This window comes from Stegostoma tigrinum, chromosome 5 (genome assembly GCF_030684315.1).
Source record: "Stegostoma tigrinum isolate sSteTig4 chromosome 5, sSteTig4.hap1, whole genome shotgun sequence".
Taxonomy (NCBI): Eukaryota; Metazoa; Chordata; class Chondrichthyes; order Orectolobiformes; family Stegostomatidae; genus Stegostoma; species Stegostoma tigrinum.
In genome coordinates this window covers 23,040,732-23,184,910 of record NC_081358.1, presented here as the reverse complement: position 1 = coordinate 23,184,910, position 144,179 = coordinate 23,040,732, and the positions used below count along the sequence as shown (strand labels likewise).

At 40.3% G+C, this 144,179-nt stretch overlaps 1 protein-coding gene across 2 annotated transcripts; it reads right to left on the bottom strand.

Moving 5' to 3' along the window:
- Nucleotides 1-67,387: 67,387 nt before the first annotated feature.
- LOC125452092 (serine incorporator 1-like) lies at nt 67,388-139,734 on the bottom strand. 2 transcript variants are annotated; one of them, XM_048530083.1, is made up of 10 exons: nt 139,663-139,734; nt 128,101-128,262; nt 124,414-124,604; nt 123,753-123,832; nt 113,131-113,268; nt 95,862-96,031; nt 86,211-86,298; nt 80,895-81,060; nt 77,129-77,344; nt 67,388-69,428 (listed from the first exon to the last, which is right to left on the bottom strand). In XM_048530083.1, the coding sequence occupies exons 1-10, from the start codon at nt 139,696-139,698 to the stop codon at nt 69,275-69,277; spliced, it is 1,401 nt and encodes a 466-aa protein (XP_048386040.1). In that variant the 5' UTR covers nt 139,699-139,734; the 3' UTR covers nt 67,388-69,274. The 2 variants fall into 2 exon arrangements, with proteins under 2 accessions (XP_048386040.1, XP_048386041.1); XM_048530084.1 differs by lacking the exons at nt 86,211-86,298; nt 95,862-96,031.
- Nucleotides 139,735-144,179: the final 4,445 nt, after the last annotated feature.

The following is a 144,179-nucleotide window of genomic DNA, read 5'->3' as shown; positions in this document are numbered from 1 at the left end:
TCATTGAAGTACATTTTGATTTTAGCACATCCTTTAGGTATACGTTTTCAGTTTGCCCTGGGAATGCTCAATTTGAGAATTGATCCCACCATGCGTGATCTAAATCGCTGTCTCCTGGAAATACAGGAAGTAATACTAAGAACCCTGGAAAAAAGTCTAATTAAAAACATGTTCACTCCTTTATGACATGTTTGTGTGTCTGTTTCAATAAATAACTGTAAATACTGAAACAAGCAGGGTGACTATTTAGACATCTTGATGTAGCACATCATTGTGTAAGGTTGTTAATTACTTCAGGACATTTTAGAACCTATTATTTACATGTTGTTAAATTTACTGCCAATTAGATTTTGGTTGGAAATTAATTTCTATGTAAAATTGACTGAGTTCTAATGTTCCACATTAGGGTTATTTAAATAGAAACTATTCTGGAGAAAATGCAGTATTATAATCATAAACTGAAAAGATGGCATGCAATGGACATTTTCAGACTTTTCATTCAACGTGCCATTTAGGTTTAAACATTATACATTCCTGAGTGAAGGCAGGGTAAAATACAAGAAATAAATGCCACCTTTTTGATAAATGAATAATGTGTGTGCTGTATAGTAGTTGAACTCTTTGTAACATTCATCTCAGCAAGTTCACAACTGTTGAAGTGGTAACTAAGAGGTGATAGAAAATGAAGGAATATGAATACAATATGGGAGAGAAAAATGCTGAACACATTAAAGCTGTTCAACATGACGTGGTACGTGCACACGTGATCCAGATAGGCGAGAAAATCTGAAGCAGGAAATGAAGAATCATGGAGGCAACTACTGCTGCCCCAAGAATTTATGAGTTTGCGTGCCAGCCTTATCGCTCTTGGTGGATGTATATTTTTTGCCCTGCTTTTATTGTTGGCAGATGATGTGAGGTTATTCTTGGACCTGAGGAGAATGCTTTCTTTTTCTCAGATGCCTGAAATTTTGTCATGCAGGATGGTATGGTTGTTCAGTGCCATGTTATTGGGTAATGTTAGGGATAGTTCCTAGTTTGATCCCTAAAGTATGCTTGATCCATAAACTGTCCTCTAAAATGGCCTGGCAAACTATTCAAGGACCACAGCAGGCCAGGCAGCATCAGAGGAGCAGGAAAATTGACATTTTGGGTCAGCACCCTGATGAAGGGTCCCAAGCCAAAATATCAACTTGCCCTCATGGAGTCCTGGTTCTGTCCCATTCTTCGCCTTAATTGAGCTTCTTAGATGGAACATCATCACTTCTTATACCTCAGTGCCATTGCAGCGCTAGCCAGCATACAAGAGGAAAGTGCAGTTCTGAACTCTGGTTAACTGCCAATTCAGCTTTTGTTGATCAGATCAATTGGGGAATGTTAGCTATCATAATACGACAGCTTACAGGAACAAACATAATCTCTATTGCACTGTGGTGGTGGGCTACTGACATTGTGCAGACATCACCAAATAGCACACCTTCTTAAGAAGGTTGCCAGAAAATGCTGAAGCTTTTTAAGAAGCACCATGTTCATGTTGTCAGCCCAGCCTGCTGTTGCAATGCAAGATATCACAGTTGGACCACACAGAGCCAAGCAATGGATTCACTTGTCACTCTGCAGCTAAGTGTCAAGCTGCAAGATAGGCTCTGCGCCGGGGTTTATAGAGCACTAGGTACCAATCATTCATATAAGGTAAGTTTTAAAAAGTTTTATTACTATTGCAAAGTGCCCGGACATATGTAGGAGCATTTTTTTGAAGATTTCATGAGTTCCTACATTTGTTTTCAGAGGGTATGGCCAGATGGTCAGAAAGAGAGCAAATTAGCAGATGGTTTGTTCACACAAATGGTGAAATGGCCATGGATTGAGAAACGTTGCTCAGTTTGTGATGGAAAAGAGAGCTGGAGCAGAAGGGTCTAGGCCCGAAACGTCAGCTTTTGTGCTCCTGAGATGCTGCTTGGCCTGCTGTGTTCATCCAGCCTCACATTTTATTATCTTGGAGCAGAAGCTGTTGTGGAAAGAGGGTCAGCATAATCCTCCCTGTCAATTTGGAACCAGAACTCCTCACTGACCCTGGAGAGTGATAACAAGATGTATGCAAGCCTGTTAGTGCACCCAGATCTTGGTTGTATACCCTTAAGAATTTTTTCTGGAAGTCAGATCTTTCAGTCCTCTAGTAGAACACGTCAGCAAATACTGCCCTTTGGAGAGCTGGAAAACAAGCCACCCAGACTCCCTGGATAATGTGGCAGTAATAAGATCTGTATACATCATAATGATGTAACTGATGATGTGCCTGTGATGTCAGTAGGAGAGCAGACACCAGTCTAGAATGAGCGCACAAAGAGTGAAATCTCACACACTGTGCCAGAGAGCTTTATTTTATCACCTACTATCGTTCAGATATAAATAAGGAATTGAAGAGTACTTCGACATTTGGAGTGAGCATGCTCAGGGAGAGTGAGCGGCTGGACACCCACAGCCTAGAGATGCTTCAGACTGCATCTCATGTCAAACAAAAACAGAAATTTCTGGAGAAATTCAGCAGGTTCAGCAGCAAAGTTAATATTTCAAGTCTAGACACCCTTCTTAGAACAGTCTTTTTTGTTCACTATCTCAACATATTGGCTGAAAACACAAGATAAAGCAGATGATACAACATATGCAGATTCTAATTCTACACTCCTTTCTACAATACTATATGTGTGTACACTGTGAATATCTGATCTGCCGGTCATGAGTATCACAATAAGTAACAGTTCATCTTCATTTTTACTGTGCTTGTACCCTCTTTCTCTTCCTCTTTGAATTGCTTTGTCTAGGCTTTCAGCATTCCTCTGATGCCTAAAAGCAAGAAATCAGAAAAGGAAATTTTGGGCGAAGGAGTGTCTCCACACCCAAATTGTGCCAAATATTTATAATATTCAAGATAGCAGCATGGGGTCTCCCAGCAAGGGAGGACTAAGTCTGGGGCTGAATCCCCCAGCCCAGACTTGCAAGCCGAGGCTACAGGTCCACAGCTAGGCCTGGGAGCCCGAAGGTGAAGAACTGGCAGTTTTGTCCCCATGAGGAGGTCTTCCTTGCCTTCCAGGTATTCCCGCATTGTGGTCTTGTTCAGCAGAGACTTTCAGCCCAGAATTCCAGAGGCCCGGCATGGTGTTCTTGAACTGGAAAGGAGGCCTTGTCCTAGCTGCGTCTTCAGGATTTTCTGTTGTTCTTCAGTCAGTTTTCCTAAGCCCAGGAACCAAAAACTGAACTGTGATCTTTGTCTTAATTTTACATTTTTAAATTATCTTTGATTTCTGTCATTAATATTGGAGTCCTGATGCGGTGGCTTATTAAATTTTTCACTGTACTTTTCATGTGAAAGTACACATAACAATAAATTTCTATTCTATTGTACTCTAACTGTGCACTAAACAGTGGCACAAGCCAGGAGGATATCACCATCCACAATGTTCTCAGAAATGCAGATGTCTTGAGCTTTTCATAGCTGGTCTGATGAAGCTGAGAGCAATAGGCTCAGGTTTTGCAGCCGCCCACTTCCCCACCAGCTCTAGTCTGCTCCTGTTCTGCAGTGTAGTACCTACAGATGCAAAAGAAAATTGTGTTGTGCTGTATTTGGTCGATGTGTTTGCCACAGATGAATAAGTAAATTAGATGTATCGTAAGCCATGGGAGTACACTGAAGTATATCAATGAAGAAACCCTTTTAAATTTATTTATAATTTACTGATAATATATGAGCTGCCTTAAAATTATTGTAAACTTTAAATTCTCCATTCACTTTCCTCTTTTTCACCTCCAGACTCGATGATAAAATGTTGTCTGGAGGATAATGATGGTTGTGGAATGTAATTTTGAAGTTTCCATACTATAAGTCTAAATCTGGTGAAGACGTACTATAAGCTTTTAAAACAGTACATTTATACAGTAGGAGCCCCCCACTATTAATATAAGTTGAGAGCTATTGCCTCAAAGGGACAATTAATAAAGATAATTTTAATAAAACGAAAATCACTAACTGTGTATTATGTCAGTTTGACTCAGTTGGTAAAATTCTCCAGAAGACTGTGAGTAGAAGTATAGTCCCAAGATTTGATTCTATAATCTGGGCTGTCGACTCAGTGCAACTTTGAAGGAGGCAAAATTGTTGAAGTTGTTACCCGTCAGATGTGAAGATAATCTAAGGCTCTGATTGTCTGTTCAGCTGCAAGTGAAATATTCAAAGTGAAGAGAACAGGGCATTTTACAAGTCTTCTGATTCATAGTCATCCTACACCGCCAGTCACAGATCAACTGGTCATTGATCTCATTTGCTCTTTGTGGCATTGGTATGGAAATATTGGCTGTTGTGTTTATCTTTCACAGGGACTTCAAAAGTAACTAATTGGCCTTGTTGCACTGTGGCCCCTTCGGATCAGGTAAAAGCTGCTAATTATACAAGTTCTTCCTTCCTTTAACTAATGCTGAATGACTCCATGGTGGTGAATCATATGAAATAATTGAACTCAGGGTTCAGCAATCAAGTAGTTTAATGTAAATTCATTTTATGTATTATTATTTAATCCAAAGCCCTAAATTTGATATTCCTCTAGAATTTTACTGACGTGCTGTAAAATGCTACAGGAATGCGACATGGTAAGGAAGAGGGGCATGACAGCATTCACACAATCACAGAATTGATAGATGTAGAAGGTGACCATTTGACCCAAATGGTTTACTTTCCAAATGAGCAATTCACACAGTGCTATTCCTCTGCCTTCTTCCCTTTTCCCTGCACGTTCTTTCTTTCCCAGATAATAGTCTAATTCCCTTTGACAAACCTACCTCCACTAAACTCTCACATAACGAGTGCAAGTTACGGGTCGGGGAGAGAGTGGTAATAACTCTGAGGAAAGTAATCCAGAACCCTAGTTTAATGTTCTGCAGATCAGGGTTCATATATCACCCCGGCAGGTGGTGAAATTGGAATTCGGTAAAATCCAGAATTAAAAGCTTGACCAACGGGCTCAACAAATATCCCAATCCTCAATGATAGGGAAAGGCCAACACATCAGTGAAGAAGACAAAGCTGAAGCATTTACATCAATCATCAGCCAGAATTACCAAATGGATGAGTTATTTAGACTTCGGCCTGAGGTCGCCAGCCTCAAAAATGTCAGTCATAGAGTCACTCACACAGCACAGAAATAGACCATTCACTCCTACCAGTCCATGCCAACCATAATCCCAAACCTAACAAGCTCCATCTGCCTGCTCTTGGCTTATATTCCTCCAAACCTTTCTTGTTCATGTACACAAAAGGGGAGCCAATATAACTTAACAAATTGTCAACCTAAAAGTTTACTATTGATCAGACACAAAATAACAAAAGGGGCCATAGATACTTTTATCAAGCACTTGGAAAGGAATAACTTGCTCATTGATGCTCAATTTGGTTTCTGCTAGGGCCTCTCAACTCCTAACCTTGTTACATCCTTGGATCAAAGATGGATAAAAGAGCTAAACACCAGAGGTGAGGTGAGAATGACTGCCCTAGACATGAAAGCAGAATTTGACTGAGAGTAGCAACAAGCAGCCATGATAAAGCTGGAATCATTGGGAATCATAGAGTCATAGAACGTATACAACACCGGAAGTGATCCATTAGCCTGTCAGGGCGATATTGATCATCAAACATCTTTCTATCCTAATCCTATTTTCCAGCACTTAGTCTGTAGCCTCATATACTGTGGCATTTCAAGTGTTAATTTAAGTAGTTCCGAAATGGATTGAATGTTTCTGTTTCTAAGCCATCCTTTTAGACAATGAGTTCCAGATACACATAACCCCATGTTTGAAAAAAGATTTACTCAAATCCACTCTCAATCCTATTCTTCAAACCTTAAAGCTGTGCCCCATGATTATTGACCCTACCGTGAAGGGGAAATGTTTCTCCTGAACTACTCTGAACCTCAAAATCTTCTGTACCTCAATCAGATCTCCCATCAGCAGGTTGTACTTTAAGGAAAGCAATCCCTGCTTATCCAGTCTCTCCTCTTAACTGAATTGCTTGAATCCAGGGGTGCTCCATGACTCAATGGTTAGCACTGCAGCCTCACAGCACCAGGGACCTTGGGTCAATTCCACCTTGGGCGGCTGTCTGTGTGGAGTTTGCACATTCCTCCCGTGTCTGCATGGACTTTCCTCCGGGTCCCCCGGTTGCCTCCCACAGTCCGAAGATGTGCAGGCTAGGTGAATTGACCATGTTAAATTGCCCATAGTATCCAGGGATGTTTATGTTAGGTGCGTTATAAGGGGATGGGTCTGGGCAGGATGCACCAAAGATCAGTGTGGATGTGTTGGGCTAAATGGCCTGTTTCCACACTGTAGAGATTCTATAAACATTCTATCTATAAACAAATTCAAAGGTGCCTGATTTTACCCACTTTGGATTCACAGTGCATGATGCCAAGAAATGGCTGACAGTATTGGAAGCTGTAAAGTCTATGGGACCTGCCAACATTCTAGCAATAGCACGGAAGACTTATGCTCCAGAACAGGCCATACCCCTAACCAGGTTGGTCCATCTAACCAACAATTTGCAAAATTGCCAAGGCACAACCTGTCATCAAAAACCAGTTCAAATCCTACCAGTTGCTGCTTCATATCACCAGTAAAGCGATGAAAGGGATTATCAACATTGCTTTCAAGCAGCACTTGCTTAGCAAGAACCTGCTCCCTGTTTACCGCCAGGGCCACTCATTTGATCAAGAGTGGCATTAAAGAGTCCTAGTAGAAGGAGAGTCAATGGTATTTGGGGGAAAACGCTCCACTGGTTAGGATCACATCTGATGCAAAGAATGGTTGTAGTCCATTGGAGGTCATCTCAAACTTACAACATTACGGCAGGATTTTGTCAAAGGAGAGACCTAGGCCCAAACGTCCTCAGCTCCTTCATCAATGCCATCAATCATGAGGTCAAAGTGAGGATGTTTGTTGATTAGGTGTTAGTACCACTCACAAATCCTCAGACACTGAAGCAATCCATGTTCAAACGCAGCAAGTCTTGGACAATGACAGATGGCAATTAATATTTTCACCATTCATGCCAGGCAATGACCATCTCCAATAAGAAAAAGTCTTGAATCCTCCACTGTCAACATTTTGGGGTTACCATTGAGCAGAAACTGAACTGACAACCATATAAATTCTGTAGCTACAAGAGTAGGTCAGAGACTAAGAATCTCACAGCAAGTAACTCATCTCCTGACTTCTCCCCAGTCAGTTCACCAAACCACATGACAGGAGTGTGATGGACTACCCTCCACTTAATTGGATAACTACAAATCCCACTACACTCAAGAAGCTGGCACAAGCCAGGACAAAGCAGCTCACTTGAATGACACCACATCCACAAATATCCATTTCGTCCATTCAGTATGCATAGCTGCTACTGCCAACAAGATGCACTGCAGAAATTCACCAAGACACCTCAGGCAGAATCATCAAAACCCATGATCACTGTTGCCTAGAAGGAACAAGGACTGTAAATATATGGAAATGCTGCCACCTGAAAGATTTGTCACGGAGTGACGTGCTTTGGAATGTATCATTTTTTCTACAGTGCTGCTAATTCAAAATCCTCCCTAGCAGAGTTCTGGTGTACCAATTAAAATATAAATGGACAACTCACCACCACTTTGTCCAGGGGAATTAGGGATGATAATAAATGCTGGCCCCCATATCCTCTAAATGAATTAAAAGAGACAGATGTGAGGACATTCACAGATGATTGCACAATGTTATGTACAACTCAAGTTCCTTCCCATTTTGAAAATGTCTGATTCCTCATACTAAAAGACCTGGATAATACCCAGACTTGTTTTGATAAATGGCAATTAATGCTCACACCACACATATGCCAGGCAGTGACGATCTCCAAAATAAGAAAATCCAAAAATTGTCCCTTAACACTCAATGACATTACCATCCCTGAATCTCTTCAATATTAACACCCTAGAGGTTATTGTCCAGAAATTGAATTGGACCATTCTTAAAAATGGTGTCTTTACTAAAGCAAGTCAGAAGCTGGAAATGTTGTGACAAGCAAATCATGTGCTCTCTCCCTAGAGACTCATCACCCCGTAAGAGGCAAATCAGGAGTCTGAAGGAACAATCTCCAATTTCTCAATGAGGACAGCTCCAATAACAATCAAGAAATTCAACAAAGTTGAGTGTAAGGTAGCCTGCTTGATTGGCACTACATTCACTACCTTTACTATTCAACTCCCTTCAACTCAATCACTCAATGACAGCAGTATATATCATCTACAAATACGCTGCAGTAACTCACCAAGGCTCGTCTAATAGCAATTTCCAAACCTGTGACCTTTACCATCGAGACAAGGGCAGCAGATGAATTGGTACACCACAGCCTGCAATTTTCCTACCAAACCATTTGCCATTCTGACTTGGAAATTCATCATGGTTCCTTCACTGTCACACGTACTTGTTTCATAAAATACACTACAGCGTGAGGATTTTTGTGGCTCATGAAGGCAGCTCACCACCACCTTCTCCAAGGTGATTAAGTTTGGTGAATAAATGCTGGCCTAGCCAGCAATATCCAGATGCTGTGATAAATTTGATAAAATTCTAAACCTTAACCACTGATTGTATGGGAAAATTGTCTACATGTCTCCGTTGCTTCTTATGCCAGTTACTTTAAATCTCTGACTTCTCAGTCTCGATCCTTTTATATGTTGGAGCAGCTTTTCCCCATCTATCCATTCCAGATTACATGTAACTTTGAATATCCTTCTCAAATGTCCTCTCAGCACTTTTTGTTGAAGAAATACTATCCCAACTTCTTACAATCTGTCTCTGCAGTTGAAGCTTCTGGAAGCATTCTGATTAATCCTTTCTGCACGCTGTCTTGCATCTTTGCTGAAGTGTGGTGTCCAGAACTGGATGCAAAGTTCCAGCTGAGATCAAAGTTTCCCTGCTGATGTTGAGGAAACTCATGTCAGGAGACTTCAGTTTCAGGTTTGGGCCCAGTGTAAACTTGAGCTTCCTTTTTCCATTTTCCCAGGGCCGGAAACATGATGGACCATCTGAGTGACATCAGAGTCATCATTTAATTGCCTGCTGTAAATGTAATATTCACTGCTGATGGTATTTTTGATAAGGTATGTGGTTTCCTGAAAGTTGTATGAACCCCATCAGCTAACTCTGTCTGTGAACCTTGATGGATTTAACTCAGCAGAATTTATGTACACACCCATGGAGGAAATGAAACAAAAACAGAAGTTGCTGGCAAAGCTCAGAAAGTCTACCAGCATCTGTAAGGAAAATAACAGAGTTAACGTTTCGGGCCCGGTGACCCTTCCTCAGAACCTTCCTCAGGAAATGGTATGCTTTGCTTGATTGATGGTTCTATGAGCACATAACAGTTTTAAATGTTTTAAAGAGGTGTTTGAGTGGCTGTTTCCATATTTGGACATATTCATACCACTTAAGAAGAGATAGGTTTTCTTTTCCCCAAAGGAACGCTCAATGGCAGTGTATCTGATTGGCAGCTTTATGGGCTCCCAAAAAGGGCATTTTTTTTCAACTTGAGTTTAAAATAGATTATTGTGATGTCTTAAAATTTTGTTGTGCATTTCAAAAACTTTCCAGTGTTATTATCTGTTGCAATGAGATTTGTACATACTACATAATGGGTGATTGGGTAATGAGAATGCATCGGGGTTTGGAAGGAAAATGTGTTTGTGGAAGGTGTATGGGAATTTTAGAGGAATTTAAAGAAGGCAGGCCAGAATAAGGGGGACTGTTGACTTATAAGATAGGATGCACAGAGCATATATTAAGCATGGGGGATTTAGACAATGCAGAATGGCATGGAATCGATTTGCAGCAAGCATGAGCCTTTGGGGTATGGTGGAGAACACACTGGGATATGTATGGAGTGACATGGGAGTCATAGGGACATGGGATTAGGTGGGAGTGAGGCTGGTGAAGGATAAGAGCTAGCACATCTAACAATCATGTCAAGATTTTGCAGGGAGATTGCCCCAGTAAACAAAAGCAGGTCTTCTAAATTGTCAGACCTAACATCCACCAGCTGCTTCCCTATCTTGGATCTGTCTTGGGAAGAGCCAGCCCCACATTAAACATGCCCTGACATTGGAAGGTGAGAATTTTGCATGAATAGATTGATTTAGAATTTGAAAGACGATGTTGGGAAATTGAGTTTTCTATCACAAAAGGGAGATCTGTTGTCAGGCCTTAATTAGGAGATTGTTGTACAATATCTTAATGAATATCCTTTAAAATCCAAATCAATTACAGCTATTCATGACCTAGACTTCATATTCCTTCTTTAAATAATGAAATAAAATTTGTCGAGCACGACTTTCACGTTGATATCCATGTAAACTATTCTCCATAATGTTATCAATTTCTCCGTATTTCTCGATTACATCTTTGAGTAAGGATTCTATTATCTCTCCTAAAGCTGACATTAAATTAATTGACCCTTAATTCCTTGTACTTGTTCTATTTCCCTTCTTTCATACCGAAATTACATTAATTGTCCACCATTTCTCTGGCGCTATTCTTTTCTTAATGAATTTAATTTTGTACTTTCACTTTGCCTTTCTGATCCATAACACACAACAGTAGATAAGGCCTTATAAGATGAATTTTAAAAAAAATTTTCTTTCTTGAGCTGAAAATTTTCCTGTATGACAACCTTGCTGCAGAAAGGAAATATCCTGCTCTGTGCTGAGTGAAGGACAGGATATAGGAAAATCTACTTGGTGCCCACCATCTCAGGGCATTCATTTTATGTCATGAAATGTCATAGACCACCACAGCTAATTATACAAATAAATTGATAATATAAAATGTTTGGTGCTGGGTCCACTGCTTTTCATCATTTATGTAAATGATGTGGATGAGAATATAGGAAGTATGGATAGGAAATTTACAGATGATACCAAAATTGGAGGTGTAGTGGACAGCGAAGATCATCTTACAGTACAACAGGGCCTTGGCCAGATGGGCCAATGGGCTAAGAAGAGCCAGATGGTGTTTAATTTAGATTAATGAGAGGCAAACCAGGGCAGGACTTATACACTTAATGGTAAGCTCCTGAGGAACGTTGCTGAAAAAGGAGACATAGGGTGCAGGTGCCTTGTTCCTTGAAAGTTGAGTCGCAGGTAAACAGGGTGGTGAACAAGACATTTGTGACGTTTGCCTTCACTGGTCAGAATACTGAGTACAGGAGTTGGGATGTCATGTTGTTGAGTACAGAACAACGGTGAGGCCACTTGAGGAACACTACTTCCAATTCTGATCACCCTTCTATAGGAAGAGTACTGTTAAACTTGAAAAGGTGCAGAAAAAAATTTACAAGGATATTGCTGGGACAGAAGGGTTTCAGTTATAGGGAGAGGCTGAATAGCCTGGGGCTTCTTTCCCTGAAGCATTGTAGGTGAATTGACAAGGTCTTTTTCCTATATCAGGGGAGTCCAAACTTAGAGGGCATAGGTTTAATGTGAGAGGGGAAAGATTTTAAAAGGACATGAGGGGCACCTTTTTCATGCAGAGAATGGTGCAATAATGAAATGAGCTGCTGGAGGAGCTGGTGGAGTCTGGTACAGTTACAATATTTAGAAGGCATCTGAATGGGTATGCGAATAAGAAGAGTTTAAGAGGGATATGGACCAAATGCTGGCAAATGGAACTTGATCGGATGAACTTTCTGCCCTAACGAATAATCATTCCAACTTAAAACTTCTACTAGTGCCAAAATCTTTGAATTTGATGTCACTTCCCAAAACCATGTTCATCTTTCTTGAAAAGCCAATGGTCCAGATTCTTATGAAGTCACTCTGAAGATCATCAAAATAATACCAGACCCCTGAGTTTGGAAATCATGTCCTATAACCAACTTGACTTTTTTTGAAAAAGAAGTAACATTAAGAGAAAAGAGAAACCATTGAATGTACCGTACTATAATTTGCAGAAGGCATTTGATAAGAAGTTACATTAAAGGCTAAATTCCAGAACACAAGAGCTCAAGAAGTCAACTCATTATCATGGACAAAAAATAGACTAGCAAACAAGAAACAGACAATAGACATACATAGAGATAATGGGAACTGCAGATGCTGGAGATTCCAAGATAATAAAATGTGAGGCTGAATGAACACAGCAGGCCAAGCAGCATCTCAGGAGCACAAAAGCTGACGTTTCGGGCCTAGACCCTTCATCAGAGAGGGGGATGGGGGGAGGGAACTGGAATAAATAGGGAGAGAGGGGGAGGCGGACCGAAGATGGAGAGTAAAGAAGATAGGTGGAGAGAGTGTAGGTGGGGAGGTAGGGAGGGGATAGGTCAGTCCAGGGAAGACGGACAGGTCAAGGAGGTGGGATGAGGTTAGTAGGTAGCTGGGGGTACTAACCTCATCCCACCTCCTTGACCTGTCCGTCTTCCCTGGACTGACCTATCCCCTCCCTACCTCCCCACCTACACTCTCTCCACCTATCTTCTTTACTCTCCATCTTCGGTCCGCCTCCCCCTCTCTCCCTATTTATTCCAGTTCCCTCCCCCCATCCCCCTCTCTGATGAAGGGTCTAGGCCCGAAACGTCAGCTTTTGTGCTCCTGAGATGCTGCTTGGCCTGCTGTGTTCATCCAGCCTCACAATAGACATACATAGGTCATTTTCTGATTGGTGAGGTGTATTTAGATTAGATTAGATTTGTGATGAGTGATGTGTCACAGGAAACAGTGCTAGAGGCTCAACTTTTTACAATTTACAGAAATGGCTTGAATGAAGGTACAAGTGCTAAAATTGGTTATTAAACAAAATTGGTAAGAATGTAAGTTCAACAGAGAACGTAAGGAAGTAAAAAGGGATGCAAATAGGTTAAGAGAATGAGCTGTAAAGATCTGGTAAGTGGAGTATAATGTGAAATTGCTCATTTTGACAGGAAGGACAAAAATTTACAATTAAAATGGTGAAAGATTGCAGAGCCTTGAAATGGAGAGGGACCTGCATTTCCTAGTGCAGGAATCACAAAAAATCATGTGTAGATACAACAAGTAATTTGGAAACGTAGTGGAACCAAAAGAACTGCAGATGCTGTAAATCAGAATCAAAAACAGAAGTTGCTGAAAAGCTCAGCAGGTCAGGCAGTATCTGTGAAAAGGAATTAAAGGTAACATTTTAGGTACAGCAACACTTCCTCAGAACTGATGGTAGCTAGAAAGTTACAAAGTGTGGAGCTGGAAGAACACAGCAGGCCAAGCAGCATCTTAGTATCACCTCCCTACCTCCCCACCTATACTCACCACTCCAGGCTCCATCCCCACCCCTTTAACTTGTCTGTCTCCTCTCCACCTATCTTCTCTATCCAACTTCGATCTGCCTCCCCCTCTCTCCCTATTTATTTCAGACCCCTCTCCCCAATCCCTTTTTCTGATGAAGGGTCTAGGCCAGAAACGTCAGCTTTTGTGCTCCTAAGATGCTGCTTGGCCTGCTGTGTTCATCCAGATCCATACTTTGTTGTCTTGGATTCTCCAGCATCTGCAGTTCGCAGTATCTCTGGTAGCTAGGAAATGTCAGTTTACATGCAGGAGATAAGATCAGGGTGGTGGGGCGGGGGTAGGGGTGGTTTGGTTAGGAGTAAATGATAGGTAGGGATAGAGCCGAAAGAGAGAGAAGCTGTTGAACAGACAAAGGAGTGGATAACAATCTGGCTGGGCAAGTGAATAGCTGTTAATGGAGATCGTAGGAACTGCAGATGCTGGAGAATCTGAGATAACAAGGTGTAGAACTGGATAAACACAGGCAACATCAGAGGAGCAGGAAAGTCTGACATTTTGGGCCTCGATGCTTCAGATGCTTCCTCTGATGTTGCTTGTTCATTCAGCTCTACACCTTGTTATCTTAGTTGTTAATAGAGACTGTTAGTGGCTAACAATAGGCATATGCAATGACAAGACCTGAAGTGCGAGGTTGAGGACTGGGGCATTGCAAGGTTCAACTAAAAGGAAAACTAATGGAATATTTTCATTATTTCAAAGGAAATGATTACAAAACTAGGGAGGTTAAGCTTCAGTTATTTAGAGCATTAGAAAGACCACATCCACGATACTGTTCACCTGATTTAAGAAAGTTTGTAACTGCCTTGAAAACAGTTCAGATCAGGTTTACTAGACCAATATTTGATGGGTGTATTACCTTAGTAAGAAAAGTGTACATGCAATGCGTGTATCTACTAGAGTTTAGAAAGGAAAGGGGAGAATTGATTAAAACAGATAAATCCTCCGGGATGTTGATGGGACGCATGTGGAAAGGATATTCTTGTAAAAGAATCCAGAATTAAGGATCAATGTTTGAAAAGTAGGGATGGACCATTTAAGAAAGAGATGAGAAGACTTGTTTTTCTCTCACAGAGGATTATACGTCTTTATAACTCTTCCTCCATAGGTGATGCAAGAAGACTCTGTGAATACTTTAAAGCCAGATGTTGATAAATTTGTGATCAGCAAGTGGGTGAAAGAGTATGCTAGGGAATGTGGAGTGATCAGATAAGCTAAGAGCTTAATTATTGTTGGAGCAGGCTCAAGAGGCAGTGTGGATTATTCTTGCTCCTAATCCATGTGTTTGTATATACAATATCCACAAATTTTGCCGGGGATGATGGATAGATTTAGCACATACACAGCTCACAGAGGCAAGGGCACATTTAAAGTGAAGCTGCCAACAATTCGAAACAATATTCATCAAAAGGCTTTCCAAAATAAGAGCCAGGACTTTGAGTATTAGGCACAGTCACTCAGTGGTTAGCACTGTTGTCTCACAGAACCAGGGACACATATTTGATTTCAGCCTCAGGTGACTGTCTGTGTGGAGTTTGCATGGATTTCAACTGGGTGCTCCCATTTTCTCCCACAATCCAAAGGTGCGCAGGTTAAGTGGATTGGCTAAGCTAAATTGCCCATAGTGTCCAGGGGTGTTCAGGCCAGTAGGTTAGCTGTGGTAAATGTGGAGTTATGAGGGTGGGGGGGGTTAGGTGTTGGTAGGTACTCTTCAGAGGATTAGAGTAGACTCAATGGGCTGAATGGTCACTTTTCACAGTCGAGATTCTATGATATTGTTGGGACAATAAGCCAAACCAAAACAGCCTCACTATCACTGAATTTGCAATATAGTGAAATTGAAACTTTCAATAACCCTCCAAATTGTCCAATTCTTCCTAACCAGACTTTACAAATAACTGATCTTAGATGCCAAGTTTATAATTTAAACATAAATTAACATTATTGCTAAAATGTAACTTTAGCAGAACACAGATAAACAACAAGATAATATGATTAATGTGTTGGATCTGAAGCCCAATCTTCTTTGATTATATTCCAATGGCTAGAGTCCATCATTGGTAATGCCAGATTTCTTAGAATTGGAATCTGAGTCAAGAAGATCCCAGTGGATTCTTGCTAAGCTCTGTCTCTGTAAATTTTAATAACTAATCATTAGTTTCCAGCACCCAGAGCCTAGGCCTGACTTTTATACATGGTGGCATCATTCTGAAAACTGGTTCTTAAAGATCCCAGCCAATGATCTCATCATGCACTGAATAAATTGGCATTACAGCTTCAACAAGCAACACATCATCTCCCGACTCTTGGGGAATCCTGGCAAAGATCAGATCAGTGATAATGGGAACTGCAGATGCTGGAAAATCCAAGATAACAAAGTGTGAAGCTGGATGAACACAGCAGGCCAAGCAGCATCTCAGGAGCACAAAAGCTGACATTTCGGGTCTGGACCCTTCATCTGATGAAGGGTCTAGGCCCGAAACATCAGCTTTTGTGCTCCTGAGATGCTGCTTGGCCTGTTGTGTTCACCCAGCTTCACACTTTGTTGTCAAAGATCAGATCAGAGTGCCTTTGTGTTCAGATGGGCAGCAATACCAAAGCCATACTGATTAAACAGGAATTAAAGAAGCAACTGCCAATTATGAAGGTGTTAGTTAAAACATTTGACTTTCACTTAGTTTATCATAATAGACCGAGCTAAGTTCATTGGTGTACCTTTGAATCAAAGGAATTCTTGATGAATGACCTGTGCTGCTGCTGATAATTGTCAATCCAGGAGACTGAATGGGGAGAGTGGGGACATTGGATGAAGTTTTATCAGGATTCTTGAAGCAGAAAGGAAAGGTTCAAAGGAGGTTTACCCCTACACTGATTCCTGCAATGAGGAGGTTATCTCATGGAGAATGATTGAACAGGCTGCGTTTGCTTTCGCAAAAATTTAGAAGTGCAAGGAATGATTTGATTGACAGTCAGAAAGCAGAAGCTCAGTGATCAATATTTAAGGGGATATTTCATAACTCAAAAATATGTTTCTTTGAAACAAAAAGATGTTACGAGAAGTGTGTGTCATCCATAGATAATTAAAGTTAGGGATGGTACCAAATTGAAAGAAAGGATGTACAATACTGAGTCCAGAACTAAGGGACATTGTTTTAAAATTAGATGTCATCTTTTAGGATAAAGATGAGTAGATTTGGAATATTTTGGAGTACGCTGCCTCAAAAGATGGTGGATTCAGGGTCATTGAATAATCTTAGAGCCACTGTAGGTAGACTCTTGTTAGGCGAGTGAACCAGTGGTTATCAAGGATAGATTGGAATGGTAGAATGTGAAACACAAATAGATAATTCTTTCTGAGACTGTAAGGTGGCTAAAGACTGAATTTCTCCAATCATCTTCAATTCAACTTCATTGTGCAGGGAATATTACACTCAATGTTTGAGAGCAGATGCATACCACATTTTAATATAAGAGAGATGCTTTAAATGTCATTCCCATTCGGCAAAGTTCTTTATTAAGCAGAGAAGTACGCTTGGCTTTGAATCTTCTTCATTCACCAGTTGCAGAAAAATTTCAAATTGACTCTTTATGTGCTGAATCGGTGTTCATTGAAGAAACTCTGTGACTGGGACCACAGGAGGCTATCATAGATCTTTTTATTTCCCTTTGAAGAGACACTGAAGCAGGAATGAAGGTGGCCAGCGAGATGACATTTTTGACATAAATTTACCCTGCAGGAAGGACTGTGGAAGAATAAAGATCAAAATGCACATGATATCAATGATTTGTTGCTGGAAGGTTTCCTGGGCCTTGATTTACTCATTGAAGACAGCGGGCAATCTCAACACTGAAACCTTTGCTGGGAAAAATCAGCATTGTTTTCATTAAAGATGAATAGCATCAGTCACACAACCTGTTGTAATAACACTTTTATTTTAAGTAGCTACAAAATTAAAGGTTCCTCCTTTGACCACCAATCCAACTGTAGTGGAACAAATGCCTGATAGTCCTGAATTTGCAACCAAGCCTGGCGATTAGAAAATTAGAAAGAAGTTTATTTCAGGTGGGAGAAGGTGGTGATTTAGGTCATAACAGGGTGCTAAAAAGTAAATAGTTTACAAGCATGATTAAGGAGATGGGGGCGTGTATCATAAAATGTTTACGGCTGTTATTTTCAAAGCTAAAGTGCATAATCGTCACCTTGCTACGGAACCTAGAACAAAACAATTCTAATGGAGTCCTGCTAAAGTTTATCACCTTAAATGATTTAAATTTTCAATAAACGTCCATTAATATGCATTAATATCATTTCCAGCCCTCTATTATCAAAGGCTCCCAGAGCCTACCCTAATACTAATACATTCCCAGCTAATGGCCTGAAAAGCAACTGAGATAAATAGCCAGTTAAGATGGTGTGAAATGAATATTATTTGAGATATTGGGAAACTTCTCTGCTCTGCTCGCTATGACTTATTTCACATGAAGCTAAACAATCAGACAATGTCTTGGATTAACTAATTCCAGAAGATTCTGGCCCAAACATTTAGGTGTCCAAAGAACAAAGAAAATTACAGCACAGGAACAGGCCATTTGGCCCTCCAAGCCTGCACCAATCGAGATCCTCTGTCTAACCTGTCATCTATTTTCTAAGTGTCTGTGTCCATTTGCTCCCTGCCCATCTATGTACCTGTCCAAATATATCTTAAAAGATGCTAATGTATCTGTGTCTACCACCTCCACTGGCAACGCGTTCCAGGCACCCACCACCCTCTCTGTGTAAAGAACTCTCCATGCATATCTCCCTTAAACTTTCCTCCTCTCATTTTGAACTCATGACCCCTAGTAATTGAGTCCCCCACTCTGGGAAAAAGCTTTTTGCTATCCACCCTGTCTATACCCCTCATGATTTTGTAGACCTCAATCAGGTCTCCCCTCAATCTCCGTCTTTCTGATGAAAATAATCCTAATCTACTCTAACTCTCTTCATAGCTAGCACCTTCCATCACAGGCAACATCCTGGTGAACCTCCTCTGCACCCTTTCCAAAGCATCCACATCCTTTTGGTAATGTGGCGACCAGAACTGTACACAGTACTCCAAATGTGGCCGAACCAAGGTCCTATACAACTGCAACATGACCTGCCAAATCTTGTACTCAATACCCCGCCCAATGAAGGAAAGCATGCCATATGCCTTCTTGACCACCCTATTGACCTACATTGTCACCTTCAGGGAACAATGGACTTGAACACCCAGATCTCCCTGTTCATCAATTTTCCCTACAACTTTTCCATTTATTGTATAGTTCACCCTTGAATTTTATCTTCCAAAATGCATGATCTCTCATTTGCCCAGATTGAACTCCATCTGCCATTTATCTGCCCAACTCTGCAGTCTATCTATATTCTGCTGTAATCTCTGACAGCCCCCTTCACTATCTGCTACTCCACCAATCTTAGTGTCATCTGCAAACTTGCTGATCAGACCACCTACACCTTCCTCCAAATCATTTACATTTATCACAAACAACAGTGGTCCCAGCACAGATCCCTGTGGAACACCACTAGTCACAGGTCTCCAATTTGAGAAGCTCCCTTCTGCTACTACTCTCTGTCTCCTGTCGCCTAGCCAGTTTTTTATCCATCTAGCTAACACACCCTGGACCCCATGTGACTTCACTTTCTCCATCAGCCTGCCATGTGGAACCTTCGTTCTAGTGGATTCTTAAAATTATTTCTACGAATTCAACTTCTTAGCATTTATATGGTAGTAGATCACAGCTTTTTTTGACCCCTTAATCAGAGTAATGCACGCAGTTATTGATATTTTTCTTTCAAAGTAACCACCCTTCTGGGATTTAAGGCTTTCTGTCATTCTCTGCTGCAATGCAGAGAAAAAAAAAATGAAACTTTTACCCTGTTTTCTATCACTTCACTGTGTGTAGTTGACAGTCACTTTATGGTGAATTCAACAACTGTCATTTGTGCAGGTACCAAATCTATATTGCTGATCCGACTGATCCAGAATAAGATTCTACAGAAGAAAGTCAGTTCATTTTGCCATGTTTCACTGGAATTCCATATTGAAAATCAAGCCCTGCTACTCCCCGGTTCATCACAAAAGTTAAAGATTTTAAGAAAGTATGCACAGTATGTAATTTACCCACGTTTTAGACCCAGGTTGGTAGAAAGCATGGACTTGACGACTGTACCTAACGAGAATGACTATTTATTACGAGTAATTGAAGTTTAGTTCAGGTAGATGATTCTGAATCCTCTGCATATAACTGTACCAATTAATGTTATAATCTTATAAACTGCAGTTTACATACACACACACACACACACCATGAAAAACATGAGTGTTGAGGATGGAGGGAAAGTCAGGCAGGGCAGTTTAGTGTATTCTTAGTTTATTCATATGATATTTGTTACCATGAGGATGTTGCTTGGCTGCTTCAGCTACCATGAACTGGAAGTGGGCCCTGAAGAACCCGCATATAATTATCCAGCTCTATTTGCAAGTGCCAAGTTAATAGGGCATGCTGAACACCTCAGGTAACTTGTGGTCTCTGCACTTGATTGGCAAGATGGTGCCACCCCTTAGTTACTAGTAAAAAGGTATTGCTATTCCTATTTTAATTCTCACCCGAATTAGTTCTGACCTGTCTACTCGTTAAGTTGCTGTACTGAAGTTTAATTACTCCTCAATACTTCTGATGAAATTGACTTCCCTTAGAAAATATTTATCTCCCACAAGTTTTCTCTGTAAATCCAGCACAGGGCACCCTCAATTGCTGCATGGGTAGGCGATGGCCTAGTGGTATTATCACTGGACTGTTAATCCAGAGACCCAGCTAACATCCTGGGGACCTGGGTTTGACTCCTGCCACGGCAGATGGTGGAACTTGAATTCAATAAATATGTGGACTTGAGAATGTAACGACGACTGTGACTCCATTATTGATTGTTGGGGAAACAACCCATCTGGTTCACTAATGCCCTTTTGGAATAGATGCCTGCAATATGACCCATAATAGGACCATCTCAACGTACATTGAACTTGTGCAGTAAAATAACATTTGGGCATTGTGACAATGTGATTTACACTTGGAATGCTGAGTTAGAGAGTGTGAAATAAATTAACCAGTGTTTTTTTTATTATGTACAGCTCATTGCTCTGGCTTCCTGTGGTTCACTGACATGTTATTCATGTCACATGATTGGCTGCACAGCACCTATTTTCAGCTAATGAGAACATCCTATTTAATGTAGGATTAACCTTGATTCACTGCAAGCTTTCCTGCATTTGATTCATCCATCTTTTTTTCAAAACAATACGTGTTATTCAGTATATGTGTGTACATATATATGGCAAGTATACAATTTCAATTGTTATTGCCTGAATCGAATTTTTGCTATGGCAGGAAAATTAATTTTGTCCTTCCGGCGATCTAGGATTTAAGTGGTTAAAAAGATTATGTTCTCCAAGCTTGCTGTACAATCTTCCCCAAAGCTTTCCCATTATATATGTCACAACTTGGGAATACATTAATTAGACATTGTACTTCAAATGGATCAAGTTGCATTTAATGATTTCCAAAACATATTTCAAGCAGAAACTTACACAGAGTGAGGTATCTTTGCCATTATCAAGAGGAAACAGAAGAAACAATGTTGCTTTTGTTAGTTGCCATGGCCTATAGACCTCATTAAAGCAAGTAGGCATTTTAATTGTTATAGCATTTTAAATGGCTTAGATGTTAGGAATTAATATGTTTTGAAAGCTTACACTCAACAAATTTAGATCCGAGCAGGCACAATATACACAATCTACCACTATCAGTGGCAGTTAACTTGTATGAGCAAATCCATGGATGGCCCTGTGTGCTGACATTTATGATGAATGCTCCAGCAAGCTCCATACTGACACAAGAGGCCAGTATGACAGCTAAGTGTGATTATTTTTTAAATTATTTACTCCTAAATTGTAAATCCTTATTCATCAAGGGAGTATTTTTAAAAATTTTTTTTGTCAGTTGAGGAATTATTTCCCTTATGTGACCAAACTCACATTGTTCCAGATTGAGTCGAGTGAAGGAAAAAAGTGGTGAACCAGTAGTATCTGATCATACTCAAGCTAAATGTAGCACCCAAACTGGAGACTGCCAATTGCATGCATCTGAAAAATGGTATTCCCGGTAGAGCAGCTGACATAATTTCTTAGATCTGCTCTTTTAAATTATACATTATTATTTTACAAATTACCAATGATAGAATGTAATGTTAGTAATTCCATCAGTAATAATGCTAATTATAACCTCACTCCTTTAATGAGTTCTATAACTTTACTCTGATTGAATGGTCATTAGAAAGGAAAAAATAAATTTGGTTAAAGGTTCAATGAAGACTGAAAGTAGTGTCATAACACAAATTCATTGAAATTTGATAAGGAGGAGTGCAGAAGCTAGGCATGAAACAAAAACTGGAAATCACACTAGGATCAACAAACAACCAAAGAAAAAATGGTGAATTAGTATTTTCACTGAGACTTCTTTTTTATTAGAACTGACAATTGGTATGCTGATTGTTATTGGCTAAACACAAACCCATCAAAGCATGTACAGTAGACTGTGAATACATATTCCAATTTGTAAATAAAATCCATCCTTAAATGAAACAAAAGAGCAAGATTTTTGTAGTTAATATCTCTGATTTCTTTGAAGCAACCAGCAAAAGAAGCTGCTGTTTGTACATCAGATGTTGGATGAGAAACATGCCACACCAGTCAAGAGGAGCTGGTACATATCTCATCAGCAAAACATGAAAAGGTACTTGAGTAGAAAATCACAATCCGCTTGCTGCAGGCTATTTTCCAGTGCTTCGTGCAATATGCTGTGCATGCATCTTTTTCTTCTCCTTTTGAAAATTAAATGAGATACTCCCAACCAATGACTTCATGCTGCTGTCAGCATATAACAACATTATGCTCACATTTCTTCATGGTTCTGAGGGAATATGTAAACGAAGAAGTTGTCTCAGTCTGATTAGAACTTTTCTCTACAGTCAGAACACCATCTTTCTAATGTTATATGGAAGTAGAAATGCAGCAGATGAAAATTGATGTTCAAGTGCAAATGTAAGACCTTCTTGCTTCTGGTGAATGCATTTATAAATCGAGAAAGCCTCACAGTTAAATAAGTATGTTCATTTCAAAATTGTAACAAATGACTCTGAGTAAACTAAGCCAGCAAGCAAGTTTGTTTTTCACTTAATGTAGCAAACATACAATATTTTCTGTGCAAAGTATTTTAAAATATTTGAAGTGAACACTTAACAACATCAAAAATGCAAGACAAAAATGCTCCATTGTGGAGCATATGCAAGAATATAACTTCTACCTTTAAATATTGACAACTCTGTCATTTTCAAAACATTTCAAGTTTTTCTGTATTAACTCCAAATATTAAATATTGACTTTTTTTATATCTTAACAGTTTGTAAATTTCAAGTTTTTCTGTATTAACTCCAAATATTAAATATTGACTTTTTTTAATCTCTTAACAGTTTGTAAATCTGGGTCAGTTAACCATGTTGGTAGAAATACATAATTGTTTAAAGAAATCTTTTTCTAATGATAAGGCAAAAAGCAATAACACATGTAAAAATCAAATTTATATGTGAAGCAGACAATATCTCCAACTGTTCACAACAGCAAATCATTTCGCCAAAAATATGTGCCTGGTTAGCGGTATCCACTAAAATAAAAACCAGTTATTCATAAACATGCTTATAATGGGGCTGTTGTCACACAAGATATTGGCCCCATCTGCTCTGAATTGAACAAACAATAGATCATCATATTTGTGATGCTTAACCTACAAACTTTGATCATTTTCCTCAGGGTGGAATAAAATGTAGATCATCATGTTTTAAAATAAAACAGTTGCTGTGAATTCTGTGTAGCTTGCAGCCTGCTCTTTAAAAAAAATCCCTATGTCAGGATCTTAAGTCACAGTGTAGCAATAATTCACAGGATTCATTCCCTGTATTTTAAAATGTTTTCCAATGCAGCTATTTTATAGGTGATACAAATTGCACTTTAATGACCGAACAGGAAATGAAATTCACATTTCTCTAGTGTATAGTGACCTTCAAGCTATTTACACTCTTCACGAGAAGAGAACAGAAGGACTGACCCATGAACGCGAAGTGAACTGTGCCTAAGCTCTTCCCTATAGTAAGTGACAGGCTTTACTGTTCCATAGGGACTTAGTGACTACGAGGCCTCAGACAAATCATTTGAATTTGTTACCATTCAGACAAGAATAGAGTTGATTTATGCGAATGATCCGTGATAATAGGACAGCATGTAGTGGAAGGAAATGTCTTTTCTTTTTGTGCTTCTGCATGTATGAGTCCCCATTTTATAAACTTCAGTGTGAAGCAGGTGGTTCACAATTTGATTTGCTGGTGACTGACTTGGATAGTTGGTGTAACGCCAGCATCCACTCCTAAGACAGTATTGCAAATTATAAGGCATGAACCACCTAAAAGTAGCTTTGATATATAGGTCACACTGTTCACATACCTGCCACTAAATTCCTGAAATAACCACTTGACTCTGAACTTCATCTCAGGAAGAGATTTCCATGAAACATCGGAAAAGCTTTAATGATGTTCTCAAGGCAACTCTGAGGAGATCCAACATACTCATTGAATAATGGCAATGAACCCCTGGCCTGTGAATGCCTAAAATGGAGAAGCAGCATATGGGAATGAAAGCAATGGATACCACAAGAGATATTGATAAGAGGGCACAGAGGCCAAGTGTAAATAAGAAAAAGCACCCACCTTCACTAAGCAACTCATCTGTTTGAACCACATCATCTGCCTTACACATTGTAGAGTTAATAGATTGCACACCAGACTTGTTGTAAGTTGTAGAACTCGCTTAACGAGAATAGAAGGAAACCATCCTCCACTGGATAAGGGGCTGCCTAAGAGCAAGCAGTAGGTGCTTAAGTGCCAAGCTTCTGATTCAATTGTGTTCCTTGCAACATGTTTGTTTTAGTTCTGGTCTATTGAGTGTTTCTTTCACTTTAACTGATGTTCTAACGCTCAGGAAACAAAGGATGGGATGTATGATAGCTTCAGACTACTTTAGCACTTAGACCTCATTCACTTGTGCTTAACAATCAGCCCACCAGCATGCAAGCAAAATCACGAAAATTTGCCATTGAAAAATATTTCAAAATGTTTCACAAATATTACAATTTTCATTGACGGCCAAGACCTTATATAGTTTCCCTCTTTTTTTGCAGGCTGTAGACTTGTTTTGAGTGCAAACAAACGTTTCAGGTGAATACCTTTTAATAACATTCAGTATGATCCATTTATTTCCCTAAACCATCCACTTTATGGGGCCAGCCTAGTGCCCAGCAGTAGTCTAGCTGATTGTCTTGATATTTAGTGGCAGGTCCAATGCATTCACAGGGCAACAAGGTTTCAGGGTTCTGGTGTGAGGGTGAATGGTATCAATCATTTGATGAGTACAAACAGAAAAATGGATCTGCTGTTGTCAATTCCATCCCTGCTACTGCCCCTTGTACAGCAGCAGTTCTGATGGAAAATCAAGTGTGAAGCTGGATGAACACAACAGGCCAAGCAGCATCTCAGGAGCACAAAAGCTGACGTTTCGGGCCTAGACCCTTCATCAGAGAATGATGAAGGGTCTAGGCCCGAAACGTCAGCTTTTGTGCTCCTGAGATGCTGCTTGGCCTGTTGTGTTCATCCAGCTTCACACTTTATTATCTTGGATTCTCCAGCATCTGCAGTTCCCATTATCTCTGATGGAAAATCAGCTCTTTTTTCCATTTATATTTATTAGATTTGCAAGTATTTTACCTTGCGGGAAGAAAATTATCCCCTGCAGCCAAGTAGAAAAACATACACAAGGTGCGCGTAGTTAGACTGAGGCATTTTTAACTGATTCATTGACCACATGATATTGTTGCATGATATTTTTACTTTAGCTATAAATGAGTTCAAGTCAGAGACTTTCTCCACATTACAAACATCTCTATCCTTTGAAGGCTTTCTAACTAAGAAGGACAATATCAGTATGAATCTGGGATTGCTGTTACATAGAAGTTTCTCTGCAAATGATGCAGCACCCTAACCTGGTTATGTATATCTTTGGGCAGGTAATAATGAAGCAGCATTACTAGCATTGTCTCGAAGACAAATTTAAATAAAACAATGCTCAGAATCCTCAGTCACTCGATGCTCTTAAATACATACTGGGAACTCAAACATGGTCAGGCAGCATTAGTGAAGAGAGAAACAGAGGGCTGACATTTTAAACTTAAATCTTAAAATTTTGTGATTAATTATTAGTCATGTCAAGTTTTTTGGAAGGTTTTTTTGCCATGAGGCCCAGCAAGTTTTCTTACCCCACGTCTTTGGAGACTCTCCACTTCCAGATACAGCTTACCACATGCCACTCCAGGAAAAATACACCACTGAATCCAAAAGATATCCATTGGAAAATTAACATCCCAGTGCCTGTGTCATATTTTAAATGTAGCTCTCTAAGAGGGGGGTGGTCACAGAAGTGAGCTTTGTCTTCCTAGAGGACCATCTGATAAGAGTACCGAGGCGTCAGAGGAAGCATAGGCAAAGCTGCCTCCTGCAATTCCCCCACATCCCCCATCAACTCTGATACTGCTACCTTGGTGGGAAGGTCAGGCTAAGAAATTTTTGGAGCACAGCGTGACAAATATCTTACTTCAGCAGCTCTGCAACTGGCTGACAGGGCAATGCCCCAGGATCCAGACACTCAGAGCACTGCCAGAGACCAGGCACCTGCTCGGCCTCAAGCAGGCCAGGACCGTGTGCAATCTGAAATCAGGGCATCCATCCACATTGTACAACGGGCAAGTATATGGAGGAAATGGCTTTCATTACCCAGATGCTGCAGTTACACCATGTGGATCAGCCTATCCCAAGTATGTGATTGTCTGTCTACCTCAATGGAAAGGTTGGCATCTAGCAATGGAGATCCAGAACCAGTAGTCTGCTGAAGAGACATCCCATCCCCAGCTACTGGTCCTGAGGACTGAAGGTATGACAGCTGGGGCATAGAGACCCTGCAAGTAATTAAGGTGTCGCTTCCTCACAAGGAGAGATGGCAGTGCCAGGAGGCACAAAGCCAGACATGTGTCTCAGAAGGTTCCTCTGAGTGCTTTCGATAAATGGAAGCTCAAGCCAATGAAAGTCCACTTGCTTCTGGCAAAAAGGCCTGGGTCATCCGGTAACAAGAAGTATCGAACATTCAAACCTCCGGGGCCAATGACTTCATTCTGAGCGGGGTTCCTCCACTCCAATTGCAGAGCCTGGGACAACACTAAATCACAGTGGGAGCAAAAGAAAGAACTATGATCTTTTGCAGTTACGTCTCAGAAATGCATTCAATTTTATACTTTTATATTCACACAGAGTTAAGCCTCAAAGTTTAGGGGGAAGAATTAAATCATCTTGCCAATATATCTGCTGTATCTGACACTTTGGCACTTATGGTTGTGCTACTGTTACACTTGACTGGAACATTGAGTGGAAGCAACCACTCTTCACCTGCTTTGAAGGAACTCTGTAATCTGCTCACGTGCATTTTTTTTCTCATCATCTAGGAATGAGATGGAGATGAAATGCATTACATGGCAGGAGAGGGGGTGGATCCCAGCCCCTTCATAGGATAAAAACCTCCTCCAAATTGGACTTTAAATGCTAAACAGTGAAAAAGTAGTGGTCTAATAGAATATGTCTGGCCTCTGTTCTTGGGAGTTGTCTTGAAGAAAACCTTGCTGTTAGGCTTATAATCCTAGCAGGTTTCCAAATCTATACAGATAATGGAACAGCACTGCTGATAGGACATCACGCTAAATATTTCTGTTCACAAGGTATTCAGGGAAGACGGGGAAGGAAAGAAGGAAATTCAGTTGCAGTACTTATTCAGTAAAAGATTATTGCATTCAAGACTAAAAATGTTTCATAGGGTCCAGGACAGAGTCTAGCTGATCAGAGTTAAAACCAATAAGGGTATGATTACACATTGATGTACTGTTGGGGCAGCCAATGACTGGGAAAGAATTGGAGAAGCAGCTGTGCATAGAATTTACAGACAGGCACAAAAACTATGCAGTGACCATAATACGGAACTTCAGATATCATAATATCAGTTTGCATTGTAATTTTGTAATAAGTACAGCTGCAAACTGTTGGTGCTGCCACTTAATTCCTACTGTCCCCAAGACCTTCCAGCCAATCAGAAGGTCAGCAACTCAGAACAGGTATGTCGGGAGATCATTGAGAAAATCCTAATGAGATAATATCAGCAATTCAAAAGGTTGCGACAAGAACAAGGAATGCTCTGCCCAACTCTTTTTTGGTCTTCTGTTCAACTGATGAGGTGAAGGAAAAAATACAAATAGTAAAAAGAGGATATGTCAGTATTACTCAGCAGCTTCTTTGATGACAATACCCTGAGTAGGACAGAAGGGGAGAGTGTACAACCATAGAAAAACAACAGTAAATAGGATCGAATACACACGATATTCAAAATGACATAAGTGAATTAATGGCACAAATCCAGGTAACTTGGTATGATCTTATAGCGATTATGGAGAGATAGTTACAAGAAGAGCCAAGCTAGCAACTAAATAGTCAGGGGTACGTGCTTATACAAAAGTGCAGACAAGGGTAAAAGGGTGGTAGAGTAACATTGTTAGTATAGGATGAAATACATACAATAGCAAAGAATGATCTTGGATCAGACAATATAAAGTCCATACAGGTGGAGATAAGAAATAACAAAAAGAGGAAGACACTGGTAGAAGTAGTCAATTGGCCACTTAACAGTAGCTATTTGCTAAGACTGAGAATAAATCCAAAGATGATGAAGGCATGTGAAAAAGGCAGTACGTTAATAGCTAGTGATTTTGATCTGCATGTAGTTGGGCTAGTCAGATTGGCAGGCATAGCCACGGGGATGAATTAATAGAGTGTATTGGGACAGATTCATACAAAAATATATTGTGGGCTAAACTAAGGATAAGGCTGTTTTGAATCTTGTAATGTGTAATGAGGCAGGTTTAATAAATGATGTCTCAGTAAAAGATTCTCTCGGAAACAGTGACCATAATATGATAAATTTTAGTGCTCAGTTTGAAAGGGAGGAACTTAGGTCCAAAACAACTGAGCTAAACGTAAAAATGAGAAATTATAATGGAAAGAATTGGAGCTAGCGGGGTGGACTTGGAAATGAGTTTATCACAGAGATGGTTGAAGAAAAATGGTAGACATTTAGGGAAATGTTTCATGTTCCACTGCAAGGATATACCCCAGTGAGAAAGAAGGGTTCTTGGTAAGTGTTGCTGAACAAAGAGACATAGGAGTGAAGGCGCATTATTCCTTGACAATGGAGCTACAGGTAGACAGGGTGATGAAGAAGGTATTTGGCATGCTTGCCTTCAATGGTCATTATATTGAGTGTGGGAGTTGGGATGCCATGTTGTAGCTGTACAGGACATTGGTGAGGTCACTTTCGGTAAACTGCATACAAATATAGTCGCCTTCTATGGGGAAAATTTTGTTAATGTGAGAGGGCGCAGAAAAGATTTACAGGGATGTTGCCAGGACTAGAGGGTTTGAGCTATACGGTGACAATGAATCGGCTGGAGCTTTTTTCCCAAAGCATCAGAGGCTGAGTGGTGACCTTGTAGAGGTTTATAAAATCATGAGGGACATGGATAGGGTGAATGGCCAAGGCCTTTTTTCCTAAACTGGGGCAGTTAAAAACTAGAGGGCATAGGTTTAGGTTAGAGGGGAAAGATTTAAAAAGGACCTGAGGGGTAACTTTTTCATGCAGAAGCTGGTGTTTTGTGTGGAACAGGCTGCCACAAGAAGTGGTGGAGGTGGGTAAAATTACAACACTTAAAAGGCATCTGCTTGGGTACATGAATAGGAAGAGTTTAGAGGCTGGGTCACATGCTAACAAATGGGACAAGGTCAGATTGGGATATCTGGTCAGTGTGGATGAATTGGACTGAAGGGTCTGTTTCCGTGCTGTACAATTCTATGATTCTCAGAAAGGAATAAACCAGCCCTGGTTAACCAGGGAAGTCAAGGATAGCATCAAATTGAAAGGAAAAGAAGCATATGATTTTGCGAAGGTTAGGGATAAAACAGATAATTGGAAAAGCTTCAAAAACAACAAAAGATAACAAAAAATAAAAGGGGGAGAATAAACCTTGAGGGTAAACTTGCAAGTAAAATCAAGATGGACAGCAAGAGTTTCTTCACAGACATAAAAAGGAAGAGAGACCCAAAATTAATACAGGCCCCTTAAAGATGGAGGCTGGAGAAATAATAATGAGGAATAAAAATTAATGTAGAGGAGTTGCATAAATACTTTACATCCATAGTCATAGAAGAAAACCCGAAAAGCATTTCAAAATTACTAAATAATCAAGGAAAAGGGTGAAAGGAGAAAAGGAATTAACTATAGTGCAATCTTTGGAGAAAATGTGCTAAAGGAACTTATGGGGCTAAAGACTGACCGGTCCCCTGGGCCTGATGGGATGACTTCTTGGATATTTAAAGAAGTAGCTATAGAGATAATGGGTGGTGGTAATCTTCCAGGAATTCATAGTTTTTGGAAAAGTCCCAGAGAATTGGAAAGCTGAGTATAATACCATTATTCAGAAAGGGATTGACAGAATAGAAACAGGAAACTATAAGCTAGTTAACTTAGTATTTATTATTAGGAAAATGTTCTAAAGTCTCGTATAAATGCTGCAAAAGGAGAGCATTTATAAATACATAATAACATCAAATAAAGTCAAAGAGGCTTCACTAAGGGGATATTGCACTTGTCAAATTTATTAGAATTCTTGAGGAAGTAACAAGCAAAGTAGATAATGGGGAATCATTGGAGATAATATATTTGGATTTTCAGACGGCTTTTGTCAAGGTACCACAAGTCAAGTGACTTAAAATGATAAGGTTAAAGATAAGATATTGAAACGGAAAGAGGATTGGCTAACTAATAGGAGACAGAGTTGGGTTGAGGGTATCATTTTCAGATTAGCAATCTGGAACATATAGAGTGGCACAAGGATCACTGCTGGGGCCACAATTATTCACCTGATATATTAATGACTTGGATGAGGAAAGTGTGTGCACAAGGGTCAATTTTATAGACTATACAAAAATGAGTGGGAAGGTAAGTGGTGAGGATAGCATAAATGCCTGTAGGGGATATGGATATGTTACATGAGTGGACAAAAACTTGACAGATGGCATTTAAAGTGGGGAAATGTTAAATGTTGCGCTTTGACACAAAGAATAGAGATGCTGAATTTATTAAATGGTGAAAGGCTGTAGAAAGCGACAGCAGAAAGGGATTTGGGAGTGCTTTTGCATATGTCCCATAAAGCTGACATATAAGCGCAGATGGTAATATGGAAGGCAACTTGAATGTTGACTTTTATTTGAAAGGGTATGGAATATAAAAGCAGGGAAATTTTGTGAAAACTATACAAGGCATTAGTCCAAACACAATTCTGAACAGTTTTCCTGAGGTAAGGGAAGATATATCGGCATTGAAGAAGGTTTTCTAGGCTGATCTTGGGTATGAAGGCATATAAAAGCAAAATACTGCAGAAGTAGGAAACCTGGAACAAACATATAGAATGTTACTGACACTCAGTAGGTCTGATACCATCAGTGCAAAGAGATACAGAGTTAATGTTTTTAGACTGATCTAACTCTTCTTCAGCACTCAGGGACATCCACAGTGCTGTTAGGAAGGGAATGCCAGGATTTTGGCCAAGCAACACTGAAGAGGCTGTAAGATATGTTATCAAGTTATAAGAACATAAGAACTAGGAACAGGAGTAGGCATTTCAGCTTCTCAAGACTGCTTCACCATTTGGTACGATTGTGGCTGATCTCATCTTGGCTTCCACTCCACCTTTCTGCCAGCTCTCCATAACCCTTCAGCCCATTACTGATTAAAAATCTATCCCCCCCTTAAAGTTACTCGATGCCCCAGCATCCAACGCACTCTGGCAAAGTGAATTCCACAGTCATAACCCTTTGAGAGAAGTAATTTCTCTTCATCTTTTTTATAAATCCGTTATCACTTATTCTCAAATTATGACCTCCAGTACTAGATTGTCCAACTTGAGGAAGCATCTTTTCTACATCTACATTGTTATTCCCCTTTCCAACCCTGTGCACCTCAAATTGATCTCCTCCCACTCTTCTAAACTCGAGAGAGTACAGGCCTAAACTGCTCAATCTCTTCTCATAACACAAATCCTTCATTTCTAGAATAAATCTAGTGAATTTTCTCTGAATTGGCTGTGATGCAACCATTCCATCAAGGAAGGGGATCAAAATTGTATGCTATTCTTCAGGAGTGATCTCGCTAATGCCTTGTACAGTTATAACAAACTTCCCTACTTTTATACTTTAATCGTTCTGCAAAAAATGCCAAAATTCTATTTGCCTTCCTTACTATTTGCTGCACCTGTACTGTAGTTCTTACGATTTATGCACAAGGACACCCACGTCTCTCTGCAATGAAAAACAAAGTGATGTGAGTACAATGTTTGTGATTGTGCCTGGAGGCGAACTTCTAGATGCTCCCATACATCTGCTATCCCTGTCCTTCTAGGTATTCTGGTTGGGCCAAGGATGCTACCATAAAGAACTCCTTCAGAGATGTCGTAGAGATTGAGATGACTGACCTCCAACCACCACAACTAGTGACAGTGAAGGAACAGTAATATATTTCCAACTCAGGGTGGTGTGCAGTTTGATGAGGAACTTGCAAGTGGTATTCCTATGCATCTGCCAACCTAGTCCTTTTAGGAAGCTGAGGTTACAGCTTTCCAATGTGTTATTGGAGGAGTTTTGGCAAGCAACTGCAGTGCATTTTGGTGATTGTACACACCACCGCCTCTATGCAGAGCTGGGCAGAGACAGAAATGAATATTGAAGGTGGAGGATGGGAGGCCAATCAAGCAAACTGCTTTGTCTCGGATAGTGTAGACTGATAAGGCAGTAACAGGTTGGGATGGATTTTTCCTGCTTCTTGTGCACATTGCTGGGCTGATCCCAATGTTGTAGTTGAACTGAAACAGCCGGACTATGGGCAACTGAGCATACATTTACCACTGTGAATGGCTATTGACAATAATGTTTAACCAACACTACCCATGTACCTTCAAGAAGTTTTCTTCTTGTTCTGTGTCCTGTTATGGTGGTTGGCCTGTGGCTTGGATGACTTAGGCAGTTGTCCCTAGTGTGTTTATGCCTAGAGGGCCCAGGGCTGCTGAAAGTCTCTTTCAGAAAAGTCAGTTCACAATCTTCAGCTCAAACCACTGCAGACTTTGAGATCTCAGGCAGGGGGAATGTGGCAGGGCCAGATATCTCTGAGCTGTTCTGAGAACAAAATTCTGGAGAGACCTATGTGTGGGTCTTGTTCCCTGTAGGTGACTGCTGGCATCACCTATCTCTGTAAGTGGAAGGAGCACCTAGAGGGAGGTCAAGGCCCCTTGTTTTCCCTTCCTTGCCTTGCCACTGATCGTAAACTCTGATCATTAGGTTATGTCTGTGTGCATATCCAGCAAACACTGTTCTGGTCTTGGCTCTCCATGGCAGTTGGAAAATCTTTCCATAGAACCAGCTAGATGCACAAATGCTGGAGTCAACAAGGACTGATAGCATTCAATCTAGCATACATTCTTTCGAGGGCAAAGCTGCTTGATATTCCTGGGCTTTTCTCTGCAGTTTGACCAAATTGTGATTTGCCAAAATCATAGTATTGTTGACTACCTAGAACTGAGCAGGCGATCGATCTCTGGCCATACTCAGAGTGTCAGACATTTCTTCTTTGATAGGCTGCCTACTTATGTCAGTGAGGTACACAATCAGATTTTGCCCTGAAGCCTAATCCAGAAAAAGTGCTCACTGGACTGAAAGTCTTAAAGCTAGTGGAGGGTGCAGGTGAATGTCTTGCCAATGCATCCTACTTCACCCAGTGCACAGCAATGATCTGAACTCCAATCTGTGTCCAGGCTGGCTATGTTTCGTGGAATGGCCTCTTAAAAAAAGGACTTCCCTCTTTTCCCATACCCCATGCAATACACCAGTTCCCTGGCCATGAACAGGAGAGTAAGGTTTCCTTTCCTCTGGTCCAGATGTTTGTATCAGTCGAGAACCGTCGAGAGCGGGCAGGTCCTGGTTTGCAGTCTCTACAGTGGTATGCTAATAGGCTTTTTTGTTTTATTCACTTGTAGACCTCACTGCCCTTGAGAAGGTGGTGACAGTCAGCTGCTTTCTACAACCACTGCAGTCCATGTGCTGTAGGAAGGTCTACAATGGCCTTAGGAAGGGAATTCCAGGATTCTGACCTGGTGACAGTGAACGAATGAAATAAATTTCCAAGTCAAGATGGTGAATGGCTTGGAGGGGAACTTGAAGTTGGTGGTTTTCCTTCCAGATGGAAGTAATCACGGGTTCAGAGGATTTTGGTTTGGATTTAGGTTTTGTTGTCTAAGGATTTTTGGTGAATTTCTGCAGTGTATTATGTAGACAGTATACCCAGCTGATACTGTGCATTCATGGTGAAGAGAATGGATGCTTGTAAATGTACTGCCAATCAAGTGGGATGTTTTCTCCTGGATCGTGTCAAGCTTCTTGAGTGTTGTTGGAGCTGCACTCATCCAGGAAAATGGAACGTATTCCATAACACTCCTGACTTATAGATGGTGGACAGGCTTTGGAAAGTCAGGTGGTGATTTATTCACTGCAGTGTTCCTTGACTTTGACCTGCAGCCATTGTATTTATTTAATGAGTCAATAGCAATCCCCAGGATGCTGATACTAGGGGATTCAGTGATGGTGGCACCTTTGAGTATCACGGTGATTGGCTTTTATTAGAGATGGTCATTGCCTGGCATTTGTGTGGTGCAAATGTTTCTTGCCACCTTTAACCAATGGCACCAGCAGCTTGCAAATTGGCAACTTCTGAATGTGATGAACTCTTCTATCTCTCCGGTCATATGGTTCAGCTCAAGAGCCCAGTTCTATCTTGAATGAGGTGTTGAGCTGAAGATTCCATAAGAAAAGTCATTTTGAGCCACGGTAGAGCGTCGCCATAAAACTCACTCAACAAAACACTTGAACAGAAAATGCAAAAATTGCTCCCACCTTTTTATTGTAAGCTTATAGCTCCTGGTTTCCTTTGGTTCTTTATTCTTAGCTTTGCATATGATTTCTCAGCTGCCAATGCTCTCTGAATGACTCCAAATTGAAATTAAAGAAGAGTGCAGCAGAATAAACATAATAACTAAGTAGAAACTGACAGAATTCAATACTTCAAGTGTCTGCAATAAAGATCCAATGTTCTGATTCAGAAGTCTTCAGCACCAGTTTTAAATTTTCCACAAATTTGTTGAGGCCAGTAAATCAGTGATGCAGGAAATAAGAATAGCATTCAAGTGGTACCGGACCTATAATATTAAAGAAAGTTGCATCATGAACAGAAATAAGTCTGAACAGTTAAAAGAGGAATCAATGTAAAGACAAGGTACCATGCTCATATATTCTGCCGTTAATGTTTCATAACCAGGTATTTTGTTGGACATTCAGTTCACCTGATGAGTGAATAGTGCTTTGTATTTATACACTGTGATGACAAAATGATATGTTTGTGGAGAAGTAATATCAAGAATTGAATATGTGATCACCTGCAATATTATACACGATGATTTTACAGAAGACAACTGTCATTTTGCACATTGCAAATGAAAAATTGTGCATTCCATCTTAAATACTGTTGAGCATTGTTTATACATTAATCTGATATCCTCTTTAGATGTTTCAAAATGATTTTAGTTTGCGATAATGTTCAACCACATAGTGTTTCATTAACATGTTAAACTCTACTTCAAGGCATACGTACTACAATGAAAATACGACATATTGTGTAATGCAGGTGAAGTCTAAAGGCCAGTGGAGAAATTGAAACTAATCTGCCCCAGTGACTTTTCCCCCCTGTATTAAATGAATTTTCATTGGTCTTGATTCCCTCTGCATCACAGCTGCTAGAAAGGTTAAAGAGTGCATTACTTTTTTAATTGCTTAGGTGTCGGTATTGTCAGTTGAATTAGCATTGGATCTTGTACCCTTGCTGGCTGCAATGAATTCAAATAGCAAGCATCCTTGAATCAAGCGCATTTAAAGTAAAGGAGTCAAATTATAAAACCATGTTCTATTCATATTTACTCCTTAACATTCACATTGATTTAAAATACCTTTTGACATTAGTTGTGGAAAGAAAACATAATTCTGTGTTTCTTTCATGAAGAAAAATGCTGAATACTTGCTAAAAGTATATATTTTGAGAAAGCATTGCCTCTTTATGTGTAACTTATAACATATCACAAGGTTTGGTCAGGTTTTAAGGAAAAATAAACTCAGCACTGTGCATCAATTGTTTGAATGTTGAGTTTAATTCTGAGATTACTAATACCTGTCTTACTCAAACAGGGAAATAAAGGAATAAAGTTTCAAAAAGGAGGAGGAGAAGAAGGCGACAAACTAAAAACATAGTGACAAAGATTTATGCTTAATTTGATTAAATAAAAGGCATTTTGTGAATAAGTATCATATAGTTATTAAGTAACATGAGTTTTGCTGTTCCTGTTATTAATCATATAATTCAGTCAGGTAGAATGAATGATCACCATCAAGAGTGTGTATCTGCATGTGCTGTTTGCTGAGGAGAACAGGGACAGTGGCATGACATAAGCTTGTATTTAATGTGAGAATGTGAGAATGGAGAGCATCATACCAGTCTGGTTTCAATATGGTATTTTGTACTTTTCAGTTTGTCCCTCTTTTGATTACAAGTTTAGACTTTAGATCGATTAAGTTATTAATGAAGGAAATATCAAAGAGGCCCCTTGAAGATGGGATTCGTTGGGAAATTAATGGATAAACAGAAAGGAAAAACAAAATGAAATTACATTAGCAATTCCATATTGCATTATTGAGGGTAATGCATCAAGGTCAATATGTTGCAATTGTGAACATTCCTGTACTACTTATTGGTCTTGTACATAAAGATGTAAACCAAGCAGTAAACACTACGTTGCAATTGCAATCATTATTCTTCCCTTCCTAATTTTGGGATCTGCCTAGCAGACAACATATAATGTGTCAACATTAAGAAATGTTAGAAAAAGCAAACTGTACCACTACAATTTTATTCTACATAGCCAAAAGCATTTCTTGCCAAAAAAGGCAAAGCTACTCCTTTTGACAGTGCAACAGCCCAACCAAGTGGTGACAAAACATATTGTAAGCCAATATCAAAAAAACAAAACAGGTTGCCAGCACAGGGAAAAACTGGTTTGTGTTTATTGCACTGCAATATAATCATGTCCTGGGCACGCCCTCTTTGAATGTGCAAAGCATAGCATTACACAGTGGTTTGATGTGTTATAAGGCAGGAACACTGTGGGTTTGACATCATCAAACATGGAAGTGAATTCTGAGTGATTATTGACATCACTCAACTCTGAGATTGCCTCCAACAGCTCTCAAGTTCAGGGATTTCCAACTATTTTCCACTAATGGTGAAAAGTGTCATGACGAGCAGTGATAGAAATCGATGTTGCAGCAATCAAATTATGGAACTTAACAAGTGGTCATTTTTTGCAAGTGATTTAACAAAGTAACCATTGTTGATATCAAGGTTTCTTCGGATATCTTGCGTGGGAAAATATCATACCTTGCACACATTATAAATCTCCAACACATTCCTGGTCTTCCAAGAACATATTAATTCCCAAAAGTAAAGCTCAGATGGATTTATATGTTTGTCAGACCCAAAGGGCTACATTTTATCTTTCAACACACATACAGCTGTCTTTTATTTATCCTCATACATTTTTATTGCTGCAGCTTGTATTTTTCCAGGAGCTTCCTATGCTGTTGCTATTGCGGCTGTCAATGTTGTCTTGTAGTTTCTGCCAAAAAAGACAATTAAGAAATTAACAAGATTTAAAACTAAATCATTCATTTCAGCTTAAGCAAGGGAACAATTTAACCACTATATTCTGAATCATTGAACATTATTTTTGCAATGGAGAAAAGATATTCTCTTTTGGAGTGTCAGCTGTTGTTTCCCTTTTGACATTAACCATCAGGATGCAAACATGCCCATTGACTGTAAAGCACTTCGGCACATTCAGAGAATGTGAAAGATACTGTATACGTGTAAGATCTTTCTTTACAGTTAATGTGCAACAACACAGGGTAAGTTTCTTTGACCTTATCCACAACAGTTTGTTTAGTTCATTAGGACTCATTTACGTTATCTAATTTCTGATCCTGTCATCTTTATGATCACCTTCCTGCAAACAAATACTTCCAGTGGAAAGTAATACTTGGAGGAAGGAAAATTCGGAAATTGTGGAAGAATAGCCCATGAATTTCAATCTATTAAATACAAGTTACAAAATTTTGAATAATTTGAACCTGGGACTACTATTCAATACAAATGGGTGATTATCACAAGACATTTTTCAGCAGCAGAGGAAGAGGTGACAGCAAGGTCCTGGGGGCTGCCAGAAAGGTAAGTTTCCCTCTTAAAGGGCTTACCTCAAGCGTCAGCAGCCTTCATTTTTCAGCAGCAGAGGGAGAAGCAACAGCGAGGACCAGGGGGCTGCCGGGAATATATTTGGGCAGCATCATGTTTTTGTGCATAGGATATACCTGGGAAATTTTCTACATCATCTGGGCAATTCCAGTGTTTTAGCTGCTCTGGAACTCTTTGGCTAGGGGAACTGTTATAATTCTGGAGAACAAACATTCAATACCATTGCTGAATGCTGTTGGAGCTGATAGCCTTCACAATATCCAATATCTTCAGCCTTTCCTTGATATTGTATGGAGGGAATTGAATTGAAGGAAGAATTGATGGGTAATTAATAGGACCTTGAGACGTGACTATAGTGGGATGGAAATGTTTCAGCTTTGTCTTTTGCTCTGATGTGCTAAACTGCCCTGTTCTGGGGGGTGGGAGGAGCCTGATATTCCTGTAAATTGTTTAGAAAGCCACCACAATGCATGGGTGTATCTGGCAAGGCAGCAGAGCTTGGGTCGGTTCTGTCGGTTGAGTGACTGCTTCGACATATAATTGAATACTGCTTCTGCTGTTTGGCATAGAGGTTTTCCAGTTTGTGACTTCCCAAGCTAAGACCTCATTTTTAGGCAGTGCTAGTATGCTAACATGGCCTCTAAAGTCAGTTCGTCTCCAACAGGCTATTTTGCCTGATTTGGCAATGCTAATGCTGTTTCTGGAAAGTGCACTTAGGTATTATGATATTAAAGAATCCAACAGACTTTTATTATAACTGATTATTATTCAATTACATTTGCAGTGACATAAGTTTCTAGGCTTTTAAGCTTATGGATTACAACAGAGCAATATCCTTCTAGTAACATATGTTTCAAGTAATCCTGAAGTAGGATGGAAGATGAATCCTTTATATCTTCCGGTCACTTGCCATGATACAGTGATGATATCGCAAACATATCTCTTAAAGGTATACTGAATCACTGACCGTGAAATATAGCATCACCTTCTTGCATGCTTCATTGAACTGAATAATATTACAGTTATGCTTAGATATAATCCTGCTGCTATGGGCGGACCTCAGCACCTCATGGATACCATGTTGTGTTGCTTGAACTATTTGAAGTATGTCTCACTTAACATAGTGGCAATGCCATACAACACAATGGAGGATATGCAGAAATGGAGATGGAAGTTGGTCGCCATAGTGACTGTGTGGTGGTTACTACTACTGATACTGCCATGAAACAGGCAGGTTGGTCAGGTTGACTTTTTCCCTCTTCTTGTTTCCCCAACTTATCATCCACAGGACTTATCTAGCAACTTTGGGAACCCGAGCCTGACTTGATAAAAAAACATTGAAGTCTCCCATCCAAAGTAAATTTTGTGCCATTGTCATCCTTTGTGCTTCTTCTATGTAGTGCTCAACATGGAAGAGCACTGACTCTGAGTCATCAAGTGGTGTGGTAGTAAATAATAATCAGCAGGATGTTTCTTTGCCTATGTTACCTGATGCAATAAGACTTCATGGGGTCCAGAGTCGATGTTCAATAGCTCCCAGGGCAACTCCTTTCTCCTTCTTGATTCTGTACCAACATGCTGCTGCTTCTGATGGGTCTGTCCTATTGTAGGACAAGGTATGCTCAGAGTTGGTGATGGTGGTGTCTGGGACATTGTCTGTAATATAGGATTCTGTGAGTAGCACTATGTTAGGATATTACGTGATTAGCCTTTGAGACAACTCACCCAATGTTGGCCCAAGTTCCCAGAAATGGGCACGGAGAGCTTTGCAGTGTTGTTGAAAGTGGGATTAACATTGACATTTCCAGGGTGCCTAGTTCAATAACAAGTGCTCTAGCTGTTTTTTTTTGTTAAGACTCTGTAGCAGTATAAAGCAACCAATTTCTTGCTAGGCCATATCAAAAGGCAGATAAGAGTCATCATTGGAGTCACATGTAGGCCTGACCAGGTAAGAACAACAGATTTCCTCGTATTCACATTAGTGAACCTGATGGGTTTTGTAACAATGTTTACATGATTGCCATTAATTCTTGTATTTTAAGGAGCTTAATTTTACCATCTACCATGATGGGATTCAAACCCCATGCCCAGTATATTTGTCTGGGGTTCTGGATTACTGAACCAGCAACATTACCACTACATCACCGCCTCTCTATGACCTTCCTTTAGTTTTACATTCATTCAATAGATAAAAAAGCCATGGGATGTGTACCCACAATGTTTCAACATGAACTCTTTTGCTTTTATTTCATTTGAGTACTTGAGTTCAAGAAGGATTTGTAAAAAATGCTTGAAATTTTCAACCAGCCCATGCGGTGGTACATTAGCTGCATCACCTGAAAATGCAGAGGATGCACTATTAGAGATAATGGGAACTGCAGATGCTGGAGAATCCAAGATAACAAAGTGTGGAGCTGGATGAACACAGCAGGCCAAGCAGCATCTCAGGAGCACAAAAGCTGACGTTGCGGGCCTAGGCCCTTCATCGGGCCTAGACACCTCACACCCCACCTCCGCCACAACCGCCCTAAGAGGATCCCCCTCGTTCTCACACACCACCCCACCAACCTCCGGATACAACGCATCATCCTCCGACACTTCTGCCATCTACAATCCGACCCCACCACCCAAGACATTTTTCCATCCCCACCCTTGTCTGCCTTCCGGAGAGACCACTCTCTCCATGACTCCCTTGTTCGTTCCACACTGCCCTCCAATCCCACCACACCCGGCACCTTCCCCTGCAACCGCAGGAAGTGCTACACTTGCCCCCACACCTCCTCCGTCACCCCCATCCCAGGCCCCAAGATGACATTCCACATTAAGCAGAGGTTCACCTTCACATCTGCCAATGTGGTATACTGCATCCACTGTACCCGGTGTGGCTTCCTCTACATTGGGGAAACCAAGCGGAGGCTTGGGGACCGCTTTGCAGAACACCTCCGCTCGGTTCGCAATAAACAACTGCACGTCCCAGTCGCGAACCATTTTAACTCCCCCTCCCATTCTTCAGACGACATGTCCATCATGGACCTCCTGCAGTGCCACATCGATGCCACCCGAAGGTTGCAGGAACAGCAACTCATATTCCGCTTGGGAGCCCAGCAGCCCAATGGTATCAATGTGGACTTCGCCAGCTTCAAAATCTCCCCTTCCCCCACCGCATCCCAAAGCCGGCCCAGTTCGTCCCCTCCCCCCACTGCATCCCAAAACCGGCCCAGCCTGTCTCTGCCTCCCTAACCTGTTCTTCCTCTCACCCATCCCTTCCTCCCATCTCAAGCCGCACCTCCATTTCCTACCTACTAATCTTATCCCACCTCCTTGACCTGTCCGTCTTCCCTGGACTGACCTATCCCCTCCCTACCTCCCCACCTATACTCTCTCCACCTATCTTCTTTTCTCTCCATCTTCGGTCCGCCTCCCCCTCTCTCCCTATTTATTCCAGAACCCTCTCCCCATCCCCCTCTCTGATGAAGGGTCTAGGCCCGAAACGTCAGCTTTTGTGCTCCTGAGATGCTTCTTGGCCTGCTGTGTTCATCCAGCTCCACACTTTGTTATCTTGGATGCACTATTAGTTCTGTTCATAATGGAATCCCTGAACTTTGCTGATTGGGGAAAAAGCTATACTACGGTCTTGTATCTCCTTTTGTTGTGAACTTCTTACCTAACTTATTCCGTCAGTATCAGAAAATTGACCATACTGGTTTCGGGAGTAAACATTAAACCTCCATGTACTGGACTGCAGATCTATGTTTAAATGGAAGGAACTAACACTGTTTACAGATGGTCAGACTATTATGAAATCTCAATGCAAATAGGTATATTTCAATGCTCCTCTCAAACTAAAGGCACCTATAGGCTCAGGTTGATTTTCAAGCTGATCCTGAAAATATAACACAGAGTATGTAAACCTTTCCTTAATTCATTGAATGGGGTTTTTGTGTTTGGCTGTTAGGGGTTGTGAGGATTCCTGTGCTCTCCATGCTGCTCAGAGTCAGGGCAGAACTCAGGCAGGAAAAATAGTGAGCATGCCTCAGAAACAACTTCTAAGACTATTCATGAGCAAAAGACCTGTTTCAAGGGCTAGTTCACCTGTACCTATTGAAACCGGGTTGTGTCACATTTACAATGGAAGGGTAAGTCGTTTCAAGTATTTAATTAAGATTTCTCATCATATTGCAAGACACATTTTATCATCGTGCAGAAATCCTTCAGTCATATTGTTACCAAAAATCCCAGTCACATTTGTATTCTACTTGAATCTTGAATACCCCTAATGAGTGAACTGGTGTGAGAAAGTGTTGGTTATTGGCGGAATGAGCATTTCTTTCTAACCCGTGCAGTCAAACAATTTTAGGCATTTAAATTCTTCAGCGTTTTTGCTTTAGCAGTAACATGAAGTGTCTTTGCTAGCCTTTTTTAGTTTAATATACATATAATGACGGTGATGAAGAGAAGTTAGTTGAATATTCAGGAATATATTGTATAGCTTTAATTGAAAGTGGTTACATTAATGAAGAGTTGTTGGACACGTTGTGAAGTAAAGCAACACTTGTGATCATTTGAAGTACTTCTTCAGAATGCTTTTGAAATTAAAAGGATATAAAAGAAAGATAAGTTAGAGAAATTTTATGAAAAATGGTCAGAGAACAAACGTAGATAAGCATGAACTGACAAGAAGCAAAGAATTAATAAGTTAATGGCAATACAGACAATTTGCTTCAGATGCAATTCTGAGGTTGAGATCAATGGACAAATGAGCTCATCAGTGCAGAGAGATCCTACTGATCTATGCATTTATTTACCTTCTGATCAAATAAGTCATCAGTGTTTCAATTTAAGTCATCTAATTTCTGGAATTAGTGCTGAAAACAGACGTTTCTTTTCTTGGTATATAGACTATGATCTTCCTCCAGACTGCTGTTACAGAAAAAGTATTGATTGCAAATACCATCTGAGCTTTCATTGTCAAAATGGAAATATAGTTTATACAGTAATGTTACAATAATTTGATTACAGCTAATACCGTGCAACTGGAGACTGGAGTTGTATGATTTGTGATTATTATGTTGACAGCTATATTACATGCATGCATAGCTGTAGTTAAATAAAGTGAATGGTTAGTAAGTTGAGGGAGCCAATACAATGTGGAGGTGGAGAAACACAGCAGTTCAGGCAGCATCAGAGGAACAGCAAAGTTGAAACTGGAAACATCGACCTTCCTGTTCTGCTGATGCTGTCTGGCCTACTGTGTTCCTCCAGCTCCATGCTGTATTGACTCTGACTCCTGTATCAGCAGTTCTTGTTATCTCCGAGCATATTGAGTGAACCATGCGCATGCTTTGATGTTTCCAATGAACACAGAATGAATTGGAATTCCTCTAAATAGATATATTTCATGTAGGCTAGCTCCATTTCTAAGATTTAGGGAAAGGCTTTCATGATGAAATAAGGATGAGAACATAGAGGTACAATTTTACACTGCTGTCTAACATGGCAGCTTCCTAACATGGTTCTGATGTGGAAAGCTTCAAACCCAAAGTCAAGAAGTGGGGCCGAACAACCAGTCTGAATGTGGCCAATAAGTAACTAAAGAAGTCAATGGGTTAATTTTCAGTTCATTTGGGGATCAGTCTTTCAATTATACCCGAAGGCAAGCACCACACAGACAGTCACCTAAGGCTACGTTCTTGGCATTGTAAAGCAGCAGTGTTAACCATTGAGCCATCATTCCAACCATGGCTGGGAGCCATCTGAGCCTCCTCTAGTGATCCTCAGCATTACAGATACCAGTCTTCAGCCAATTTCATTCACTCCATGTGAAATCAAGAAACAGTTGGAGACACGGGATACTGCAAAGGCTATGGGCCCTGACAACATTCAGCAATAGTACTAAAGACTTGTGCTCCAGAACTTCCTGCTGCCCTGGCCAAGCTTTTCCAATACAGCTACAACGTTAGCGTCTATCCAACAATATAGAAAATTACCCAGGAATGTCCTGTACATAAAAAGCAGAGCAACTCCACCCATGCCAGTTACTGCCCCATCAGTTTATTGTTGATCACCAGGGAAGTGATGGGAGATATCATCAGCAGCGCTAGCAAGCAGCACCTACTCAGCAATAACCTGCTCAGTGATACCCAGTTTGGTTTCCTTCAGTGCCACTCAGCTCCCTGATCCCAGTTCAACCTTCAAGCAGGGACAAAACAGCTGAATTTCAGACATGAGATGAGAATGACAGCTCTTGTCATCATGTTTGCATTCTACTAAGTGTGGTATCAACGATCCATGGCAAAACCAGAATCAATGGGAATCAGGGTGTAAATTCTCAATGCCTCAGTGCAAACTCTCTCACTATCAGGAGGTATACTGTTTTAACAGTGTATGCTCAACCCTAAAATCCACCCTAACGTAAGCCTCGAAAAAGGTCCTTGACCTCTTCATCAGAAAACCTCATGACTGATTTAATTACCATGGGATACAGGGCCTAATAAAATGGAAGCACAAAGCTTTAGCAGATAGAAAACTTCATCACATCCTGAGAGGACAGTGACTTTCCTTAATTCATTGGAAATAGAACAGAATTGTCAGAGGATGTTATTCAATTAGCAGCTGATGTTTACGCAAAGTTTTTTTGTTTCTACCATGGATTCCCATAGGACTGGTCAAGCTAATTTCCATGCCCCATGTCTTTGGGCACATCAGGTAAGATGTTGCATTAAGCAGTGGGATCCAGATATCTTCTTTTTCTTTCCTTTCCTGACACCATGCTGTCTCATCATTAAGACATGCAACTCAAAGTGCAAAGCAGCTTAATTGGCACCATTATTAACTCCTTTTCTGAAGCAGATTATAAAGTGGGCCTTTTACTCAACACCTGCAAAGCTAGGAATTAAGAGTCATGGAGTCATGCAGCATGGACACAGATGCTTGGGTCCAACTCATCCATGCTGAACAGACATCCCAATGTGACCTAGTCCCATTTGCCCGCATTTGCCCCTTATCATTCTAAACCCATAGTGTCCACACACTTATCCAGATGTCTTTTCGATGTTGTAATTGTGCCAGCCTCCATCACTTTCTCTGGCAGCTCATTTCACACATGCACTACCCTCAGCGTGAAAAAGTTGCCCCTGAGATCCCTTTTAAATCCTTCCCCTCTCACCTTAAACCTATGCCCTGTAGTTTTGGAATTCCATACCCTGGGAAAAAGACCTTCTCTATTCATCCTATCCACTTCCCTCATGATTTTATAAACCTCAATAAGGTCACCACTCAGCCTCTGAAATTTCAGGAAAAAAGCCCCAGCCTATCCAGCCTCTTTCTACAGTTCAATCCCTCCAGACCCAGCAACATCATTATAAATCTTTTCTGCACCCTCTCAAGTTTAGCAATATCTTTCTTACAAAGGGTGTTCTGGACCAGACCAGACCCTCTCAAAGTACTTTAAGAAGGGAGACTAGACCCTAACTTTAAAATTTAAAAAAAACGCAGATGTAATGTGCTGTGTTCCAGATGTAATTCCATTAGTCAAACTACTCTACATTAAACAAAACACAATTTATTCAAACAGCATAGTTAAAGTATAACAAAAGAAAGAAGAACATGGATTAATTTAACTCTGTTAGAAAACTTGTCGGAATAATCGATACAGTAACTGCTACTAATTAACTGTTCCAACATAGCAACATCCCATAAACACCCCCCTTGGCAAAAAGGCAAACCCAGAAAAAAAAGATTTGTCTCACAGGTAATTTGGCAGCAGGTAGAAACCCCAGCTTCTAGCTATAACCGAGAGAGGGAGAAGGTAGCTTCTACTTCTTCAAAAATCCAGCAGCCTCTGCCCTGTTGTAGTAACTACCTAATGATGGATGTAAAACCTTAAAAAAAACACCCTGGAAATCCTGTTCTGAGAGAGCTGGCCACGCCCATCCAGGCTGCTTCTATTGTTCAAACTTAAAAAAAATCCAAGGTCTCACAAGCGATTTACGTTACTGGCTTGCCAAGCAAACACAGTTTGGTATCTTGGTCTTAAAACCTGTCTTTTAAAAAAAAGGGAAAAATAACCTCTTGAAGTCACAACATCGTCACAAGGGCAACCAGAATTTGTGTTCAGTATTCCAAAAGTGGCCTCATCAATCTCCTATACAGCCATAATGTGACATCGCAACTCCTACACAGGTAAGTATGCCAAACACCTTTTCACCATCCTGTCTACCTGCGATTCCACTTCATAGAACACTGCGCCTATACCCCAGGCCTCTTTGTTCAGCAACGTTCCCCAGGGCCCCACCATTGAATGTATAAGTCATGCCCTGGTTCACCTTACCAAAATGCAATACCTCACATTTCTCAAAATTAAATTCTATCTGCCACTCTATTCTCCCAGCCAGCTCCTATTTTGGAAATATTAACAACTATCCATAACTTCAGAACCTCCACTCATTAAAGGCAAATGTGGATATCAAAATTTATCATCACCTCCAATGTGCTTATCTCAGAAAAAGACTATTTGAGAACCCATGACTAAACTCTTGGTTTACTGAGCAGTAGTAATCCGCACCCTCTGGTATGTTTTAAATAACTGGAAAATCTTCAGCAGGCACTAAAAGTATAAGAGAAATAATTATTTCTCCCTTTGCTTTTTCAAACTGCTTCTCTCACTGACAATTTTTTTAAACTCTGCTACGAGAGTATACTTGGTGTGTATGTGCTAGGTGGTTAAAAGACTATATTATTCTTAAGGATTCACATAGTCCAGGAACTGGTGGTAAGCATAATAAAAAGAATTGTAAACAAGGAAATGAAATAATTGAATGGAATCATTGGGTAGTTAAATTAAAACACATTAAGATGGCATGATGGGTGAAGTGCCAGAGCGGCAGTATGTGGGAACTCCTGCGTGCCAGTGTAATCTGGACAAACATCTGCAGTAAATTTTTGCAGTTTGAGAAGATTTAGCTGAGATTCATTAAGGGGCAGGCACTGCAACATATCAGGAAGGAGGAAAACTATCTGAATGTTTTGTACCAGGAGGTGGTCAAACCTCTTAACTTAGGGTCTTTTGATTTGACTTGATCAGTGGTCAGAGGTGGTAAAGCAGAGATGCAGTTGAGGGAGGTCAGGCGACCCAGAAGGCAGGAATGCTGAAGACTCAGCCTTTACAATTGTTCAACAGATCTGAAGTACTTTTGAATTGTGTGAATGAGAGTGGGGATTGCAGTGATCAGCTACCGGACCAGGGCACCATGTTACAGGATGCCATTGAATGACAGGTACAAGAAGGAATGCAGCGGATGTAGGCTACAGCACAGTGTGTGTGTGCGCGTGTTTCTGTGTGTGTGTGTGTGTGTGTGTGTTTCTGTGTGTGTGGCTGTGTTTCTGTGTGTGTGTGTGTGGCTGTGTTTCTGTGTGTGTTTGTGTGTGTGTGTGTGTGTGTGTGACTGTGTTTCTGTGTGTGTGTGTGTGTGTGTGTGTGTGTGTGTGTGTATGTGTGTGTGTGTTTCTGTGTGTGTTTGTGTGTGTGTGTGTGACTGTGTTTCTGTGTGTGTGTGTGTGTGTGTGTGTGCGTGTGTGTGTGTGTGTGTGCATGTGTGTGTGTGTTTCTGTGTGTGTTTGTGTGTGTGTGTGTGTGTGTGTGTGTGACTGTGTTTCTGTGTGTGTGTGTGTGTGTGTGTGTGTGTGTGTGTGTGTGTGTGTGTGTGTGTGTTTTGTGTCACCAGGATTCACAGTGGGAGTGGGAGGTGCCAGTTGTCATGGTCCAAACAGCTACCAACAACAGAAACAGGAGATGCTCCATACTCAAGATGGAAAACTAGGCACTAAATTAAGAAGCAAAACCACATGGGTAATAACTGCTGGATTCATACCTGAGCCATGTACAAACTGGGGACGAAGAATAGAGAGCTAAATGCATCACTCAGATGCTGCTATGTTAGAAGTACGTCCTGAATCAAGAAACACTGGCACCAATGCTGGGGAAAGTGGTGCCTGTATTTTATGTTGGTTGACAATGAACCATGCTGAACCCAATATTCTAGTCAATCTCGTAACTAGGGAAGTAGGGAGGATTATAAACCTGCACTGGAAAAGGAATAAATTTGGGGAATTTAATGGCAAATCAGAGAGACAAGGCATAAGAGAAAAATATCAATGCAGGAAATGGTAAATAGACCTTAACAGAAAGGAACAGAGAGTACAAACCTGAGAATAAATTAACAGAGGGGGCTAGAAGTTACAAAAATAATCAAAGGACAAAAGTCTGTATCTGACACACTTAACATTAAAAAAAAGAACTGATCGTGTGAACAGAAATAAATAGGCACTAATAGGCATTACAAACACATGGCTGTAGAATGATATTTATTGGGACCTAAGCTTTGAAGAATGTATGACATTTAGAAAAGGACAGAAAGGTAGGAAAGAAATACAGGTGGCTTTGTCAATTATTGCTGCTGTTGGAACTACAGAGTGGGATGATTTAAGTTCAGGAAGTCAGGATGTAGAAGAAGTTTGCATAGCGATGAGAAATGATAAAGGCAAGAAGTCAGTTGCTGGAGTGGTGTGCAGGCCCTTTCATAATAAAATCGAATATAGAGGAAGAAGTAATGACAGCTTGCTGGGCATGTTTTGCTCCTGCACAATTAGAGAGTTTGCAGTTTTCATGTGGTCCATGTGCTTGTTCAGGGCTGTCACACCCACCCGAACATTATATGTCATTGGACCTGACTTCGGGTTGTTTATGCCTCATACCCGTACAGGGCAATTGCTGTGATTCCTACACCAAACATCATTCACTGAAGTAGAGAGTCTATCACGTTTAACAGACTCTTATGCCCAGTATTGGCATTCTTGATGCTGCTTCATCCTCCTGCTAGGTCTGGGAAGATCAGATCTAACCTGGTGCAGAGCCTTCTCCCTATGAGCAACTTTGCAAGATTTAATGAGTACTGCCCCATAGGAATTAGTGCGAGAACCTGAACTTTTTAGAATTATTACAAATCGTTTGGATGTCAAGATCGAAGGTATCGTTGTTAAAATTGCTGCTCACACAAAGCTGCGTAAGAAATTCAATTATGAAGAGGACTTAAGAAGACTGCAAAGGGATAAAAATAGGTTAAGTAATTGGGCAAAGATCTGCCAAATAGACAATAACATGGAAAAATGTGAAATTATCCATTTGGCCAGGAAAGAAATTCTTTTTAAAAAATTCTATAAATTGTAAGAAAATGTAAAGATCCAACATGCAAAGAAATACAATGGAATGGGAATTTGTCTTATGAGGAAGAGAAGGATAGGCTAGGATTGTATTGACTGGAATTTTAAAGAGCAATGGGAAACGAAACTAAAAGGTATAAATTTCCTAATGGCTTAACAGGATGAATGTGGGAAGAATGCTCTTACCGTTTAAGAATAAAGGGTCACCCATCAAAAATTGACAGAGATGAGCAGAATTTTTTCCCTTTTTCTTCAAAAGTTATTGGAAGCAGAGTCACTGAGCATTTGTGTGGCGGTGTTAAATGGATTCTTGATAAACAGATGATGAAAGATTATTGGGGCTAGACAGGAATATGGAGTAATCAAATCAGTTGTGACCTTATTGAATGGTGATAATACTCAAAGAGCTGAATGATCCTCTCCTGTTCCTAATTTGCATACTTATACCTTCTTGCAAACGTCCAGCTAGTGTGTATACAGAGCTTCAGTATTCATCATCAGCTAATTCTTTTGTCCAAATAGTATATAACTGTCATAAAACTGTAAAGACCTAACATGACCAGCAGACATAACAAGTAGTGCAAGGAAACATTGACGCTTTTCAAAATCATTTTTCCATGTATGTCAACTAAAATTAACACAATTATCCACCCAGCAATTTATAAGTGGACATTTTCTAAATGGGTTTGCTACATGTTAATTTCCAGCATTTTTTTGTTAAAGGTGTTTTGATTTTTCAACAAGTCTTTGTTTCTTTGTTTACTCTTCGTGTAGCTCTGAAAAATATGTTCCCATGGGCATTCAGGCTGAAATGTTATACTGAATCAACTGTAAAATGATCTGAATAAAGGCTAGGCTCAATATTTCACATGTGTTCCCAATGAAAGTTTATGCTCAATAATTGACAGTAGTCCATTCTGTACAGAGGAATAAATATTCAGGCATTGTTCTGAAAGTACATAAATGGTGATAAACTGAACAAGTTCCTACAATTTAGTGCATAATTCTGCAAGCACATAGATGCTGATTGCAACATTATTTGGTCACAAAGTATATAATCAATAATAATCAAATTGTCATTTTGCTCCGTGGTTCAAATTTCTTCTTCTCCAAACTGGAGCAGTTTGTAATAACTAAATGACATATGATCTTGTATAATCCATTGTGTACTTGGTTTCATGTAGTTTTTTTTCAAACTTGCCACTATCAATAAATCGAAAAACTATAAACAGGAAACATCCCAATAAGATCTATCAAAGTATAACTGAAACTTAGGCGTGATCATTATGGCAATGGGAAGACAGGAATCCATGCACAATCTGCTTTTCATTAAAACATTGTGAAACAATGTGATGATCTCCATTCAGAATATAATTGCTGCTTTGTCCCTTTGGGGTAGATATTCACCAACAAAATAGGTACTCTGCCTCTCGAAAGAGATATTTTGTCTCTTATTATCCAGACATAGCCATCACAGTGTTTAATGCAATTTTGATATAATGGCTATCTGATTCACTTCAATATAATTAAAATGAAAATTTAATTTCTTAAATTGCTTTTTTTGTATAGATACAGCTTCAATGCTCAATTTCTGTTGCTTCCTGGTATTTGGTGCTTGTAGCAACACAAATCTATGCACCAGTGCTAGTACATCTTTAATTATTCACAGCTTCGTTTTATATTTACTGCTGGCTTGCATAAACATCCTCTTACCAGTATGCGGTTCAAAGATTCTGTCTCTTTATTGAAATGATTGAACTGATAATTGCAATGTTTAATATTAATTTTATAACATGGGTGTTGTGACAGAGGTGTGTAGTGCATGTTTTAAGCAAATTTATACATAAGTGGATCTATGAGATGTTTACATTTCAATTTTGATATTAAGGAATATTTTTAAGTTTCATTCACTGTTATTTCTTATTCTGCTTTCATGCTCCTTGGCTGAGTTTAAGACAATGGAAGATATACGTTTTAGAAGATACTTATTAAGCAAAGTTTAAAATCAAAATCTTAGATTTTGACATTAATACGAAATTAAAAATGTGCTAATAATCATGACTCACATTCTAAATTCTATGCTTTGAACTGAGAGGATAAAGTGGGAAAAAAATGCAGATTAGTCATAAAAATTGGACGCAAGAGATATTTAGAAAACTAGCGTGCTCTGATATCATTATGCAAAAGAAAATTGTACCCACAGTAATAGACTGCCATAAAATTGCATTTTTCTGCAAATGGCAAAGACTCTGCAATAATTATATCTTGTTAGTGCCTGCATCCCTATTTGTGATTTATGCTTTACTGCACAGATGACAAGTAAGCATGAAAAATTGACATACTGAGTGCTAATAAATGTGTTTAATATTTGTATATGCCTGAAAATACTTTACACTCCAAACTTAAATCAAAGCATTCATCATGTTGGTTGCATATTGCCGCATATTTCAGTATTGAAGCAAAAGCGATTTGTTTTTCTGAAGTAATAACTGGCACAGAGAAAGCATTTGTTTCTTTTAACTGAGCTCTAGTAATGACAAGTTGTCATTCTTGGATGGAGTAGCAAACAGCAATAGCAAATCTGAGAATGTGCTTGTAAAGCAAAGTAATTACTCATATAATAGAGGAAAAGATATATTTTTCAATCTGCCTTTACTTTCATTCATTTATTTAAAGTTTTTAATTATTCACATAAATATTTCTAAATATGCAAATTAATAACGGGTTTAAAGTTTCCTCCTCCTGTTGATTCAAGTAAACAACAATCCTTCAAGTTATTGGAGATGGTGTGTGTGTTTAAGTGAATCAGTGAGGGCAATTCAAGCTGTTGTTACAGACATTCTCATTTAAGTGACAAAAGCTTCAGTAAGACTGGAAGTGGTTGAGTTGCACAATCTTTCCTTTCCTGGCACGTAATCTCACAACAAAACAAAATTCTTGCAGCCTGAATAAGAACTAGATATTTGCAAGTGGCCAGTTTTTGATGTTGATATTGTAATGATCATTTGTTAATCCCTAAGGGATAGGTGCATCTCAAGCAATTTGAAATACTCTAAGTATGTCCGCCATCAATGCTCATACAAAAGTAGAGGAAATTTTATTGGTTATAACAATAATATTAATGAAAGGACATTTTTTGCAATTGAGTATTATAGAGAACTCTGATAAAGGCTATCATTGTTTCAGACTGACTTAAGTGATTAGGTGTTGTTGCTCTGGTTGTCATTTTTATATATTCATATCCTTGATTTCATGACATTTGCTCACAAATAGTCCAGATCATTTACCATAGATAATTCTGCCTGCAATATCTGCAGCTAATAGAATCACTGAAAGTTTTCCACCCCACCACAGTATCAGTCCTTATCAACCTCAAAAATGTCATTCTATGCACCTGTAATTATGGTGAAGTGATCCACCTTGCTTTTCTCTACCATGTCTACAGTCTGTAAAATGGATGGCCTAACCACCCTCCTTTAATTTGTCCTTTCTTTGCTTAGCTTGCTGGGACTACCCTTATTGAGATAATTTCTTATCTATTAATGTGCCAATGTCATGTCAATTATGTTGGTGTAAAAAAGATGTGGTGCTACAAGAAGAGATTTAGGGAAGTACGAAATGAATTGGGATAGATATTGGTCTGATGTGTGATTAGGGTGTAGGGAGTTATATGGAGCTGCCAAGTCTCCAAGAAGTATGCTTAATCCCCCCCTCAAAAAGTTTTAAATTTCATTGTTTTGTCTCTGAGGTATTGTACCAATAGTGTGGTAGCCAGAACAGTACATGGTATTCCATACACGATCTACTTAACATTATATGCAGCTCCATCACAACCCCTTTGCTCTTCCAATTGATGCCTTGACTAGTAAATGCAAGCATCCCATATGCATTCTGAACCACCATATCTAAGTGTCCTGCTGCCTTCAAGGATCTATAGACATGCACACCAAGATCCCTCTAATCATTTGACTTCCTGCCATTCAACATGTACTCCCTTGCTTTGCTAATCCTCCCGAAATACATCATCTCACACTTTTCAGGATTAACATTTGCGAGCTTCAGCCCATCTGGCAAACCTATCCATGTTGTCCCAAATCCTTCCTCCTGGCTATTCGTAACACTGCCAGTTTCCATGTCAACTGCAAACTACAAAATGTTGTGCATCTGACATCTATGTCTAATTCATTTCCTTCATGTTAAGAAAAATAAGCATTGATTTACGACATTGTCAATTTAAAACTTAATATCGTAATGCCTGAAACATTTTCATGCGTTCAAATTGCTGCCATTTAACAAAGTGTAGAGCTGGATGAACACAGCAGGCTAAGCAGCATCTCAGGAGCACAAGATGTCTTTTCATATTATAGCTAATGCTATTCTATCTCCAGTAGTGATGTCAAAGTTTGGTAGACTGATTTACACTTGTTATCTTTCTGCATTTGAATTAACATTGTCTCCAGTCTGCAGGCAATACATTTACAGCCATGACATTAGGCAGTGTAAATGAGATGTGCTAAAATTTCTGAATATATTAGGAGTTGTTTAATCTCTTCAAAACTATTTAGCTGGTCTAAGTTCCAGCAGCCATTGTTGAATATGTCTCTGAAGATATTTCAAGGGGTCATTGACCCCTGTGAAATTAAAACACAGACTTGCCTTCTTGATTCACCATACCAAGGTGCCTTTGGAGAAGAAAGTTCCTTCTCAGTTTTGATTTTTGTGAGCGAACTGTGATTTAAATTGCTTGAATGATCTGTCTAGGATATTTAATCACGGACTTGGCAAACTCATGCTGTCCATTAAGTGTTAAACCTGGATTTCGCAAGGCTCTAAGGATAGGCATTACCCTCAGTCATTATCCCTTTCTCTGGATCTATCTATCAGTATGCCACGTCCTTGATCCTATTTGATGTGTTGGACATCAGTCTTTGAAAAACATCTGAAGCAGGTGTAATTCCAAAAAGAAATCTGTTGAAGCCGTAACATTTAAAGTGTGTCATGATAATGGTCAACAATCGCGATTGTTCATCCTGAAATTGGATCCTGCATCTTTCCTGAGCTCTCCGACTGATTATGTAACACTGATATAATTGTTACATTGTGATCATGTATATTTCTGACATTAACCATTATTCCAAAGTGGTCTCTTGATTATTTATAATGCTATATATGCAATATATGTTGGTGAGTACAGAAAGGTTGGATTATGCAGATGACTGTGTAGTTTGAAAGGTGGTATATGAGCAGGGGAAACACTTTAAGTTCCTGGAGCATTTGCAATTGTTCTGGGTGAAACAGGACATGCAGAATGCAAATGCTTGCACTGCAAAAAGGACAAGAGAATAAAGAAACACTTGGAAGTGTGATTTCATAGCCATTGCTAAAACATGACATAAAGAATGATGGAGATAGCATTGTGATTACAGGATTTTCAGACAGAAGGGGCAGAGAGAGGAATAAAAAAGGAGGAAGCTTCACATGTCAGTCAAAAGTAATGAAACTTGTGAGGACAGAGTATCTTTTATTGTTAGCGTCAAATGCAGCGAGATGGGTTCAACTGAGGAACAAAAAAGGGGCAGTCATCTTGTTACTATATATACTGACCGTGAAACAGATCCAGATAGAAGAACAACAGCACAGTCAAATTTCTGAGAACTGCAGAAACAGTGAGGCAGTAAAGAACGATTTCAACTATTCTTATATTAACTAGGAGAAGTTGACTGTTAAAGGTATGAAAATGTAGAATTCTTAAAATCCACGGAGGAGATTTCTTATTACTTTTCAATCACAAGACCAATAAGTGAACAAAACTTTTGGATTTTGTTGTAGGTAATTAATCTTGGCTGGTGGAGGGAATGTTCAGTGGGAGAGCTTTGTGGTAGCGATCAAAATTCGGTTAGATTTGGTATGTTTATAGGAAAGAATTAAGATAGGACTATGGAAGGTTTTGAAGGAAGGCATACAAGTCAGACGAAATATGTATCCAAAAAAGACAATTCCTAGACGTCCCAAATCTAGCCAACTCCCAAACCCTATATCCCTCCTCCAAACCCTCAGGGTGACATAGTGCCCCAGAGCCAGATAATGCAAAACCAGAAAAGCTTATGTCAGACATAACTGATACTACAGGATATGACAGGAAGCCTAAAGGAAACTTTAGGGTGGAATTTAAGAAGTGATTAGGAAAGCATGGAAAAAGTGTTGACAAGTAAAAGCAAGAAAAATCCACAGCTGGTTTATAAACAATGAACAAGAGAACTACCATAAGTGTAATTCAATCAGAAATTATCACATATGCGCAGAAAGAAGCGGGCATGGTTGCTGGGTCAAATTCGTGGAATTCCTTCTTTAGGGCCATATGGCACATGGACTGAAGTGGTTCAAAACAGCAGCTCACTACTTCCTTCTAAAGGGCAACTAGGTACAGGCAGTAAATACTGGCCAGCCAGTGACGACCGCATCCCATTAATGATTTGAAAAAAACAGGTGAAAAAGCAAGTTTAAGAAATAATCATGTATCAAGAGCTGACCAACTTTACCAATGTTGAGTGTACTAGTCAACAATTAAACAACTGTAGTCTCAGGTGAAAGTAAAGCTAGCCTCTCAAATGCTCTAAGGACATTTGTAACGCATAACCTTTATTCTTCCTGTCTGTATCATTCATTCTGTCCATTTCAGAATTATTGCCTATGTTTGTGTATGTGTGTTTAATTTTTTTGTCAGAGCTGCACAGGAATAAAATTAATCTTTTTTCATTCAAAAAACTCTTCTAATTTGTCCCGTCATTATGACCTAGCTAACAATATTTTTAATTGATATGTGATATAGCTGCATGCTGAAAAGAAATTAAAATGTCTGTTGTGACCGATCGAGATGTGATTAAAATCAGGGATCCTCTCCTCAGTGAGCTGTACGAAACGGTCTTCTCAACACCAAAGAAGATGCAGAAGTTCTCTTTCAGGAGGAGCAGCGTGAAATATTGGAACGGTACAAATATAGTAAGAGAGGAAACAAAGGGATTTACCATCTTCAAAAGTGATTAATTTACCAGGTCCACATAAATTTTAACACAGCCTCAGTTAGTAAGGGAGGAAATAGCAGAGGCAGTGGCCATTATTCTCCAATCTTCTCTGATCAAATCCAGAGGACTGAATGAATTTTAATGCAGTGTTATTGCTTGAAAAGGAATGGAGGCATAAATTGAGGAATTACAGACCAGTCAGCCTAATGACTGTGGTAGGAAAATTGCTGTAAAAAAATTCTGAAGGACAGTATAAATCACCATTTCAAAAAAAAACAGTAATCAAAATAATCATTATGGATCGGTTAACGAAAAATTGTGTCTAGTATGATTTAATATTTTGAAGAGGTAGCAAGAAGGGTTTATGAGGCAATGTAACAAATATAGTTGACACTGATTCCAGTGAAACTTTTCAAAAAGTCCCACATGGTAGACTAGCCAGAAAAATAAAAGTCCTCGGAATCAAGGGAATGTGGCAAGTTGGATGAGCGTTGACAGCAATGAATAATGGTTAACAGCTACTTTTGTGACAGAAAGCTGTTTCCAATAAGGTTCTGCAGGACACAGTGCTGGGTCACCAGCTGCACATGGTTTACATTAACAATTAAGATTTAAATGTAAGGCATCTGATTAAGAAGTTTTCAGGTGTTATAAGAATTAATAGCGTGATTGATAGCGAAGACGAAAGAGATAGGCTGTGGGAATTCCTGATATCAATGGATTGATCAGATGGGTCAGAGGTGACTGAAATACAAAATGGGCGAATGAGAGATAAAGCATCAGAGTGGGCAGATATGGCAAACACTACCAATGTTATTTTTTTAAAGTTAGCATTTTATTGGAGAGTGTCATAGTCTTTTTTTTGTATAACATATATGTTATTTGCCACTTGCCAGCCCAAACCTGAATATTATTCAGCTCTTCCTACATTTGAGCATGGACTGCTTCAGTATCTGAGCGTTGGGAATAGTTCTGAACATTGTGCAATCATCAGTGAACACCCCACTTCTGACCTAACGGTGGAGAGAAGGTCAATAATGAAGCAGCTGAAGATAGCTAGGCCTAGGATGCTACCCTGAGGAACCCCATGGAGATGTCCTGAAGCTGAGAATACTGGTCTCTGACAGCCAAAAGTATGTGCCTTTGTGCCAGGTCAGACTCCAAACAGTGGAGAGATTTCCCTGTTTGCTATCGACTCTAGCTTTGCGAGGGCAGGCTCCTTGATGCCATGTGTGGCCTTGATATCAAAGGCAGTCACTCTCAATGTACTTCTGAAATTCTGCTCTTCTGTCAATGCTTGAACCACTCTGTAATAAGATGCAAGGACTACATCAATGTTTTCGATATTTTCTTCTGTGTGTACTTCCAAGGCCCATACACAACAACAGTGTCCGAAAGCAGAAGGCAATGCTGAAATCTACGTCTGCATGCAAATTGCCATAGGCAGAGATTTGGTGTGGCCACACACATAGCCATGCAGTTTCAAAGGAATGTTGGTAACTATCTCTATCTGAACACTTCAACAGCCCTGAGAACTATATAAACTGCTATTTAAGCCATAGCAAAGTACTGCAGGGTCTAATTGCAGTTGGCTAATGTGTACCTCCATTAAGCCTGAGAAAATGAAGTGTGCTACTTGTTTACCATGAGTACATCTAATTTTTTTTTCTAAAGGAACAGTGAAAGGGAAGATTGAGTGCTTCACTGCACTGACGATCATCTCGGCAGAAGTAAGTCAAAGTAAAAGCGTGAAACAGATACGTTATCTTCAGCAGGTGAGATTGTAATGAGTATTGCTTAGACTTCCTGATGACCTAACCAAAAAAAAACAAAATCTGATACTTTTTGAGAGATTGGTATGTATTGTAAAAAATTTTGATAGCGAGTAGTCACATTGATGAAGGTAAAAGTATGAGATGATGAAGAAAACCATGGAGTCGGCTTTATAGTCTGCTAATTTGATTGAAACGATATTCATTGTGACTATTTCTTTGAAACAAAGCAAGTAAACTGCATTGAATATACCATGTTGATTCAGGAAGCTGATAATTTTGCAGATTGAAGATCCAGCAGACAGAAAAACAGTCTGGAAAAAGAAATAAAATCCCTACAGTGTGGAAGCTGGCCATTCAGCTCATCCAGTCAACACTGATCACCCCTCCAAAGAGCATCCCATGCAAACCCACCTTCCCTTACCCTGTCCCTGTAACCCTGCATTTCTACATTCCTGGGCACCGTGGACGATTTAGCATAACCAATTCACCTAACCTGCACACCTTTGGACTATGGGAGAAAATCTGGAGGAAACCCATGCAGACACAGAGAGAATATGCAAACTCCACACAGACAGTTACCAAAGAGTTGAATTGAACCTGGGTCCCTGGTGCTGTCACACAACAGTGCTAACCACTAAGTCACCCAGATTAAATAAAATGGAATGAGCTAAATGAGCATCACCAACAATCCCATTATTCTCAGGTGCCAACGTATTCAGAATGATTGTGCCTGAGGGTAGCAGTTATCCTGGGCTTCCAAAATAATAGGACAATAGAAACCTTGTCCATGGGAAGAAGTGAAAATATGTAGATTAACTCTGAGAAGACAATAGGTCATACTTAATAAGACAAATGCTTAATGTGTTCATATTGACAGACATCAGTATATTTATTAAGGTTTGTCCAAACACCACAATATTCCTTTAAATGGGACATCAACGTGTATAAGATGGAAATTATTTATTCACACTAAACACTATCTTTCACTGAACTCAATATTTTCTTTTCATTTTCATTTTGCCATATTTAACATGCTTAGTATATACTGAGCTCTCTTCACTCTTATCTTTTCAAGGAAGGTAAACTCTATATTTTTGGACTGAATGTCAGTATTTTGTGGGAAAAGTGTTTTAATATTTTTTGTATAAACCTAACATTATTTGTAGTTGACAGAAATTTGCATTTAATAGAAATCTACAGTTTAGGTTGTGAAGTTCCCAGTCTTATGAAAGATTTTAACAATGTTTCGGTTGAAACAGCAATTAAAACTGATTCCTTATTCACTGAGCCAAATAGGTTTTCTTAGAATATAAAACTAGCCAACTTAGTGTAATTTGGCACTTGAGTTCCTTTTACAAGAATGCTGGCTGTTGGGTGTTTGGGGAAGAAATACAGAAGTGCTCTGTGATAACAAATGTGGGGGCTTGATGAACACAGCAGGCCAAGCAGCATCTTAGGACCACAAAAGCTGACGTTTCGGGCCGAGACCCTTCATCAGAAAAACCCTTTTCTGATGAAGGGTCTAGGCCCGAAACGTCAGCTTTTGTGCTCCTGAAATGCTGCTTGGCCTGCTGTGTTCATCCAGCCCCCACACTTTGTTATCTTGGATTCTCCAGTATCTGCAGTTCTCATTATCTCAGAAGTGCTCTGTTGCTTCTTCTTACCTTTTCAGCCCCAGGAATCAGTTCTTAGTCTATTACAAGTGAAGTTAGTTATTTGGTGAGTACCTTGTACATCTTTTAAGTCTCAATTGTTTATTGCATTCCTAATATTCAAAGTAGTGTAGAAACTGGTAATAAGTTTCATTAAATATATAAAAACAGAAGTAAATAAAGAAGCGAATAAAACAATTAAGTAGCCAATTGCAGCATACTTAGGATGGCAGAATAGGTTCTATGTCACATCTGTAGCATGTGGGCACTCATGAATATCAATTTGTTCCCAGGCAAACATGTTTGCAGCACGTGTTTGGAGTTTGAGTTGCAACATTGCAGAGTTTATGAGTGCAATCCTGAACGACAACCAATTGCAATGCATCAGGGAAGGAGATAATAAACTGGATCCTTGTACCAGGACGCAGTCACACTTCTTATGAGAGTTACTTCTGATTTGTTCAGTGTTCAAGGGTATGAGAATGTGATTGGCAAGTAAGGCAGGTTAGAAGATTGAAAAGTAAGGAACACAAGGTACTCAATATTTGCAATTGTTCAACAGGTTTAAGGTTCTTTAACCTCCTTTGGTTGAGAATGGGGACTGAAGAGTAGACAGGCGAACTCTCCTCTGCAGTTGGTAAAGGATGCCAATCAAGTGGAGATAAGTAAAAAGCAATGTGCTGTTTGCAGTATGCAATATTGTTTGTGAAATTGTCAATGTTACCTGTAGCAAAAGGCCTATGCTCAGACAGCCTCACATTTCATTATCTTGGATTCTCCAGCATCTGCAGTTCCCATTATCACATGCTCAGACAATCTGTTGCCTGCCCAATGCCAGGGTTCAGGACATCTGCTCAGGACGGGACAGGAACTTGCAGTCGGACAAGAGGATCAATTTGTCATCATCCCCCATGAGGATACTAAAGACATAGACAGGACAAAGACGGGGTTCTGCATTTTCTGAATGAGGAATTAGGTAGCAAATTAAGAAACAGAACCTCAATGATCGCTTTGGATTATTACCTGAAACAAATTGGACATTAGGCAATTTAGACTAGAGAAGTGAATGTATGCTCAAAGACTCGTGAGGAAGAAATGGGTTCCAGTTCATGGAGAACTGGCACATGCTTAGGCTAAGTGAGATTTTCCATTGGGACAGTCTCCATTTGAACTGTGCTGGGGTTGGGGTTCCTGAAAGATACATAACTGGGGAAGGTGAGAGGATTTAAAATTAAATAGTAGAGACAAGGGAACAACTTTGGGTGAATGTGATCCATTAAAGAATAGAGAGAAGGCAAATAAGGGAAATAATTATGGGAAATGACAGAAAAACTGTGACAAGAAGAGATACAAAGTACAAATCTAAGGGTAAATCAACAATTAAGACTGAAGGTTACAAGAAATGTGAAAATGATAAAATTAAGCAATCTCTATCCGGATGAAAGTAGCATTTGAAATACAAGTGATAGGCTGAGAGCACAAATGAAAATAAATGGTTATGACCTGACAACCCTGGTGGTTGATGGAAAATATTTAGCCTGGAGTCTGGTTACTAGTGGTGTGCCTCAAGGATCTGTTTTGGGACCACTGCTGTTTGTCATTTTTATAAATGACTTGGACGCAGGCATAGGTGGATGGGTTAGTAAGTTTGCAGATGACACTAAAGTCGGTGGAGTGGTGGACAGTGTGGAAGAATGTTGCAGGTTGCAGGGAGGCTTGGATAAACTGCAAAATTGGGCCGAAAGGTGGCAAATGGAATTTAATACGGACAAATATGAGGTGATTCACTTTGGGAGGAATAATAGGAAGGCAGAATACCGGGTCAATGGAAAGATTCTTGGTAGTGTGGATGTGCAGAGGGATCTTGGTGTCCATGTAAGTAGATCCCTGAAAGTTGTCACCCAGGTTGATAGTGCTGTTAAGAAGGCATATGGTGTGTTAGGTTTTATTGGTAGAGGGATTGAATTCCGGAGCCGTGATGTCATGCTGCAACTGTACTAAACGTTAGTGCGGCCTCATTTAGAATATTGCGTGCAGTTCTGGTCACCCCATTACAGGAAGGATGTGGAAGAATTGGAAAAGGTGCAGAGCAGATTTACCAGGATGTTACCTGGTCTGGAGCGCAGGCCCTATGAAGAAAGGCTGAGGGACTTGGGTCTGTTCTCATTGGAGAGAAGCAGGCTAAGAGGGGATTTAATAGAGACATACAAGATGATCAGAGGATTAGATAGGGTGGACACTGAGAGTCTTTTTCCAAGGATGATGACTTCAGCTTGTACGAGGGGGCACAGCTGCAAATTGAGAGGTGATAGATTCAAGACAGATGTCAGAGGCAGGTTCTTTACTCAGAGAGTGGTAAGGGCTTGGAACGCCCTGCCTGCCAATGTAGTTAACTCAGCCACATTAGGGGCATTTAAACAGTCCTTGGATAAGCATATGGATAATGATGGGATAGTGTAGGGGGAGGGGCTTAGATTAGTTCACAGGTCGGCGCAACATCGAGAGCTGAAGGGCCTGTTCTGTGCTGTATTGTTCTATGTTCTATTACAGAGTTGCAGACGACATGGACTGTTACTTGATGTTTGAATGTTACATAACATTTGGGAACAATAGAAAAGGTGGAGCAGTGGCTCTGTAAGTTAATGTCAGTATCAACACAGTAGAAAGTAATGACCTAAGTTCAGGGAGTCAGAATGTGGAAGGATGTTTGGGTTGAGACAAGAAATGATAAAAGCCTGAAGTTGCTTGTGGGAGCAGTATACAGCCCATTAACAGTAATTACATTGTAGAGGTGGATCTTAGGGAAGATGTAATAGGAACCTATCAGAAAGGAATAGCAATAATCATGGGAGCTTTTAGTCTATAAATCAATGAAAAAATCAAATGGACAAGGTTAGGCCAGAAATCCATCGAATGTTTTTGGAATAATTTCATAAAGCAGCATGTTCTGCAGCCAATCAGGGAAAAAGCTATAGCAGACACAGTACTCTGCAGATATTTTGCTTCAGTCTTCAGCGCAAATGATAAAAATGACATCCCAGAGGCAGGTGTAAATCAGAAAATGGAAGCGAGTGAGGGACTCAGGAAGATTACAATCATCAGAGGTACAGAATAAACTATTGGAGCTGCAGCTTGACATGTGATCATGTCCTAATGAATTCTATCTTAGGGTCTTAAAAGAACTGGCAAATGAAATCATTGATGCATTGGTTCTAGACTAGAGGATGGTCCCATTAACTTGAAAGATAGCAAAAGTAACTTTTCATTCGAAAAGGGAGGGAGACAGAAATCAAGAAGCAATGGGCCAGTTAGCCTAACATCTATAGGAAAAATATTAGAAATTATTATTACACAAGTTTTAGCAGTACAATGAGATACGTTCAAGATAAAAAGGCAGAGTCAAAGTGGTTTTCTGAAAGGGATATAATGCTTTACAGATCTACTGGAGTATTCTTTTGAGGAAGTAATGTCTCCTGTGATAAAGGGATACTGGTGAGTGCACCGTACTTAGATTTCCTGAAGATATTTGATAAATACAGGTTGTTGCGTTTTGATAAGGCAAACCAGGGCAGAACATTGATTGTGAATCAATGCTAGGGCCCTGGTGAGTGAAATAGAACAAGAGATTTAGGTGTACAGGTTCATAGCTTCTTGGAAGTGGAGACACAAGTAGACAGGGTGGTGAAGAAGGCTTTTGGCATGCTAGCTATCATCGGTCACAGCTTTGAGTATCGGAATTGGCACATCTTATTGCAGCTCCACAAGACCTAGATGAGGTCACATTTGGAGTACCGTGTGTACCTCTGGTTGCCCTACTATGGAAAGGATCTTATTAAAGTCGGAAGAGTGCAGAAAAGATTTATTAGGATGCTACTGTGCTCCAGTGGATGGTTTGAGTTACAAGGAAAGATTGGAAAGGATGAGACTCTTTTCCTGGGAGAGTAGGAGACTGAGGCATGACCTTGTAGAGGTCTATAAAACCATGAAAGGTATAGATGAGGTCAATAGCGAACAGCTTTTTTTACACGGTAAGGGGAATCTAAAACTAGAGGACATAAGTTTAAGGTGAGAGGCGAGAGATACAAAAGAGTCTGGAGAGGCAACGTTTTCACACAGAAGGTGTTGAGTCCCCTGGTCGAGCTGCCAGCGGTCATGGTGGCAGCAAATACAATTTTGTCATTTAAGGAACGTTTGAACAGGTACATTGAAGGCATAGGTATGGATGGATATGGCCCAAATGCAGGCAAATGGGACTAGTGTAATTGTAAAAGCTGGGCAGCATGGGCAAGTTGGGCTGAAGGGCCTGTTTCCATGCTATAGACCTCTATGATTCTAAGTGGTTTATTTTCTGGATGGTGAAATATAATGAGTGGTGTGCCTTGGGAATGAGTGTTCCATCTAAAATTTTTACAACTTAGATAAATTACTTGGATGAAGAGACTGCATGTATAGTTTCTAGTTATTTACTTGAGCTCTTAATACTTAAATGTACCTGTAATGTTCGGAGGACAGGATAGATTTTTTGTTTCTGCAGATGGAAACATATATAGGAAAATCAAATGTGAAGAGCACATGAAGTGGATGGACAAATGGAGTATACTCTGGGAAAATGGGTAATTGTCCATTTTGGCAAGAAGAATAAAAATTAAACATATTACGTAAATAGTGAGAAATTGTAGAGCTCGAAGATACAATGGGATTTGTGTGATCAAGTGAGTGAATTGCCAAAGGTTAGCATGAAGATTGGTGAATCTGTGAGATATTCATATATACATGTTAATATTGTTAATTGTAAGTTTGGGTTCTTTGCATTTAAAGTTAAACATATGAGTTTGTCAGAATTAACTTTTAGAAAACTACAGTATCCATAATTTGAAGTGAGATGAAAGTTCACAGTGCTCCTTTGGAACAATCCAGAGGGCTCCGGCAGAGTTTTCCAGACTCTGACTTTCATGTTTAGTCTGTGCTGGGAAGTTGTTGAGAGAGAAGTTAGTATCAAGCTTCAAAGCGCTGAAAAAGCTGACAATAGGACTACATGTGCTAAACAATGTTCTTAGAATGAAATTATTGTTGAATAAGAAGTTATTATTAATCCCAGATCATAGGATCAGTCGGTGGAAAAGAAATAAAGTTTTAAAAGGAAACAAAAGCAAATTGAAAATGTGTCAAGGTTAGAATGTCCTTGGAAGGAAGTTAAGTCAGCAGCATCACAACAATAAGAGTCAACCACAGTTTTAGTAGATGAGTTGAAATTTTAATGATTTCAAACCCATCAAAATGTTCAAAAGAAAGGAGATGCTCACTTGCTCGTAAATTAATAGGCTGTCCCTTGCTAAACATGCAGCACAACATTTCTTAGAATTGCAACTATTACAACAATTACAAATGTTGCTCTATCAAGATTTCATGAATCCAACGTAAAGCTGTTGTTTCTTTCCAATCTGTAAAGAGTTTGAGGGTTGTTCTGCCATGTTTTTAAAAATATCTCAATTATAAGAGAATTGAGTGTTTTTTTCTTGTTTATCTCAATTTCTTTTGTTTATAAACTTTCAAAACAGAAGCAGGGAATGCTAGAAAAACTCAACAGGTCTGCAAACATCTGTGGAGAGAGGAACAGTTAATGTTTTGAGTCTGGTATGACTTTTCTACAGCATTCTCTGTTTTTTATTGGTTTTTAGAAACTGCAGTATTTTGCCTTTCTTTGAGGGTTTAAAAACTTTGGTTCTTTTTCATTGTAAGTACAAGTTAATGGTTTAGTGCAAGGTCACTTTTGGAACTTTTTTTTTAAAAGAAAACCTACCCAGCCAAGTAGGTCTAATGTATCCAGTAATAACACCAGTTGGGTATTACCCAGTAATAAATGGAGCCACAGGATTACAACAGCAGGTACAGCAAATAGTTCAGGAAACTAACAGAATGTAGCAGTTTATGTGAGGAAAATTGAATACAAAGGTCAAAAGGCTATGTTTCAGCTATACAGGACATTGATGAAGCATTCCCTACAGTATTGGTCACCTTTTAAGGAAGGATGCAAATGCACTGGAAACATTTTATGGATGATCCTGAAGGGTATTTTTTTTCTCTCATGGATGGTGATATGACTTTTGAACTCTCGTCTTGAAAGGGTTGTGGAAGCAGAGTATTTGAATATTATTAAGGCAGTAGAAATGGATAGATTCTTGGTAAGGAAAGAGTTGAAAGGTTTACAGGGGTAATCAGGAATGTGGATTTGAGAGTCCAATCAGAGTAGTCATGACCACATTAAATGGTGAAGCAGGTTCAAGGGGCCAAATACTCCTTTGCCTTGACTATATGTTTTCATGCTTGCTTTTATCAACATAGCTGCATGTGTGTCATGAACATTACTGCCTACAGACTGACCTTGCTTTTCTGCCTTATTTTGCTAACATTGAGAACTTCTTACGAGTTCTTCCCTCCTTGTAGATATAAAGTGCCATTGGAAGACTAATTATGGCTGTGAGCCTTGTAAATCTACTTGACATTAGGGTGCAGAAGGTCCCAGATAGTGGAATTGAAGGCAAACCCCCACCTTTTGCAAGAATATGAAGACCTACTATCAATTTCATTTTATCATCTTTATTTATCTAATTTTATCATTTTGCTTTACCTACTCATTTACCCAATCGTTGTCATCAACAGATATCGTTCATGAACAAAGAAAGTATGACAAATCACAGATGGCTTGGTCGAGCTGAGCAAACAGTCTGTTTCCTTGTGAAATCCAATCCATTTAATGACACATACACTTAAAAAAACACACTTTCTCAGATTTTGAAATTCACATGACTTTTATTTAAAAGCACTATTTACATATTTCTCCAAAGACGTTAAATAAAATTTTGCAACAAAAATACTAAATCAACATTGGTACATCCATTAGCCAGATATATATTCCTCCCAAGATCATTCTTATAGGAAAAGACACATACAACAAAGAAAGGTGGTACACAACATTTATAAGTCCGGTAGGATTCTAGCATAAGAGTCTCAAATCCCATCAATACCTATACCTAGAGGTACTGACTTTTCCCCTCAACTTCAGGGACTATGATGGGGGCAGGGGGGGTGGTTGCAGAAAATCATCTGAACCCAGGTCCATGGCATAATAGGAGACAAAGTTTGGGAATTCGCAGATGAGGAGATTCTTTATTTGGCAGCAGGATATTGGTGGGTTAATGCATTGAAAAAAGTTGGTGTGTCCATCACGGTGATGTGCAGTGTACCTACCCACATCATGTGAATAAACTGCTCTTGCACAGCCTCTGCAAGCCTTGGCAGATGAGCTCAGGGGTAGAATGGTAAGCGGATTTTCATATTTACACCAGTGCTAGTTCTTTATGTTAACTTCTTCCAGTCAGTGTCTCATTAAATGTTCTACGATGTCTGCTGGCATTGTGAAGTATTATGAAAAGTGGAAGATCATGCTAATTAAGAGAAAAAAGCAATGACTGTAATTTTAGATAACAAGGTGTAGAACTGGATGAACACAGCAAGCCAAGCAGCATCAGAGGAGCAGGAAAGTTGACGTTTTGGGCCTAGCCAAAACACCAGCTTTCCTGCTCCTGTGATGCTGCTTGGCCTGCTATGTTCATCCAGCTCTACACCTTGTTATCTCAGATTCTCCAGCATCTGCAGTTCCTACTATGACTGTAATTTTATCATTTTCATAAAACCTAAAGTAGTTTCACTCTCTTCGTTCCCCTCCCTATATTGGTCCAAGTATCAGAAGCTTTTCTTTAAGATCTTAAAGCTTTATTTAGTTTAGATTGTAGTTCCTAAATCTGCTAGATCACAGGATCACTCTTGTCTATTGCAAGTTAGATAGAATAATTAAGTATCATGGTGAACTGTTACATTGTCTTGCATCTTCTATGCCTCCTGTATTCTCTCACGTTCACTCCTTTAATTTCCCTGAATTAACATCACTGAAGATAAACAATGATCTGGTGTTCACATTGCCCCTTCAGAAAAGGCATCCTAAATTATTGGAAAATTGACTTCCAGAGAGATCACTATATCTGTCGGTTCTACTACAGCTCTAAATTACTGTTAGTATTTTCTTTCAACTTTTACAGAGAATGTTCTGCTATGTAACTGCTGGACTTTGACTCCAACATATTTCAAAATATTGTACGACAATGAAATTTGCAACAATATGAACTCTGGTATTCTACTTCCTTGGAGCATACAACAAGCATTAGGGTTCAATAAATAATGCATATGCAAATCTAGTTATACTGAGAGCTGGACATCATTACAGACGAAAATCACAAGCTTTCCTGATGTGTACTTTTACGACAAATCAATGCAGAAAGCAGAAAAAATTCTGATTCTTTCTATGAACCATATAAGTACGAGTACTGAAATACATTATTGAACCTATCAACTTTAAGTTTATAGGACACTATGTGCTGAGTTTATTCACAGTTTCTTTTTAGTTTAATCAAGCATTTTATACTATTGAGACAATGATTTTGCATAAGCCACAATAATAGATGAATGAGGGGGCGATCTCAGAGAGACTTACAAAATTCTAACAGGACTGGACAGAGTAGATGCTGGGAGGATATTCCCGACGGTGGGTGTGTCCAGAACCAGGGTTCACAGTCTGAGGATTCGGGATAGACCATTTAGGACAGGGATGAGGAGACTTTTCTTTACCCACGGAATAGTGAGCCTGTGAAATTCATTACCACAGGAAGTCGTTGATGCCAAACATTGAAAGTATTCAAGAGGTGACTAGATATAGCACTTGGGTGTGAATGGGATCAAAGGTTATAGAGAGAAAGCAGGATTCAGCTGTTGAGTTGAATGATCAGCCATGCTTATGAAGAACGCCAGAGCAGGATCGAAGGGCCAAATGGCCTCATCCTGTTCTTATCTTCTATGTTTCTATATTGCTATTCCATGAATTAAAAGCATGACAATGAATAATAAGTCTGTATTTTATTGTGTAGTGATAAACAATAAAACCATTTTAGGAGGTTTATAGCTATTACACACCTGAGGGCATTATTACCGACCTTAGAAAGCTAGGATTGTTAATAGGAACCTCAGAACGAGTAATGACTGCAATGACTAAATATGATTATCAATCTATGTGACCTTTTACTCAATTTCTGCATATGGTTAACCATTTTCTGTTTTTTTTTGGAATTGTTTTGAGTAAGTGCTGATATATTTGTTGCTACCTCACTTGGCCTCACAAATAACTGAATATTTAGCTCTCACACTTGAGGTTCGCTTGATTTCTGTCGATTGCTCAATCAACTAGTTTTCCACAGTTATGTCATTAGGTCCCACGATTATTCTTCTTTAACAACTGGTTAAATTTTTTGACCACAAAGATGAGTAACACTTTGAAATGTACATTTCATTTAGACTGTAGTCCACTAAGATATGCTCCAGAAGTCTCTGATGGGTTGGAAACACAAACTCCTTTTCCACTCTGTTGCTTCTTATTTCATTTTACTCCTAGCTTATGTGTTCTTCAAAATCACCTTGTTTTGCAAGAACAAGAGGAGCCACCAGTATCCAGATGTAAAGGGTGCTGCATACCCAGCTGGAGGCAATTTTCATCCATACAGCAATCCAAGTGCTTGATATGCTCTTAAAATCAGGGCTGTGGCTGTGTAAGGAATGCAAGATAACTACTTTCAATTACCATAACCCTTCTTGAATTTGGTCAGAAATATTAAAGTGTGCTATTTTAAATTATATTAAAATGGGATTTATTTTTCAAATCATTCTGCTCCTCTGTCAAGTACAGACTGCAATTATCCTTTGGGATAAATGTGTACAAATGCTTCACAATTTTGGTTAAGATCTTAACAGGAGCATCAATTATTCAAAATAAAGCAGTTACTGTCTCTGCTGAGGTAAAGTCAATTTTAACTAAATACGTTAGGTTGGACAATATACTACAGTATAGTCCTCTGCCATTTTTTGGAAATAATATATGGAGGAAAAGCTAAATTTCTGAAACTGTCTTGAAAACGATTAGGTATTTCATACCGTATTCTAAGGTAGTGAAAATAGATCACCTTGATTGTATAATTCTTTAACATTAATGAACAACTTGTTGAGAAGTGATTACGCTTAATCCAGATCAGCAGAAACTTCAACAGAAACCTTACCAGGTGGTGCTGCTATAGTGGTAATGTCACTGGACTAGTAATCTACTATATTAGGCTAAAATTCCAGGGGCATAAGTTCTAATCTTGCCGCAGCAGATGGTGAAAACCCGGATCCGATATAAATGCAAAGTTAGCCCATTGTTAACTTTTGTCAAAAATAAAACGTATCTGGTTTACTAATGGCCTTTAAAGAAGAACATCTGCTATCCTTGCATAGTCCTAGTCCACGTGTGAACCATAGCAACGTTGTTGACTTTGCAGCCCTCTCGACAATAAGCCAGCAAACCCAACTCATGTGACCAAAAAAAAAGTGATGAGTACATGTTATTTGGTAATTTGTCTTCCATCTCATTTTGAATGCTTTGATAGAAAAAATAATTTTAATCACCTGTGTGATATGACCACGTGTCAGAAATTGACAAGCACAGTGAAAATAATTCACCAACGCTACTCAGAGTTGTGAAGAAATCGTCTACCATTTTACCACAAATACCACTGGTAGCATTGGCATTCTTCCTTAATACATACATGACACTCTGCAATCTATTACTTTAAAGCTATTTATAATGTAAAAGTCTGTTATTAATTAGTTAACACTGCAAATGGTCCTCTGTGAGATTTCTGCAAAGTAATCTGCAACTTTGCTACTCAAAAGTGAATGGACTGCCATTGCCTGATTTTCATTCTTTAAATTGCTGACACTCTGTAAGGTTTTCACATATGTGCTGGAGTTTAAAATTGGCCCTTTGGCTCTACATGTTGTTATTTTATTACAGGGCAGTTTTTCAGCACCTCTGCCCGGTAGTGAGCCAAAAATGCCAATGTACAACTGATTCCTCTGTTCTCATTCCAGGTACGGGTTCTACTCTCTCTATCAATGTACAAAATCAAAACATTGGCAAAATTATCTTTGAGGAATGCTTTTGATGCTCAGGTTTTGACAATATCACTTCCAAAACATTGTCAATGGGAGGTGTTGACCAAATGTTTATCATATAAAATTAATTGTAACATTATTTGTATTGGGTCTGAAGTGTACGTTACCAGCTAGATTTTACTACCTGGTCTACAACAAGCAGTTGAGGTAAAAATTCTAATAAATATGCCGGTAAATTTACTTAATTTCGCATGTTTAAAAATTACAAAATATTTATAATCCACATGCAGTGGCTCCAGTTTGAACCAGCAAGAGTAATTTGTAATAGAATGGGATGAAATCCATTTCCCATTGCATCAAATTTCACTGGGAGAAATCAGTAATCTGTAAATTATGACATTCAGAACATAGTCAGTCACAAGAACTGCTAGGTGGCTACATTCAATTATCCCCAGCAATAGGCTGCAAGGTTTTTCAAACGATCGCTCAGGACAGTTTGGGTGACACTGAAGAGGAGATCAACGGTCATAGACAGAGAGTGAGAATATGAAAGAGAGACATAGCAAACTCTGTGTAAGGAGGCACGCAGTTAGCTGTCTGTTCGTCCAAGAAGACAGCCTGTTGATTCAGAATTTGTGCACAGGACTGAGAGGAGTCAAGGATAATTGGATGGCTCAGTGCTGTTAAATCACGGGAACAAGTTCTGTGAATTAACGGGCAGTGTTGGAATCAGGACTCAGAATAAGCCCTGAAGAACTGAGAAATTGAGAAGCTATTGACTCTGCTTTAGGGGAAGCTGTGAGCAACTCAGAAGAAGCCTGAGAATTGGGAAAAAGAAAATGAGGGGTAGAATGGGCTCAGTCAGGCTAGCTGTCAGTGGAAGAGCTGGAGTTACAGATCAACCAGAGAGGGAGCACAGTGGTGCATGATGAAACAGCTCTTGAGAAGGAGTTTCAGGACGAGATTGGTGTAACTGAATAGTCCCTTATGAATTTTAATGAGATTTAGTATCCACCAAATAATTAACATCTGCTGGGAGTTATTGAGAGATCTGTGTGGGATCTGCTTTGATTATAATTGATGCTAAAACATTGAATGTATTCAAGAGATGAGATATAGTACTTGGGCGAATGAGATCGAGGGTTATTAGGGAAAGCAGGATAAGATTACTGAGTTGGATGATCAGCCATGATACTGGAGAATGGCAGAGCAGGCTTGAAGGGCCGAGTGGCGTGCTCCTGCTCCTATCTTCTATGTTTCTATTTTCTAATTGTTATGCACTGTTGGGTGTTCAATCACATTCTATCACCTATATTCACCACATGTCAGTTCTGGGTGTTACAAATAAGTTACACATTATTTGTAGGTTTTATCCTGTTCAAGCATTGTGAAGTTATTTTTTGTTTGTTCAAACTCTGGAATCTTATTGTTTCATCCTCTTAATATGTCCGCGGGATCCCACGCTTTGTCATAGTGCATAAAGAGACTACTTGACTCATCGGGGTCTGAATCAACCCTCTGAAGAGAAATTAATTGGTTATAAAACAGCTTGGGGTGGCCTGAGCTTGCGAAAGATATAGAAATGAGATTCATTTCTTACATTTAACAGTTAGCACATCTAAAATAACCATAAGATATAGGAGAATTAAGCCATTCAGCCCATTAGTCTGCTCTGCCATTCAACTGCAGCGGATATGTTTCTCAATACCATTTTCCCAAAACAATATTAACTTGTCTTTTACCGCACTTTTCATGCAATGGAACAATCCAAGACATTTTGTATGAGCAAACTGGCTCCAAACCACAGAAAGGAATAATGGGGAAGATGCTTAAAAAGCTTCAACAAGGAGGTAGGCTTATGAAGCATGTTAAAGAAAGGAAGAAACATTGAGAGGCAGAGAGATTTAGAGAAATAATTACAAAGTGCAGGGTTTTGTCAGCTGAAGGCACAACCACCAGTGGTAGAACTAATAAAGTTGGGAATGCTCGCTGGGAGAGGTTGTGATCATCATTGGTTGCTCATCCTTAATCGTACTTGAGAGAATACTGGTGAGCTGATTTCTTGAACTGTTACAGTCCATGGAATGCAGGTACACCTCTAGCTCTGTGAGAGAGGGAATTTGAGGACTCTGAGTCAGCAACAGTTAAGGAACAATGATTTGGTTATAAGTCAGGATGGTGTCTGACATGCAGGGGAGCTTGCAGGTGATGTCACATCCATGTGTCTGCTATCCTTGGGCTTTGAGGTGGTACAGGTCAGTTGTCTAGTAGGTATTGTCACATTGAGACATTGGGAAATTGCTGCAGTATGACATTGATCATAGCACACACTGATGTCACTATGTGCATGGTGGAGGAGTGAATGTTTAAGCTGGTGGATGGAATGCATAACAGGCAGCTGTTTTGACTTGGATGGTGTGGACCTTCTTGATTGTTATTGGAGCCACACTCATTCAGGTACATGGGGATATTCCATTACACTCCTGCCTTGGATCTTGAAGACAGTGATTGGCTTTTGGGAAGCTAAGAGTTGAAATGCTTATTAAAGAATTCCCTAAGCTCTGACTTATCCTTGAAGTCACAATTTTGTAATGTGAGTCCAGTTCCATTTCTGATGAATGGTCATCCCTGAGATTAGATGATTGGAAATTCATCAATGGTAATGTCAAGGAGAGATGGTTAGATTCTCTTTTGGTGGAAAAAGTAATTGTTAATATAAATGCTAGCTGCCACTTATCAGTTCATGCCCTGACTTTGTTCAATGTTGTCGTGTATGGACTTGAACTGCTTCGGTACCTGAGGTAAAAGCAAAATACGGTGAATTCTGGAAATCTGAAATAAAAACAGAAAGTAATGGAAAAACTCAGCAAATCAGGAAGCACCTGTGGAGAGAGAAACAGGCTTAACATTTTGAATCCAATATGACAGTGTCATTTGAGTGTCCAAAATAGAATCGCTATGTTAAATTGGTTAGAAACAAAAAATCTATCCTGTTGTCCTAACATTACCTGGTGCATTTAAGTATTAAGTGCTTAAGTAAATAATCTTAACCTTAAAGCAAGAAATGAAAATCCAATTAGTGATTTATGGTATACACATTTTAACTTTAGTAGCAGGAAACTTAGCATGCATCTTAGGTGAAGGAGTCTGCGTGTAATAATTGAATCATATTTCCTTTCTTTCTGAAAATCAAGGCAAGTCACTCTGTGCTGAAGGAGATTGGGCAGATGTTAAGCTAGTTTGAGGTCAGAAGTCACGTGACACCAGATTATAGTTCAACAAGTTTATCTGGAATCACACAAGCTTCTTATTCACAGATACAGCCATTATTTGTCTGATAGTCAATGTAGGTTATTGAGAACTGGGCAATGTATGAATAAGACTTTATACAAGTAAAAACATAGTGCTGGATAACCACAATTTTATAGCAGCTCGAATGTGGCAGGCCAGTCAGAACTGTAATGGAATAATCAAGTATGGTGATAATATGGCTTTAGATGAGCTTTGTCCTTTTTTATGAAGACAGGTTGAGACAGAGGTGCCAAGTGGTTAGCTTGAAGCCATTAAAGTGAACAGCTTGGGGTGCCAAGATTTTTTTTAATTTGGAACAGCAGAAGCAGCATGAATGCATGGAGTCAGGCTCACACAGAACCAATGTTTTTGTTTAGTTGTTGTGGGGGTTTTGAAGTTGGTGTACATCTCTCCCTGCTACAGCAAAAGCTTGGGTTTTCTCTCTCTGCCCGAATTTTCTCTTGATGTTCTTTCCTCCTGGCCTAGAGAAACACTGCATGTGAGTCAATCTGTTTTACTGACTTTGCCTTTGCAAAGGGGGTATTTATGGGTTGTTACTACATTGGAACAGTTACTGTTTAGTAGTTAACTAAACTACAATATTGTGAAGCTTTCCAATAAAGTTAAAATTAGACCAATTTTTCATTCTCTTGTTTGTATTTTAACTGTAGGGTGAGAATAAATTGTGTTTTGCTTGAAGCCAACTAGTGTAACCAATCAAATTACAATCTGGAGCACAGCGCCTCATACTCGCTTTTAAGTAAAATAAAAGTTAGGGTCTAGGCGATCTCCCTGATATATTTGAATGGGGTTTTATCTGGTCCGCAACACAAGTCTAGACATAGTAAAGGCATAGATGAGGATTACACGGCAGATGAGCTACAGCAGATGTGGAGTCACGAGTGTTACAAAGGCGGGAATGGGAAATGCTAATAACCTTAGCAATAGGTGTGGTTACGAGGCTGAAAGCTTAGTCTGGAGTCAAATATGACACCGCGGTTGTAAACAGCTTGGCTTAACCTGAACCGATTGCCAGCAAGAGTGATAGTGTCAGTAGCTAGTGAAGAGAGACTGCACTAAGGAGCACAGGCAATGGCTTTGGTCTCTCCAATATTTAACAGAGGAAATTTATGTTCACACAGTTTTGGAACTCTGACAAGGTGCAGAATTATCTCAGCCCTGTTAAGGCAGGGATCCCTGAAATTTAGAAAACAAATGGTATTTGACCTAATTGTGCATTTGTCAAAGATGGGGCTGCAAAAACCATGAAAAATTGTCATGGCAATTATTGTAATCATTGAACATTTCTGGTGCAGACTGCAATTTTGCTGGCCTTACACAGGAGAGCCCTGCGTTGTCTACAGCTCATCTTTTCACAATCTTGATGACAATGGCATCCACAAGCTCCTCACACTTATTGCTGCAAGGATGGGGGAGAACAGGAGAGATGGGTTTAAGAAAAAGTTGCTACATTGAGAAGAAGTCAGGTGTGATCGTTGCATTCCAGGATGATTTTCGTACAGTAATTAGCTTTGGCAGATGAGAGTAGGATCTGATACTATTTGACGTTGTTTAACTAAATCTTGCGGGGAATGATCAAACCATTCCAACTCCAGTTAACTCTGTGTTCCTAACAGAGCAGAGACAAGAGTAGTAACCAAGCAACAGCCGAAAACAAAAGAGAGTTCTGGTTTTTAATGGGGACATGGCATCAAAGTTGGAGGTGAGGATACAGTTGAGCAAAAGCCAACACTACGGAAACGTTGTGGTGAGAAGAGGGCCAAAATCTGGGAAGTTTATGTTTTGAAGTCCAGTGTACGTTCATTGAGGGATAGTTTTTCTTTCCCCAAGATGGGCACAGTAGTCAAGTTTTTTGGGAAAGGTGATGAAGGTGGAAATACATGGAAGTATTTCAGAATTGGCCTTACCTTTGAGTGTCATGAAAATATCAGACAAATGATTTTAGTATCTGTCTTTCAACATGACAAATAGCAATTTCTAGCCCTAAATATGATATTTTTACATTTCGAGTTGTAATTCTGATGTCTCCGTTGGAATCTTGATTGAAATTCTTGATATGACTTATAAGAAAGTCTTACACCAAGTTAATTTAGAGGAAAGTTGGTAATTAGCAATATTCTGCTCTGTTGTAAATTGCTACAAAAAAGTTTGCGAAGCAAACTGATTTGTTGAAACAAAAATAAGTGCATTCCAAAGACAAGATATTTGAGCCACATGCAACCTAATATTAGACCAGATAAATGCTACAGTTCTATATAACCATTAGTGAGAAATGAACAATCCAACAGTCTGTGACCGATTGACTAGGTTTCTAAAGATGGGATCATTTTCAAGTTTGTGGAGACTAATCTAGTCAAAGAATATAAATAGTAATACAAAATTTTGATTAATAAACTATCAAAGAACACTGTAAAGAAGTTTGGAGTCCTTGTTCTTCAAGTGGAAATGTAGAAAACCAAGACTTACATCCATTTCATACCAAGACCGTGGAATTTAGCTCAAAACACATGCTGGGTCATAATAATGGGAGGGCCACGTTTGTATGGATGCAATACAAGTGTTCTCCCTGACCTCATTTCAAACATTGGAGCAGGATCATGTCATTCTAATATCCAAGTGAATGGTCCATGTGGAGACAAACTGCAAGTGCTTACTATGTTACTTTTTCCAAAATATTTCTCTTCATTTTTAAGGTAATTGAAAGAATGGAATTTGGCACCAATGTCAGGATAAAGTTTTATGTAATCTCCAGGCTGATTATTAGACTGCCAGCTATTAGCTAGTGAGGTTTTCACTGAACTTACTTAAGGCCAATATTTTAGGGTAGGGTGAGGACTCCCTAGACAGACCACTAAAGCAGACAGAGCATGAGGTAGGTAGACAAAAAACTCACTCAGTTTCTATCGCAAATTGTGCCTCTTCCGATTAGAGATCGACCTGGAATATACTTCCCCAACCTACAATGACAAGTGGTTCATCAATGGTGCAGGTTTTTCTGCTTACCTGTGCCAGTTAGTTAGTGTCATCATAACGTACATGGAAGCCAGGAAAAGTATAAAGTGGAAAAAAGAATAGCTGTAATGAACACCTCCTTTTTCATTATCCTGAAAGCGATGCACCTCTTCACAACCTTCCTGTATTGATACACTTTCCAAAGATCCAGTGTCTGGATTATTGATGGAATGACTATGCCTCTGTGCGCAGCTGGATTTCCTAATGCTAACAAAATGTAACATCAATATTATTAGTTTAAAATTCAAATGCACTCAGTTTTAATAAACAGAGTCTAAAATATAGCAATAGGAGCTTAGAAATGTTGGAAAATATAAATTGGAAAAGGATGCAAGTTGCCTTACAGGTCACGTATATATTTGTATCCTTAATTCCTATTTGCATCTCTCCAGTGTTCATTCAACATGTAGGAGCAAATTACTGCAGATGCTGGAATCTGTACTGAAAACAACAAATGCTGGAAATCACAGCAAGTCAGGTAGCATCCATGGAGGGAGGGCAAGCTAATGTTTCGGGTCTGGATGACTCTACATCAGAGCTCTGTGACTTCCAGCATTTTTTGTTTTCATTTAACATGTGTCCACAATGTCTCCGCAGTTGGGAAATCTGCGACTCACATTCACTATTTATTTGCTCAAAACACTTAAAGCCACAACAGCCTACTTACATTTTCTCTTCTAAGTGACAACCTGTATACTCTAGTCCTATTATTCATGGCAAGCTTAAACATGCAGTTGGGGTTCAATGTGTCTACTCCTTTAGGAATCCTGAATGCTTGACTACCATTTCACTGAGTTCCCTCTTCAGCGACATAACTAAAATGTCAATCTCTTCAAGCTCTATTTTCATGCAGGCTCTCATGTCAGGAGATCCTGGCTATAACATGGCAACCAGAATTGTACATAAAAGTGGACAGGTAGTCTGCATTCCTGAGGTATTTCAAGGGTCTTATCGTCTCTTGAATTATTCTCTAGATTTTGGTCTGGAGAGTGCTACCATCGATTACCTCTCGAGTGAAGTATGTCCAAAATAAAAATTAAAGACTCATCTGATGCTGAACAAATTAGCAATTTTATGTCTGAAATAGATGGATTTTCATTAGCCAAGGGTCTTAAAGAAAATCAAGTCAAAGTGGGTGGAAAGGTTTAGCATACAGGTGAGCTGGGATCTTATTGAATAGTGGGAACAGGTTTGAAGGCTGAATGCTGAATTAGTCACACCTTTTTGCTTGTGTTGAACTAGGAACAGTGCACATACAGAGTGATTTCGGAGTTCATGTGCAGATATCACTTAAAACTATTGGCAAGTACCAAAAATAATTTGACAGGGGCATTAAATACAAAAAAGCACATGTTATAGCTGAATAAAGCTACGAACGGACTGCATCAAGAGTGCTGTGTTCAATTGGGTCCATGCATTAGCTTTGATTGGGTGTAGCACAGATTCACCACAATGATACATGTACTAAAAGTATTAAATTATCAGCATAATTTGCATCGACTAGGCTTGCATTTTCTTAAATTTAAAAGACTAATGATTTTCTAATCAATGTGTTTCAAGATAGTTAAAGCATTGTGTAGGCCAGATGGGAAAAGCCTTTACTCGTTGGGGAGCTCAGGAAGACATTTCCTTCACAAACTTGGACCGAGTTAGAGATAATAGGAACTGCAGATGCTGGAAAATCCAAGATAATAAAATGTGAGGCTGGATGAACACAGCAGGCCAAGCAGCATCTCAGGAGCACAAAAGCTGACTTTTCGGGCCTAGACCCTTCATCAGAGAGGGGGAATGGGGTGAGGGTTCTGGAATAAATAGGGAAAGGGGGGAGGCGGACCGAAGATGGAGAGAAAAGAAGATAGGTGGAGAGAGTATAGGTGGGGAGGTAGGGAGGGGATAGGTCAGTCCAGGGAAGATGGACAGGTCAAGGAGGTGGGATGAGGTTAGTAGGTAGATGGGGGTGCGGCTTGGGGTGGGAGGAAGGGATGGGTGAGAGGAAGAACAGGTTAGGGAGGCAGAGACAGGTTGGACTGGTTTTGGGATGCAGTGGGTGGAGGGGAAGAGCTGGGCTGGTTGTGTGGTGCAGTGGGGGGAGGGGACGAACTAGGCTGGTTTAGGGATGCAGTTGGGGAAGGGGAGACTTTGAAACTGGTGAAGTCCACATTGATACCATTAGGCTGCAGGGTTCCCAGGCGGAATATGAGTTGCTGTTCCTGCAACCTTCGGGTGGCATCATTGTGGCACTGCAGGAGGCCCATGATGGACATGTCATCAAGAGAATGGGAGGGGGAGTGGAAATGGTTTGCGACTGGGAGGTGCAGTTGTTTGTTGCGAACCGAGCGGAGGTGTTCTGCAAAGTGGTCTCCAAGCCTCCGCTTGGTTTCCCCAATGTAGAGGAAGCCACACCGGGTACAGTGGATGCAGTATACCACATTGGCAGATGTGCAGGTGAACCTCTGCTTAATGTGGAATGTCTGCTTTCCGGAGAGACCACTCTCTCCGTGACTCCCTTGTTCGCTCCACACTGCCCTCTAACCCCACCACACCCGGCACCTTCCCCTGCAACCGCAAGAAATGCTACACTTGCCCCCACACCTCCTCCCTCACCCCTATCCCAGGCCCCAAGATGACATTCCACATTAAGCAGAGGTTCACCTGCACATCTGCCAATGTGGTATACTGCATCCACTGTACCCACTGTGGATTCCACTACATTGGGGAAACCAAGCGGAGGCTTGGGGACCGCTTTGCAGAACACCTCCGCTCGGTTCGCAATAAACAACTGCACCTCCCAGTCGCAAACCATTTCCACTCCCCCTCCCATTCTTTAGATGACATGTCCATCTTGGGCCTCCTGCAGTGCCACAATGATGCCACCCGAAGGTTGCAAGAACAGCAACTCATATTCCGCTTGGGAACCCTGCAGCCCAATGGTATCAATGTGGACTTCACCAGCTTCAAAATCTCCCCTTCCCCCACCGCATCCCAAAACCAGTCCAACCTGTCTCTGCCTCCCTAACCTGTTCTTCCTCTCACCTATCCCTTCCTCCCACCCCAAGCCGCACCTCCATCTCCTACCTACTAACCTCATCCCACCTCCTTGACCTGTCCGTCTTCCCTGGACTGACCTATCCCCTCCCTACCTCCCCACCTATACTCTCCTCTCTACCTATCTTCTTTTCTCTCCATCTTCGGTCCGCCTCCCCCTCTCTCCCTATTTATTCCAGAACCCTCACCCCATCCCCCTCTCTGATGAAGGGTCTAGGCCCGAAACGTCAGCTTTTGTGCTCCTGAGATGCTGCTCGGCCTGCTGTGTTCATCCAGCCTCACATTTTATTATCTTGGACCGAGAGTTAGACCATTTTGATGTGATTACAGGAAATACTTCTCCACACAGAGGTTGATAATAACTTGGAACTTTCTCCTTCCGAGTGCCATTAAAGCTAAATTTCAGAACTGACACTGATACATTTTCATTAGGTTAAGATATTACAGGGCATGAAGCCAAGGTGTGTAGATGGAATTGAAACACAGATCAACCAGGATCGAATGGATTGTTGGAACAGACCTGAAGAGCTGAATGACTGCTCCTGCTCCTTTGTTCTTCCCAAAGTCAACTTGACACCTTGACAATGCTAGTTAACAGCTGCCTTAAAATGGACATAATTGTGGTGACATAAAAGCACAGTATAATTCAGCTACATGCATGGATGAAGTAAAGTGGTAACAAAATACTTATCAAGCTGATATTTGTGATTACCTCAAATATAAGATGCAGATAATAAACAGTGCCATGCCAACAATGCATTGGCTATCCCAGTTCAACCCTGCATCTGAATCATTGATTTTGTTCAGGGTGTTGTTCAAATCAGGGCTGGGAAACGTCTGCTCAAAAAAGCTCATTGTACGAGGATTACACGTGTCATCTGAAAGCACAATATGAATTAAAAAAGCTTACTTTTGCCATGTAGTAAAATACAAATTTAATCTTCATCAAAAATAAATTATTTCATATTTGTTAATGATTTCATAATGAATGCATTCTGTCCGGAAGCATTTTTTGTTACAGAGTTTATGATAATTCTAATTGTGTAGCAATTAATCACTGTTCCAGTTTCGATGCCAAGGTCACAGCCAAAGAGGCCAGAATACATTTGTAAAGTGCTTAATTACAAATAATAACTTCTTATAGAGATTTTTTTTTACTGTAATTATATCCCTTGGAAAATGATTTGCTTATTATTATTCATTAGGACATTACTCCTGACTAATCCAGAGTATCAATCAAAAAAGGTAATTTCTTCCTGACATGCTAACCAAATTGCCACTGTTGTGTGTAACTAGTTTCTAAAAAGGTCAGTGCAGTCATATAATTGAGACAAAAATGAAACACCAATTTCATGTTTTTTAGTCTGATAGATATGCCTTCAATTTTCGTCAAAATATATAAATGGCAGTGATGGGAGACAGCCTTGTGTTGCCTCTTTTCAGATAGACCCGTCATATCTAACAGGCCAGCAATGTCACTGGCATCAGACACCATGGGTGCAAGTCCCTCTTGCCAAGAGATGCCAGTCAACTAGGGACCAGCAGTTCTCCTGAACAGCAAAGCCTCTGGGGTAGTAATCGCTGGTGCCGATACAACATCACTTGAGGCTGAGGGTCATGGATGGAGCCAGGCCATAAGTGAGTGATGGTGGGAAGGGTGTCAAGAGGATTGTAGTGGAAATGAGATGACAGGTGGGCAGCAAGGGCTGAGACGGTTTCCATAGGCATTCCCTTTTGCAATGCCTTGTCAATCAGGCATTCAAAGCCTTCAAATGAAACAGCTCCACACACCCAGGATCCCACAGTGCAACCTGACACAGATAACTTGCCGTTCTCCCCACATGGTGAGCTGCTTTGCCCACCAGGGTGTTAAAGTGGCAGGACAGGGCTGTGCAGGAACTTTCTGGTCACAGCTTAAATCAGACAGATGTCTCGAAGGTGATGGTGTCCCCACATGCCATCATCCTACCAAATTTAATGTCCTTCAAACATCCCACAGGAGATGGCACACTATCTGACCCAAAAACCATCTCAAATCAATATAGACAATAGATCAATATATGTTTGTTGTAAAAATTATAGGGAGAGAATCCAAACCATTTAAAGCAATCATTTACATGATGTGTGAGTGTTATTGTTATGTGTATGATAATACTTTTTAATCTGAATTTGCTTTATTTTAACTTCATCCAGTCTTGGCAAACATTCAAAGGGTATCTAAGAGATTGGCACAGTTCATTAAGCTGAGTTAAGAGATAAATTGCAATGATTCTTGTTCATTTCAGCAACTTGAAACTTCCCTGGAAAGATCAAGTAGACTTGCTCATTCCCATGATTAGAAATGATTACCAAGTGAAAAAGGACTCCACGTAAAAAGATACCTGCAAAAGACTGTAGCCATTTATTGTTTACATTTTCAGGTGTATGATCACATGAATAAACACAAGGTTGCTATTATATGTTAATTTGTTTACAATATATCAGTAAGTTTATTTAGTTGTGTAAACACAAAAATGGAGTTGATGTATTGCTCTAATTCCATCAAAAGGTAAGCACATTCAAACTCCCTGGATAATGCACTGGGCCTATGATTTCAAATCCTACCATAGTAGATGGTGAAGTTTAAATTCAATTTTTTAAAAACGTGGAATTAAAAGTGTAGCAATCCTGCCAGATTATTTTTCACCTTATCAACAGCTTCCTCACCTAAGCCATGGATCCCATCTAGTATCTATGTCCTTTAGTTCACAGCCAGCTTGATCTGCAGTGGACATGTGGCCTTTATTGATCATCATAAAAACCCATTTGTCCTTTGACTAATGCTCTTTAAGCAAAGAAGTGTGTTGACTCATTAAATGTTGTCTGAAGTAGCCAAATATCAGTACTAAAACCACAACAAGATCTAAAGCAAGAAATGAAACCAGACAGATCCGCTGGCATTGACTTCAACATCAGAAATTAAAATGGCAAACCCAGCCCTGTTAACATGCAAAATTCTCCTTACTAACATCGGGGGGCTTTTGCTGGAGCTCAAAAAGTTGTTATCACTGACTAGTCAACCAACAGCATGGCATACTTATATTCGTGGAATCATACCTTGTATACAATACCACAGAGACACAACTATCACCAACTTTGCCCCTCACGCAAGGCAAACTGACTAGAGGTAGCAACGCAGTGGTGTACAGTAAGGAAAGATTTGCCTTGGGAGTCCTCAACGTTGACTCTGGACCTTATGAAGCCTCATGGCATCAGGCCAAATGTGGATGATGGAACTTCTTGCTGAGTGCACCTTCAACTCCTCACAGTTCACCAGATGACATTTTGGTAACATTATAATAATTTTAAAAACTTTCAAAGATGTGGATATCTAAGATCTTAAATGAAAACAGAAAGTGCTAGAGAAACTCAGCAGGTCTGGTAGCATCTGTGGAGGGAAAGCAAAGCTATAGTTTTGAGCCCAGTGACCCTTCTAGAGGACTGATAGTACTAGTAGTTAGACAAAAGTGGTATATGCGATGAAGAAGGCAGGGAGTTGGCAAGGAGTGAGCAAATAGGGAGAAATGGATCCCAGAGGGACAAAAAACATCAATTAGATAAAGGAATTGGTAACAGAATGCTGCGGAGAAAATAAAACTGATAATGAGCACCATAAAGAGGTGAACATATGCTGAATGCAACCCATGTCATGGAAGGCCCAAGGAGATAAAATGTTCAGGCTCTGAAACTATTAAAGTCAATATTGAGTTCTGAAGGCTGCAAGTCGCCAAACCTCTCCTTTCATTTAACTTTATTCAAAAGTCTTTCTCTTATACTTTGTTACATTTATATCTTCGTGGAGTTCCTTTTCCATTGAGTTACTTTCCTTTAGTTGTTCTCTGTTTCCTACTGCCTTTAAGAGTTTGATTTCATTATTTAGGTTCCAGTCTACAATTTACTCTTTGCATAATTTTACCATTCTTTGTATACAATTTTGCTGGCACACGTATAGGCTCGACTATAATCTAAAGTTCCTCGAGCAATTGCTGTTTTTTAATAAAAATGTTACTTTGGATGGAGGGACCATGTGCTGGAAGTAAGCAGACCATGATTTAATGTCAGTGGTACCTTTTGAAATCTAACCACTCCAAATAAAGGCCTCTGTGAACTGTTTGCATCTGAACATGTATTCGGCCAGAGAAAGAATACCATAAATGGGTGAGTCATTTTCAGGTTCATTGTTGATTCATTTACTTGGCTGATGCTCAAGCTGTAGAAGTATTTGGTGATGTCTACTGCAATTCGTAGCTTGTCAATGTTATAGGAAGGGATGTGGCATGCATTGGTCCAAAATTCAAATTCAAAATTTCACGGATTCCTTTCCACAGCTGAAAAGTTGCCACAGAACCTGCCCCTGCTTCACCAGGCTGGCCCATAACTGTTTAACTCACACAGGAGCATTAAACCATTTGAAACAGCCCTTCCCACCCCATCTGCAGAGAAAGTCTGTTTTCAGAGCTGCTACTCAAACCAGGAGTGCTGGCGAATGCTGGGACTGTATCCAGTCTGAACAGAAAGAGCCAGAAGCTGGATGAACCAAATAATATGGAGTGTTCTCGTCAGGGTCGGAATAAGAGCACACAAGGATTTGGAGGCTGGGGGTGGTGTGGGGGTTGGAGTGCATGTGCAGAGCAGAGGGTGAGCACTGGGTTTGGAGGTCAAAGCTTGAGGCCCATCAAGGTGGCACCTCCCACATTTATGCCAACCAGCTGAGCTTGCTTCCCACTAACTAATAAATTCTGTTTGGGTGGCGTGGTCATTAACTAGCCACTTAAGGGTCTCAGTTAGGAGCAGGCAGGCAGATGGTGGGAAGGCATGCATGGAATTTTATGGGCCACTACCTCCATTTGCAGACCTACTGACGGAAGACCATAAAATTTTCTCCCAAGAGTGCTGCTCAGACACTTCCTTACATATTATGTTGTAATAATTTCTATCCGATTTGGATTGTGGAATGTCAGACAGAACAAGGAGAAGGCAATAGCCTAGTGGTATTATCGTTGGACTATTATTCCAGAGATCCAGGTAACGTTCTGGGGAATTTGAATTCAATAAAAAGCTGGAATAACAAGTCTAATGATGACCATGAGTCAATTGTCGAAAATAACCCAGCTGGTTCACCAATGTCCTTTAGGGAAGGAACCTGCCATCCTTACCCAGTCTGGCCTAGATGTGACTCCAGATCCACAGAAATGTGGTTGACTCTTAACTGCCCTCTGGACAATTAAGGATAGGCAATAAACGCTGGCCCAGCCAGCAACACCCCCAACCAATGAATGAATAAAAACAAAAATATGGATCAAGCAACATTGAACAAGAGGGATGAGGAATACAGGGTGAAGTGCTCACTGCTATTTCCAATCAGGGACTTTAGGAACCATTCGTTCCACCTTGACCTGAATGAGAAACAATGCTGCAAAATTTTCCACTTCACCACAAAGATGCTCATTAAAATCTTACACCTATTGAAGTACAAGCAACATGCTCAAAGCAGGGCATCTATATTGATAACATACTGTTTAAACTGGGGCTTTACTGCATGTGAAAACAAGTTTATATACTATTGCATATACTTTGTTCATAGATCATGTTAATGTTCTGTGTTATTCAGCAGATGAGGGATGCCAGAAATTGCTGTCAGTTTTAGTGGTGCAATGATTTGTAAATGGCTTCAGAGATAGTAGAAGGGTCTTTCTGAAGAAGGGCCTAGGCCCAAAATGTCAGCTTTCCTGCTCTGCTGATGCTGCTTGGGCTGATTTGTAAATGGTGATAGTTTCACTGTTGTTTCTACCACAAAATCCAGACTAAAATAAATCATTAACTGATGACCCTGATGAATGATCTTCAACTCCATTGTTCTCTCTTTCGATGATGCCTAAGCTGCTGAGCATATCCAATATTTTCTGTTTTATTCAGTTTGATAATATTTTATTTGCTGGAAAAAATGAGGAAGAAGTATATATCTGAAAGAGGAGAATCATCCACTTACCTGGCTCATTTGTCATTGCTGACCAGGTGAGGTACATAATATACAGAGTAATTATGGAGGATTGGAGGCCAGTACAAAGCTGAAATTCCTGGAATTGATTAAAGTTCAGTACAGATTCTTAGATGTTAGGAACAAGTAAAATGTTTTTTTTAAATAAAAAATGCATCTAATAACTTAGAGGTCACACGATACCAGGTTATAGTCCAACGAGTTTATGTGAAATCACAAGTTTTTGAATCCTTTGTCAGGAGCAGTGACTTCACTTGATGAAGGAGCAGCGCTCCAAAACCTTGTGACTTGAAATAAACCTGTTGGACTATAACTGCGAGTGACTTCTGACTTTGTCTGCTCCAAGCCAACACCGGCACCGCCACATCTAATAACTTAGGAAGCATTCTTTATCATGAGGGCTTTTTCTTCTGAGTAACTTGTTAAACTTACCGGGTCAGGTAAAAGATATAAATTAAGTTTCAAATTGGACACAATTGTTGTGGCTCCAAACAGTAGTAAACATGCAATAATAAAATGAATGAATGCATATAAATGTTTCCAAATATCACCAAAGCATTTTAAAACAGTGCTCACAGCAACATTCAAAATTTCCCATTTATATAAAATTTACTGAAAATCACTTAGTTGTGCTAATATAATCACAAAATAAATTTACAGAAGTTTAATCAAGGTTTGAGTTGTTCCCATCGTAAGTCAAAGAATAATCTGCTTTAAACTGGGAGGAGCACAGTGTTATTCAGGCTTTACTATATTGCAGTGATTTATAATATTCCTAAAGCCAAGAAATGTTGCCTCTACCCTCGTAACTTTCGTTGCTTCATTGTCATTTTCTTTCCGTTGATGTATCAGCTTTTCTGTAGGGTTGCCATAGTTTTGTCAATGTGCTGTCTTTATCATAATATCCAACTCATCCTTTTCTTATAATTGGATCTGCCATTTTGTTTCTGGGATCACTCCACCTTTCTGATCTCTATGGCATTGTGCCAGTTGTTTCATGCTATATTTCTAGGTGCTCCATTCATGACGAACATTTAAATACATCATAAATTGAATACCTAGAATTGCACCACAGAAAAATTGGAATCAAAGGGCCAGATTTTCATCATGGAAGTGGAAGGTTTGGGTTAGGAAATCTGCCAGCTCAGCAGACCTAGGAGCTCGATGCTACCCACACAGACTATCATCCTGTATTACTATGGGCAGATCTCAGGAGCCATATAGAGATTGAAAGAAAGTAAGTTTCCAATAAGCTCAGGGAGCTGTTACTTACAGGCAGTTGATGCTGAAAAACCTTTCATTCATGAAGCCATTCCAATGATATTAAACATCCTCAAATAGTCAACTCCATATAAAAACAATTAATCTTCAATAACCATGTTAAAGACAGCTAATCCTTTAACAGACTTAAAACTGTCAATCAAATGTGAATTTAACCAGTCCTCACCAAATAAGATCTGATTTTACAGCCTTTGTAATTTAGGCAAATATTCGTCATGAGCTCAACTGGGAAATGTCAACAGTGAAATTAATGGAAGCTGCAGGAATGGGTGGTAAAAAAAATTTCCACAACCGAGATAACAAAAGTGTGGAGCTGGACGAACACAGCAGGCCAAGCAGCATCTCAGGAGCACAAAAGCTGACGTTTCAGGCCTAGACCCTAGGGCCAAAACATCAGCTTTTGTGCTCCTGAGATGCTGCTTGGCCTGCTGTGTTCATCCAGCTCCACACTTTTGTTAACTTGGATTCTCCAGCATCTGCAGTTCCCATTACCACTATTTCCACAACAGATCAGGTTTTTTTTTTGCTTTTAAAGGACTGGAAATTAAAATGACTTCAAATAATAATACTTGAACAGACATTATCCATTCTAAATTCTAAATTTGTGTTTCCACACTGTGCGTGAAATCCTTTGAATACTAAATACATCTGTTAAAATTTAACACTCATCTGAAACAGCCTTGCTGAATTTGGATTCATTACCTATGATTCATGTATCAGCCCCTACTTCCTGCCAGCAAAAGCAGAATGAGAGAATGGGAGCAAGATGTCACATTTCCAAATATCACCAAAGCATTTTAAAACAGTGCTCACAGCAACATTCAAAATTTCCCATTTATATAAAATTTACTGAAAATCACTTAGTTGTGCTAATATAATCACAAAATAAGTTTACAGAAGTTTAATCAAGGTTTGAGTTGTTCCCATCGTAAGTCAAAGAATAATCTGCTTTAAACTGGGAGGAGCACAGTGTTATTCAGGTTTTACTATATTGCAGTGATTTATAATATTCCTAAAGATGAAAACATTTCCAAAGTCCTCTGAAGTCTTCCTGACTCCACAAAACTCTGATCAATAATCTTAAAGGTGGAGCGTGCAACTTGATAATTTGCAGGTGGAAGTTTGTCAGAATTTCTATACCGTGAATATTTCAAATTGGGTCAGAACAAGAAACAATAGTCAAAAGGAAGCAAGGGTTTGGAATGTGGGAGAGAATTGACAAAGAACAGAATGATTTTGCTGAGAGCAGTGGGGTGTGAAGTCGCTAGGGTAACTGGTAATGTAGGGACTACCAGAAATGATGGCTCTAAGAGTAGCCAATAGGCACGTAGTCTGGATTGAATGTTTTTTATGGTGTATCTATCTTTCTGTTCTTCTCATATTTAACTGGTGCATTGCATACATCTTCAAATGAATTTCACAGTGCCAGTGAACAAAGTTTGAGAAAATTTGTAGAAATAGGTTTGCCTTTGAGCTTGGTCCTCAAATTGCACAGACAATACGTGGGAATGTTAAGCCACATAGAGGGGCCTAGTGAGCAGTTAAACCAGGTTGGACATACTGTTTAGGAGCATATTACTACAGATGTTGGAATCTGTGTTGAAAACAAAAAGTGCTGGAGATCACAGTGGGTCAGGCAGCATCCGTGGAGACAGAAATTAACTTGAAGCTAAGATTTCAAGTCTGGATGGTTCGACATCAGAGTTGGAGAAACTGACTGTCCTTCCCCAACCCCTTCCCCTTTCACAGCCCCATCCATTAATGCGCATGTGCACATTCACAAGGAATAGCAGTGAGCTCCCTTTGCATCAATAAATACAGCTTTCGTCACATTGGCAGCCAGACCAGTGACAAACACATGCTTGTGGACACTTTCTAATAAATCTCACTCACCAGCACATGCACAAATATCTCCCTTGACCAGATTGTGCACGCTCTTCAGTGTCAGCAACACAACCTATAGGTAACATCACCACAAACCTTCCAAGCATGATTATATCAATAGGTCTCTTTCCGGTGGATGCCAACAATCATACATTGAATCGTGTGATTTACAGTCCTGACAGGTGGGAGGAAGCTTTTTTTAAAATTTTCCCAGAGGCACAGGAATCTGTTCAGGTATCTGCTACGGAGGTAGTTAGACAACAGCGTTGTAAGCGGACCTTATGCAGGAAATGGAGTAGGTATTGCTCCTGAACTGTTTACTGAACTATATGGATTATATATAGAACAGGGAGATATTCCAGCATAAATGTGTGGGTATAAGTCTATCCCCACATTGGCTGCCACATGTACTGATATCACTTCCTAGAATATCATAAGATGTCTTCACATTAATAGCCTCTGCATATTCAACACCTCCCCTCGAGCATTCATTCTGACCCTGAATTTTTACCCTTCTTCATCAGAAGTATGTCTATATTTTCACATCATTAACACATCTACCTTGCTATTCTAGTAAGTCTATTAATTGTTTATGACTAACTTGTTTTTATTTCTGAAATAGTAGGAACTGCAGCTGCTGGAGAATCTGAGATAACAAGGTGTGGAACTGGATGAACACAGCAGGCCAAGCAGCATCAGAGCAGGAAAGCTGACATTTCGGGTCTAGATCCTTCTTCACCTTTTGAAGAAGGGTCTAGACCCGAAACGTCAGCTTGCTTGCTCCTCTGATGCTGCTTGGCCTGCTGTGTTCATCCAGCTCTACACCTTGTTATTTCTTGTTTTTATTTCTATCCATTATTGACCTGCATCCTACTTCCATCCTCAATAAGACCTTATGGTAAGGTGTTATCATCAACTGTACAAACTTCATAAACTTGTCAGATGGATCTCATTCCTCTCTCAGCTCCCAAAGCCACACTGATTTTGACGATGAAAAGTCCTCTCTGGATTGGAGGACGTTGGACAGAGCACAGTCATTCACTTCATTCTGACTAATATCGAAGTACTCATCAGAAGCTTTCAATACTTGATCATATGACTGAGCCTTCAGCTGATGGGTCCATCTGCCCCGTATCCTGTTGGTTTTGCTCATCACTGAAAGGTGCCAACCTCAAAGTTGCACTTGTTGCTAAGGCGTGCTAAACAGTTACGCTGTCAATCTCACTTCACTCTTGAGTGTAGCTGCCTTGTGTGTTTGCTTACTGCTGGAGTTTTTATTTTACTCCATGTTTGTTAGTATTTTCCCCTGGTTCAGAGTTCACCTGAGATTCTCTGTTTGGGCCTCTTTTGTTTATTTCATTTTCTCTCTGCTGTTTTTCCTCCTGCACTGTTTCGCCATTTCGCTTTAAATGCTGAAAAAGGCCGCTGACACAGCCAACCTTTGTTTTAAAATGCTTGGGCCAGTTCTGAACATCATTGGCTGGTAGTGATAGCAGTAGGGACATTCTGATCTGTGCCTACGGTGGGGAAAAATGAACCAATTTGTTAATTCAGCCACTTTCTTTGGAGTACGTGATCGCTCCGCTCACTTTGCGAGCTCACTCTATCCCATCACTTCTCATGTCCATTGAAGTTTCAAGAGTATCGATCATTCACATTCAATGCACCTCCTCAACTTTTATCCACCTGTCATTCAGTACGATGCACCTGACCGACAGCAGGCACTTTTTCCGAAGGCCCTGCATCCATAGGATGGACACATGCCTTGTATCCATTCCTCAGTCAGTTCTCTCATATCTTACAAAAAGCTCAAAACACAAGGAAAAGGACTGGAGGTGGACATCCCAGATTGCAACTGTTGGTTGCACAGAAACAGGCAGTGAAAATCTGCACCTCTGGCCATCAGAGATAGAGACACTGGGAACTTTCAGATGCCTGGTGACAGAACGAGAGAAAAACAAAATCTTACATGTACTTCATAAAAGATAAGCTCATTTCTCTTTACTCCAGAAAGTGGTGAAATGGCGCAGAATGGAAACTTGTAAACTTTTCACTGTACCTATCTGAGTACATGTGACAATAATGCTAATTCTATTCCATCCAAATCAACTGATTATGGGGAATGACACCATTTCTTGCATTATTATTCTTTTCTTCTCTCCTTCAGGGCCTTCAAGCATGAGCTTTATTTTCCTGAAGATAATTTCTCAGAGTACCACATTCCTTATGAGGATGCACCATCACAAGACACATTACCATGAACGAGCACAAATCCCCATTGTTAGGTAGGGAGCACTTTGACAGCTAGCTGGGTATGCATTCAGTGTGACAAACACTTCACAATTCAGCATGAGTGGACACTGGTGGCAGGTTCAACTGTATCCTCTCCTCAGCTCTACACAGCTAACAAGTCAAAAGGTTCATCAACAAAAAGATAATTGAAAAGGATAGTAGCCAATTTGCACCATATTAACAGATATCTCTCTACAACAGTAAAGAATATGAAGGAGTCTGATTCTATCCAAAATTATTAGTGTCCAATAACATCTCAAGAATGTCTGTCATGAAGTGAGTGGCTTCCTCCAGACTCCACACATGGCTACCAGATGAGCACAACAGTGCAAACTTTGCAAAGTATTTTGCCTCCGCCTTTAATTGAATGACATGTGTCTTAGCTTTTGTTGATGTGCTCAAAGCTGCTCTATAGCAGAGTGACAGGAATAATGCTTTGGGAAAAGATGTTGGTAACAGTCCATATGGAAGTTGAACCTACCCTCAAAGCAACCGTCTATTGCCTCTCCTGGAAGGAGAACCCAATGCTCTGTCTCATCTGCTGGTTAAAGCTACCCCTGCACAGATATGGCTGAAATGATCGGTAGCAGGGGTCTTGTGGGCTCCAAGATCTAGAAGTTGTTTGCCAAGAATGTCTCAGGAGGATATCTGAGCAACCCTGCCCTGGTCTAGTCTGAAGTCTTGGAAGATGCTCCATGGAGTAGGAGTAACTGGATGAACAGGACAATAGTAATTCACCAAGGCCAGACACATGAATGTTTGAGAAAATGTATGATGCTTAGTTTCCTTTTTGTATCATAGTATTTACAATTGATTCATTCCCACCATTTCCGTGTTCCCAATCCTTGATGCTGAATTGAAACTAACTTTTTCATTTGCTTATATGTGAAGACTAGAATCGAGATGGGGTATGCAAATAGGTGCACTTGATTGCCGGACTCCTTTTTCTGTGTCTGTGGTGGAAGAAGCGGGCAAAGATTCAAGGCATGCAGTAGTTATTTTAGTCCAGTGTGCCTGGCTAGTCCAAAACAAAACTTGCATTTATATAGCACCTTTCAAAACCACAAGACCAATGAAATCTTTAATTTCTGTAGGTACCTCTGGCTTTCTGAACAGCAGTTTGAACTGACTATTTAGCACTGGGTATTTCATCATCATCTTTCTTGTAGCCTCATCCCTTTGTCATTGAAACCATGATCAAGTAATGGGCATTCTAACCAGCCTTCAACTCGATACATTTCATGACAACAATGTTATGCAAAATACAGAACCATATGATCACTCTGGAGATCCTTGTTGAATGGCCCCGTAGAAGTCAGGGATTTTGAACTCCACAATATGATAGCCCCATGACAACTTTTGGAAAATTTGCCACACATCCTACATAAGGCTTTTCTTCCATGATGTAAGAGTGATCGGTGTCACTGTGTACCTGTAGGAAGCCAGTCAGAGTTGTGAATCAGGGTGCCTGCTCATTATGGCCACGCTCATTGCAGGGGAAGGCATGGCAAAGAAAAAAAAAATCGCCTGCCTTATACATTTGTGCGCAGCTAATTGGGAGGTCATCTATATTCTCAGAGGCACTTTGGCAGGGGTAAAAACAAATACATTGAAGGGACTGATAACTTTGCAGAAACTGGTAATGCACGGTCACCAAACTCTACAGGGAGCTGCTGATGTTCTACCAGGCTGCAGATTTCTGCACCCACTTGAGAGGTCAACGATGTTAGGCTCCTGTCTTTATTTCATTTTCATGCCTCCTGTAATTTCAATCCCTTTGTTGATTTTCTCTGTCAAGTTTCCTTTTGCAATGGTTGCTGCTGCCATTGTTTGCAGTCCTCATCTGAAGTCCAATCTAAAGCAGCCAGCGAGACACCCGTCCTAATGTATGGGTGAACAATTCCAAGCTTTTATCAAGATGTGTGTCATTACAAGGACTCTCCGCAAGTGATTCACCCAAAGAAACTGACATAACAATGATGAAATCTCATACTTTCTTGGTATCAGGATACCTGACTTGAGGGGTCTTGTGGTGTAATGGTGGTGTCCCTAACTCTTGAATAGTCCCTCATCAGGACCCACACCAGTTCTGACAAAGGGTCACTGGAATTGACGAATTAACTCTGTTTTTCTCTCTACAGATGCTGCCAGACCCGCAAAGTTTCTCCAACACTCTGTTTTTTTGTTCCACACTAGAACGTGGCAGCCATGTAAGAGATGTTTGCAATGTGGTCAAACATGTTGATTATTAGCCTGTGAATCTTTCCAATACACTTGATGGCAGGAAGAGCCATTGTGTAGATGACAACACCAAACATCAGCAGTGTTTTGCACAAATGCATTGGCCAATCCAACAGACATCTATGGCCCAAGCATCAGAAATAAAGACAGAAGGAAAGATAAACAATTCTGACCTTTAACTAGCTCCATGTTGAGTCACTAGATTTCATTCACATTTATTGCTGAGTTTCCTGAGTCCTGGGACACCCATGCCTGAGACAATAAATTCAAATGTCTTTTACATATGATTCTGTAAAGATTGGGTTTCTTGGCCACGTGAAAATGTGCGTGTCTGCGTGTGTGTGCACGCACGCACGTATAGCGGGAGCAGGGCAGAGATGTCAATATTCACCTCTTCCAGTGTCATTGGAAACGAGTGAAAGGAGAAAAACAAATAAGGCGAGGTTGTGTAACGGAGGTGTCTCTGTATTAAGGATGTAAAATTGGATTGAAATTAGTTTAGTTTTAATCTTACGCTAAATAAACCCGGCCTGACAAGCTTTTTGATCTCACATTAATATTAATTTAAAAGTACTTGAGTTGAAAGGACAAAAGCCAGTCATCCCTAGATAGTGCTTTAATTTAACCAATCTGTTTAAAAGTGAGTTGATTTAAATATCAGCATAAAAATAAAATGGCATGATATTCTTTATCCATTGTATTTGAAACTGAACCTGTTTGAGTGTAAAAAGGCAAGTTTTCCAAAAGAAATTTTGAACATAACTTTTTGTTAATAGAAAATTAAATCACGTGTAAAGTCAATATTTTCAAACAGCAATAGTGTTCTGTAAAAATATGGTCAGCGATTTTACTGGGACCATGCCATTTTATTATTGCGTATTATTTTATTGTTTAATATTGATTGAAATTGGGAAGGCAGCATTTTCCTTCCCAATTGCCCTGAACCTATTAAGAGCCAATCACATGGTTTGAAATGGCATTTATTAGTGATAATGGGAACTGCAGATGCTGGAGAATCCAAGATAATAAAGTGTGAAGCTGGATGAACACAGCAGGCCAAGCAGCATCTCAGGAGCACAAAAGCTGACGTTTCGGGCCTAGACCCTTCATCAGAGAGGGGGATGGGGTGAGGGTTCTGGAATAAATAGGGCGAGAGGGGGAGGCGGACCAAAGATGGAGAGAAAAGAAGATAGGTGGAGAGGAGAGTATAGGTGGGGAGGTAGGGAGGGGATAGGTCAGTCCAGGGAAGACGGACAGGTCAAGGAGGTGGGATGAGGTTAATAGGTAGGAAATGGAGGTGCGGCTTGGGGTGGGAGGAAGAGATGGGTGAGAGGAAGAACAGGTTAGGGAGGCAGAGACAGGCTGGGCTGGTTTTGGGATGCAGTGGGGGGAGGGGACGAACTGGGCTGGTTTTGGGATGCGGTGGGGGAAGGGGAGATTTTGAAGCTGGTGAAGTCCACATTGATACCATTGGGCTCCAGGGTTCTCAAGCGGAATATGAGTTGCCGTTCCTGCAACCTTCAGGTGGCATCATTGTGGCACTGCAGGAGGCATTTATTAGTAACTGTTTTAATGACAAAAGTCAGCTGCCTAGAAATAACTAGATCTTCAAAATTTCTATTTTTCCATTGTTAGGTATGAATTCATGGTCTCTAGGTTACTAGTTGAGTGTTATAACCACTAGGATTTACAATTCCTTCTACACATATCTAAGTCATTCCTGCTCAACAGCAATTTTACTCATATTCAAATAATAATCAATTACTAAGAGCCAAGATTTCTTTTTAATTGATGCCTCTTAAGCATCAGTGTCAATTCTTAATCGAGCAAATTGTCAACTTGATTCAGATATTTTCACTGTAATATTGAAGAAACATCATCATCATTGTTGAAAGAGATTATATAAAAAAACTAGTATGAAATTAAGATTTGAAATATGCTTACCTGGATCTTTGGATGAACTGATATTAAAGAAGCTACAACACAAATAAGCATGTTGAAGCTCGTAACAAATTTATTTTCAATGCAGCTGTCAACTGTGGTGTAAAACACATAGCACAGGATTGCAGTTGTTAATGACAACACATAATTCAGACACGTAACTGATAGAAGTGCTGCAATGATACAAAAACAGAATAGTATCACTAAAAATCTTATTATATCCCATACAAGTTCAGAACAAAGTTGTGATAAAACTAAGTTATGGAACAAATAATTGAAAGTGGCCTTTCTGTTTAAAACATTGAAAAATGATAAAGCACCAATTAACGATGCTTAGGAATGGTTACTGGGGGGAAAATGCTTTGATTTGTAAGATCTTATGCAAAAGCTTCTGAAATTATTTGGATATGTCTTGTCCACAGATATTGTTTTCTTCATCTCTACTTCGCAATTCCTGAATAAGTGCATCAATTTAGTTCAATTATGAGATCAATTATAGATTGAGGAAATTATAGGTTCTGGAAATATACTTCTTAAAAAGTGGGCATTGTCTGATCCAGTTCACTTCAAATCATTTAATATCATGCAGATAAGCCTTCAATGCATCAAGGCCAAATTTGGCAACAACCCAAACAAACCCTGCACTACAAGAATGGAAATTCTATAGAAGATCTGCATCAAATTTGTGAACATCTCAGTATCAATCTCTCCTTATAATGGAATCAATCATACAATTTTCATTTCAAGACAGAAGACCAAGAGATTTAATAAATATGTTTAAAATGGTTAGGCATTTGATCAAGTGAATAGAGGAAGGTGATTCCTCCCTTTGGGTATAAACAATAAGGAAGTATCAAATTAAAACTGTCAGCAAAGGGAGTGAGGATATAATAAATTTCTACAATCAGGAAATAATTCTTTACATGCCAAATTTCTCAGATCCTTGTGATGAAGCATTACGCACCTACTTCACCCCTTTAATAGAATGACAATAATACAAAATTTCAGCATAGTTCACGAAGAATACAAAGGTACACACTTTGTAGTCTACTGTTCTAGAGTCTGATGTTTAGCATAAGGCTGGCCTAGCTTTTTCAATGTTCCAACAAGCTCTGTAACATACAAGGTTTTGGGAGTTACTATATTTCATTTATACTGAAATATAAATGACAAACCTAAATAGCTCAACAGGATTGAAGGTTAATTATTGTAAATAAAGTTCTGTGGATAAATTTGAAGGAGGGTATTCATTGACAGAAAGGTGAGTGATTTTAGTTGAAATAGGTGGCAAAATGAGAGTCAAAGAGGTAAAATTGTCTCAAATTGTAGGATAAAACAGAAATTGCTGAAACTGGGAAATCTTCATATGTAATCGCAGAAGTATTGCAGTGCAGAGGAGATATTTTGGCCCAAAGTGCTTATACTGGTTCAGTGAATGATCATGATCACAGTGTCAATTACCTGTTTCTTCTCCACACCCTTGCATATTATTCTTCTTGAGTGTCTCAATGGAACTGAATAGGCATTGCATTCCATATACTGACTACTCATTAAGATATTCCTCACTTCATCCTTGCTTTCTTTTCAGATGACTTTAAATCAACACCTTCTTGTTTTTGTTCCTTTTATGAATGGAAATAGGTTCTTCCTACCTACCCTATCCCGCCCACTCATGATTTTGGAAAACTCTATCTGATCTCCTTTTAACCTTCTTCATTCCAATGAGAACAATCCCAAATTCTTCACAATATCTTCATAACTGACGTTCCTTATCCCTGGAGCCATTCTTGTAAACTGCTTTTGCACTCCTTCCAATGCGTTATGTTCTTCCCATGATGTGGTGCTTAGAACTGCACACAATAACTGTGAATGTGTAGCAAGAACTGTATAAAGACCATGCTACTGCTCTATCTTTACATCTTAACATATGATGCATGTATTCACTTTATTCATCTTATTAACAAGGCAGGCTGACTGAATTTGGCTAAGATTCAAGCAGTGGATTCTCTGGTCTCTAGTTATAAGACAGGTAACAGTATTACTTACATTATACATTCATTGTGTACACAGAACAGATAGTTTTGTGAAAGGTAAGTCTCCCTTTTCATCATAAATGTAGGCTGTTTGTACTATTTAACAAGTTCGAAACAATCAAAGCCTATCATATACAAAGATTACTGAAACAATGTCCTGGCAGCTAAAATAATCGCTGAAATATAAATGACTTTAAACTTCTCTTGACTCCCTCCCTCCCCATATCTCCAGACTGTAACCAGGCAGCATTTATTTTTGTTGCATGGGGAAAAAATTTCGTACAAGCATTTGTTGGGCTTTCTTGTTACTGTTTCAACCAACTGCCAGGCTGTCTCCACACCCAAAGACATTACCTATGACCTGTACCTATAACGCAGCTGCATTTCTTGCTGCTGGCTCTTCTTAGATGTTTTATTTTGACTTACGTTGAGGAATTTTTCCCCATAAGAATAACGTAAAGACAAAGGTGAGGCATGATTTGAGGACTGTTATTGTGGCCAATGCCACTCCTATCAAGGCAAAGGGGCCTGGATGCCACTACAAAGGAATGTCAGTGAGCAGAGTACATTGTCTTGATCTAACATCTTGCATTTACAATTTACACCTTGCATCAAAAGGTCAAAGGAACCCATCCTGGAGATGGTTTTCACACCTCTGGCCACACAACTCATAGAAGATACAGACTCATACAGACAGTGTGGAGCCAGTACAGCAACTGTGATAATCATCAGCATCCAAGATCAGTCAAAGTTTAACACATTAACACCTTGTCTAAACATTGGGAATCCAATTAAACAAATCAAGTTCTCGAAGAGATTAATCAACAAGACAATGGGCCTTCAGATTTGACAGGAAGATTTGGAGGCCCTGCAACTAGTATATCTAAAGGAACAAAAACAATGTTGCTGGAAAAGCTCAGCTGACTGGCAGCATCTGTGAAAGAGAAAACAGAGTTAACATCTCGGGTCTGGTGACCCTTCCTCAGAACTGATGGTGATAGGGAAAATGTCAGTTTGTATGCAGAAAATAGGGAGGCAGGTGGGGTCAGGAGTAAATGATAGAACTGAGCCCAAACAGAGAGACGGACAGTTGGACAGACAAAGGAGTTGGTAATAATCAGGCTGGGCAGGTGAATAGTTGTTAATGGGGACTGTTAGGGGCTAACAACAGGGGGAGTAAAAAGAAAAAAAAGGGCAGCACAGTGGCTCAGTGGTTAGCACTGCAGCCTCACAGCACCAGGGACCCAGGTTCGATTCCAGCCTCGGGTGACTGTCTGTGTGGAGTTTGCACATTATCCCCGTGTCTGCGTGGGTTTCCTCTGGGTGCTCCGGTTTCCTCCCACAGTCCAAAGATGTGCAGGCTAGGTGGATTGGCTATGGGAAAATACCCGTAGTGTTCAGGGTTGTGTGGGTTATAGGGGGATGGGTCTGGGTGAGATGCTGCAAGGGGGGGTGTGAACATGTTGGGCCGAAGGGCCTGTTTCCACACTGTAGGGAATCTAATAAATTTCCCCATATGGAACAATGGACTAAGTTACAAATAGGAACTTCGAAAAATGAAGTGTTTCTTTCATAGCTAGCAACCAAATATAGACTGTACATATGCAATGCTGTACAACACAATGCATTCACATTCCCTGGTTTGAACAACACAAGAGAACAAAATATGACTCAAAAGCTTCAGATAGGATGCTGGGAGTAAATGTTAAGTTGTGTTACGTTGTCTGCTATCGTCATGTCGGTACTAATCTAATAAATGTAATCTAATACATTGTATAGCTTAACACTGAAACTCAAGTTAAAGGTATACAATGTCCCAAACTGAAATCCAGATGTACTTGGTATGTGGGGACATCTAGTGCTAATAAGTATTAAAGCAGCTCTGGATGCAGTGTTGAAAATATGGGGTTAGAACTGATGGTACACATCAACATACAAACATCAGGCAACTTGTGTGAAATGTGATTTCAATGGTAATATTAAACTGTCTGTTTAAGGTCTAATATACAAAATAACTTCAGGTCTTATTATTTAAATAGATAATAATCAGAAACAGAGAAACTTGGAAGGTTAGGCAGAGTTTGCAAAGAGAAAACAGAATTAATGTTTCAAGTCTAGTGACTCTTCTTCAGAACCCTTCTTCATGGGCTCGAACTGTTAACTCCGCTTTCTCTCCACAGAGATACTGCAAGACCTGCTGAATTTCTTTAGCAATTTCTGATTTTGTTTGTTTCAAATCTCCAGCATCTGTGGTTCTTTGTTCTTTCTCACTTTTAAAAATGTGCTGTAGGTCCAGAATGGGGCTCGGATGTTCTGGCCCCGGCGTTAGTGCCAATGTTTGAGAGAATAAGTGTGACTGACTGGTGAGTCAATAGTATAGCTACCCACGAATGGAAGTACATTTTAATTTCTCTAATTTTTCCAGCGTAGCTCATCTGACTCTAACTCAAACTTGAAGACCTTCTTGCAGAGTGCCAGGTTCCCAGTTATTTTCCATCAGAACTTTAAAGCTTCTAGGCGATTACTGTGTAGTCAGTGTGTCACAATGTCTGATGCTTCCAACTTGCATCTTTCAGAGTACATCCAGTGTCCGACTAATCTGGAGATCAGAAAATCTGGGCCTATAATATTTTCTCAAATAAGGGGACCAAAACTGCACATGGTAGTCCAGGTGTGGTCTCACATATGCCCTGTACAGATGGATAAAACACCCCTTGTTTGATGTCCCATTTCCCTTCCATCAAATGTCAACATTTTGTTTGCCTTCCTAATCACTTGCCACACCTGCATATTAACTTTATGTGATTCATGTAACAAGGCAACCAGATCCACCTGAACCTCAGAGTTCTGCATTCTTTGTCCATGTATTCTGTCATTCTATTCTACCTGCCAAAGTGGAAAAGTTACAAAAACAGAAGTTGCTACAGAAGCTCAGCAGATCTGGCAGCATCTGTGAAGAAAAAAATCAGTGTTAACATTTCAGGTCCGGTGACTGTTCCTCTGAATAAGAATGCAGTTCTTGCTATATAATCACAGTTATTGTGTACAGTTCTCAGTAAAAACATTACCTGTTAGGTCCCTTTTATATCTTTCCCTCCCAACATAAACCTATACCCTTTAGCTTTGGACTCCCTTACCCTGGGAAAAAGACCCTGGCTATTCCAGCCAATTCATGCCCCTCATATTAACTTCTACAACATCATCCCTCAGCCTCTGATGCTCCGGGGAAAATAGTCCCAGCCTATTCAGCCTCTCCCTATAACTCATTCCCTCTAACCTCAACAACAACCCATAAATTTTTTCTGCACCCTTCCAACTTTAACAACATCTTTCCTAGAGCAGAGGCTAAGATTGAGTGCAGAATTCCAAAAGTGGCCTAACCAATGTCATGTACTGCTGCAACATGACATACCAACTCTATTCTCAATATACTGACTCTTAAAGCAAATATATTAAATGCCTTCCTCACAACCATATCTACCACTGAATCCACCTTCAAGAAACTATGAACTTGCACCTCAAGGTCTCTTTGTTTGGCAACACTCCCCAGGACCCAACCATTAGTACTGGAGAAAATTCTACAATCTATTATAAAGTAAGGAATAAATTGTCACTTGGTTGATAATATAAAACAAAGAACTGCGGATGCTGGAGATCTGAAACAAAAATAGAAATTGCTGGTGAAACTCAGGAGATCCTATGTTCTGATGAAGAGTCATCAGGTTCAAAACAGTGATTCTGCTTTCTTCCCAGTCATGCTGTCAGACCTGCTCAGTTCCATCAGCAATTTCTGTTTTAGTACCTGATTAATAATGACCTGTTTGGGCATTGGCAGTATGGATTTGCAAATGGGGAATCAATTTTGATGAGCCTCTTTTGAAGATATTACTAACATTATTAAAGGGTACGTGATGACTATTGTACACTTAGATTTACAGAAGACCTTTGACAAAGACTACACAGGAGGCTGGTAGGAAAAACTGAAGCCAGGGAATAGGAGGTACCGTCCTGGCATGGATTGACAATTCACTAACAGACAAAAGCAGAGAGTAGGAATAAATGGATCATTCTCACAATGGCAGACTGTGACTACCAGGATACTGCAAGATTATGTACTTGAGCACCAACAGTTCACAATCTATATCACTGATTTGCTTTCGGGGAATGAACACAATAGTTCAAAATTTGTGAATGAAACAAAGCTAAATGAGAATGTGCGTTGTGAGGGAGGTGTAAATCAGTTTCAGGAGGATTTAGTCAGGCTGAGTGAATAAGCAAGAACATGATAGACGGAATATAATGTGGAAAAATGTGAGGTTATCCACTTTGGTAGGGGAAACATATGTGCAGATTATTTCTCCATGGTAAATGGCTGGAAAGTTTAGATCCACAAAAGGATCCAGGTGCCCTTATCGATAAGTCACTGAAGGCTAACATGAAGGTGCAACAAGGTATTTGAAGGTTAATGGAATGTTAGCCTTTATTGCAAGAGAATGAGTGTATGGGAGTAATGAAGTCTTGCTTCAATTGTATAGGAACTTCATGAGCAGCACCTGGAGTACTGTGTGCAGTTTTGGTCTCCTCATAATATTATTTGATTTGACTTATTATTATATGAACTGAGTAACAGTAAAATGTATTGTTTATTTCTACTATACAGGTAAATCATACCTTATATCATTACATCAGGGTAATAGAGCAGAATGCAGAATATAGTGTTACAGCTCAGATAAGATGCAGAGAAAGATCAATTTTAATACATGTGAGGCAAGTTCATAAGTCTGTCAACAACGGAGAAGAAGCTGATCTTAAATCTGTTGGTCTGCGTTATCAAACTTTTGTATCTTCTGTCTGGTAGAAGAGGGTGGAGGAGAGTGTAACTGGGATAGCAGCGGTCTTTGATTATGTTGGCTGCTTTCCTGAGGCACCAGGATATATAAATGGAGCCAATGGACAGAAGGCTGGTTCATGTGATGGACTGGGATGCGTTCCCAACTCTAATTTCTTGCAGTCTTGGGCAGAGCAACTGCCATAGCAGGCTGTGATGCACCCAGATCAGATGCTTTCTATGGCGCATCTAAAAAATTGGTAAGAGTCATTCTGGACGTGAAGAGTTTCCTTAGCCTTCCAAAGAAGTAGAGGAATCTGTGTGCTTTCGTAACCATAGCATTAATGTGGACGGACCATGACAGACTGTAGGTGATATTTACTCCTAGGAACTTGCAGCTCTCGACCATCTCCACCTCAGCACCACTGATACAGACAAGGGCGTGTCCTCCACTCTGCTCCCTGAAGTTGATGACCAGCTCCTTCATTTTGCTGACATTGACAGAGAGATTGCTCTCTTTACCCCACTAAGCTGGCAATATGTTGGGAAACACCGATGTACAAAGGGATGTGGGTGCCCCTGTACACAATGAATGAAAGTTACGAGTTTGGTGCAGCAAGTATTAGGAAGGCAAATGGTATGTTAGTCTTGATTGGAAGATGGTTTGAGTTGAGAAGAAGGGATGTCTTACTTCTGTAATATAGGGGCTTGTTAAGACTGAAGCTAGAATACTATATGCAGTTTTGTTCTCACAACACAAGAAAGGATATACTTGCCACAGAAGCAGTGCAGCAAAGGTCCATGAGGCTGTTACTAGGGATGGCAGGACTGCCGTACAAGCCGAGATTAGTTCAACTGGACCTATACTTGAGATTAGAAGAGGGAATCTTGGTGAAGTGCGTAAAATTCTAACATGTCTACATTACATACAGGGATGATGCTTCCCTAGTTGGGGAATCTAGAACCAGAGTGACAGTCTCAAGAGCAGCGTTGGGTCATTTAGGACTGAGATGAGGAGACTTCACTACAAGAGTGGTCAACCTCTTGAATCTGCTGGATTCTGAAGGCTGGATCCTTGAATATATTCAAGAAAGTGATAGATACATTCAAAATATTGGCAAAGAGCTGTAGCTCAGGTTGTGGATGAGGTTGTTGACTTGATCTCCAAGCTGGCTCATTCTCGTTCAAATGTTTCATCATCATGCTAGATGACATTACCAGTGGAGCCTCTGATGAAGCGATGTTATTGTACTCTGCCTGGAATTTATACTGTCTGGTCCATTATGATAAGTAGTGACATTTCTGGTTTTGAAACTGCTTTTCCAGTTCACTATACCTATCTCTCTCTTCAAATCCTTATAATTTCCTTCATTCAGGTTTAAAGCATACTTCTCCCTTCGAATAGAACATGAAATGCTGGCATGCTACAAGCAGTGTCACCTAATCATTCTTTCCCCAGGAGGCTATTGATAAATCCTGTCTAATTGATCATTAACAGATTTAAATTATTTGGCTCATTGGGTGGCCCTAATTTGCTACGTTGTAAAAAACAATATTCTGAATACACTCGAGATAACAAGGTGTAGAGCTGGATGAACACAGCAGGCCAAGCAGCATCAGAGGAGCAGGAAAGCTGACATTTCGGGTTTAGAGATAATGGGAACTGCAGATGCTGGAGAATTCCAAGATAATAAAATGTGAGGCTGGATGAACACAGCAGGCCAAGCAGCATCTCAGGAGCACAAAAGCTGACGTTTCGGGCCTCTCTGATGAAGGGTCTAGGCCCGAAACGTCAGCTTTTGTGCTCCTGAGATGCTGCTTGGCCTGCTGTGTTCATCCAGCCTCACATTTTATTATTTCGGGTTTAGACCCTTCTTCAGAAAATTCTGAATACACTCTTTGCTGTCATTTTCCAGGCTAGCATTTACAATCTGAATCATCTAATTTAGGTGTAGATTAAAGTCACATATGATTATTGTCATTCTAACATATCCCATTTATTAATTTTTGTATACTCTGTCCAAAGGCATAACATTTCTGATGAGACTTTTCTGAAAAGCCACTCTTTCATTTCTAAATTCACTATTTAGATTGCTTTTAGATAATGCCTTGAAATTTCATGCAGAGACTCCCTGATTTTGCTACAGTCTTGTCAGATGCCCAAACCCAAAACTCCCATCCCTGAATTCGGCCCTGCCATTTCCCCAGTGTGGGATGTTGGGTTGGGTGGGGGGAACCATACTTTGTTATATACTGCCTTCAGCGAGATCCAATTGCCATCAGTGGGGTGTCCAAAACATGGCTTGTACCATTAGACCTATGAAGAGAAGCTCTACACTTACTGGAGTTCTTTGAACAGACAGGGTATTCTTTTGGAGAGTAAAGTATATTTTTCAATATGTTCCCAGGTTACCTTTAGAAGAAGTCAGGTACTGTTGGGAGAGATGAGAAGTTTTTACAAGGAATCATGTGCCCTTTGGAATCGTCAAAAGTACAGTTGAATGTGCAACAAAGGTGGATAAACTCAATGGAGCAATCAAAGGAACTGTCAATACAGCTGTCAAGGTATTTAAATCTCTCATTTTAAAATATTTGAAAAATTTGCAGTGTTATCTTATTCTTTGTTGACATAAATTTGATATTTATCATTGTAAAATTAGCACTGTGTGCCTGACTTCCAACCTATCATTAGCGCAGTAAGATTCCTGATTCTTCACAGTTTGATAGGGTTACAGTCTAATTGAATAAACAGTCTATGAAATGGGATTATGACTACAAATCTTTCTTTTTATAAGGAATTAAAGGGTTAAAGGTAAAGTTAAAGGTTCAGGTACTAAATTCTTTCAAACTTGTATCACAGGTAGACAGGGTGGTTAAGATGGCACTTAGCAGGCTTGCCTCATTGCTCAGACCTTTGAAGATAGAAATTGCGACATTATATTGAGGCTGTACAGGATGTTGGTTAGGCCTCTTCAAGAGTGCTGTGTGCAATTCCAGTCACTGTGCTAGAGGAAGAATATTATTAAGCTGGAAGGAGTTCAGAAAAAAATTGCCAGCATGTTGCCGGGAATGGAGGATTTGAGTTATAAGGAAAGGCTCCCTGCTCGCCTGGAGCTAAAATCAGCATTTTCAAGGCAGTTTTACAGGTTTGTGGAGTCCTAATATCTCCTAACTCTGTGCTCCTAATGAGGAGGGAAATTTCAGGCTCAAGACTCTACAAAGTGCCTTCATGTTAAAGGCATTATAGTAATGCAAGTCACCTCAAAACTTAATTTCTCCAATATATCCTTGCTGATTTCCTGATTTCCAGCATTCCGTTTGACAGGCTTCCGTCTGTGCCACAGGCAATGAGTTCCAAATATCCACCATCCTCTGGGTGAAAAAGCTTTTCCTCGCTTTCCTCACATTTTCTCTGATCACTCTGCCCCTTGTCTAAAATTTATACCTCTGGGGTATAAGGGGAAAGGTTTCATTCTGATTACCCTATCTACACCCCTCATAATTTTGTTTATCCCACTCATGCCCCAACTCAATCTCCTCTGTTGTAAGGATGCCAACGCCAGGCTGTCCAATCTGTGCATAGCCAAAACTCTCTAAATTTGACACCATCCTGGTACATCTTCTCTCTACTCTATCCAGTACTATGATATGCCTTCAAAGTGTGGATTCCATAACTACTCTTCTGATTCTCCAATAAAACAAAAGATGGGAGTAAGAACACAGCCTCACACCCTGGACGTGACAGCCATTAATCTCTACCCTTACCAGAATAGATATTTGCCTCCTTTGGGAAAGCCCTGAAATTTCCAGCTAATCGAAACTGGCAAGTGACCTGATATCATGGGACATTGTCACTTTTTCTTCAAATTTACATTCGTAGAATTTTATGGGAAGAAAAAATGTACCAAAGTAGGTCCATGTGTACTCTCACATTCTTCTTTATATATTTTTCAAACCATATCTTTGAGATGCTAATTACATTTAAGATATTTATTTCTATTTGTGATGCTTTTGTTAATTTATCTCTTTATGAATGATTTGCACATGCAGAAAAAGAGCCATTTTCACTGCTGTTCTTTGCATTCTTATGAATGTAATATTACCTTTAAATGTCTCTCTCCCTCCCCAAAACTGTCTGGATTTATCCCAACTGCTGTTTTACCTTTGCCTTTCTTTTTGTTTTCTATGTGTCTCTTCACCTTAGCCATCCCCCAACTTTTTGTTTGAAGTCTTATTCACAGCTAATGCTACAAATATTGCCAAAATACCAATCCTAGCTCAGACTAACTGGCTTAACCATTGACCTGACTTAGTTGTGATGCTCCAGAAATAATTCATCTCAAAATGCCAATCTTCCAGGTGAGTTTATACTTGTCACTTGGTGAGGCCCTGCCAATTGCACCCCTGAAAAAAGAATTGCCTTCTTATTAAAAAGAGTTAGCTTGAAAAACAAAACGTCAGCAATGAAACAAAAAATAGTCATGGATGATTTTCATTAATGGGGAAATGTAAGAAAAACACTGAAGCTTAAGAAAAAGTCACTGGCAGATACAATTGCCAAATTGGAAATTTTTATACGGAAGCAAAGAATAAATCTCTATTTAACAAATGTAACAAAGTACACAAAGTGTCAAAAGTTGATCGGATGATTGGAACATTATTTAGTTTGGGAAGGAAAATTGCAGCAAACCAGACTGAGTAAATCAGTTTCCCCAAACCTCTTTTTTTAATCATTCTAAGTTTATTTAAAAGGCTTCTTGTATACTTTGCTATACTATATTCTCTAGATGTTCCTTTTCATTGTGTTTTTTTTTCTGGGTCAGTTATTCTTGGTTTCGTCTCATTGGCTTTCAGAGTTTGATTCTATTCTCTGATTAGGTTCTATTCCACAAACACTTCGCAGAACTTTATAGTTCTTAGTGAACAATATTGTTGGCACAAGTAGTTGCTAACGAACACATTCTCCATTGAACACATTCTGACCAGTATGCAAACTTGCACACGACACAAATTAATGTTGAAATTACAGAACCTTTGTTTAAACACAGATCAAAAAAACACCACCTGCTTAATTCACTCTCTTGGTATCTCTGCATTACATGTTTGGTACTTAAATTAAATCATTAAATCTCAAATTGGCCAGAGCATTTCATTACTTCAGGAACTGGCAGAAATTTTCAAATAAACCAACTCTCAGCAGAACAGTTTATTTCAACCATCCAAACCAAGGTGTCCAATATGTAGCCCCAAACCCCAGGAATCCAGCCTTCAAAACACAGGGAACTCAATCCTATCTCTGTTAATTGTTATTTTGTGCTGTGGTTGATTGTCTAAATTTTGCAGGCTCACAATGTTTGAAAAGGAATGCTCTAGCTCCATTGTCTCAGTACTGCATAAATACTGATTCAGAAAAACAAGAGATTTTACAGCTGCTGGAGATGGCTGCAAATGAAGAAAAGCGTGGATTTAAAATCCTTGTAGACCCTGAGGCTGTTTTCAGTACATAAAACAAAAGTTTAGATTCCCCAGCTCCATACAATTATGTACATTCACTTGAAAGATTATTCCTAGATGAATTTTGAAAAATAACAAAAAAATTCGAAGTAACAGTACCCATGAATGAAGGGAGGTAATAGGAGAACTAAATCATGAATAGTGGTTACTTTGGGAGAGTTACAACAGCTCATGGAAGCAAGCTTCAACATTAATCAATGGTTTCTGGAGAAATCGAGGAAGACTAGGTACAGTAATAGCTCATCATTCTTCAAGGGGGTAAGTCCACTTCATTAACACACCTTGTGATACTTTGATTGAGATAGTTGTTTAAGGGGATCATGCATTCATCCTACAATTATAACACAATTTTGTTTTCCACTGATACCTGACTATTTCTCATCTAGATTCTGCAGTCTGTCTGACTGTTCCATTTCAAGTAAATGTAAAGGAACATATTTTCATGGGAATCAGGGATGGGCATTAAACAGGACTCAAACTCTGAATTGTGCACCCAGCTTCTTGCTCTTTATAATAAATAGCCAATATCTCCCCTTCAATTTCCACTTAGAAGGAACAGAGTTTAAAAGTGTCAGTGTATTTTAGTTAATTCAGGACCCAATTATTACGTACATTGATAAGAAGTACATTTAAAGAACAGTGCAAAGTACGCTCTATCACCTTTTTTGAATATTTAAGATCATTTTATGATAAATATATGCATATGGATTCATATTCAGCAGAACAAAATTTCAACAGAATGTTCAACACATTGAATAGTAAGACTTCATTTTATCACATTTAACAAGTCTTATACCTTATGTTTTCCCCACAGATTATAAACCAAAAAATGCTGAAGGCGATCTCCTTAATTTGGAACAGCTCCCTCAAGACCCCCACTAGGAGGCATCTGCTGGAGATAGTTAAATGTGAGGCTGGATGAACACAGCAGGCCAAGCAGCATCTCAGGAGCACAAAAGCTGAGATGCTGCTTGGCCTGCTGTGTTCATCCAGCCTCACATTTTATTATCTTGGAATCTCCAGCATCTGCAGTTCCCATTATCTCTGCTGGAGATAGTTGTTGCCTTCTGGATGTGCATCCAATACATCCAGATGTTGAAAACTTAATAAGTGCTCAGATGGAGAGGCCCCAGCGGCTACTCTATATCCTTCTCTGAGTAAGTTCAACCCTGTGCAGAATGCATGTAATTATGGTTGGTAACGTTTATCTGTCATCACTTACATCTGACAGTAACAATCTCTTTGTACGTTCCAAATATCCCACAAGGGGTTTGTCCTTCAGCTCTTCTGCAGCAAACAAACAGCGTAAAAATCTTTCAAGCTTTGCCCTACTGTTTTCTCCAGATTGCTGCTGGCCATAATTCTGCATTTTGTAACACCAGGAATGGCTGAATTATACTAAAGAATGTAAAATGCACACTTTTGCTCTGTCAGTACATCTAGCATCCTCAATCCTTCTTTCACTATTTCCTCTTATCTTTCTCCTACAGCTATACAGCTAGACTTTCCTAATGGGCAACTTCACTGCCAGGAAATAATTTGGATGGTGCATTCACCAGCTGATTTGACCGTGCCTGCAGTTTAAGCTGCTTTCTTCTGATGGGAATGATTAAATATGTTCTTAAGGATCCCTGGAGTCAAGCGATGCCCACCACCATTAACTTCAAGTCTGGGCAGTAAGGAAGAGCCATATTTACAGACGTGCTCCAAACTTAGATAACTTTTAAAGTGAGGCTCTCTGTGAGCCACTAGAAACTTAGCTGAAGTTTAAGAGTCTGGAGTGAGGCTTTTTTCATCATACAGAGATTTTTCCAAACAATGTCTAACATGGAAAAGACTTGGGAGGGGGCAAAGGGTCAGGAACAATGGGACTTTTATTGACATAGTTTGTCCTAAAGTTATGAAGTTTCAGAGGGAGTGCAGTCTGGCTGTGAACTCCAAGGTCCCTCACATCCAACGTTGTTCTCGAAGGCTAATTGATCCATCTCTGAGAATGTTGTTTCATTATCTACTGTAATTCTAGACAGTGAGAAGGACTGCTTTAGACTCTTCATTCGCCTTTTGGACAGCTCTTCCAACAGCTGCCAGATGTTAATGAGCTTTTTTGTCATCTGGGACAATTCTTCAGGCACAATAAGGCATGGCAAGGGCAGAAATATATTTATAGGACTGATTAATGATTCTGGTTACCATCATTGGGTGTGAGCTTCTTAAAATTAAAAGAAGTTTAATGGAAAATTTGCTAATTAGTAAGGGTAATGCATAGGAATATTTTGAGAGATTATGAATGCACAGCTAATTTTACAGGGGAGAAATCATAAGACAGATAAGACCACAGAATCACAACGACGGACTGGGATTGGGGGAATTAACCTTTAAATGAGTTTGTAGATTTCTGAATAGTCAATGAAAGCTAACAAACCACTCTGTTCTGAATGTATACAATCTCCAGCACTGGCAGTAACAAATTCTGCACTGAATCACCATGGGAGAGATTAGCCTACATCCCAATCCCCAACTCTATCGGTTACGTTTTGGGATTACCAATATTCAGATACCGGGATTAATTTTCAAGTCCACTTTTGACCCATGTGAGGTGTTCACTAGGCATAATAAGCTGCACAACAGCAGATATCAAACCCATTTACCAATGACAGTCATTTACAGTGAAATGGAATGCAAGTAGGAAGATCTCACTTGGGAAGAAAACATTAGAGCTTAATTTAAGCTTTAAAACCCGGTGAACCATTTTCCAACATTTTTAAGAGCTTGATATTTCATTGAAAGCTTGGCATCTATAGTTGGGAAGAATTGAATAATTAATTTGCATTGGTCTGAAAGGCACAATAAAGGTGAAGTTAAAAACACTTCAGTTGCTAATGGCCTACTTTTGCTTAATTTTTGTTTTCCTTCCATGGACCACCTAAATTATTCTGTCAGTTGTAGAATCATAGAGATGTGTAGCATGGAAACAGACCCTTCAGTTCAACTCATCCATGCTGACCAGATCCCCTAAACAAACCTAGTCCCATTAGCCAGCATTTGGGCAATATCTCTCTAATCCCTTCCTATTCATATATCCATCCAGATAAAATGGTGTAATGTACCACCCTCCACCACTTCTTCTGGCAGCTTATTCCATACAAGCACCACCCTCTGGGTGAAAAAGTTGCCTCCCAGGTCTCTTTTAAATCATTCCCCTCTCATCTTAAACCCCTAGCCTCTAATTTTGGACTCTCACCCTGGGAAAAAGATCTTGTCTAATCACCTTTTCCATGCCCCTCAGGATTTTATAAACCTCTTTCAGGTCACCCCTCAGCCTCTGATGCTCCAGGGAAAATAGCCCCAGTCTGTTCAGCCTCTCCTTGTAGCTCAAACCCTCCAATCCTACCAACATCCTTGTAAATCTTTGCTGAACCTTTTCAAGTTTCACGACATCTTCCTGTAGCAGTGGACCAGAACTGCACGCATCACTCCAAAGGTGGCCTTACCAATATCCTACACAGCTGTAACATGACCTCCTGACTTCTGTACTCAATGCACTTGATTCAATGAGATGGATCAATGAAGGGTTATCTGGTAGGTGAAACTACACAACAGGTCACCAATTAAATGCATGAATCTATGGAAAGAAGCTCCTATTACCAAAGTAGGTTGTAATGGCAGTGATATTTGAATGCCTGACTAACTGGGTTATTGATTTCCTTGTGAAGTCAGCTATCACCTGCAAGGTCACCTACCAAGCAACAGAAATGCAACGAGGTATGATCTCAAGCCTGTCTCTATTTCCACCCAGACAGGATACAGATCTGTGCAGGTCATGCCTTTGAATGGCAAGAAGGGCACGATTTTTAGAGCCACCTGATGCAACATCATTTCCGACATCGGGTCACATTAAAACAAAGGATTGTGTGATTAACTATGCAATTGTTTGCTGTCATAATCCTAGGTGTTGTATTTTTACTTAGTAATTTCGACATTTCTCTTTATTTGCTTATATTCCTTCAAAAGTTACCTACATTTAGTTTTTCAATTACGTTGTGAGAATTCTTTGCGTACCTTTCCAAATCTTCACTTGGACATGTGAAAAATAATAAGGAAATGACTTCCATCTTTATAGTGTCTTTTGCAATTATAGCACATTCAAAGTACTTCACAGCCAATGAATTACTTATAGTGTAACAACCATTCATTTTTAGGCGAATCAACAGTGTGCTTGTATTCACTGAAATCCTGTAGGCAGCAATAGGATAAATGACCAATTAATTTGCTTCTGATTTTAACTGATTGATGGATAAGTGTATGCCAGAATATTGGAGAAACTCACTTGCTCCTTAACAGCCCCCATAGGATCTTTCGCATCAGCTGAATAAACAAAGAGATTCCAATTTAACATCTCAACCAATGTCAATAAACTTACCTTGGAAAAATGAATGCTATTACCACATCAATATTCTGCTAACATTCATACCAATCATTGAGAACTAGCACCAACGGTAGCGATTAAGATGATTCTTAGCTTAGTTCTGTTTTCTGAAAGATTGGGTTGGTTATGTTACAAGACATTCTTTTACAAGAATTCGCTGGAATTCATCCAAAGATGTACAGGTTAGGCGGCTTGGCCATGTTAAATTGCCTATGGAGTCTGGGGATATGTAGGCTAGGTGGATCAGCCATGGGAAATTCAGGGTTACGGGGATAGGGTAGTGGGTGGGTTTGGGCAGGATGAATTCAGAAGGTAGATGCGGTCTCGATGGACTGAATGGCCTGCTTCTGCACTGTACGGATTCTATGATTCTATTTCAATTTATACTCTAACTGATTATGATTCGGAATAAGTTATGTTGTCTTAATTAAATTTTACCACTGCAAGTAATTGATAAATAATGACACATACCAAAGTACCAACACCGTGATCCACCTTCTTCTGATTTTTTTAGCCAGGATTCATTCCAGGAATTACCAAAGTCAACCAGCAGCACCAATTCAGTCAGAATAAAACAAAAAGCACCAGCTGAACCAATTCCAAACGACACTAAAAAAAAGAAAACTTATTAAATATCATCTCTGAAACAAATTAGCCACAGCTGAACATCAATATTTACATGTAATTAAGTTTTAACATTATTCAATGGTTATTTTTATTCATTGAACTTTCAAAACAGTTTTATAATCAATGAACTAGTTACAGTGGAATTTTCAGGTCTACTGTTTGATTTCTGTCTGACGTCAACTTGGCTGAATGAGCAGGTAAATGGTGGAGAGGTCATGTCTCACAAACCTCACTGAGTTTTTTGAGAAGGTGACCAAGCATGTGGATGAGGGTAGGGCAGTTGACGTGATGTACATGGACTTCAGTAAAGTCTTTGATAAGGTTCCACATGGTAGGCTATTGGAGAAAATATAGAGGCATGGGATTGAGGGACATTCAGCAGTTTGGATTAGAAACGGGCTTTCTGTAAGAAGGCAATGAGTGGTCGTTGATGGAAAATATTCAGCTTGGAGTCTGGTTACTAGTGGTGGACCTCAAGGATCTGTTTTGGAACCACTGCTGTTTGTCATTTTCATAAATGACTTGGACGCAGGCATAGGTGGATGGGTCAGTAAGTTTGCAGATGACACAAGTCAGTGGAGTGGTGGACAGTGTGGAAGAATGTTGCAGGTTGCAAGGAGACTTGGATAAACTGCAGAATTGGGCTGAAAGGTGGCAAATGGAGTTCAATGCGGATAAATGTGAGGTGATTCACTTTGGGAAGAATAATAGGAAGGCGGAATACTGGGTCAATGGAAAGATTCTTGGTAGTGTGGATGTGCAGAGGGATCTTGGTGTCCATGTACGTAGATCCCTGAAAGTTGTTACCCAGGTTGATAGTGCTGTTAAGGCGGCTTACGGTGAGTTAGGTTTTATTGGTAGAGGGATTGAGTTCCGGAGCCGTGATGTCACGCTGCAACTGTACAAAACATTAGTGCGGCCTCACTTGGAATATTGCGTGGAGTTCTGGTCGCCCCATTACAGGAAGGATGTGGAAGCATTGGAAAAGGTGCAGAGCAGATTTACAGGATGTTGCCTCGTCTGGAGCAATGGCCTTATGAAGAAGGGCTGAGGGACTTGGGTCTGTTTTCATTGGAGAGAAGGTGGTGAAGAGGGGATTTAATAGAAACATACAAGATGATCAGAGAATTAGATAGGGTGGACAGTGAGAGTCTTTTTCCAAGGATGATGACGTTGGCTTGTACGAGGGGGCATAGCTACAAATTGAGGGGTGATAGATTTAAGACAAATGTCAGAGGCAGGATCTATACAGAGAGTGGTAAGGGCGTGGAATGCCCTGCCTGCCAATGTAGTTAACTCAGCCACATTAGGGGCATTTAAACAGTCCTTGGATAAGCAGATGGATGATGATGGGATAGTCTAGGGGGATGGGCTTAGATTAGTTCACAGGCCAGCGCAACATTGAGGGCCAAAGGGCCTGTTCTGCGCTGTACTGTTCTATGTTCTATGATATAAAAGATCACTTTCATGAAGGGGAAGCAACATGATCACTGAATAGAGACGTCCTCTTGCATGTCCTCCAACCTGTCAAGATAGTGGGTATGTAAATACTTATTTTGGGAAAATATTCATAAAATTGCTTGTCATTAATGGAACAAAATAGCTTTCTGTTCATGACGATGAGATTGATGGTAGGAGTCTATATGTCATCTGAAATACCCTGCATATCAGAGAAACATGCATCTTGAAGCCACAAACGCTGCCCCTGTCGGCAACATTTCCAGCCCAAGAAATCATAATAAAACAAATACTCAGATTGATCTTCCTTAAGTCCAAGTGGATGGCATCAGATTATCCCACAATTAACTCCATCTGTTACATTTATTGCTACTTGTTTAACTTGCAAGGAGACTTGGATAAACTGCAGAATTGGGCTGAAAGGTGGCAAATGGAGTTCAATGCGGATAAATGTGAGGTGATTCACTTTGGGAAGTATAATAGGAAGGCGGAATACTGGGTCAATGGAAAGATTCTTGGTAGTGTGGATGTGCAGAGGGATCTTGGTGTCCATGTATGTAGATCCCTGAAAATTGCCACCCAGGTCGATAGTGCAACTTACGATCCTCTCCGTGCCTCCTAATAATCCACTTAACATGGTGGTACAGAAATTGCACTTAATTGTACAATCTATCCTCATTGTTACAGCTGCTAAAAGAATGAAAAGAAAGTCTACAGAAGCACTAACTGTGGAGCATAACAAAGTGTTATTGCCAAGTATGAGGTTGAATTGGTTCAAGGCACCTGTTCAATTGCAAAAGCTTGCCCATAGAGCTTAATGCGCACTTGGCTGAACTGTGTAAAATCCAATGATGCAGCAACTCTTTCAAGAATACAGTGTGAAATGGGCAATTATATAGCTGCATTAACACCGGTCTAATTATTCATAACAGCACAGCAAAGACTTGGAGGCAACACTGTTGTCTTGAAGGCTGCAAAGTTAGAGGAGATAAACTGAACAATAGTGATTGTACTGGGAGCAGATCATCCTCTAATCAAAGCACGAAATGCATGCTGGGAGGTTGTTGACATAGCTAGTACAGTCAACAAAATCTCTCATTCACAAATGCAAACGAAGAAGGGTCGCTGTCTTAGGAAGAGTCAATGGCTGCTCCCTTCTACGCATATTTCTTGTAGTGTCCATCACTCATGGCACAAACGTAAATTGAGAATTACTCCACTTTCTTGGAGTTAGCATTTGAAGCTGTGTGTACTGGCTTTTGTTTTGGACACACTAGTGTCTATCGAGCTTAACAGTGATTTTTTTTCTATGTTGAGAGAAATGGAAAACATGCTGTTCAGGCTTATAGCTTGAGGATTCCAGGTTTTGTTAAGCATTAAAACAGTGAAGTCAGAAATCATGAATGCAGATGTTGGCCCTCGTCATCACAGAACATCTGCTTCTTCTGAAATGCAAGTATTTTGAAGTTTTTCAGGAAAGGCATCAGAGGTGCTTCCTGAGTAGTGGCTTTTGGCATGCATAAAGTGCTTCTGTATTTGGATACAATGTGGCCTTAATTTGGTTTAATGTGTCACTATTTGTGCAGGCCATGGGGTTGACAGGACGAAACCTAATACAACTAAAGAGTCATCTTCATGCATGGAAGCGAACATTCTTCCTTTCCTGAGAAATGGTAAAGGAGAAGATGCTGTCAAACCAGTACAAGGAGTAAATGTCTGTTCAATAGTGCCCTTTTTATAGCCAATAATTGCTTTTCTAAAGGTTGAAAATCAGGTCATAGATCCTTAAACACACTTCCAATAAAGTATTGTGTTGGTACAATGGATCTAACATCTGCTGATAATATGCACAGCTGGTAGACTATGACATTAACATGTATGCAATGCTGATTTAATGCCAGTGCTACCCATTTTGAAATGCCTCAACATCAAGCTGCTGAACATAAGCCGAATACCATCTCGGATTCCCTGGTCAGTGCTACTCAAAAGAATAATGAACGATTTGTTGGTGAGTTCCCAAACTCTTTGGCTGCTTTGCAAATGTACACATTTTTGGAGTTTTCCTAAGGATGTATATAATTCATAAATGTAATGGTACTGTCAATACCTTTCTGTTGATTAAAAATTGTGTGCCAAAACAAATTACTTCCACGGCCTAATAAATCTTGCACTTGAAAGTGATGAGGCCAAGGTGCTGGAAGAGGGGAAATGGTTCTTAGCAGGAGGCTATCTGCATGGTGCTTTAAGAGATCAATTCTCCAACCTGAACAGCAGTGACCATCTCCAATACAGGTGAATTAATTAAAAAATAGTTGTCACTGAAATTTTCTAACTGCTGTAGCCACCGCGCTATGCAATGCAAGAAACTGCATTTACAATTCTTGCAAAGATTTGTAGTTCAGGTTGTAGATGAGGCTGTTGGCTTGCTCACTGAGCTGGCTGGTTATTGTACAGACATTTTGTCACCATGTTAGGTAACATCATCAGTAAGGCCTCCAATAAAGCTTCATTGGAAACCACACTGATGATGTTACCTAGCATAGTGATGAAGAGTCTGTACGGTGAGCAGCCAGCTCAATGAGCAAGCCAACAACCTCAAGAAACAGCATTATTTATAGGTGTCAAGGTCACTGAGGCTCTTGGCTTTATGCATCTGCTTCCTTCCACATGGTGATTAAGATATTGGACTCAATCCTGTTTCTCTCTTTGCACAGAAGTAACCATATCTGCTGAATTTTTCCAGCAATTTTTGTGTTGTTTCTGATTTCCAGCATCTGCAGTACTTTGCTTTCACTTGAGCCACCCCTAAAAGACTGCTATGCATGACAGATGAGCACTAGCATTCTGTATCAGTCCTGTTTGGTCAAGAAAATTTGCTGGAGATGTCGGATAAAGGGAAAATAGTTTTGCGATTCTCTGAAGTGCTGATTGACAGGGATGGTGCAAAGGGGAGGATTCATGTTCCTACAGGATGGCAGAGGAGGTCACACCACCAAAATTTGGTATCCTCTTCTGAGGGTGACATGTAGTTCAGTGCTGTTTCAACACGCTGTGGGGAATGGTCAGGATAGCCATAAGACAGACAATGCTCTTCTGCATCAGTGTAAGTGACTCACTGTTCTTTCTGCCACCTCACACTCACTCTCGATCTGCTCGTGCACTCACATCCCACCAAGGCACATTTACTACCACTCTCACTGTTGCCTGTAATATCTTCCTTCATACACTCTTACCCCACTTCATCATCCCACACCGCTAACACTCTGTATGCTCCCTGTGTTTCCAGCAGATCTAAAAGGTGCTATTGAATTTCCTCTCCTTCATTTCCATATTTTTCCCCATTCTTGGAGAAGACAACCGTGTCCCACCATCTGAGCAGGTATCACTCTTCATTACACTACACTTCTCACATTAATCTTGCTGTTAGGGTCATTCATTGCGCAACACTTCTAACCACTGGCTGTGATATCTTTTCTCTTGTGTATTGCAGGTCACACCAGCATTGCAACTACCTCCATGGTGCAATGACCAGCTCCTGCACAAACCAACCCCTTGACCTCTGAGGAAGCATTGGCGAGTCTGGGTCCTGTAGCCCAAACCAGCTCAGATACTGACAACTGGGTGGAAATGTTAGACTTAGAAAGTGCAAGACCACACTCTCTGGAACATGTCATTGTGACAGCTGGATGAGGAAGAATCGCTCCAGGCCACTGGTACTCACAGCAAGGCCTAATTAGTGATGGTCAGCACAGCTTTGTGTGTGGAAAACTGGGTCTCACAAACTTGACTGGGTTTTTTCAGGACATAACCAAAAAGATTGATATGGGCAGAGCAGGAGACGCTGTCTTTATGGATTGTATTAAAGCCTTTGACAAGGTTCCACATGATAGACTGATCAATAAAGATAGATCACATGAGATTCAGAGGCAGCTTGCCAATTGGATGCAAAATTGGCTTGATGGTAGAAGACAGAGTGTGGTGGTGGAGGATCGTTCAGGTATGTAGCCTTTGACTCCCTGTCACACGCAATTTTCAGAATGGTTAAGGTGGCATATGGTATGCTTGCCTTCATTGCTCAGACCATTGAATATAGAAGTTGGAACATCTCATTGAGGTTGTACAGGACATTGCTGAGGCCACTTTGGAGTAATGTGCGCAATTCTGGTCAGATGGGATAGGAAGGATATTACTAAACTGGAGAGGGATTTACTACATTGTTGCCCAAACTAAAGGGTTTGAGTTATAAGGAGAGGCTGGATAGGCTGGGACTACCCATGGCCAAATATTAATCTTGCCTTGTATTAACCTAAAAGATGGGGCAGGTTGTTTGTGACATTTAGATAGGCCACACAGAACTCCTTGAACAATTCTTCAACTCACCACGCCCACATCACTCAGACCCTAATAAAATTCAATCCTTTGTTTTTCAGAAAAATTGAAATATGATTCACTTGTTACAAAGAGACTCTTTCAGCTTAGAGGCATGTCAGTTTCCTGTTGCTAACGTTAAAATGTGTATATCATAAGCCATTAATCGATTTTTCATTTCCTGCTGTAAGCATTAAAGAGCTTAATTGAACACTTAATGCTAAAAGGCTTCTGGTAATGTGAGGAGAACAGGATACATTTCTTTCCAATCAATTTAACATCTGCAATTCTATTCAGGATACTCAACGACCCAACCTTTGTATAGCGTGTTAACGGGAAGAAATCTAAACCATTGGATTGCACATTTCTTGATAGCAGATTTGAAGGCACCAAGGTTGTAAAATCCAGAACGTGGCCTCCCAACCACCTGTCCACAACCTGTCTGAAATCTGACAGGTAGTAGCAGAAGCCTTAAGTAGTCAGTTCACCACCACTATTGAACCCAAGGCAGGAGAAGTCCCACACATCAAGCAGGAAGCCTGGCAGCTCTGTTTGTGTGACCTCATCAAGGGATGGGGGGAGTGGGGCATGAGCTGGTCATGGCTACACCAAATGAACTGTAATCACACAGGCAGAGTTACACAGTATGGAAACAGACCCTTTGGTACAACTCATCCATGGCAAGCAAACATCTGACCTAGTCCATTTGCCAGCATTTGGCCCATATCCCTCTAAACCTTTTCTATTCATATACTCACACAGGTACCTTTTAAAATGCTGTAATTGTAGCAGCCTCCACCTCTTCCTCTGGCAGCTCTTTCCATACACATACCACCCTTTGCATGAAAATGTCAACACTCAGGTCCTTTTTAAATCTTTTCCCTTTCATCTTAAACCTATGCTCTCTATTTATGGACTCTCCCACACAACAAAAAATACCTTGATTATTTACCGTATTCATGCCCCTTATGGTTTTTATAAAGGTCATCCCTCAGCTGCCGAATCTCAAGGCAAAATAGCGCCAGCCTTCAACTTCTTCCTCTAGCTCAAACCGTCTACTTCCTGGCAACATCCTTGTAAATCTTTTCTGCACTCTCTCAAATTTAACAATATCCTTCACATAAAATGGCAACCAGAATTGCACAGTTTCCTAAAAATTGCCTCACCAATGTCCTGTACAGCTGCAACACGATATTCCAACTCTTCTGCTCAATGTTCTGATCAATGAAGGCAAGCATGCCAAACACCTTCTTCACCACTCCTCCTACCTGTGACTGCACTTTCATGGAACGATGCACCTGCACACCAAGTTCTCCTTGTTTGGCAACACTCCCCAGGGCTCTATCATTAACTGTATAACTCCTGCCCTGAATTGCTTTACCAAAATTCAACACCTCACATTTATCCAAATTAAACTCCACTGGCCCTTTGGCCCATCTGATCAACAGTTGACTTTTAAAAAGGAACAGATTCAGCAGAGGTAGTACAGTGGTATATATTTGGGACGAAATTGCCTCAAGAAACCTCAACATATGACTCTGCTGTGTGTGAAGTCTCATGGCATCAGTTAGAGACCAGAAATCTCTTGCTGATTCTGACCCACTGCCTTCATTCAGTGCTCCTTCAGATTGAAGAACATTTGGAAGAATGAATGAGGGAAGAGTGATTACATTGTTGGTGGTGAACCTGAATACCCATCATTAAGAGTGGCTCAATAGCGCTACTGTGGACTAAGCTGGCTAGATCCTAAAGGACATAAAAGGACATAAGGATCCTGAAAGCTAGACTGGGTCTGCAGCTGGTGGTGAAGGAGCTAACAATAAAGAAGAACATATGACAACGTGGCCTCACCACGTGGTCTATCGGTCCTTGGGTGGTAATGGGTGGCACAGTGGGCTGCATTGTTATCTCAGAGCATCAGGGACTTGGGATCAATTCCAGCCTTGGGCGACTGTCTGTGTGGAGTTTGCACATTCTCCCTGTGTCTGTGTGGATTTCCTTCGGGTGCTCTGGTTTCTTCCCAAAGTCCAAGATGTGCAGGTTAAGTAGATTGGCCATGCTAAAAGCGGGTTGTGGAGATAGGTTATGGGGCTGGGTCTGGGTGGGATGTTCTTTGGACATCTGAATGACGAAGTTCCGCACTCTACGGATTCTACAATTGTAGTCTCACATTGAGCATACCCTCCTCGTTAATTGGAATAATACTGGAACAGATCTAGGAAGTAGACATCCATGAGGTGCTGTGGCTCATAGACAGCAGCAGAAATGTGTTCAACCACAATGTATAATCTCAAGGTGTGCACATTCCCCATACCAGCATGACCTCAAACAGGGGAGTTCAGTGAAAAGTATCAGATAGCCTGTCAGCAACAGCAGCAGGCATACTTGAAACTGAAGTGACAACCTGGAAAACCTATAAAACAGGCTCTACTTGCATGACAAACAGCAGAAGCAGTGCGCAATTAACCAAATCAAATAATCCCACAGCCAATGGATCAGATCTAAGCTCTTCAGCACTGTAATCTCCAGCCATGGGCTAATGGTGACACATTAAACAACAGGAAGAGGGAGACTCCACCACTATTTCCATCCTCAATAATGGGGGAGCACAGCACATCAATGAAAACAGCAAACACTAGTATCCCTCCTCAGCCTGAAGTGCTGAATGGAAGATCCAATCTCGGCCTCACCCTGATGTTTCCAATATCAAAGATACCAGTCTTCAAGAAACTTCATTCGCACCAAGAGATATGAAATAAAATGGCTAAAGGCACTGGATGTTGAAAGGCTAAACAATACTGGGCACTTGTGGTCTAGATAAGCTACAGCTCGAGCCAAGCTGTTCCAGTACTGCTACATAATTGTACTGACAAAATGAAAAACCACCTGGCATATCATATCCACAAAGAAAATCAGTCCAGTCGATTAGTGCCCCAGTTTACTCTTGATCATCAATAAAGTGATGAGATTTCATCAATAGTGCTATCAAGCAGCACTTACTAGCAATAATGTGCTGGGTTTGCTCAGCTCAGGTTCCATCTGACCTTGGTTAAATTTGTACAAAAAAGCTGAACTCAAGGGGAAGACCAGAGTGACCACCTCTGATATCAAGGCAGCATTTGATTAAGTGCAGTGACAAGATGACCCAGCAAAACTGGAGTTAATGGAAATCAAGGGAAACCCTCTACTAGCTGGAAACGTATCCTCACACAAAAGAAGTAGTTTTAAAATTGTTGGATGTGGATAACTGTACTAACATATTTCCACAAGATCTCCTCAGACCTCCTTTGCCCATCCCTCATCAATGAACTTCCCTTCATCATAAAGTCAGACGTGGGGAAGTTCACCAACGATTGCGCACTATTCATCTCTCCTCAGGTACTGAAACTGTCCATATCCATGAATAGCAAGAAGTGGGCAACATTCAGGCTTAAGTAATAAATGCCACTGGTGCCACACAATATCAGACAATGGCCACCTCCAATAGAAGTGAACCTAGCCATCTCCCCTTGGCAATATCATTGCTGAATCTCCCATTATCAACAGCCTGGGGGTGGTCACCATTGAACACAAACCCATCTGGACGAACCGTTTAAATTCTGAGACTACAACAGCAGATCAGAGATTGGGAATTTTGACATGCATAACGCAGATCTGACTTCCCAAAGGCTGTGCACTATCCTCCAGGCAGAAGTCAAGAGAATACACTTGTATAAATGAATATCACTGCAACAACAATAAAGAAGGTCAACACTATCCAGGACAAATGCGAGCCAGTGTATCACCCATCAACTATAACACTCACTCTTTTCACAAGTGATGGACGGAGGCAGCAATCTGTATTATATGCATGGGTCCTTCAAAAGCCCCATTCACAACTGGAAATCTTTACCACGTTGGGAGCACAAAAGCAGCAGATGCCACTACTTACAAGTTCCACACCAAGCAAGACGCTATACTGCCAATCCTTCACTACTGCTGGATCAAAATCCGAGGAGTTCCTCACTACCAACACTGTGGGTGTACCTACCCCACACCCTCTTACTGCAGCAAATTGAAGAGGGTAGATTACCCCCACTTTCTCGAGGGTAATTAGAAATGGGGGACAAGCAACATGCACCTCCATTCAAGAACAATGTAAAAAGAAACATTTCCCCTTAAAAGTAATAGTCTGAAACAATAGTTTTTAGCAAAAGAAAGTGCAGATTTTAATTAATCTGTCTGTAAATATAGGCTTATAAAAGTGTTGTAAAGATTAAGTCCAGTTCTATCATTCACCACCTGCCTTTCAGAACTAGTGTGTCTGCCACATGTAAGTTATTAAAACAAGAAACGTTAAGTCCAAATATTAAATATTTGTATTGAAGTCACTATAAGATGCAAGTGTGAAAGTTCTGTCTGTTTTCCATTATCGTATTGCCCACAAGACATAACTATTTAATGAAAGTCCAATCTCTACCTGTATTATAAGGCTACTTATTGAATTATGATATTCCTATACACAATTCTTGGCATATCGTATCATTTATTTCCTTCAATATGAGCCTTAAATGGTTTAGTTTCAAACATTCTTTGCAAAGGCACTTAACAGTCCATTCAAGCCCACTCAACGTGGGGAACTCTGTCAATTTGTCACTTACCTCGGCTGAAATATCCCTCAGGAATATAAAATGCACCAACCATTATTGCTACAAGTGCTCCAAACTTGAATAACCAGAAGCTTTGAAAAGAGAATGTTAATGAGACCATAAGTCTTACATTTCTGTACAGGATCCACAGCATTCAATCCTGTGTACTCTTGAATAATTTTATTTATTCTTCATAATTTCATTTAATTCTAAAAAGTCAAATAAATTATTATGTTATTTCAAGAAAAGATAATTACACTGTGCACATTTTAATTTTATACAATATTAATCTCCTTTTAATATTAAATTGCTTGTTATGCATAAGATTTAATGATGAATAACTACTGTTAGATATTAAAACTATATTGTAAAACTCATTAAAGTCTGTTACCTAATATAGTGTCTTGAAGAAAGTTAGCTTCAATAAAATGCAAAACATGTGGATTGTTTTTTTAATTCTCATTCCAGGAAGAAAGTCTTGTGTTCCTTGATCTCATAGCAAAAATTGCAAATTGCATTATCTGCTACAAGCAGGCAAGGGCTTCTGTCAAGCGCTTAATTTTGTAAGTTTGTTCCTTAGAAGTAACAGTATTCTTTATGAAACCAATGAAATGCTTATAATCTTGTTTCTGGAGCAAAATCTCTTTCAGAAAGGATTTGGAAAATGACCTACCCGTTGTGTACTAGAGCCCTGGGATCCTTGCTATTTCTCACATTGATCATAAGCAAAGCTAACAGCAGGAAGAAAGTGGCCATTCCAAAGCAGACACGGTACACAGACTTGTAACCCACTAAGACTCTGCAGATCGCCGGATCAACCTCAGGGAACTGTGCATTGTATCCAGCTTCGCAGAATCCTGGAATCTAAAACGTAGTTTTTGAGAATTGCTATTTGATAAACCAGAAATATCATTTGCAATCAAACAAATTACCCAGCATCCAAAAACGTCTCCAACTCTGAGAGTCACTTCAGAGGGTTCTGACTTACCTGGACAACATTACCCCTGAAATGTCAGATAAATTAAAACTTACCTAACTCTTGCATACCCACATTAGCGAGCCTGCGATCACTCACAAAGTGCACCACTCCCCAAGCACCTCCACGTCCATCCTTGCCGAATTTAAAACCTTCTCTCAGCCTGGATGACCCCATTCCCACTCAGGAATCTTAACAATACCTAGCCCCAGCTCCCCGAACCCCCTCACTCACATGCTACCTTACATGCTAAACCACCTGATACTCACCTCACAAACCTATCTTCCACATACTGCCTCACCCACCTGCCAACCTACCCACTTAGCAATCTGCCACCCTATCCTCTCATCCAGTCTTACTAGTCTGCACCTTGCCCACCCAGCACTATACTCCCTCACTCACATCTTATACAGTTAGCTTTTCTCCACCATTTTCCAGGGAGAATTTTGGGACCTTTAAACTGTGCTTGCATTTCGGACTATGGTACTTATTGCCATAAAGCAGTATGTGATTTTTTTTGGAGCTAATCTCTGAGAGAATGCTAAACTGTGTGAGTGAGGAAGTTAAATCTGTAACTTCTTGTCTGATATGGGTCAGAAATAAGGATTCCTATTCCGGTCGCAGGATTTGGGCCATTATCAGAAATACACTGGTTTATACTGAGTTGAAGAAATAAACATAAACTCATCATATCCTTAGAATAAACTTAAAATTTATTTGCCTACCATTGTTAATATTCAAAAGCTGCTGGCTCTCTATCCTGGCAGAAATGGAAACATGTACCTTCCTGTGACTTTGATTCACGGAATTGTCTAATTTAATTGCCTGATATTGGAAAAGGTCTGTTTCCCGAGAGAAACATCGGTTGTGCCTGGAGGACTATCAACTCAGTGAAAGACACACTTTGATCTGCCTGAAATTTGTTGGTCTTCCAGGACAAGGAGTTGACCTTGACCAAGTGTTGTGGACTGGCACATTCCAAGGTCCAGGACTACGTGCTGAGGGCCGCACTAAAGCATGGGAAAGACAGACTGCCTGAGGTTTCCCTGTTGAAGTTAAATGGGGGTCCATTCAGTTATCGCACCCGCCTGGTGTCTTTAAATACATGTGAATACAGTCTGGTTCAAGTGAGAAATGCCTTTAGGTGGACAAACAAGAGGCTGGAAGAACACTGTAGGCTAGGCAGCATCAGGAGGAAAGGAGCAGTCATCGTTTCAGGTGCTACCCTTCTTTATTTTGTTTGGATACAGTCAAACTCCAATGCTTGTTTGTTTCCTTGATATGCTACCATTGAAAACCGAACTGTGTTTGTGACAGTATACAAAGATATCAGTAATAAATTATACTGCTGAAATAAAAAAAAGTGATGAGTGACAAATATATAAAATTGTTAACTACATGTAAATCCATCGTTCATGCTACTTGTTTTGGACTGTCTTAAAACTACACCAAGTTCCAACTCTTCAATAAGTCAAGTATTTTTAGATGCAATATTTTTCTCTAAGATTACAATCTAAAGCACTGTCTGATTTCACTGGTTTATGGATGATGCTACATTCTGTGGTATGCAAATATGATTGAGCAGAAACTTGAGTAAAAGGCTTTACAAAGGGCAGCTTTGAGCATGATTTGCACACAGAGTGACTGACTGCCCTCAAAGTGGAAACTCTTGGCCTAGGCCCAATGACTACCCTTGGAAGCACCTTCTGTCACTGGATGTATTGATGACAGGCTCAAACCACATCACCTTCTGCGCTCAGGCTCCATGACAAGTTTCTATCGTAATTGCTGAGGAAAGTTGTGACTAAGCTTGCCGACACATTTATGTTTTACTTCACTCCTGTTGGACTTACAGACTGTGGTTAAAGAAAAGGCATATAGGAGTGGTAGAGGTAAGATAGGCCAATCAGTTTCCTTCTATGTCATTTGATTCTACAGTTGAATTTTCATACCTGTCTATCCAAATCATTATTTAGGTTCTGAGTCACCTTCTCTAATTCTGACGCTCCTTATAGTTTGGTTGTCAACCAACTTGAGAAACTACGTTAGGAATCACATTCATATGAAAAATAATAACATTCCCAATGAAAGCTTAAGAGTAGTCCTCTCAGTACTTTTCCATTCCTAACAAGAATGTGCCCTACAAAACATCCATTTCATTGTTTTCAACATTTACTCTGGATTACCTAACCTTCGAACTCAATTAACGTTCCTTTGTGTAAAACTTCATCCTGTACTAAAACATTGTCGTGTTTTATATGGCCCACATGACATTGAGTGGTCAATTCCTCAAAAACTAATTTTGAGGAATTTGTCAAACAGCAACTTTCATTTTTGAAGCCAAGCAGATGGGATGGGGTTGGTGGGAGCAGTTTGAGGTTAATGTCTCACCCGAAGCTTTCCAACAGTGGTGCACACAGCCAGAGTACAGCTCTGAGATGATAGACATGAAGGTATATTCAAGTTTCCAGAATGGGAGTCTCAAAACCTAGCCTCCAAGGTGACAATGGTACCCAGGAATTGCTGCATATTGTTGCACTGCTGGTCACAAAAAGAACTGTACATTTGCTGAGACAGGTTTCTTTACACCACTGATGGAAACGTTCATGAGAGCAGGGATGATTAGTCTTTAATACTACTGTTCTCTAGCTGTCATTGGGAAGTGGATAGAACTGCTGGTGAGTGAAATTATCAATTATAATTAGCCCAATAGCTAAAGGTTCACAATTTCCATGCTCCTGCTACTATAATCCCAAACTCCGCTAATACCTAAGTTGATAGGAAATATTTTTCTCTGACTATACGTGGACATAAAGTATTGTCCTGGCACAATGCACAAAACCAAGTAATAACGGGCTAATTGCACATACATAAACTGGGTATCCTGTCTCTTTCAAGCTGAATATTGCATGTACATGTGCTACACACCAAAAAGACAGTGTACACTCTTATTATCATTTTTGTGACATCACTTAAAGTGATCTGCTACATTGTTGGGATAATTTTTGAACAATTGTTTATTTTTTCGGTAGTTTCTTCTTGAGAAGGAACATTACAAACTGCATAAAATTGGAATATAATCATTCACATTATTATAGTGAGCTCATTTCATGCTGCTGCAGTTTGAGTAGGGATCAGCATTGATTCCATGTGAATTAACAGGAATTGGTCAAAGCAACAGATGGCTACATCAGGCTGTGTACTTGTAAACTTTCTGTTTGTACTGCTACTCACTTCGAGCATAGAATTTAACTCATGTGAATAATCGACCAAGCAATTTCACAAAATGTACACTCCTTTAAACACTAAATTGGGAGGATTTTCCTCCACATCAAATCAACTGAGACATTTAATTCATTATTAAAGCTCGATCTTATGTCATACCTTCCTCAGTTGATCTTCTACTCCAGGTATAAGCATAATACCAGCGACTGTTGTGCCAATCAATAAAATAGTTGCGTACACCAATCGCGTTACTATGGAAGTTCTTCCAGTTGGACAACATGAGCACACCAGACACGGAGCACCACTGCACAAGCATGGGATCTGCAAAGAAGTGAAGGACAGTAAATAAACAAATGTCTGTACCCTTACTTTATAGGACATTCATGTCAATGATTGAAGTAAAAGCAAGATACTCTAAACACATTCATAAAGTAAGCAATTGCAAAACGTTACTGGCAATTAGAAAAGCAATGGTTAAATATTATTGCCAAAAATCTATCTCTGCTATTGCGTCCACCTCCCATCAAGGCTCATGGTCTACCACTCTCACTACCACATGCCACATCTTCCCTCACTCACTCTCACCCACCACAAAAGCTTGTGTATCGGTGAAAAAAGTCTGTCACAAAGATTCAGCACAATCTGTATCCTGTCATGTGTGCAAATACATGATTAAGTATGCAAAGACATCATAGTTAATTCAGCATTCAAAGCAGGGAACATCATTCTCCACAAGCATTTTGTGAAAAATCCAATATGATTTAAGAATAAAGGTTATTTTACATGACAAAACTCAGACTTAAAGAGTATATTTTTAGCTTTTAAATAACAAGGAAATCTGATGCAGTCCAGTTCAATTCGAAATGAATAGGAGGAATAGTGCCAGAGGTTATTGCTTAAAAAAAATCTATTGGCAAAGAGTTAGATGAGACCCGAGGGAGAGAATGCAAAGGATGATAGCAAAGGGGTCATTTGTTATCTTTATAATGCCATTAGAAGGCAACACATGATGAGTGTACAAATCTGACACTCAGCTGAGCGCTATATTGAATATTCCAAAGAATGATAAGGTCGTGTTCCAGCTGTAACATGTTCAACAAAACATAAGCTGAGAGGAGACAGGATTGAAATTTTTTAAATGATGAAGAGATCTACAGAATGTCAGCTTTGAAGACTTTCTTGAAGTAGACAGTGATTCCAGAGTTAGAGAATATTTCTGTCAAACATATGAACAAAGAATTAGGGTAAATGACAGGAGTAGGATTCCTAGGAAGTGACTGGGCTGAATCTTACTCAGAAATTGGGGGAAGATGAATTGGTATTAGTTTCACAGGGGGTTTCTCTCCATGATGCCAAGTGAAATTTCTCACACTATTCTCCAAATCCCAACTCATTACTTATTCCACTTGTCCTAACTTTCATGTCACCAGATGCAGAAATACAGCCAATGCTGGGACCTCCTCGGATTCTTGGGGTTCCCACAAATGATGCCATATTTAAAATGCGCTGGTGCAACAGGTCAAATGTTGTTAGTCTGAAGTTTCTCTGTGTGTCTCTGTCATCTCAAGAATTGCTCCTGAGGTAGTAACAAAATACACAGAACAGCACAGCACAGGAACAGGTCCTTCTGTCCACCAAACCTGCCGCAACACATGATGACTTTCTAAACTAAAAACCTTTTGCCTTTATATGGTCTATACCCTGTCTGTTCATGTATCTGTCAAGATGCCTCTTAAATATTGCTATTGTATCTGACTCCATCATCTCCTCTGGCAGTGCATTCCATGCGCTTGGCACCCTCTGTGTAAAAAACTTGCTGGTTCCATCTCCTTTAAACTTTCCCCTTTTTATTTTAAACTTATGTCTCCATAGTAATTGATATTTCTACCTGAGGGAAAAGACTCAAACTACTCATTCTATCCATGCCTCTCATAATTCTGAAAACTTCTGTTAGGTCACTCTCAGTTTCTGGTGTTCAAGTAAAAACAAATTGATTTTGCCCAATCTCTCCTCATAGCCAATACCCTCCAAACCAGGCAAAATCCTGGTAAACTATTTTTGTACCCTCTCCGAAGCCTCCGTTTCCTTCTGGTAGTGTGACAACCAGAACTGTACACTATATTCCAAATGTGGCCTAACTGAAGTTCTATACAACAGCAACATGACTTCCAATTCTTACAGTCTATGCCCCATGCAATGAACACAAGCATGCCATACACCTCTTGCAGATAGTAAGAAATACAGATGCTGGAGTCAGAGATAACACAGTGTGGAGCTCGAGAAACACAGCAGACCAGGCAGCATCAGAGGAGCAGGAAAGTTGATGTTTCAGGTCGGGAGCCTTCTTCAGGAATCTTCCTCAGACATGAAGAATGGTCATGGCCCAAAACGTCAGTTTTCCTGTTCTGATGCTGCCTGGCTCATCTATATCCTGTGTCCTCCAGTAGTCCTCCTCATCTCTTTTTGCAGCTCTCCCAATCCTTGTGCTGTCCACAAACCCATTAATCATACTATCTACATTTTCCTCCAATTTATTTATATGTGTATGTTACCAACAAGAGGGGTCCCAGCATTGAACCCTGTGAAACACCACCGGTCACAAGAAGTAGCTGATGCCAAAACATTCAACGTATTCAAAAAGGTGGCTAGATATAGTGCTTGGGGTGAATGGGATCAAAGATTATGGGGAGAAAGCAGCTAATAGTCTTTGGAATTGGTCGATCAACCATGATTGTGACGAATGGTACAGCAGACTCAAAGGGCCAAATGGCCTCCTCCTATCTTCTATGATTCTATGTCTCCATGTATCTCCAGTCAGAAAACACCCTTTCATGAAGCGTCTAGGCCCAAAACGTCAGCTTTTGTCCTGAGATGCTGCTTAGCCTGCTGTGTCCATCCAGCTCCACACTTTGTATTCTTTCACCATTACTCTCTGTTTTCTATGACCATATCAGTTCTCCAGCCATCCTACCACCTCACTGCAGATTCCATGTGACTTCACCCTTTATATCACCTTGCCACAAAGAACCCTGGTCAAAGGATGTGCTGAAGTCCATGAAGACAACATCTACCCCTTCGTCCTCATCAATCATCCGAGGTAGATTTGATATACCAGCAACCTGATGGATGTAGTGAATGGGGTGGTAAAGAGATCAGCTGTCCACTTCCCTCAGGACTGGCAGAGGACATTATACCACCAGATCCTGCCACCCTCGTTCAAGTGCCATGAAGGTCATTTGAAATGCCCAGCAATGCCACGAGGTGAATGACCTGTTCCACTCTGTGGGGATAAGTGCTACCATCTTCTTTCTGTGACTTCACCGTCATTCTATCTCTGCTATTGCATCTCCTCCCATCAAGCTCATGGTCTACCACTGTCACTATTGAATGCCACGTCTTCCTGCACTCACTCTTCTCCACCACAAAAGCTCATCTTGACCCTGCATGGCCTTTGTGCTCCCTACTCACTCACCGTACAAACCTCATCACTATTCCCTGACCTGAACCAGCTCTAGTGGCTGAGACATCCATTTTAATCTCATTCAATCCCTCCCTTGACCCATTCTAGGAGAAAATGCCCCTTAATAGGTACAAGCAAGCCAAGACACGTGGTGGAATATTTTACCTTCATCTCATCTCCCAAGCCCTGGCAGCAGAATTACAATGGTAGACACTGGTGTGCTGGAAATTGCAATATTGAAATGCAGAAGAGCACTGTAAATGAGAAGGAGGTTTAAAATAAGAGTGTATACCTGATGCCAGCATCTGTGGATGGAGGTTCAAGTGGTCAGTGGCGAAGTATGCTCTGTGGTTTTGCTGTCTGGTCTCCAAGATGGAGGCCTGAATGAACAAGCAGGGAGCTGGTGTCCCTATGTACCCGCTCTGACTTCTACGTTGGGAATTATTGCTGCCTGGTTTCTGACCAGCAGCTGTGTGAAAAGGAAAACTGCACACCAATGAGCTGAGATTAGGTCACAATGGCACCCTTAATGCATGCAAATAGATGCAAATATCCCTCATGCCACTCACTAATGGGATTCTCATCTTGCCATTGAAAACTTGTTGCAGAATCTGGCATTTTCTTCTCAACATCACAAATCACATTTCTGCTGATCCTATTTTTCCCAGCCAAATTGTTAATTCAATGTCATAGTGATATTGGGTAGGTGACGGCCTCGTGGTATTATCACTGGACTGTTAATCCATTGACCCACATAACGTTCTGGGGACCAGGGTTTGAATCCTGCCATGGCAGACGGTGGAATTTGAATTCAATAAATATCTGGAATTAAGAATCTAATGATAACCATGAATCCATTGTCAATTGTCGGGAAAAACCTATCTGGTTCACTAAAGTCCTTTAGGAGAAGGAAACTGCCATTCTTACCTGGTCTGGCATACATGTGACTCCAGACCCACAGTGATGTGGTTGAATCTGAACTGCCTTCTGGGTGGGCAATAAATGCTGTCTGGGCAGTGACCCTATTACTGAATTTAAAAAAAATCAAGTTGTTCAGGGCAAGGGACAATTCCATCAAATGTTCTCTGTAGCAAGGTGCTGAGACATGTAAATGTGGAGTTCCAACCATTTATCTGACAGAAAACGGAAATGATATTTTCCCAAGTGAGCACTGTTGGCAGTTTATTGTACTTTTCACCTCAAGCAGCCTGTGGTATTGGGCAAGCATTGACTGAGGTATTTGCTGTCACCAGCCTCCTTTTTCTTTGCTTTGTCTTGGGTCTGCCTAGTGATAGAGGACAGACCACCACATATCTACGGAAGAGACACTGCTTTTAGATAACAAGAAGGTTTATTACATGATAGCAATCAATGCAACCACACTTGATCAGGCTTAGTTGCTCGGACCTTAAGGAGCTGATTTAGATACATTTTCTCCTTCTGAAAGGGAGAGTCAAAACCCTGGTCTCCTCCCACAGATTGTGTATGACTTCAGCAGAGGATGTCGAGCCCTCGCAACATGATCATTAACCCCCTTCAGAGCCATTAGTTTATTCACCACTTAGAAAACTTCTGAAGGACAAAGATTTTGTCGGCATCGGAACGTAAGATGCCAGTTGCGAACAAGTGATGAACAAGTGTGGGGTCAGGTTTTCATTGCAAAGTCAGGACCGTCAGGTCAAGACAGTTTCTCAACCTCTCCACGTTACTGCCAGAAAGCCGATATTGTCTGTTGAAGGCAGCAGTTAGCGTATTGTGGACTACCACATTCCCAATTCAATGAGAGACAACTCCCGTGTGGAGGAAATGGGAGGTAGACATGGCAGGCCCATCATGTCATCATTAAGGACATGGGGCAGCTGCGAGAATTAAATAGTGTGGAGCAGTGATATGCCACGTACCCATGGAAGGATCAGCGTCTAGATTTACGGACCATCTCCCCGATGGTGCTGTTCGAAGCATTGGCAGCCTGGGGGAGTCATGTTTATAGACAGGAGGTGGCCAGCACGTCAGATAAAGCAGCTTTGAGTAGAGTCTTCTATCCTCTGCTATTTGAGTAGAGGTGGCCCAGGAAATGAGCAGCCACAGTGTGGTTAGCAGGATGTGGGTATTGTGAGGGAAGAATTTTACAAACCTCGAGCTCCAGTAAGGTAGGTGTTACTCTACAGTCAGGTGGCAGGCCTCCAGTTTAGGGGTCCCCAGCAGAATAGCCAGAGGGTAACTAGTGCTCAGGAACAATGAGCATAAATGCACTCATGCATCCTGGGTAACACCAACATCACAAGCACCTCCCACAGGACTAAAAATGACCTTAGCCAAAAATCACAAATTATATTCCATATTCATCATTCCTCTTTGAATTCCCTGAAGTCTTTGGCACTGTCAATCACTTGACACTTTTCTTTTGTCTTTCATCTGAACCCAACTTTCCTTACTTGGTTTGATTTTTGCCTATCCATCCACAAACAAAGCATTCCTTCATGCACTCCTCCATTGTGTCACATGTAGCCTTGATTAATACTCTCCTGGCCAATCTTCTATCCTCTGCACTTGCAAATCTCAGTTCATTCAAAGATTTGCTTTGCAAACAGCTTTGTCCGTCTGCCCTCAAACACCCACATGGACTTCAAATAACTAAGCTTCTCAAATTTGAACCTTTATTTAAAGCCTCCAGGGTCTCATTAACAAGGTCCAGCACAACCAGTACTTAAACTAGACAGTCACCTAGTGTGACAAAATTGGAATTTGGCCAGCAGCAAAATAATGAATTAAATATTCGTGTCACATAGGTGAAGAAGCAGGCTTCAGTAGGAGGAATGAAATACCCACACCCGCCGATACATATCAATATATACTGCTAGATAAGTAGCTTTCCATGCATTTATATTGCAGCCTTTTCTAAAATTTCACATCACATTCCTTGTCCTGTTTATGAGACATTTTATGACGTGAGCATCTACATGACTATCCCAGAATTAAATAACATCAAAGAACATAACTTAATCTGGCCCATGCTATTTTCCCGCTCAAGTATATTCTGAATTTCAAAATCATTTTTATATTTTGAAAACAAACACCAGAAGCCTGAAGGAAGATGGCTGCCCAGGGTCACCTGACTGACAAAGTGAACTAAAACAGCGTTGCCTCCAGAGGAAGCAAAAGGAACCATCTGAACTGAAGGTGACTCGATACACGAAAGTTGTTTTATGCCTTGAGTGCTGTCAGAAATGATGAGAAGTGTGAGAAAATAAGTTGAAAATTTAAAAATGTGATTCTCAACATAAGAAACAGGAATAGGCCATTTGGCCTCTTCAGCCTGCTCTATAGGATCACGGCTTATCCAACAATCCTAATGTCCACCTTCCTGCATTTCCCCAGTAATCTTTGATTCCCCTTCTGATCAAGCATCTGTCTATAGGATCAAGAAAAAATGTTTCCAGTTTTCCCCTTAAAGACTCATTAGCAAAATCAGAATGGCACTGATAAGTAACAACTCCTTATTTTGATGCATCTTGTGAATGCCCCAACTTGTATAATTTATACACAGCTTGTAATGTTCCCCTCCTCTCCTGAAAAACTAATGATGTCAATTCATGATTTGAAAGTCCAAGGAATTATTTGGCAGATGCAGCTCACTGCTGCTTCTCCAGGCTTACTTAGAACTTAGAATCCCTGAAGTGTGGAAGCAGGACATTTTTCCCATCAAGTCCACATCAATCATTTGAACAGCATCCCAACCAGACCACATCTGCATCTCCCATGGCTAATCCACCGAATTTACACATCCCTGTGACACTACAGGCAATTTAGCATGGCCAATCTACCTAACCTGCACATCTTTGGACTGTGGGAGTAAACTAGAGCACAGAGAGGAAACCTACACAGACACAGGAGGCATGTGCAAACTCCACACAGACAGTCACTGAGGGTGGAATCGAACCCAGGTCCCTGGCGCTGTGAGGCAGCAGTACTAACCACTGGGCCACCCTGCTGTCTGTTACATTTTAATGTCCTTTCACCAACCTGTTCTTGCACATTCCATGCACAGTGTAGCTCTCCACCCTTCATCAACTACAGTCAGCATCAGTCTCACCATATTATGGCTGGTGTCAGGCCAACTCAGAGTCTCAAACAGTCTCTCAGGACTTCATCTTGGAGTTCAAGGGCACCTTTGACGTGGACGGTCCTTTCCAATCACTTTGCGCACGTGGATTCACAGCCATCTTATGGCTCTTAGCTTCACTTCTTAGCACTTACTCTGTCACTGCTACACCATAGATTGCATTGCTTTTTAGAGAGAAGGAGTTAGAGGGTCAGAAGGTGTTCAAAATTTGAGAGCTGATGAGTGCATTTGCTGCATGCAATTGTGAGGTCAATGTTCCACGAACACTGGGAAGGCTTGTATGCAGTGGTGTAGTTAGAGTGAGTGAGAGGTAGGAGGGAGAAGATAGTGCTACTCGTGCACGCAGAGCAATGATGATCTTTGAACTTTAACCGGCCCTACTATGCATTTCACCTGAGCCTGGAGACACAGGTTGCAATGTGAGTCCAGGCTAGTTGCTTTTCCTGCCTTGGCCTTCTCTGATGGTCTACCAGGTTGACTATGCCCTTCCTCTTGACCATCCACCAAAACCTCCAGAACCCTAACCAAAACATGCCAGCTTCCCTTTCTAAAACATTTCAGTTTTAATTAAAGAGGACAGCATGCGAGGTAGTTCTTGACCAACTGCATCAGAAGTGCTACACAAGCAGATTTTAAACACTGGGATATCCTGGCAGCAGTGAGAATTACACCTCTCTTGCCACATGATTGGATGAGAATGACCACAAACAGGTTAGTTGCTTAATTACTAAGCAGAGGAGAGAAAGTTAGAGTGAGAAAAGTTGTTATGAGCCAAAATGGGATCCCTACTTTGCCTCAAGCTGGCTAAACAGCTTTAGCCAAAACTGAAAATCCAAAGTCTTTTCCTGAAAGGCATTCAAAAGACTAATTTGAATGGGTTACTCATATATACACGGTCACTAATATTCAAGTTGAGAATGCCATCACAGAGGTAGAGAGGCTTTTTCTGATGCAGTGTTAGTGTCCTAAACCCTGAAGCAGGAGACCCAGGTTCAATATTGTGTCATAACATCTCTGAACAGATTGCTTAGAAAACCTCAGACCACTAAAAATCTTAACCTGCTGGTACCATCACAAATCAAACCTTTCTGCTATGGATAGAAAGTCACAAGAAAATTTCGGTCTGCCTTTTTGTCCTGTTCTGATTGCTTTCCACGGTACTCATTATGGAGGAGTTGGGTTTCTCTAACAACAACTTTTGGCCAAGTGGTCACCAGAATTTGCTGACATCATCACAGGGTAAATCAAATGCTGACAGTTTCACCATGTTAATCACCTTAAAATTTATGACAACTTGTACACTTGTTTATTACCAGTCTCAGCAGATATTTTCTAATCAAGCTGTTCGGAGATACTACACAATTCTGGAGCAAGTGGGACTTTAACATGAGCCTGCTGGTTCAGAGGGAGGGACACTACCATTGCACGACTCAAGGCACACCCCTCCCAACCTAAACTCTATAAGCAGACAATGTTTGCTGCCTTCACCTGGTGTTATCACAGCTATTATTGGTAGCATTTTGAAAGAGTGATGCTATTGTGTATCTACAGTGTTCAACTTCTTAGACCATAAGATATTTGAGCAGAATTAGGCCTTTTGGCCCATCAGGTCTGCCCTGCCATTCAATCATGGAGTTCTAGTCCCTTTCAATGTATAAACCAACCTAAACAATAACATGAATAAGTCCCAGGGCTGCCAGTTGGCTGTCTCCAACTAACCATTACGTATCTTGTTGGCTACAGCCGTGGATTGATCTGGAACTTGTAATTTGGTAAGTTACTTTAAGACAGTTGTCAAGTGCCCTTCAATTCATGTGTCAAACTGCATCACCAGAGTGGGTAATACATCAGAGCACTCATTAGTCAGTCACCCAAAAGTCAAAAATGACCTTAACCCTCCAAGTGTTTACCAGCTCCAGTTTTGACAATGAACTTCTGGGAAAATTACTCCAGTGCTGAATACTTCCAAACTCTCCAGACATTATAAATCAGTAAATTTTCACTGACCACCATCATTTCTGAGAAAGGGTCACTCAACCCAAAATGTTAACTCCAATTTCTCTCCATAGGTGCTGCCAGACCTGTCGAGCTTTTCAAACAACTTCAGCTTTTGTTTCTGATTTACAGCATCTGCAGTTCTCTCGGTTTTTACTTTCACTGCAAGCCAGTTTTACTCCTCATAAATAGTAAAAAATAAAAAAACAGCTCTGGATGCTGGAGATCTGAAATCAAAATAGAAAAGTGCTGGGTAAACTCAGCAGCTGTGGGCAGCATCGGTGGAGAGAAAAACAGTTAGTGTTTGCCAGGTCCTTTCAGTTCTGTTAATGGTCCACTAGACTCGAGACACTGACTCTATTTTTCTCCCTGCAGATGCTGCCAGGCCTACTGGGCTTATCAGATCATACAGCTCTACAGAAAAAAAAGACCCTAAAGCCAATCGAGTCTGTGCCAGACAAAATCAACCACTTAATTATTCTAAGATAACAAAGTGTGGAGCTGGATGAACACAGCAGCTCCTTGCCTGCTGTGTTCATCCAGCTCCACACTTTGTTATCTCGGATTCCCCAGCATCTGCAGTTCCCATTATCTCTCACCTAATTATTCTAATTCCACTTTCCAGCAGTTCACCCATAGCCATATGTGCCTTGGTACCATTAGTATACAACAAAATACTTCATAAATGAAATTTTCTGCCTCTACCATCCTTATAGGCAATGAGTTCCAGATATCCAACACACTCTGGGTGAAAACTTTACTTTCATGTCCTGCTCCTTACCTTAAATCTACGCCCGTCAGTCAAGCGATCCCTGCACGCCAAGGGGACAATTTTCTTCCTGTCAGCCCTCCCTTTGCTCCTCATAGTTTTACACGTCTGCCTGCTGTGTTGCTCCAGCTCCACACTGTGCTATCTCTGACTCCAGCACCTGCAGTTCTTACCATCTTTCAGCCTGTCCAAACCCACTCCATAAATAAAACCCTCCAGCCTAGGAAACGGCCGAGTACATCTCTGCACTCACATCAGTGCAATCACATCCCCCCCCACCCCAACCCACCCCGCTATAATTCTCCAGCACTGTCTTTCTGTTTCACCTCGCATAAAAGATCGGAGTCGACTTCTTCTCAATAGATTCCCAAAACCCTTACCGGGACAGCAAAAGCTAAAGTGTACTTAGCTCGGGTGGAAAAGGAACAAGCCAGAGCAAGTCGAGGGGCGGCAGTAATACAAAGGACACTCGATAGAAACTACATTGTGAACGCAGGCCGATCAGACGACTAACCAGGTTATAGTCCAACAGGTTTATGTGTCAACTATCACCTGGTGTCGTGTGATTTCTGACCTTGTCCACCCCAGTGCAACACCAGCTCCTCCATTTCAAGGCAGCATGAGAGACAAGAGGACAGCAACAGCGGAAGAAGAAACCATGGAGGAACTGGAAAGAGTGTCGACAGCAGAAATCAATCTCAAACTGAAGTGCACAGAAGCAGACGCTCACATGAAAGTATGAAAACCTTCATTTTTTGCCTTGGCACTGGTCAGTACTTTTAGGATCTAAAAACAAATGTAAGATATTTCGGACGTTGCTGCTCGCAATTTTTCACAAGAGCAGCGAGCCCAGTTTCTGACTGTCCGCGCATCTGCCAGCTCAATCCGTGAATATATAGATTAATTAAAATGCAAATAACTGAAACCTGTAAAAAATAAACATGAGCCGATATAACCTGCCGTTTTAGTATACTTAGTAACGCAACACTAACCAAGAAATTTGAATACGGCCAGCAAAGTAGAAATGACAATTCGTAAATGCCCCCCCAACCGAAAGAATTTACTCAACCCAACACCTCACAAACATACACACGAAAAAAAAAGCACTTGAAATTCTTATCCACAGGCATAACTGTTCGATTGTAAACACTGGTTATTCCCCCAGTGTTTTGAGAAGTGTCACAATAGAGAAAAGGAGGCGACTGAACACAGTATGTCCGTTCGGGATACACACACACCAATAAGGCGTCAGGAATCTCCAGCACTTTCTCAAAGCCCCCGAAACGCGGAGAGACATTGACGAACCTTTCCCTAGCGTGCCCCGAGAGAAAGCCGCTGCCTGTGGGTTCTAAGGTTAAAAAGCTGTGTTCTCACCCAGTTGCTGACAGTGGTCACTAGGCGCCAGCCCATGTTGCAGTATCCAGCAGCAGCAGAACCACTGCTCTCCTCACCCCCACCCCGGTTTGCTGTTAGCCAGGTGTGAGCTCGCAGCACCCCACCCCGGCCGTCAACAATAGAAATACACGCCCCAGGGCCCGAAGCCCTCAACAACTGCCTTCCATTGGGCAGCAGGGTAGGCGAAAGCGTTAGGAAAATGCAAATAAGGAGAGGTTTTGTTATACACCTTCTCGAATGCCGAAAGGACACTTGTATCAGTGAACCGAGATTGCCAAAGCAATCAGCTAATACTCATTTCAATCACCTTCCTCAATTCCAGTAAAATGACCTGTTTTAGTGCGAATGGCATGTGTATGAAAAACTGAGTCCATATCCGAATAGCTTGTTTCTTTTTGTATTGATCATGTATATCGGGAGAAACGTTCTCCTGTATAATCTGCTTTGCAGATCAGAGACCACGAACATACTCTGAATTGTTCCCACTGTCTCTTTTCCAAAAATATATTTTAATCATGATAAAATATCTACGTACATGTACACAGTTACAAATGCAGTTCCATTCTGTACGGTAGCATAGCAAGGAAACAAACATTGCAGTTTGATTCTATCCAAACAAACCAAAGAGATCTTTTACACACACAAGACCATACTGATATCCACTGAGGCACTAGGAAGGTCCAATATCTGAACAAACCTCCATTTAGCTTGGGCAGAAAGACAACAGAGTGGTCTTTCTCACTGCACCCTGGTGGCAGCTGCCTCAGGCTTTAGTGTGTCCCTCAGCGCGTAGTCCTGGACCTTGGAGTGTGACAATCTGCAACACTCGGTCGAAGTCAACTCCTTGTTCCGGAAGACCAACAAGTTACGGGCAGACAAAAGAATGTCTTGTTCCCACTGCCAGGAGAGTCTATAATTACAGGGCACAGAAACGGGAAAAATGGCAATAAAACCAGACAGGAGGTTAGTTTTTTGTTTTGCTTTCACTGTAACTTTTGTGATTTGAAGTGAGCTGCTTCAAAGGCTATGTAAGAAAACAAAGAAATGCAGTCCTCGTGGTAGATAACAAGGCATAGAGCTGATGAACACAGCAGGCCAAGCAGCATCAGAGGAGCTGACATTTCTGGTCTGGACCCTTCTTCAGAAATGGGGAAGGGGAAAGGAATTCTGAAATAAATAGAGAGAGAGGGAGGTGGATGGAAGGTGGATAAAGGAGCAGATAGGTGGAGAGGAGATGGACAGATCAAGAAGGCAGCGATGGAGCCAGTAAGGGTCATTGTAGATGGGGAGTCAGGGTGGGGTTTGTTAGTCAAGGGAAGACAGACCAGCAAAGGCGGAGGGGATGAGACTGGTAGGTAGAGGGTGGGGGTAGGGGTTGAGGTGGGGAGGAACGGATAGGTGGGAGAAAAAACAGACTGGTCAGGGAGGTGGGGATGAGCTGGGCTGGTTTTGGGATGAGGTCGGGGTGGGAAAATGTTGAGGATGCCACATCGGGAACAGCGGATACATAATATGACACTAGCAGATGTGCAAGTGAACATCTGTTTAATGGAAGGTTTACTTGTGGAGGGAAAAATGTCGTAGTGGGGTCAGATTTCAGGTGGCAGAAGTGTCAGAGGATGATGCGTTGAATCCGGAAGTTAGTGGGGTGGTATGTGAGGACAAGGGGGGTTCTACTTTTGTAGTTATTGTGGGTCAGGGGTGTGAAGGATGAGTTGTAGGAAATGCGAGAGATGAGGTCGAGGGTGTTTTCGACCACTGTGGAGGGAATGTTGCAATCCTTGAAAAATGATGTTATCTGGGATGTCCAGGAGTGGAATGCCTCATCTTGGTCAGTCCTCACGATAGCCTGTTTAACAAGGTTAGATCACACGGGATACAGGGAGAACTAGCTGTGTGGGTACAGAACTGGCTCAAAGGTTGAAGACCTTTGGTGGTGGTGGAGGGTTGCTTTTCAGACTGGAGGCCTGTGACCTGCGATGTACCATAGGATCAGTGCTGGGTCCACTGCTTTTTGTCATTTATATAAATGACTTGGATGTGAACCTGGGAGGTAGGGTTAGTAAGTTTGCAGATGACACCAAAATTGGAGGTTTAGTGGACAGCAAAGAAGGTTACCTCACAGGACAATGGGATCTTGATCAGATGGGCCAATGGTCTGAGGAGTGGCAGTTGGAGTTGACTTTAGATAAATGTGAGGTGCTGCATCTTGGACAGGCAAATCAGTCAGGATCACTCCATGGTAAGATCCTGGGGAGCGTTGCTAAACAAGGAGACATGAGTGCAGGTTCATAGTTATTTGAAGGTGTACCAGTAGATAGGATAGTGAAGAAAGCATTTGGTATGCTTGCCTTTATTGGTCAGTGCATTGAGTACAGGAGTTGGGAGGTAATGTTGCAGCAGTACAGGATATTGGTTAGGCCACATTTGGAATACTGGGTGCAATTCTGGTCTCCTTGCTATAGGAAGCATGATATGAAACCTGAAAGAGTTCAGAAAAGATTTACAAGGATGTTGCCAGGGTTGGAGGGTTTGTGCTACAGGGGAGGCTGAATAGACTGGGGCTGTTTTCCTTGGACAGTCTAGGATATCTAGGCAGCAAGGACAAGTTGGACTGAAGCATCTGTTTACATGCTGCATTTTTCTATGACTTTGATGAAGGACTGGAAACATTCAGCCTGCTTTCATTCCCACAGATAATGCCTAATACCAAGTTTCTCCAGTCATTTCTGTCTTTGTTAAAGCAGATCCAGCAGTGGCTTTTGAACCGAAATGGCTCAATACTAGTGGGCTATGGAAGGGAGTTGGACTAACCACGCCATTCCTTCAAAGAGTCAGCACAGACACTATGGGCTGAATTTCATCCACCCACCACCACCATCCCCACGCCAAGCATGTGATTCTATTAGAATTCATGAAGTAATTCCAGGACCTCGGCTTGCCTTCAAATTGCCCAAAATGTTTAAAGTCTTTCAAAGCATTAGTTGTATGTGAAGCCCGAATTATTGCCTGTGCTGTTGGATTACAAAACACGAGAAAATCTGAGTTGATGTAGGAACTTGCTTTTTTTAACACACGTTTTAGCTAGCACCTGTGCGTGGTGATAGCAGAGACTCCAAATTTCTGTCCATCACGTGGTTGACCAGGAATTTCTCCAGCATTTACTACCTGCTTTTGCAATCCATATTGAACACATATCCTGTAGATGTCCCACTATTATCCTGCAGCAGTTCCAAACACTGTTTTTCTTTTATGATTGTATTGTTACGGATAATATATCTTCATACTGTTGGCGTATGACACACCGCGGAATATTTATGGATAAAATGTTCAAAATCTGCTATATGTCACATGCCTGAAGTCACTTTGGACTGGCTGCTTCAGAACAAAATAGCAGTAAATCAGAATTCAGGAAATGTGAAACATCCAGGATTTTTAAAAATGTGACAAGGAAATGGGCAAATAATACCATTTTAAATCTATGAAGGATTAATGAGGCAGCACAGTGGCTCAGTGGATAGCGCTGTTGCCTCACAGCACCAGGGACCTGGGCTTGATTCCAACCTCGGGCGACTGTCTGTGTGAGTTTCCTCTGGATGCTCCAGTTTCTCCCCACAGTCCAAAAATGTGCAGGCTAGGTGGATTGGCCATGCTAAATTGCCCATGGTGTTCAGGGATGTGTGAGTTATAGGGAGATGGGTCAGGGTGGGATGGACCTAGGGTCAATTGTGGAGCCAAAGGGTCTGTTAGTCCACACTGTATGAAGTCTAATTAAAACTGTATCCTAAATGAGTAGTCAAGGGAAAATGATGATAAAGGAAAGTAAATAAGACAAAGCATAGAAATGAAAGTAAATTTATGGAAGTTTATTTTACCATAAGAAGAGATAAATATTATATATTTCAGATCAACATTTTTAAACATGATCCATACAGATATCTTTCATGTCTTTCAGTATCAGTCTATTTGCAAGTCAAGCTAAAGCATGAATTTGCATTTGAAATAATAGGCTAGGCTGAATCTCTGCTTGTTGAAGATAGGTCCTGCGGTAGAGTTTGAGCAGTGTACACAATTTCCAAGTGTACATCCATAGCATTTATTTAGATATGACTGAAAAATGCCTTCTTCGTCTCTGAGCAATTCATTCATGTCAGCCCTTGTTGCTTCTCATTCATCACAGAAGGTTGCAATATGTCTCCTCTTTGAAGGTACCACATTCTTTGCTACCAGGGTTTTCCTATTATTTTGTTAGATGGAGGATACCAGAATACTGGCCCAGCAATGATGAACAAAAGGTGACCTAGGGTAAAATCACAGAATCGTTAAAGCACAGAAGGAACCCAAAGAGAACATCTTGCCTTTAGGCTGCAATATTTTTTGTTTGATTTTCTTTTTACTCATTCACTGGCTACACCAGCATTTATTGCCCATGCCTAATTGTCCAGAGTGCAGTTAAGAGTCAATCACATTGCAGTGGGTCTGGAGTAACATGTAGG

What these genes read in the sequence shown, in the direction of transcription:
- LOC125452092 (XM_048530083.1), bottom strand. Translation starts at nt 139,698, where the DNA reads ATGGGCTGGCGCCTAGTGACCACTGTCAGCAACTGG. An exon ending in TGACCACTGTCAGCAACTGG is followed by an intron (nt 128,263 to 139,662) that starts GTGAGAACACAG and finishes ACTTCTTTGCAG; the next exon opens with ATCCCATGCTTGTGCAGTGG. An exon ending in ATCACGGTGTTGGTACTTTG is followed by an intron (nt 96,032 to 113,130) that starts GTATGTGTCATT and finishes GTATCATTGCAG; the next exon opens with CACTTCTATCAGTTACGTGT.